Source organism: Malus sylvestris, chromosome 8 (assembly GCF_916048215.2).
Source record: "Malus sylvestris chromosome 8, drMalSylv7.2, whole genome shotgun sequence".
Classification (NCBI taxonomy): Eukaryota; Viridiplantae; Streptophyta; class Magnoliopsida; order Rosales; family Rosaceae; genus Malus; species Malus sylvestris.
Genome location: NC_062267.1, coordinates 9,739,379 through 9,883,557, shown reverse-complemented (window position 1 = coordinate 9,883,557; position 144,179 = coordinate 9,739,379). Strand labels below are relative to the sequence as shown.

The 144,179-nt window shown below is 37.1% G+C and overlaps 8 protein-coding genes and 3 pseudogenes across 16 annotated transcripts in view; 4 read left to right on the top strand and 7 right to left on the bottom strand.

Annotated features, from left to right (window-relative positions):
- Positions 1 to 25,474: 25,474 nt before the first annotated feature.
- LOC126631723 (3,5-dihydroxybiphenyl synthase-like) lies at positions 25,475 to 27,392 on the bottom strand (annotated as a pseudogene).
- Positions 27,393 to 33,000: 5,608 nt separating this feature from the next.
- LOC126631337 (uncharacterized) lies at positions 33,001 to 33,663 on the bottom strand. The gene is made up of 2 exons (XM_050301499.1): positions 33,399 to 33,663; positions 33,001 to 33,320 (listed from the first exon to the last, which is right to left on the bottom strand). The coding sequence occupies exons 1-2, from the start codon at positions 33,661 to 33,663 to the stop codon at positions 33,001 to 33,003; spliced, it is 585 nt and encodes a 194-aa protein (XP_050157456.1).
- A 16,302-nt stretch (positions 33,664 to 49,965) lies between these two features.
- On the bottom strand, positions 49,966 to 54,833 carry LOC126631721 (L-gulonolactone oxidase 3-like). The gene is made up of 3 exons (XM_050301858.1): positions 54,049 to 54,833; positions 53,396 to 53,651; positions 49,966 to 50,893 (listed from the first exon to the last, which is right to left on the bottom strand). Exons 1-3 carry the CDS (start codon positions 54,730 to 54,732, stop codon positions 50,046 to 50,048), a joined length of 1,788 nt encoding a protein of 595 aa, XP_050157815.1. The 5' UTR covers positions 54,733 to 54,833; the 3' UTR covers positions 49,966 to 50,045.
- Positions 54,834 to 63,088: 8,255 nt separating this feature from the next.
- Positions 63,089 to 69,020, bottom strand: LOC126631720 (uncharacterized). The gene is made up of 12 exons (XM_050301857.1): positions 68,758 to 69,020; positions 68,365 to 68,492; positions 68,196 to 68,258; positions 67,826 to 67,947; positions 67,628 to 67,743; positions 66,698 to 67,505; positions 65,696 to 66,427; positions 64,842 to 65,063; positions 64,662 to 64,757; positions 64,380 to 64,574; positions 64,150 to 64,263; positions 63,089 to 63,618 (listed from the first exon to the last, which is right to left on the bottom strand). The coding sequence occupies exons 1-12, from the start codon at positions 68,856 to 68,858 to the stop codon at positions 63,358 to 63,360; spliced, it is 2,958 nt and encodes a 985-aa protein (XP_050157814.1). The 5' UTR covers positions 68,859 to 69,020; the 3' UTR covers positions 63,089 to 63,357.
- A 977-nt stretch (positions 69,021 to 69,997) lies between these two features.
- On the top strand, positions 69,998 to 74,072 carry LOC126631722 (probable beta-1,4-xylosyltransferase IRX9H). Of its 2 annotated transcripts, none has more exons than XM_050301861.1 (4): positions 69,998 to 71,605; positions 72,205 to 72,454; positions 72,733 to 72,941; positions 73,575 to 74,072. In XM_050301861.1, the coding sequence occupies exons 1-3, from the start codon at positions 70,704 to 70,706 to the stop codon at positions 72,910 to 72,912; spliced, it is 1,332 nt and encodes a 443-aa protein (XP_050157818.1). In that variant the 5' UTR covers positions 69,998 to 70,703; the 3' UTR covers positions 72,913 to 72,941; positions 73,575 to 74,072. The 2 variants fall into 2 exon arrangements, with proteins under 2 accessions (XP_050157818.1, XP_050157816.1); XM_050301859.1 differs by having other exon boundaries at positions 69,999 to 71,605; positions 73,570 to 74,072.
- A 13,303-nt stretch (positions 74,073 to 87,375) lies between these two features.
- On the bottom strand, positions 87,376 to 88,749 carry LOC126631724 (conserved oligomeric Golgi complex subunit 3-like). Of its 5 annotated transcripts, none has more exons than XR_007626441.1 (5): positions 88,459 to 88,749; positions 88,239 to 88,276; positions 88,063 to 88,125; positions 87,853 to 87,952; positions 87,376 to 87,648 (listed from the first exon to the last, which is right to left on the bottom strand). XR_007626441.1 is itself a non-coding variant. In XM_050301864.1 (4 exons), the coding sequence occupies exons 2-4, from the start codon at positions 88,095 to 88,097 to the stop codon at positions 87,535 to 87,537; spliced, it is 249 nt and encodes an 82-aa protein (XP_050157821.1). In that variant the 5' UTR covers positions 88,098 to 88,125; positions 88,459 to 88,749; the 3' UTR covers positions 87,376 to 87,534. The 5 variants fall into 5 exon arrangements, 3 of the variants coding, with proteins under 3 accessions (XP_050157821.1, XP_050157819.1, XP_050157820.1); XR_007626440.1 differs by having other exon boundaries at positions 88,077 to 88,125; XM_050301864.1 differs by lacking the exon at positions 88,239 to 88,276.
- Positions 88,750 to 92,925: 4,176 nt separating this feature from the next.
- On the top strand, positions 92,926 to 97,660 carry LOC126633257 (tocopherol cyclase, chloroplastic-like). The gene is made up of 10 exons (XM_050303826.1): positions 92,926 to 93,355; positions 93,448 to 93,692; positions 93,918 to 93,997; positions 94,202 to 94,278; positions 94,390 to 94,559; positions 94,733 to 94,830; positions 94,947 to 95,054; positions 95,451 to 95,567; positions 95,803 to 95,952; positions 96,854 to 97,660. The coding sequence occupies exons 1-10, from the start codon at positions 93,120 to 93,122 to the stop codon at positions 97,028 to 97,030; spliced, it is 1,458 nt and encodes a 485-aa protein (XP_050159783.1). The 5' UTR covers positions 92,926 to 93,119; the 3' UTR covers positions 97,031 to 97,660.
- An 8,875-nt stretch (positions 97,661 to 106,535) lies between these two features.
- On the top strand, positions 106,536 to 111,252 carry LOC126633200 (casein kinase 1-like protein 3). 4 transcript variants are annotated; one of them, XM_050303772.1, is made up of 17 exons: positions 106,536 to 106,849; positions 106,963 to 107,003; positions 107,414 to 107,483; positions 107,596 to 107,744; positions 107,998 to 108,093; positions 108,194 to 108,264; positions 108,396 to 108,457; positions 108,540 to 108,603; positions 108,820 to 108,904; positions 109,126 to 109,252; positions 109,482 to 109,564; positions 109,742 to 109,814; positions 109,965 to 110,095; positions 110,243 to 110,413; positions 110,633 to 110,731; positions 110,875 to 110,975; positions 111,081 to 111,252. In XM_050303772.1, the coding sequence occupies exons 1-14, from the start codon at positions 106,774 to 106,776 to the stop codon at positions 110,408 to 110,410; spliced, it is 1,296 nt and encodes a 431-aa protein (XP_050159729.1). In that variant the 5' UTR covers positions 106,536 to 106,773; the 3' UTR covers positions 110,411 to 110,413; positions 110,633 to 110,731; positions 110,875 to 110,975; positions 111,081 to 111,252. The 4 variants fall into 4 exon arrangements, with proteins under 4 accessions (XP_050159729.1, XP_050159730.1, XP_050159728.1 ...); XM_050303771.1 differs by having other exon boundaries at positions 106,537 to 106,849; positions 110,545 to 110,731; XM_050303773.1 differs by having other exon boundaries at positions 110,633 to 110,975.
- A 16,250-nt stretch (positions 111,253 to 127,502) lies between these two features.
- On the top strand, positions 127,503 to 132,503 carry LOC126633210 (aquaporin TIP4-1-like; annotated as a pseudogene).
- Positions 132,504 to 133,578: 1,075 nt separating this feature from the next.
- Positions 133,579 to 136,075, bottom strand: LOC126631336 (protein JINGUBANG-like; annotated as a pseudogene).
- A 5,622-nt stretch (positions 136,076 to 141,697) lies between these two features.
- Positions 141,698 to 144,179, bottom strand: part of LOC126631335 (carotenoid 9,10(9',10')-cleavage dioxygenase-like) — a 14,001-nt gene continuing 11,519 nt past the window's right edge. Inside the window, exons 10-12 of the mRNA XM_050301498.1 lie at positions 142,256 to 142,317; positions 141,990 to 142,121; positions 141,698 to 141,856 (exon numbers count right to left, since the gene is read on the bottom strand). Coding sequence (XP_050157455.1) covers positions 141,740 to 141,856; positions 141,990 to 142,121; positions 142,256 to 142,317 — 311 coding nt within the window. The 3' untranslated portion in view covers positions 141,698 to 141,739. The remainder of the gene's footprint in view (positions 141,857 to 141,989; positions 142,122 to 142,255; positions 142,318 to 144,179) is intronic.

The following is a 144,179-nucleotide window of genomic DNA, read 5'->3' as shown; positions in this document are numbered from 1 at the left end:
TGTCATGGTGCAATTGATTAATGTTCATCTTTCGCAACATTCTTGATGTCAGTTGGGAAAAAAATCTGGACAACAACATGATTGGTTTGACTACATCTTCTAGCAATAGGTGTCGAATACCCACAGGAAGTAGGTGTTGCATAACCACATGGCAGTCATGGCTCTTTAATCCAGCAAATTTACCCCCGTCAACATTCACGCAAAGCGCGATATTAGAAACATACCTATTGAGAAACTTTACAGACGATAAAAACTTTAAAAACAATTTTTTGTCATTCGGTTTCATAGAAAAAAAAAACGCAAGATCCCTTTTGGCTTTATCCTTGTCCCTATTCATCCACAAACCTCTCTATATTCCTATTCATTCCAAATCAAGATGAGTTTTGATCGTGTCCTTTGTCTTGGCCTTGATATCTAGAATGATACCCAACAATGTATCGTCGAGGTTGTGTCTCCATTTTTCTTAACATGTATAACGTCGAGGTTGTGTCTCAATTTTAGTTTCGACCAATATGGGAGCTCAAAAAACATAGACTTGTGCGTCCAGTTCATATATGTAGAAGGTCTGGTCCTACTCACTGTTTTCCCGAACGGAGCAAAATCCAAACAGTTAAGCTATTTCAAAATCTGATCACCTAACCATTCTCTAGGTTTGAGGCGAGGCTCTATTTTCCCGTCGAACTCTTTATCCCTTTCCGCCACTCGTGGTTCCATGGCAACCATTTACGATGACCAAGGTAACAAACTTTTTTTACTTACTAACTAGATGTTACATCATTCTTCCATACAGGGCATGCTATATAACCCCTAGTGCTCCACCTAGGAACCATTGCATATGCATGAAAATCATTTATAGTCCACATAACTGTTGCCCGCAAAATGAACATCTTCCCAGTACATTTATCGTATGTGCACACACCAGTTGTCCATAAATCCTTCTCATCAACCAACAGCCTTAAGTAAACATCGATTGACCTACCAGGATCCTCAGTTATGAAAAGAGTCATCATAATGTATTGCTTTTTCATGCATTTCCAAGGTGAAAAATTATATGGAAATACAAAAATCAGCCAAGTGCTGTGGTGTTGGGTTAGAACCTTGAATAGATTGAATCCATCAGTGGCAAGTCCCAATCTAACATTTTGTTTATTGCAGTTTTATCTTAGTTGTAATAATATTTGCATGATCATATTTTTGATTATGCATAGCACTGCACTTTGTTGTATTTACTGTTGTGTGAAGCTTCTAGTTGATCTGACGTGATGTTATTAATAACAGGGTTTTACCCGAGATAATTTGTGTCCCCAAGTGAGGAGGATGATAAGTACTTGTAGCAGCTTTGGATTTTATTATTTAATGAATACCTTTTGGTTCAAATTTCTACACATCATAATTTCTTACTATGGCTTCGTCATTGAGTTGGCTTATTACGTTATCTCCGAATGGGGTCATATATTCAATTTAGTGGCGACTAGCACATCACTACCTTGTAACTTGTGTTAATGGGGTTGGGGTGTGTCAATCAATTCATTGAGAGGTCAAAAATCTTACATATAATTTTGTGCATGACATAATTGGTTAGTACATATAAATATAAGGTCTATTAAATCAAACCTGTGCTCGTTTTTGGTGACTCAAAACAAGAAGTCAGGATAGTCTTCTTGGTAGTAGACGTTGGGTGGATTTGCATTGCCAATGGCTAGGATTTTGGCATGTTGAGGCTCTACATATTCTTAACCAAAGGCGCCATTGAGCTTAGTTAAAGAGAAGATACTATAGTAGCTAGGGACTGGCTGAAACTCGAAAGAGAGGGGGAGTTGAAAGTTTGCAATAAAACGAATGGCACTACCCCTTATCATTTATAGCAATCAGAGATCCTATTAACATATAATATTGGCATTTTTGGAAATTAATTTATTTTTAAATATATGACCACACAGAATATTACAACCAATTGTGGATACAGACCATATTGAAAATGGTAGGTTCAAAGTGCTGTTACCAAAATCTCTTATCATATTGTTATGGTTTTTATCTTGAAATATCCCATTTTAATTTTCTTTGTGACCGGCCATTTAATACTACAATTTAGTGGTATTCATCTTCACTTGTAAGTGAGAGGTCTTAGGTTTGATTCTCGCCAGAGGTGAATTTGCACCACATTATTACTAATGTGGAGCAAAAAATAACCAAGAAAATTATGGAGGGAACACATGGATATTTGGGAGTAAAAAGACAAAATTACCCCTGAGGCACATCGGGACTCCCACGCGCATGCAACGGACAACAACGGCTCTATCAAGGTCAAAGGTGATCAAAATGGTATTCTTTTAAATCTCTCTCATCACTCCTCATCAAATCTTCACCCACAAGGTAACTCCCAATTATTCTTTTCAAATTGGGAATAATTGCCAAATTAATTGATTAATTACCTAATTGATTACAAGATATTATTTGGCATAATATCTTGCAATTAGAGCCAATTTCCACCATAAGTGGCTGGTCCCTATTTCTCCAACTAGGGCCGGCCACACCCCCATATTTAGTTTCTCATTTCTCTAAAAACCTAGGTCCAATTCTCTTCTAAAATTCTCTAAACACTTTTCCCTCAAATTCTAACTTTGACATCGGAGATTCTTGGGCCAAAGCCCCCCCCATTCGTCCAAGAAGACTCTTGGCCTTGATCTTAGGTGTAAATTATTTTTTAGGTGCATTTTCGTCCAAGAAGAAGAATGCGGAAATTAGCCCACTCCCCTATTCCCTTAATGAAAATAATAATATCGTTTGTTAAAAAAAAATCTTTGTTAATGGCCTTTCATGTAGGCTTATTTTTTTTTCTTTATTTTATTCCAAGTGATAATTTTCTAGCATTGATGCAACTTTTTGTTCTGATATTCGCAAGGACAGAGCCAATTGTGGCCGCTGCAACCCTAACTTTTAAAACATGAAAAAAATTGATGTTAGCATTACGAGTGTTACGGAAAAATTGTCCAATATTGCCCAAAATAGAGGGATGTACTGTGTAGACAAATAGGGCCAAATATGGTTTACTTTGTGCTTAGTCAAAAAACATCATATGCTTTTCTTCTATGATAATATGATTGATATTTGATCAAACAAAATTAAATAAACAATTTAGCGCCAAAGTCCCTTATCCATGACTAGTGTAACGACCAGTCACCAATTATTATGATTTTTATAATTTTAAAAAGTGAATTTTCGAAAATGCCCTTCGAGGCAAATGCATTGACTTTTGTTGACTGCCTTGTCGAGTTATGTAAGATTCATTTTCTTGGCGTATCCTCGTAGTACTCGTCACTACGAATGCGTGGGCTCAAACGGATCATGATTTGGAGTTATAACGAATGAAGTTGAGGGCAAAATTGTAAATTTATTTATTTCTAGAATGCTCCAGATTTTTGGAGCAAAATCTAGTGGAGCCACGTGTGTGGCTTAGATTAAAAGACAAGAGAGATAGGCGGTGGAGATGAAGGATAAAGGAGAGAAAAAAAGGAGATGTGAGGCCCATCGGAAGAGGAGAGAGAACTCAGGTGGCCAATTAGGAAAGAAAGAAAGGAAAGAAAGGAGAAAGGAGGAGGAGGAGGGGAACCAAACCGGATTCCCCTTAACTCGCGAACCTGGTTGCCACCCATAGGTTTCTCCGATGAAATTCATCGTTTTTCCGACGAATTGAGCCGACCTACCACTCCTAATCATCATCTCGACCTTTCATCTACCATTTCCATATCAAATTTGAGGAGATTAGGTTTGGAATTGGGAAGAAATGAACTCGTGGGTGCAGTGAGAACCGTGGCCGATATCCACCAAATCTGAAATGTGTTCTTCCAGTTATTACCACCATTAGACTCCGAATCATGCTTGACAAATTTCTATCGTTTGAACCTAGTTCCATTAAGGTCCGCCGCTTGATTATTATAGTAATCAACGATCCGATTGTTGGATCTTAACCAAACTTTGATACGTTATAATACATAATATTTGAGGATATTAGAAACTTACGGATTAGGAATCTGATGTACGGATCTTCCCGAATAGGAAATGTAAGATATATATTCTATTGATAATAATTCTAAGACATGATTTGATAATTGTTCTAGGCGTTGATTGTTCGTGACGCCTTGATGTTTGTGCTAGGGAGTTGTAGCGTGGACTCCAGGTGAGTGGGCTTTTGGTTTTCTATGTATATATTAGTATAGATATGCATATTATTGCATGACGCTGTAGACGCCCAGGTAATCCTTAGGTGAGTAAATATTGATAATAGTGATTGCAGAGTGTATGGTTATGTTTAAATGCATTTAGTGCTCATTATCCTGCACCTTAGTGTTAGTGCTCCGCCCAAGGCTAGGGCCAGCCTTCACGTGATCGTTCACTTCCCGCACCGCACGCTCACCTTGGATCCAAGGCAGGTGCCAGCTGTCGTACATACCACATTAGGTCGTTTCGACTCGTAGGTGACTTGTGATATTTCGCCCAACCTTCACATGATTGTAGCACTTGAGCGTACTTATTTACACCCAGCCTGTTGTACAAACCACAATAGGTGGTTCTGACTCATGTGCAGGAATTGGTTAATGAGCTATAGGTTCAGCCGTACAGGTCACGTTAGGTGACTTCGTTTGGCATATCATTTTACATTGATTTATTTGACCTGGCTTACTTATTTCATTGCTGAGATACTTGACATGGCATAAATTTGGTTTTCACTACTCTCGGGCATGAATTCTATATACGTATGTATTATTTATTTTCTGGGAAATTATATGGGTTTTACGGCGAGGGGTTATAAAGTTTTCAAAAGGTTTTTATTAAAAACTTTATTTTCAAGCCCACTCACCCTTGTTTTGCGCCATTCCAAGTTTTAGCTGCTAAAAGTTCGTATCGATGAGGATTCGTGGCGAATCTCAGTATAGGTGGCTACCTTTGAGGGTATGATCCTTACCCACAATATTGTACTTTAATATGCTCTGACGTCGCGTGTGAAATGAGTTCATCCCAGCTCACAGAGCACTTTTATCTTTAGGCACTTTTAGGTTTAAATTTATTTACATTTTCCATATCACTATACTTTATGGCTTCGTCACCATTCAGGTGTCGGCCAGCACAACTCGATTCAGAATCCTAGTGGACATTTCAGGTCGAGGTGTGTCAACTAGTGACCACTAACCGAAATCTCATGAAGGGGAGGTTTAAATCTGAAAATTTCTTACATGATCCGTTAACATGACACTAAGCGACTTGAAAATAATGAGGTCAACACAATAACTAATAGGGTTATTATCGGGTCACACGATAAGAACCCATTAATAACGGGTTCTTAACAGGTACACACGAACGTGACACACGGTTATCCCATTTCAACAAGTTAAGAAAAAAGTTATTTGATGATTTTAATTTTTAAACTATTAAATAAAAACTTACTATAAAATACAATAGCCAATAGTGTATATGTATATATTGTATATTAAATATGTATTTTTATTATTATTCTATATAAATTTAAAAAAATTTAAGTTTTATTTATTTGTTTTTATAGTAGACTCTAGGCAAAGAGTGCGATTAAAAAATTATAAAACATACTAAAATAAAAATATCAAGTAATTTAAAAATATCAAACACATTAAAAATTATAAAATTAATTTACAAATGCGAACAATGTGAAAAAAAAATGCAAAAGCTCGTGGTCACATCCTTTATGCTTTGAGGATGTGTACATCGTCGTTTGAATTTTTAAAACTATACAAACCCTCATGAATAGTATTCTTAAGGGAGTTCAAAATAAATAAAATTCATAATCATTAACGTACAAATATGAAAAATGTGAAAGCATATATAAACGCTCGTGATTGCATCATTTACGGTTAGACGATGGTTACATGGTTGTTTAGATGTTTAATGTGGAAAGCCTTAATGAAAACATCGTCAATATAACTCTTAAGATAATATATCAAGTCAAAGTTCCAATATCATTTCCCTTGGTGATTGATGAAAATTGAAGGGTTTTATTGTAAAGAACGTGCAAGGTTCCTCGACCTGGAAATGCAACTTCCTTCAATTTGTATATCCTTGAACATTTGGTATTTTGTAGTAATGTTCTAATGTTTTTTCATTAGCCTCCTCTCATTTTTGGGATATGTAATACTTGAAAGACAAATGTTTTATTTATTTATTTTATGTTTCGAAGTAATATTTATGTGACAATGTGATATGCATATACTAATTTAGTATTATGTTTTACATTTTTTTGGGGTTCAAATTATGTTTTTCAATTTTATTATTTATTGATTTAAAATATATTACATACCCCAAAATAAGAGTCTAATGAAAAAACATTAGTACATTACTACAAAATACCAAATGTTCAAGGATATGCAAAATGAAGGGAGTTGTGTTTCAAGGTTGAGGAACCTTGCAATCTTTTGACAATAAAACACTTCAATTTTCATCATCACCAAGGGAAATAGTATTGGCACTTTGGCTTCATACACTGTCTTCAAGAGTTATATTGACGATGTTTTAAATTAAGACTTTCCACATTAGCACTCTCTTTAACATCAAATAAGCATCAAAAACCAAATTTTGTAAACTATTCAAATGTGTTTGGTATTTTTATTTTTAACGTATTTGGTATTTTTTTAACAAACGTATTTGGTATTTTTAAATTACTTGATATTTTTTAAAATGTGTTTTATAATTTTTTAATCTCATTATCTGCCTATAGTATATTGTAAAAATAAATAAATAAATAAATAAAATGCAAAACTTTTAAAATTTATATAGAATAATAATACAATCTATACCTATTTAATATACAATATATACATATAAACTATGGCTATTGTATATTATAGTCAGTTTTTTTAGTAGTTAAAATATTAAAATCATTAAAATGATTTTTTTTTCTTAATGTGTCGAAACAAGTTACCCGGGTGTCATCCGTGTAAACTTGTTAAGGACCCGTTTCTTATCATGTGACCCGATAACTACCCGATTAGTTATTGTGTTGACCCCAAAATCCATTATTTTCATGTCATTTACGTGTCATGTTAACAGGTCGTGTAAAAATTTGACAAGTCTAGTGACAATGGGGTGCTAATGCGGTGCTAAAGTGCGATATGTGAGGACATATACCAGTTGGCAGTGTTGAATGGTGGTACTGATCCACTAGACATTTGACACATATACAATTAAAACAATCGGCTTCATGCTGTTAAAGTCCAGTTACATACCAAAGACGTGTTAAATTTTTCTGGCAATGGTCAAGACAAAAGAGGCATGACGATCACTAAGTCCTCCATTCTTTATATCTGCAATTTGTATCATCAATATATAATTTTAACAATGAAGACCATTGCGATAGCCATGGCTACCGCCACAATCGATTTCAATTTTGTGAGCACCCCTTGAAGATGGGAGAAATCTAAACCTAGCTAGCAAATTGAAGATGGTGGCGGAGGGAGTTTCTAGAATTCTCCACAACAGACGTATTGGACGTATATACAATTGAAATCGTTATTAGGAACAGAAATCTTGATGGATGGCTTTATTTTGATACTGAAGATTTACCAGTGCAGTCTTTTAAGCATCATAACCAAGCATCATAACTAGACATATAAGTTTATGTTAGAAGATCTAAGGAACCACAAAGCTTACAACTTTGATTCTGTTCTCGAAGTCTACTCAGCAAACCCTAACTACAGGATGATCGCCATGGAAGAACATTACTAGATTTTTGTAGCACCAGACATGTCTCTTCATCACTCTTTCATGCCAGTGCTTTGCTGTGATGGAGACGCAACGAAGAACTATTTGTTGGAAAAATTGGGTCTAATTGCTATATTAAATCACATAAAAATTTAAGAAATAATTCATGAAATTATATATCACAATCATGCATGCACATGAGTAACCAATGTTAAATGAACATGAAAAACCGAAGCATGCAATCATGCAAAACAAGCAGCAATTATGAAGTAACACCTATGTAATGCCAATTCGGAATTGATGTCAAAATTATAGCGACCAAACCTAAACTTGTCTTAAGATTCTTGGAAAAATCGGGTCTAATTGCTATAATAAATCACATAGAAAATCAAGAAATAATTCATGCAATTATATATCACAATAATGCATGCACATGAGTAACCAATGTTAAATGAACATGATATAATGGATTAGAAAAACCTAGAAAATACGGTCGAGGCAAGTGTTGGACACTTTGTCCTTTAGACAAGTTTACGCCCCACTATGGTGTTCATGGTTGATCAGTGCATGTCTCCCAAGATACAACGATCATGTCCTTGTAATAGTAGTACTTCGAATCACAAGGCTCTATGAACCACGATTGTGTTAAAAACTCTCTCATATGAACTCAATGAGACTCTCTAATATTTAATGCACTATATATATGTATGATGAAAAGTTATTATGTGATTATAGGGGGCTTCTCTATTTATAGAATGTGAGATACCTATTTGGAAAACATGTGACTATTCATGAAGAGGCAAAAGTTGCAACTCTTCATTTGAGTAGACACATCTTTCTACCAAAAGGCTCCACTTCTAATTTTCATTCAATTAATAAATTTAATATAATAATATTATTATTAAATTTTCCAACAGTATTTGTAAGCATAGACACGTTATTCTTCTCTTCCTGATTCATAACAATCCTTAAACTTGTGTGGACACAATGAGAATGAGTGATGTTCTTTTGCAACAAGCTCCAAAAATATTGATATGTTAACTTTAATATTTTGGAACCACAATGATCGCAAATTTTAAGCGTTAACAGTTTGGCGCTTTTGTAAATATGCATATGTGAAATAAAAAGTAATTTAAAATATCCAGAAGGCGACGCGTGGACTTCTGCTCAAGAAAGACAAGAATGCCCTCATTAAATGGACATGCTTCTCAAATACTCTCACGCCGAACTCAGCATCCTTGGAAGTTCAAGCAGAGGACTACGACTGCTCTATGCTCCCCTGCTCGTGGTGTGGAAAAGCCAAATGCATTAAAGGTATGATTAATTACTAAATCCTATCATTAATACATTCCCAATTGAAGACCAACTCTATCAAGCAAGGTTCTAAAAGTCGCTAGGCGCTATTCGGGTGGCGAACTGAGGCCTAACGCTTAGACGAGGCCTATACGGATTTAAGTAAATTTATTATATATCATATAAATAAGGGCCTAATTGGATAAATGGTCATTGTGGTGATAGAGTATTCAAAAGGGAGTCCGCATGATAAAAAAATTCGGATTTAAACCCCTGTGGTGAAGTTCGTTAGGATTTAAGCCCAAAAGCAAAATTTCTATTAATTCTCCGTTAACTTCATTAGCCATGGCTTTACACTCAACAACCAAATTTCCTCCACTGCCACTGCTAGTTACGAAGCACACAACCAAAGTTCATAAAGAAATCTGTATCAGAAACACCATGGCTGACTACAGGGTGTACTTGGAGAACATTGGTATCGGCCAGTTTTCAAGGCTCCTAGGAGCAGTAAGGAAAATCAGCATGTCTATCAAACCTTCCGCAGAGAGATCCTAGAAGAATGATAAGGAAAAGACTCATCAGGACATATCTGACTACGAGATCGTGTTGCCCGATAGGCACATTGTCTACTGCTTGTGATGGGTTGAAAGGCTTAACCACATTGTGTAGGAAAGCCTTGAGTATGGAGGTACGACTTGCCAAACAAATGAAACACCTGAGGAAACTTAAGGTTTACCTACACTCACTACCGAAGACGAATCCGCTACAGTGGCAGAGAAACCTTAAGAAAAGAAGTTAGTCAACCTACTGGAGGACCATCAAAGGTAGAAGAAGCTACACAAGTAGTTGTTGAGCCTAGGGTACTATTATCGTACTAGGAGGGAAGATACGCACAACATGGTTAAAAAATGCCAAGTATGCCAAGTTCATGGGAACTTGACTCCTCCGACATTGCTGCAAGACATACGCATTCCATAGCCATTCCAAACTTGGAGGGCTTAACATAATTGGAACAATCAACCCAACTTTTAAGGGTCATTTATGGATCTTAGTAGCCACTGAGTACTTCACGAAGTGGGTGGAAGCAATCATTCTCTAGAAAGCAACAAGAGCTGCAGTGCCCAACTTCATCAGGGAAAATAAGCAGATAAGTATCACAATCAATCATTGCGGGATCAAGCATGTCCACTTTATGCCATACTACCCTAAGGGAAACATTCAAGTTGAAACCACAAACAAGACACTACTAAGGATCCTAAGCAAAATTGTGCATAATTACTTTAGGGGCTGGAACATGCATCTTCCAAATGTTCTGTGGGTATATTGCACATCTCCAAGGAATACCACAGCCTGCACTGAATGGAGGTGGAGAGATCTCAAGTCATTCGAGGAAAGAAGAATGAAAGTAGTTAGGAAAAGAACTCTATACCACTAATAGGTTACCAAAGTCTACAATTATAGAGTCAAGCCACGCAGCTTCAAAGAAAGAGGTATTGTCCTTAGAGCGCCAGTAAACCTCTCGACCTTCAAAGTTTGCCCCACACTAGGAAAGACATTTTGCGGTTAAGGAAACCTACGAAAGCAGATGTTACTACTTGACTTTGGTTAACGATGACATGCTAGGAAAACATGTCAATGGTAAGTGGCTTAAGCCTTATTACTACTAAGACTCTTACTATTCCCTCACGCTCATTAAGAAGAACGAGCTCATTTTATGCGGTGGTCATTTTGTTTGCTCTATGAAGCTTTATAAAGCCTTGCACCGATTGATGTACCTCAAATTTTAGTGAAATGAATGGAGTATTTTGTCAAAATCCTTGGTACATTTATCCATTTACATTGACGAGAGTAAATGGAATGACTTCTTCTAGTAACATGTTATAGCAGTAATTAAGCCAAAGTTATAACAAAAGCCCAAGCCTTCCTAATACTCAAATCATGCTAAAGTTAAAGCAATAAATGCATATACATACCCATGCCAAACAAGCTGCTTAATGGTTCAAACAGTGCCCATGGAACATGCCAAGCCAAATTACAATACGCCATGAAAACCATTTGAGTCAAGCAACGAAGGCTTTTGTTTGTACCATACTTGACCAATCCCGAAACTATTAAGCACTGGTCACATTATACCGTCAAGGACCCAGAAGAGTTTCCCTCCAACCAGGAAGTCAATCACAGCACGACACGTGTCGACATCAGAAGCCAATCGTAGCGCGACACGTGTCAACATCAGAAGCCAATCACAACACGACACGTGTCAATGTCAAAATGAAACTAGAAACTCTCTTATATACATAGAGATCATTCTCTCACAATATTTCTTAATGTCATTTGTATCATTCTCTCACAATATTTCCTAATGTCATTTGTACTAAACCATTCACTAGTACTCACAAAATGAGAGCTTGAACCTATGTACTTGTGTAAACCCTTCACAATTAATGAGAACTCCTCTACTCCGTGGACGTAGCCAATCTGGGTGAACCACGTACATCTTGTGTTTGCTTCCCTATCTCTATCCATTTACATACTTATCCACACTAGTGACTTGAGCAATCTAGCGAAGGTCACAAACTTAACACTTTCTGTTGTACCAAAGTCTCACCAATTTTATGCATCAACATTTGGCGCCGTCTGTGGGAACGACACTTATTCCCATTCTCTTCAGCTTTGTTAAGCTGGTTTCCACCATTCGTACACTCTTTTTTGACCAGGTATCATTCTCCAACATGGGGAGTGAACGAAGCCACAACACATAAAACGACACCTCACTCGTACCTGGTGCGAAGCAACGAAAGAAAGAACAAAAGAAGTTTGCTCTTCAGGCTAAAGTCGATGAGCTGGAGGCTCATAATAACAAGATAGCGATGAAGAATGAGATCCTCCAAGAGCAGTATGAAAAGGTCTTCGAGATGCTCCACGAGGCTAGATATACTAAAACATACGAGCTCATCACCCCTGTGGAAGTCAATCATCAATTGGGTGCCCTCCAACATGGAGGGTCATTTGCTTTCGACATAGGTATCCCTGTTGAGGAGCGAGCTACTCATTGAAATGGCGACCAACATGAGACTTCTCTCAACCCATCTGCTTTGACCCAAAGCAGGAGGAGTGGAGGAAGGCACCTCCTTACAGGAGGAGTGGAGGAAAGCACCTCCTTACAGAAGAAGTGGAAGGATCAAAAGGCGTCTTTCGTGACTGTTGAGACTTTCTAAAGCAAAGTCGAGACAATCCTATCCATGTAAGCTTAAAGATCAATGACCTAAGGGTCTCTGAAAGACTAAGTCCCCTCCTATGTCCCAGGCCGACTACCAATATGGGGAAATGGCAATAAGTCTTAGAGAAACACAAAGGTATAGGGGACTCAGAGATGTTCCGACAGACGTACCTTGGAAGTCAGTACGGCAAGTCCAGGGAAAAATCACATGCTCTTGATCAAACCTTCCTACTTCTAAGAGAATATGGAGATTTACGAAAGAAAGCTCCAATGGTACATGACTCCACTCAGGACCCTCTTGTCCTACAGCTCCTTAAGGAAGTAAACAAGTTGAAGGCTAAACGACAAGCTAAGATACCTGATTGGAACCAACCTAGGCCTGGCCCTCTTATAAGGAGGATCCTCGACACCCTCTTCCAAGCAAAGACAAAACAGAAGCTTGGTCTGCAACTCTGTACTGGAAAGGAGGACCCGATTGAACACCTTAACCTCTTGAAGTCCACCATGGCATATCGGATGCACACTGACGAAAAACGATGTCTTCTTTTCCCTTCCACCCCCTCTGGCGGAGCTCTAAACTGGTATTGCCGTCTTCCACCTAAGACGGTAGACTCATTTGAGGAATTGAGGAAATTGTTTGTTTCTTAACACATTTTCCAGACCGATCGCTTGTACTCTGCGGATGACTTGTACACTATTCACCAAAAGCCAGACATGTCATTACGTATGTATGCTGGTCACTTCAGCCATGAGTATTCTCGTTGTACCGAGGCAGACGACAAGACTGCCCTCAAAGCCTTCACGACAGGCCTACGTGACTGTTTCTTTAAGTACATGATCAATCCCAACACTTGGAAGACTTACTATGAGGTGATGGCGTAGGCTTATAACCATGCCTTCGCCAAGGCAAGGACATACCAACAGAAACCTCCAACAACCATCCCCTATCAGCAAGTAGGGAGTGGAAGCCAGACCTACCCAAATGAGAAGACTTCAACCTTCCAAACGGCAGCGGTGCTTCCTTCTGCCTTACTTAATACTTCGCCAAGTCAACAAACATATCAATCTCAGTGCAAAAGGAAAGATTTCCATCCTCACCAGTTTTATTTTAGTAAAAGGAGTAAGGGACACTATCGCGATAACCAAGGGTATCACCACGATAATGCCCGCCCCCAGGCAATCAACACAGTGGGCTAAGCACGTGTCAGGATAGGCCATACCTCGAGGTATGAGACATACACACCTTTGAACGCCCTATGTGTGGCCATTTACCCCAACATAACACACCTGATACTGAAGCCAATGTCGAGGCAGTCGGGTTACAAGCCCATGAAGAACACAAGCATGTTTTGCTGTTACCACGAGCGTAACGGCCATGACAGCGATAAGTGTATCACCCTTCGTGATCATATTGAAGCTTTGGCGTGTGAAGGAAAAATTGATCAATTCCTCCTTCACCATTCAAGGGATAACCGTAACTAACGCCAAGTGAATGTGATATATTCCATAAGCGGCGGCACACCCATATCTGAATCTTCCAACAGAGCTATGAAAAACAGCGGCACACCTATAGGTTCAAAATCCTGATGGGAGTAGGAGTACTCGAGATGGTGTTTAATTAGAAGAAGAAGTCCTAATCCGAGTAGGGTTTTAACTCGACCTAGAAGGTATCCGGTGCTAAAAATATAGGAGGCTATGCATCGTTCAAGCCCTCCAATTCAACACACAACGTTGCCCTGCACAAACTATCTCAACAACTTTGAGATTTTTATTTTCTCTTTTCGCTGACACATCTTCCGTTGGTATCAATAGCACTGTGAAAGAAACCAGTGATATCTTCAGTCGGCATAGATAGCTCTGTCGCCGTAGAATTAGCCGATCTCGCAGCATCTTCTGTTGGCATCAACAGCACTACGGCGAGGGCGGTTGGTTACCTATCCAAGTCTCAGTTGAGAAGGATTTCTGAATCCTTATTGATCGAGGTCATCTTATTAGCCTTCTCGGTGAAGTGAGGTGTTACAGCTTACTGAGCTTGGCGCATTGCACGCCGAGTTATTTTATGATTGGATACTCTCAAGTAGGATTTAGAGTTCGACATTCAGACGGTCGAACCACGTTCACTATTAATACTTATATCCACTTTGAGTATTTGTGCCCTTACACTTTGGTGTCGATTCAACATGAGTTTGCTCTGACGAATACCATTACTGTGACCGAATCCAACGACGACGATTTGTGAACTTCGTAAGAATAGTAGCCTTGTCTTCAGGTTTGAGAACCCAAGAGGCCGAGACGTGTTCCTTCCTTGGTCGCAATCGCAAGACGCAGAAGTCAACCGCGCACCCAACGCAACATCAACAAATTTACTCCTCGGCCGAGCTCGGCCGACGAGTTGGCACGCCCTGCATTCACCGAATGACGTAGTTAGCTTATAGATTACTCGGCCTGCGCGCCACGTAGGCTTGGTAGTTTTTAGGGTTAACATTTTGGCACGCCCAGTGAGACCTGGTGCTAAACTATGAAGTTCATGCCAATTGAAACATGATTGATAAAAAAGAAAACAGCTATGGGAAAATTAACAGTCGATTTGCCAATTCAGAACATAGAACAAAGTGTGCCGCAGGCGCATAATCCCCTTAACGCCGTGACACCTGAGTCCACAAACGCGACTCGTCGAGAAAGGGAAGTTAATCTCGGCGATCAGTTTCGCAATCTAGAAATCCCTAACAGGAACACCTGCGTTCTCAATGAAGGATAATAGAAGATTGTGACGAGGATGGAGGTGAAGGATCTGATCCACTAACAAGATCGTTTCTTTGAAAACGACTTGACGAGCAGTCTCGGACGGTTGAACAGACGTTTAGTCGAGGAATCGATAAACTTCATGATGTGATACGCAATACCAGTGAGGCACAAACCAGATTACTCAAAATACTGGTTAGTAAGGTCAGCGACGGTAAGTCTTTCGATCTTGCCCAGCACTTGCCACCAAGAAATAATCTGTTACCAATTGTACCAGCTAAGTCAATCCTTGCTCGGCTCAAACCAATTAACTTGGAAAAAGAAGAAGGATCAAATAGTAGGTCAGATGGATCCGACCATAGAGTGGAAGCAACACTCATTGATATGACCGAGGTCCAACAGATGATCGATTCGGCCATGAAGAAAGGGTCGAAGTTCCCTAAATTTATACATCTGTATCCAGCTTATGTGGAATAGTTCGAATACCCTAGAGGTTTCAAAATCCCAGATTTTAACCTTTTTGCTGGAGAATCATCCTTATCCTCGTTAGAGCATATGGCTCGTTTCACCGCGCAATGCGGAGATGTCAATAGCGACTTTCACAAGCTGTGACTTTTCAAATTTGCGCTGACCGGTTCAGCATTTGCTTGGCATATCAACCTCCTACCGAATTTTGTCCAGAGCTGGGAGGAGTTGGTTGAGAAATTTCATGAGCAGGTTTATCGGCCAGGGATGGAAATGTCAGTGTCCTCATTAGCAAGGATGGCTCGAGCATCTGATGAGTCACCGATGGATTATCTTACCAGATTTAAATCAGCCAGGAATTGGTGTCGAGTACCCCTCCCCGAAGTTGCATTCGTCAGACTTGCTCTGAACGGTCTTGACGTAGAATACAAAAAGAAATTCTTGGGGGCAAACTTTCGGGATATGTATGAACTAGCCCAGCATGTCGAGCAATATGATTATTTACTCCGTGAAGAGAAGATTTCGAAAGCTCCATCCCGAGGGACGATCTACAAAAATCCCACTGTCAGTTACGCATCGACCAAAGGTGAATGTGTCAGCGTGGACGCAGCTGAGATAGTAATAGATAAGCCATATGTTTGCAAGGCACTAACTCAAATTGACTCTAAGGAAGTCAAAACCCGCTCGGCCACTGAAGAAACAATGAAAACGTCAAAAGTTTATACTTTTGATATTACAAAGGCCGATGCAATTTTTTATCAATTGTTATCAGCGAAGATCATCAAACTTCAGCCCGGGCATAACATTCCCAAGGCCGAAGAGCTTAAAGCAAAGATATATTGCAAATACTATAATTCAAGCAAACATACGACAAATAATTGTGTCGTGTTTCGAGACAACGTCCAAAGCTGGATTGATAATGGCAAACTCAGATTTCCGGAGAAGAAGATGAATGTTGATACTGACCCATTTCCCACAAAAAATAGTAAATATGGTAGATGCTCGCCTACCTAGGGACAAAGGAAAAGGGAAGGCAGAGGTCGTTACAACGCAACGCTTTCTGAATCAGAATTCTCGACCACGTTTCAATGCTGATTTTCATTCAAACAAACCACCTACAGCTCTAACGGGACCCGCTATTGTCAAGCCCATGACAGATTACAGCACTGATGAAGAATGTGGGTCGGCGGTTTTATGCAGAAAGTGTAAAGCAAATGTCAACGCCGAGTCGAAGGAAAAGTCATCTCTGGCTATAATGGAACAACCTGCAGCCGCAACACAGCAAAAAGTGCTCAACGCAGGCTAACATCAAGGGGTTTTTGATAGGCTCGACCATAAAGTGCGGGTGGAAGAGACACATTCGGTCAGATGGCGCCTCTATTTTGATGCTCCATTTTATGACGAAGATTATTACATACACAATTCTAGCAGCTCGGAATCAGTGTAGAGCCAAAAAACTTTCAAACATCCCGAACCTCGAGACCAGCGTTGGTATACATATCACTCTTCGAAAGGTGTCTACACTTCACTATCCAAATCCCAGAAACGTCGGCACCAAATAATAGACTGCATGGCCCGCCGACGGGTAGCCCAAGAAACTTCAGTCCCTAAATGGCGACCGAAGGAAACAGTTGCCAATGATGATGAATGACCATCTCCAACTATTATAACATAGCTGGTTCAAGGGAAACCGCTGGTCAATCGGCTGGTCAATCGACATGTTGAAACCATATTTGAGGAGGCTGATAAACGGATCAAACTTCTTCTTCGGCCCGGGGAAATGAAGGCATGCTTCAAGAATTTCAGGCAAAAAGCTGAAAGCAAACTGTCTCCCCCAGCCCTACAAGAATCTTTGATCAAAATTCGACGGAATTTACATCCACCATTCCTCGAGGAGGCCTTGGAATATATGCGAAAGTTTTATAAAAAGCATTCGGCTAACGATCCATATGGTTTGCCGAAAGCATGTCAAGATACAATCGATCTCGTCCTAACTTGCCTGAATGCCGAGCGAATTATTCAGAAGACCTCAGACCCAGGATTGAAAGCTAAGTTCCAGCACATACGAGAAGCTCGAGTCCTTGGCTTTGAAGTCGACCTATACACTGATATCGATGCGGTCGACCTTCCTTTCTCATTGGAGGACCTTCAGTATTTATGATACCACTTCAAAGTCTTTTCGGTCGTTTCTCTCTTCGGCCTTACGGTCGATGAAATAACATGAGTCGCACGGTTGGATGCCTATCTCGACACCAGGGATGCCCGTATAATGTACCAAGAACAAGCTCGTAACCTGGCACCAATCCCAGGCACAATTCTGATTTTAGACGCACCTGAGGCACCTGCACAAAACGAACAGGCTTCCGAAGAGACACCGTGGGAACAAACCATTGAAGAATGAGTAGATGAGTCTTTTAGTACAATTCCGACGGAAGCAGATGCCACAGTCGGTGACCAGGAAAGAGAAGAAGCCGAAGAGGATGATCATAACCCGATGGGCCCGTTGGTTCTGGATAACATGGAAATCAATATGGTCCATGTTTTGCCTGCTGATTTTTAGTCGAGCATATCTCAACCGAATTTCCTCGATGGCGACGTAGTTGCAGAGGAAGCCGGTCACATTGATTTTGTAACTGTTGCTGAAGTCGAGTCAATAACAAAAGATGACAACCTCAAGGCAGTTTTGGCCGAATTATTTCCTCGATCATCATCGGCCAAACTTCATCATTTGAAGCCATTGTATGTAATGACCCATATCGAAAGGTATCCAGTCTCCAAAGTTTTTGTCGACTGTGGAGCCACTGTCAATATCATGCTTGTAAACGTCATAAAGGCGTTACGTCGCTTCAATGACGAACTTATCCCTTCTGGAATCACAATGAGCAGTTTCATCGGAGACAAAGCCCAAACTAAATGGGTGCTTCATTTAGCGGTAAACATTACCGGTCGTAATCACATGACCACCTTTTTCATCGTCGACTCCAAGACCGAGTATAATGCACTGCTCGGTCGAGACTGGATTCATCAAACCAGCTGTATTCCTTCATCATTGTATCAAGTGCTTTTTTTGGGATGGTAAATCGGTCATTGTTCACCCGATCTATAGTCAGCCCTTCGAAGCTAACATGATCCAAGCACGGTATTATGATGACCACGTCGGCTACATCACCCTACAAAGTTTCAATGATGAAGGACGGCCAACTTGGATTTCTGTTAAAAAAGCTATCGAGGTTGGCGCCGAAACTGTCCACCAGGATTTGGCGAAACTTGGGTTAGCTAACTTCATCCCCGACCCCGATGTTTAACACCGATCGAGAAAAATGTTGGGCTGCGATTTCATCTACTATGGAACGACTGCTGGCTCATTGGTATACTATATCTACACAACCAAATTCAGGCGTTAACCTCGTCGAGTTCCTCGCCGAAGGAGATAATGGTCTTGTCTTATCTCTTGACAAAATTCAAGCTGCCCCGGCTTAGCTCGAAGACAATCGGCCCCAAGTCAATGACCCATTGGAAGAAATTAATGTTGGGATGACCGATGACCCATGACCTTTATTTATTAGTGCTTTGCTTCCCCAACGTATGAAAGTCGAACTTCGTGCCCTACTTGAGGAGTTCAAAGATTGTTTTGCTTGAAGCTACCACGAGATGCCTGGCTTAGATCGCACTCTCATCGAGCATAAGTTACGTATTAAACCTGGGTGTAAACCCTTCTGTCAACCACCTCAATAATTCTCGATCGAAGTGTAACTCAGCATCAAGGATGAACTGGTTTGTCCCTTGAAAGCAGGGTTCATTCTAACAGCTCAATACGTTGAATGGTTGGCCAATATCATTCCTGTTTTAAAGAAAAGTGGTGCATTGCGCATTTGCATCGACTTCAGAAATCTGAATCTGGCAACTCCCAAATATGAGTATACAATGCCGATTTTGGATTTGTTAATCGATGCTGCAGCGAATCATGCGATCTTATCTTTTATGGATGGACATGCCGGGTACAACCAAATTTTCAATGCCTAAGCCGATGTGCACAAGACTGCTTTTCACTGCCCGGGGGCACTCGGTACATACGAATGGGTTGTCATGCCATTCGGCCTCAAGAACGCCGATGCCACGTACCAACGAGCAATGAACACCATATTTCATGATTTAATTGAAACCATCGTCGAAGTCTACATTGACGATGTTGTAATCAAATCTAAATGATGGCAGACACATTTGGATGATCTTCGACATGCTTTCCTCCGTATGCGTCAACACAACCTCAAAATGAACCCTGCCAAATGTGCCTTCGGTGTGTCGGTCGGTAATTTTCTCGGCTTCCTTGGGCACCATCGTGGGATTGAAGTGGATGAAAATAAAGCACGTGCAATCATCAATGCTCCACCCCCGACGATGAAGAAACAACTGCAGTCCTTACTCGGTAAGATAAATTTTCTCCGCCGATTTATAGCTAACTCGGCAGGTAAAATGAAAGCGCTCTCTACACCTTTGAAACTTAAGGACTCAGATAAATTTGAGTGGAAAGACGAGCATCAGGCGGCATTTACGCAAATCAAAGTCTTCCTCACGACACCACTTGTCCTTGTCCTACCCTGGCGTGGTAAGCCTCTCAAGTTATATATCTCAACGATCGAAGAGTCTATCGGCTGCCTCTTCGCGCAAGACAACGACGCCAGACGAGAGCAGGCTATTTTTGTATCTAAGTCAAAATCTCAATCAACCGAAGATCAATTATTCCGCCATCGAGAAGCTCTGCCTAGCCGTATTTTTCGTCGCTTCCAAGCTTAGGCATTACATGCTCCCGTCGGTCACCCAAGTCATTACCCATACCGACATCATCCGCTATATGCTCACCTGACCAATCGTCAAAGGCCGAATTGGGAAGTGGACAATGGCGTTGTCCGAGTTTAGCTTGCAATACGTGCCCCAGAAAGCTATCAAAGGCCAGGCACTGGCTGATTTCTTTGCTCAACACCCTTCCCCATATGGTTTTGGGGGCAACGACGTCGAAATCGGCATGGTTGAAACGCACGATAACTATTGGACGATGTACTTTGACGGCTCACATACTTCATCTTTGGCTGGCGTTGGAATTGTTATTCAATCTCCAAACCACGATCGTTGGTATTTTTCGCTCAAGCTGGATTTCGAATGTACAAATAACCAGGTCGAATATGAGGCCCTTATCATCGGCCTTGGAATCCTTCATGACTTGTGGGCGACCTGTGCCTTCATCCTCGGCGACTCCGAACTTGTGATTAACCAACTTAATGGTTCTTTTTTATGCATGAGTTGTACCCTGACACCCTATAACATGGTCACCATCTATTTGGCCGAATCCTTCGATGGTATTACATTTGAACATATTTCCCGAATTCATAATACCGACGTAGACGAGTTGGCTCAAATCGCCTCCGGTGCACAACTCCTGAAGGGCAAGCCAGGCTGAGAAATACCTGTGTTATGACAGTTATACCCGGCCTTGGTTAACCAGCAAGTCCTCCGACATGACAACGTGATACGTACAAGAGTCATGTCCTTACCTTCGTTGGTGGACCGATAAAACCTTATAGATGTTTGCACCGTCAAGGCTATACCAGATGATTGAGGGGTTTGAAGATGAAAATCTGGAAGAAAGGGATTCACTGGAGAATGAGGGCAAGAAATTTCAGAGAGTTTGAAAACGTAAAGAACAAATGAGAGAATTTCGGTATTTATATAATTGTGGAAGGAAGGGCAATCGTTCAAAATTCAAAATGAAGGGTAAAATTGACCGAAGAATTCGCTAATCATTATGAACATTCAGACAATCCAGTTGAAAGGACCGAGGGTTTCATGTTTTGGGGGGCGCACAATTGCGTGTGGCGGCGAGATTTATGATGAAGGACATTTTGGCGTCTGCACGATGGTGAATGGTTCGCGGATCAAGGTGACATGTTTGTGTTTAGCAACAAGGTCATGATGGTATGACGGTTCAGGGAGCCACACGCTTTAAACGTCATCATTAGGGATTAGCCGTGTGAAAGGATGCCACGTGGTGTATTGGTCAGCAGGATCAAGATCGTGCAATCATGCTTAATAAATGCACCTCGGAAATAGAGTATTTGGACTCTGAGTATTAGTTTCGCTTCTGCAAGGTCGGAGCTCGACCAGAGAATTCAGGCCGAGGACCTCAGAAGCGAGGGGGCAATGTTTGGGCCCAAAATATTAGTTTGGGCCAAGTATAGAATCATTCTCAGCCGATCTCGCAGCATCTTTCGTCAGTATCAATAGCACTGCGGCGAGGGCAGTTGGTTACCTATCTAAGTCTCGGTCGAGAAGGATTTCCGAATCCTTATTGATCGAGGTCATCTTATTAGCCTTCTCGGCGAAGTGAGGTGTTACAGCTTACTAAGCTCGACGCATTACACGCCGAGTTATTTTATGATTAGATACTCTCAAGTGGGATTTAGAGTTCGGTATTCGGACGGCCGAACCATGTTCACTATTAAGACTTATATCCGCTTTGAGTATTTGTGCCCTTACACTTTGGTGTCGATTCGGCGTGAGTTTGCTCTAACGAATACCATCACTGTGACCGAATCCAATGATGACAATTCGTGAACTTCGTAAGAATAGTAGCCTTATCTTCAGGTTTGAGAACCCAAGAGGCCGAGACGTGTTCCTTCCTCGGTCGCAATTGCAAGACGCAGAAGTCGGTTGCGCACCCAACGTAACATCAACAAATTTACTCCTCGGTCGAGCTCGGCCGACGAGTTGGCACGCCCCGCATTCACCGAAGGATGTAGTTAGCTTATAGATTACTCGGCCTGCGCGCCACGTAGGCTTGGTAGTTTTTAGGGTCAACAGTTGGCTTTTCAAAGATTGATTTTGGTAAACGGTGGAATAATGCATGGTTAATATATATATATATGTCAATTAGGAGACAGCGGCAAATTCATGATTGGTGGGCGGGCCAAGCTGACAAGAATGGTTTTTCTCGGCCCAATGTTTCTCGAGCTCGTCCTAATTTTTCTTAACCGACCTTTTCTCGACCTTGGCCTAGTTTGCTAGTTTCTGAAATGTTTATTTGCTGCGTTGCTGACATTGGGTTTAATATATATATATATATATATATACACACACATATACATACATATATACATACACATATATATACATATACATACATATATATACATATACATACATACATACATACATACATATATATATATAATTAGCAACGCCATCATGCTTCTTTCATGATTATTAACACTCGGGTCATCTAAGATGGAGATGATAAGCTGCTCGGGCTAGACTTTAAAGGTTAAGTGCAGCTGTTGCTGCTGCTCGAATCAGCCTCTTCTCTGATGATAAGCTCGATGTTTGATTTGATGGGTGTTTGTTGAGCTCAACAGTAGTTTTTGGTGTGTACGTCTCAACCGAGAAAATACCATACCCTTGCCAATAAAATCTTAGTAGAAGTTGCCGAGCTGTTGTAACAAATAGGCCACTTTTTGGTGGCCATTCGGTGTATACACGCAGCATCCCTTCGAATAATGGAAGATAAGACCCTTCTAGTATGGTTTGGCCAATTTATCGGATATATATATATATATACACATATGTATGCCAACGTTTGTCGAGCTCGGCGAGCATGAGTTGGTGCTCGGCAGTGAAATCATGGGGTTTTTTCCATTGCATGGTATCTACAGTAAAAGAAAGATGCTAGTGGTCCAGTTGTGTTTTTTGCAATTCGAATGGGATCCCCACAATGAGGGCTTGGCCAAACTACAAAAATAAAAAAAATAAAAAAAAAAAAAATTGGCCGAATAAAAGATTGGCAGATTGAGGCCAACTTTGGAGCCTTGGTGCTAGAAAGGTAATTCGGCCATCAAACATATATAGGCTTTGGTGGAATATATAAACAAAATGTCTTGGTTTTAACCAAGCCATTTGGAAAAGGCCACCTTTATTAGATGGTAGGCCTTCACGTGGTTCCAATATTTCTATGCTTGCTTCAAAATGTGATGTGATTAAGACAAAGAGCTAGTAGGCTTCAGCCTATGGACATGTTTGGAATGAGGAATCATGATTTGCTTCCAAGTTATGTCAGAATACCATTGGGGAAGAGACAAAAGTTTTTTTTTAAGGCCGAGCTTGGCCAACTTTCAAGGTATACTTTCTTAGTAATATATATGCCGACCAAGCATATATAGCAACCTACATGTTCCTCAGCCACTTTTAAGACCCTCTGATGTCCTCGGCCAAGATGTAGTTCGTCGGCCACGATGTTGTTCCTAAGCCACTTTTATTAGTTGTGTCCGTACACATGCTAGCCAAGGTGGTTGGTCAATAATGGATACTCAGGAAATTGCCGAGCTAGGCATGAGGCCTATTTATTTTTAAGCCTCGCCGAAGAAGAATATTTGATGACTAATTTCCTTAACCTTTCGGCTTACGAGCCGAAGTTCAAGGAAACTGGGGGGTAAACATAGTTCTCAATCGTCGGATGGAAAATGGGGATAATTTTTTGTTATTGTTAAAGGATAATATTATGGTTTTTATCATAATAATTATCTTTTAATATGAATTATCTTGGCATATTCTTAAACGGGATGATGCAGATTATATCCCCAAGCAAACGGTAGAGTTCAAATTGATTTGGATGTCTGGCAATGGATGTGCAATTTGAAAAAGCTTAGAGTCGAGATCATCATATGGGATTTGATGATTTTAAAATCATGGTCTTGGATAATGATAGGATAAGGAACCTAGGTAAACTAGGTCTTTTTGCATGGTGATGGATGTTGTCGGATGGGTTTAAAAGCTATTGATAGAGTTTTAATGATAAAAAGCCTAGTGGGCTAGGCTTTTTATGAGATGTGATAAGCCTAACTTTTATTAGGTTTGAAAAGTCAAGGAAAAAATCCCACGGATCAATTTGAAGGATATGCCTTGGTTTCTGATGCGGATCAAGTTCAGTTCTGCGAATTAGAGTTGTAGTCGGACTCTACACAATTATCTAGCCGTGCCAAGCAAGTACACCAGTCCTATAAATACAGATGCAATGGCAACAGAAAAAATCCCTCCAATTCAACACATAAATTGCCCTGCGTAAACCCTTACTCTACGCGAAACCTCTCAATAACCTTGAGATTTTTAGTTTCTTTTTCACCAACACATCTTTAGTTTGGATAAACAGCACTGTGAAGGCAACCGGCGAACATCTTCAGTTTGGATAAACAGCACTGTTGCCGTAGAATCAGCCGACCGCGGAGCACCTTCAGTTTGGATAAACAACACTGCGTCGAGGCCAACTGCTTATCTATCCAAGTCTTGGTCGAGAAGGATTTTCGAATCCTTATTGGCAGAGGTCATCTAATTAGCCTTTTTGGTGAGGTGAGGTGTTACAGTTTACTAGGGCTCAGCACATTGAATGCTGAGCTGTTTTATGATTGGATACTCATAAGTAGGCTTTAGAGTTCGACATTCTGACGATCGAACCACATTTACCATCAAGACATATATCTTTTTTGAGTATCTGTGCCCCTATACTTTGGTGTCGATTTGGCGTGCTTATACTTTAACGAATATGATCACTGTGACCGAATCCGGCGCCGATGATTTGTAACTTCGCAAAACTAGTAGCCTGGTCTTCAGGCTCTAGAACCTGAAGGCCAAGGCGTGTTCCTTCCTCGGCCGCAGTTGTGAGATTCAGAAGTCAGCAGCGTACCCAATGCGACATTAACACATTTTACTCCCCGGCCGAGCTCCGCCACTAAGTTAGCGGGCTTGCATACAACCGTAGTACTCGGGCTATGCGCCATGTAGGCTTGGTAGTTTTTAGGGTCAACAGTACCTGATGAAAATTGGCCGCACGATATACGATGAACGGCTAGAATGTGAGGATCCCTAGATCCCCACAAAATGGATCCGAAGATGATCCTCTTTCGATGCATATGATCATCTGATAAGTAGGAATATGAGAAAACTTAGTCGCATCTGGTGTATACACCGGTTGTGTCATAGTCTCTCGCATCAGTGAAATACACAACCGGTGCATTCATACACCTTTTAACCCAAGTTTTTTCCTGTAATAGATTCAATGTGTAACACAATTGTCTCGATAGTGAATCCTGGTCCAACATTGATCACGATCCCCCATTCCAAACCTTTAGCAGTTGTGGCTTTACCTTCCTTGATAAACTTGTTTCTCATCTCATCCAAAATAAAGAGCACAAATGGAGCTCCCATGTTGCCATACTCACTTTACACATGCCTTATTGCCCTAAGCTTCATTTCCTTCAAACTCAACTGCTCTTCTACCTGGTCTACAATGGCTCGCCCACCTAGGTGCTCACTGAAAAACAAGAAGTTCCAGTCCCTATTCTTCCCATCAACTTCTTCAAAAGTTTTAGTCACATAATCGCAACATTTCCACCAACAAGTTTTGGGACTTCTTCTGATAAATAATACTCATACCCTATTTCACGAATGTGGACCACCACACCATGCTCTGAATTGGGAACGATCGTTTGCCTGCATGCCATGATTTCAAACAATGAACTCTCAGTTTCAGGATCTGGATTAGCCCCAACTATAATAGCTGATGCTCCATTAGCAAAAAGAGCTTGGCCAACCAAAATGTCTACGTGGGTATCCGTGAGTTCGTGGAAATACAAGGTGAAGATCTCGGCACACACCACAAAGACACGTGCACCCTCATTGTTCTTTGCAAAGTCTTTGGCCAGGCGTAGGACAGTCGCACCAGCATAGTAGCCAGCTACATAAATCATAGTTCTGGTGATAGATGGATGAAGATCCCATTTGGATCCAAATGGTGGGGATCCTAGGGATCCTCACATCTTAGTTGTTCATCGTATATCGTACAATCAGAAATAATTTGAATTTTATTATTTAAAATTAAACACAAATAGTACCTAACGAAAACTGACCGCATAATATATGATGAACGCAAGAAGCTGTGCGAAAGATGAGATAGGTGATCTTTGAGATGGGTTGGCCCCACTCTTTGATGGCTTTCAATGCTGCTTGTTGCCCTAGCTTTGGGACCTCAGCGTTCAACATGTCTTGGCTTACATCAAGTGATGGAGCTCCATATATGTATATATATTTGGGTTAGCCTTTAGCAACTCTTCCGTTAGGTACAAGTAACACTTTTTTATTCTTGACTTCTCACCAGTTTATCAGTAAATTAAGACTATTAAGGTGATTTCAATACTTTTTTTAATCTGAAGTGAACAATATTAAAGTAAGGATTTGATATGTATTCATTTCACAAAACATTGGCAAAGGTTGGCATAAAATTTTATATAACGCGAACCCTATACTCCAAACCACTTTATTTGAGATCTTAACTAACATAATTTTATGGACTAAAGTAAGATGCATGTACAAAGTGGAGTGACTTGAAAGCCTCATCAACGTTTCCAAGCTCTTTTATGCTTGAGATGACGCGTGTGGACAAGATTTACATGTATAAAAATTAATGACTATTTTTTAGTGTTAATAACAACATATATTTTGACATGGATATACATTTGTGTGGCCATTGCATCAAAACGTGTTTCACTTGACCTCATAAAACGTGATAAAATTAGAGTATACAACGCAAGATCAATTATAACCCATAGAGAGGTTAAAATCCTTAATACTACTGTAAGACAATTTTATGCATGATATGTTTCGTTACTATGTATAAGTATATGGTAATTTCACGCATATGCATTATATATCCCGAGTCGTACTTGCAAAAGTTACAATTACATATACGATCAAATTTCTCCTTCAAATCCGTTATGTGCTCCTTTTTGGTGACTCTGAACAAGATATCGGGATAGTCTTTTTGGTAGTAGACATTGGGTGGATTTGCAGTGCCAATGGCTAGGATTTTGGCATGTTGAGGCTCTACATGATTCTTAACCAAACGCGCCATTGGAGAGTGAGAGAGCAGATGGAATTGGGATTTTCTAAAACTAGAAAGAAGGGGAAGTTCAAAGGTTACAATGAAATGAATGTTACTACCCCCATTTTATTTTGGGGTGTGTGAACCTTTTTACTTCTCACACACCCTTTGTTAGTTTTTTCCCTTTGATCTTCTTTAATTCAGTCGATCCGACGGCCGCAAATTAAGAGGGTGTGTATGAAGTAAAAAGGGGTGTGTGGATAGCACACCTGTTTATTTTTTATAGCAATCAGAGATCGTATTAGACCCACTTCAACCGTTGGAGTAAAACTCAAATTTTAGATTCTAAACCTATCCCAACTTGCTCCAACATTGGGGCCAAATATGAGTTTTAACCCAAAACTCATTTTTGGAGCAAATTTAGGCCAGAATTCCCCTTCGGTTAGTGGGCTGGTCTATCATACATGTGCATTTTTTTTAGCTTTATATTTATAAATTCATTAAATCCAACGGTTAAAATCTAATATGATCATATCCTATGGTAAAAAAACATCTAACGGTCTAAATTTACATCAAACAGCTAAAATAATAAAAATAAATAAATTCTTTCATGTATTTCATTTTCTTTCATAGTGTTCCACCAATTTCATGGTGTCGGTTTAGTGATTTTTTTAATATTTATCAGAATCTAAATCTTTTGATTTAAAATATTCATAAAACTAAATTAGGATAGTCTACGTACTTGTGTATTTTTTTTTTAAAGTTACTTTAAGAACAAAATTTATGCTAATTTAATAATTTCGGGCTAAAAATTTAACCCAAAAGGGTTGGAGCAGAAAGCTGCTTCTAGTTAAAAAATTTAGGTTTTAAACCCAATGGTTGGAGATGATCTTAGCCTGTAGAATCTTTCAAAGTTGGGATATTTTTAATGTACATATACAATATTCAAACATTATTCAGGATTTCTTTAATCGAAAAAGTCTTTATCTTAGAGCTCCGATGGAAGTCCCCATTTAGGAACTCCCACCACTACTTTTGAGTACTCATTTAAGGACTTAAAGGGAATCTTTGTGTCTCTAAAATAATATTGCCTCTAATGGTAGAGTTTTTATAATAGAATCCCTAAATTTGAAGTTTTTATGATTTTATGTGATAATTTGATTAGATGCAAATTTTTTGTTTATGTCAAAATTTTTATTAATTAAAAGCATTAAAAACATTAAAATCTTCAATCAAGATTGTGGGTTTTGTTTTCCACTCAAGGTGTACATTTTTTTTGTTTATGCTAACTTTTTTTAAAGCATTAAAAGCTTCAATCAAGATTGTGGGTCTCGTTTTCCACTCAAGGTTGTATTTATATAGTCCCTATATGTGAGGACATACACTGTGAATCCGGTGAGTCCCTGTACTTTAGGGACTCACTTTCTAATCCATTAGAGATACATTTTGTCCATTTATTTGTTTTATACTTATTTTATACAATGGTTGTCTTTATTTAGAGATTCCACTGGAAGTGCTCTTACTACATTTGTGGGGAAAGGAACTATATATACCACGTGAAATTGGTGGAAGAAGTTATGAAGTAAACAATTTTTCTGATAGTGATATGTACAACCTAACTCACATGTCCCCTTCTCTAGAAATTAAGAAGTGTTCCAGATCCTTGCCGGATCCTTTTCTTAGGGATCCTAGGGATCCCATGATCTCACATGTTCATCGTATATCATGCGGTCAAAAATCGTTTTAAAATTGAAAATTGAAAATTAAATATGAATAGTACGTAACAAAAACTGACCGAACGATGTATGATGAACGAGTAAGATCACAAGATCCCTAGGAAAAGGATCCTCTTTTTCCGTCCGTTCTCCAGAAATTATTAGGTGGTCCTTTCTCCAGAAATTATTAGGTGGTATCGTAGGAATCCGGATCCTCGTCGGTTCCTCTTTGTGAGGATCTCAGGGATCCGTGAATTATATATGTTCATCATATATCGTGTGGTCAAAAATCATTTTAAATATTTTTATTTAAAATTAAATAGAAACAGTACCTAACAAAAATTAACCGCACGATGTACGATGAACGGACATGATTTACGGATCCCCAAAATCATCGCCAAAATGATCCGAAGAATATCATGTTGGGTACCGTAGCACCAACTTGCAGTGTTTATGTGACAACGTGGTGCTAATGTGGTGCTAAAGTGCTAATGTGGAAATTTCCAAAATGTCTACAAATGTCTTGAGTGATAATGTGTTGCAAATGTGGTGCTAAAGTGCGATATTGAGTGGTGGTACTGATCCACCAGAAATTTGACACATGTACAATTAAAACAAATCGGCTTCTGCCATTAAAGCCCAATTACATACCAAAGACAGTGTAAAATTTTTCTGTCAATGGTCAAGACTGAAGAGGCATGACGATCGCTAAGTCCTCCATTCTTTATATCTGCAATTTGTGTCATCAATATATAATTTTAACAATGAAAACCATTGCGACAAACATGGCCACCGCCACAATTGATTTCAATTTTGTGAGCACCCCTTGAAGATGGGAGAAATCTAAACATAGCTAGCTAGTTGAGGATGGTGGCGGAGGGAGTTTCTAGACGTATTGGACATATATATAATTGAAATCATTATTAGGAATAGAAATCTTGATGGACGGCTTTATTTTGATACTGAAGATTTACCAGTGCATCTTTTTTTCTTTTTTTTTTGAACCAAGGATACAATATCAAGGCAGAGAGGCCAACCAAGAACAAAGAAAGCCGCAAAGGAACTAATGACAGAGCAAAGGCCCGGGATTACAATAGATGCTGCCATAGCTAACGAACACGTCATCCCCAAAAAACAAGAGCCGAAGCTAGCTACTCGGAGGGCAAGGCAAACCATCCTTATTTAAAATTCTAACAAGAGAAGATGGGGGGCCTGTAAGCCCAAACAGAGTTGCACATCTCCGGAGTGAAGTTCTTCGCAATGAAGTTCGCCGCACAGTTTGCTGATCTTGGAATCCAAGACTAGGAGCAAGCTTGGAAAGCCTTCCCAACCAACCAAATACGATCTTGTATTGGGAAGAGTTCCCAAGTGCAACTCGAAGAACAATCTTGCAAACACAAAATAACCAGTTTTGAATCTGATTCAATCACCACCTAGGGGAAATTCAGACCTTTCGCTAGAAGACACCCCTCCAAAACTGCCAAGGACTCCGCCATTGAAGCAGAAGAGGCCAGGACCTCCATCCTTCTGACCTCCAAACACCTACGACTCGAGTCACGGATCACCAAGCCAACCCATGCCGAAGAAGCACCATGCCTCCAACTTACATCCACATTTAAGCATCATAACCAGACATATAAGTTTACGTTAGAAGATCTAAGGAACCACAAAGTTTACAACTTTGATTTTGTTCTCCAAGTTTACTCAGCAAACCCTAGCTATAAGATGATCGCCATGGCAGAACATTACCATATTTTTGTAGCACCAGACGGGTCTCTTCATCACTCTTTCATGCCAGTGCTTGGTTGTGATGGAGACACAACGAAGGAGATAGAGAACAACTGGTCTTGCCCAGGGCCGTCTTTGAGATTTCGGATGCCTTGTGCAAAATTCATAAAAGGGGCCCTTCTTATAAGACATCTTAAAAAATAAAAAAAATTGAACAACGTATTGATGTTAAAAAGCAATATCGAAATAAACTTTAAAACTAACTAACCATATGTTTCTAAATATTATTAAGTGTAAGGAAAGCCACACAATAACCATAGTACTAATAACTAACAATAAGTTCCATCTAAGGAAACCAAATAAACAAAACTTAAAAAAGTAAAGATGGCTCTTTGTGCATTCTTTGCTACAAAATCATCAATTAAACCTTTATAATCAATATTGTCTAAAAAATCACTTTCAATCGATATCAAAGCTAGTCCATTTAAACTTTCCTGCAACATGGTTGACCGCAAGTATGATTTTAATAACTTTAACTTTGAGAAAACTCCTTTTTGCAGATGCAACGGTAATAGGTATAGTCAACAAAATTTTGTATGCAATGCTTGCAGTCGGGAAACAACGCATGCTCTTCAAGTAGTTCAATATGTCAATGGATGTCTTTATTTCTTTTGGCAAACGCTCTCGTAAAAGCTTCAACTCTACTAATAATGCTTCCCCATCAACATCAAAGAGCTCATCTTTCTTAAGAAAGTTTTGAAGCCAATCACAACAATCTTTCAATTTATCATTGTCTATCGAATTCAGCCGTTCTGAAGTGAACAAAAACCCAAATATATCATCATACGCTTCATATTCTTCAAACCTTCTCTTCAATGAACCAATAGATTGATCTATTATATACAAGAAGTAATGAACCCTAAAAGATTCCTCCGCTGATTGTTCAGTTGGTTGGGACCTTCATTCTCATCAAAATGTCTTTTTCTACGAACTTTACGCTTTTATGGAAACACGGGATCAATTTCCATTTCAATAGCAAGTTTTTTAGCATTAATCATAGCCTTCACAAACCCAGTTTCTCCATACTTTTCAAAATAAGCAATCAATCCTTGTACTTGTTCTATAGCAACATCAATAAGCATGTCTTTATATTGCAAATCTTTGCTAACCTCATTAACAGCAACCAATATTTCATACCAAATAGTCATGCCCAATAAAAAATCAAAATTCCCAATGTCGTATGTTGCCAAAGATTTAGCTGCACTTCTTGTTACTAAGTCATTGTCACTTTCTGCTAATTGGAGTAAAGCTTTTTTTATTTGTAGAGGTTGGAATTGAATTTATTTAACACTTGCAACATGGCTTTCCCATCGTGTGGCCGACAATGATTTGAGAGTCAGTCCTTTTATATTTTCTTTCAAAGTTAGCCATCATTTTGTAGAATTTGCGAACAAGTTGTAAATATGTTGTACTGTTCCAAAGAAATCTTTTGCTTTGCCACAAGAGTTTGCCATATCAAAAAGCGTTAAGTTAAGACCATGGCAACCACATGGAGTGTACATTGCCCTAGGATTTATATCCAAAAGCCTCTTTTGTACACCTTGGTGTCTCCCTTTCATATTTGATCCATTATCATAACTTTGCCCTCTTACATCATCAATATCAAGAACTTTTAATGCATTTTGCAACTCTTCAAACAATCCTTCTTCTGATGTGTTATTCACAATTAGATATTGCAAAAAATATTCTTCTACTTTTACTGGAGTACTGTTCATATCCACACATCTTATGATCAACGTCATCTGTTCTTGGTGGCTAAAACCAGGAGTACAATCAAGTATCACGGTAAAATATTTAGCTTCTTTGACTTTTTGAATGATTGCATCTTTGATTTCACAAGATATCAACAATATCAACTCATTCTGGATGGTATGACTAAGATAATGATAACGAATCTCATTATTTTGGAAGCGTTGAAGATGATTATTTATCAATGGATCAGACTCAGCCATCATTTGAACTAGACCCATAAAATTTCCATTACTTTCTTCATAAAGCGTATCGTTATTTCCACGAAAAGCCAATGTTTGTTTAGCTAAATATTTCACAATGGAAATCGACCTTCGTAATAACTCCCTCCAATGCTTTTTTTTCTTGATCTGGTTTTGCACAACTTTGTCAATTGTTTCGTTTTTCTACAATCTAAGACGCAAATCAATCCAAGTGGTCATGTTCGAGATGTGATCAAAACTGTTTTCATGCTCTTTAAGCCTCACATTGAAATGTGTCCAATCTTTGTAGCCCTTATTTGCTAATTGACCTTTGAGAGGCCCTTTCTTGAACAATTTACAACAAAAGCAAAACACTTTATCAACATCCTTTGAATAGACTAGCCAATCTCTCTCATGTTTCTCTCCATTGGATAAGTATCGAGTGTAAAAGGCTGCATTAAAACGCCTATTAAACTGATATTTAGGACCTTTCTCAATTGATAGATCTCTTGCAGGACCTTTTTCTGCCAACAAATCAATCCATTTAGGATCAAGACTATCCCAAATTTAAGGATCATAAATGTTTGAGGGAATGGACTCACTCAGTTGATCAGTAACAATAGGAGCATCCTCATGATTATCATTCTCATCAAGGTCATTATTAATTTCATCATTGCCCAAATCATCAACTAATTTCTCATTGTCATCTTGTTGTTCCGTAATTAAATCATCCACTGAACTTTGTGGTTCTTTTTCTTTTAGAAAGAACCTATCAATATCTCCTTTTTGAGACTGAATCAATTGTTCAACTTTTCTTTTTCTTTGACGCTTTAAGTAGCCGGATGAATATTTTCTAGTAGGTGCCATCTTTTATATCTCAAACAAGATCACAATAAAATTATAGTAAGTATGAACAATGAAACCTGATAGTCCATAATACGTGTGCGTCTAGCAATTTTTTGTGACTGCTCTTCTCTTGATTTTGTCCTGAAAAGTACAAAAGAAAAAAAAATCATTATAGATGAGAAATACCCAAATCTTCAAATTTCGAGTCAATATACCTAAATTAGTAAATATCTTATTTTGATCGAAGTTTACATCACTTTGATCAGTTGAATTGTCATCATGATTTGGAAGTTTCTCTTTAATTTCATAAATTTATAAATTAGGGTTTAATAATTTGTGGGAAATATACGAATAGAGAAGGGAATTACACTGGGAGTCTAGGACACTCACATTGGCACACGTTCTGGTGCTCTGCGCTGAATTGTTTGCCTCGGTAGTGACGTTAGTCTGGTGTGAAAAGAAGAAAAATGGAACGCAACGATGGGATTTTGGCGTGAGAGAAGTAGTCTATCTTTGAATTGTTTGCCTCGGTGAATGGGTTTTCCACTTTAATTGATTAATTTGCCCCTTGTTAATTATTATTTTATATATTTTCGTACAAGTTGTAGGTAGTACTACCAGTAGTCTGATGGCTTTTAGCCTTTTAGGTAGTAGCCTGACTATGATGGCTTTTAGGTGGTAGTCTGATGGTTTTTTGCCCATCAGATTTTTATATGTATTTATTTTGATTTGATTAGTATTTCTATATAACATTATTTTATATATATATATATTATTATATTTAATAAAAAATATTTTTCGGGCCCCCAAAATTATGGGGCCCTATGCCATGGAACCGGTCACACTCCCCCAACGACAGCTCTGATTGCAGCATATGACATACTATATTATATATATATAATATTGGTGTTGCATTGTGCAACATGTGTGTACGAAAATGATGATACCAAAAGTTTGGATTTAATTCAACCTTGTATCTTTTGGTTGTACTACAACTTTTGGTCATACAATTTCTTTCTAGTTATTTCTAAGGGAATACAATTCGGTTTTGCTAATCGAATATTCCATACTTTGTTGTATCCTGGAAGTGACTTGCCAAGAGCCCGATGGTAGGACAAGATGCGTTTTATGCTTACTGTTCTAAATGTCATATATTTGTTGGACCCGAAATTGGAGCTTATTTGTGAACCAAGTGACAAAGACTCGGACAATATAGTTGCCGATCGAAAGAAGCGTGAAGAAGATGAATTGGTATGTCGAGGACACATCTTGGGCACATTATATGATTGCTTATATGACCTGTATGCACACATTCAATCTCCAAAAGAAATTTGGGAAACACTTGAACACAAGTACACAACGGAAAAAAAGAGGTACCAATAAATTTTGAATGTTCAAATATTATGAATTCACTATGTTTGATAACAAACCCATCCTAAACCAAGTTCATGAATTATTGGTCTTGGTCTCAAAGCTTCGTGAACTTAAAATAGTTATTCCGGATCCTATGATAGTTGGGGCTATTATGGCAAAATTACCCCAAACATGGAATAACTATAGAAAGAAACTTCTACACATGGTGGAAGATATTGGTTTGGAGAATTTGAAAAAGGGTATTCAAATTGAAAAGGAAACTCGAAATCGTGATAAGAATTTTGCAAATCAAGATTTCTCTAAAGTTCACATTGTCGAAGGACATAAATATAAAAAGAACTTCAAAGTCAAAATTGACAAGGGGAAGTTTAAGAAGACTAATTCCAACAACAATAAAAAGAATGTAAATGGTGTCTGTTACCATTGTGGAAAGAAAGGCCATTACATTCGTGATTGTAGACACAGAAAAGCAAGTGAGGAATATGCCAATAAGACCAATAGCGCAAATATGGTGGAAAACTCTGGAATTGATAACATTGTTGCAATGGTATCAATGATGCATATTTGTATGATTACCGAATTGAATTTGGCAGCAGCAATAAAATCCTCTGATTGGTGGCTCGACTCATGGCTACTATACATGTGTGCAATGACAAGGCACAATTCAAAACATATGAAGCATTAACGAACAATCAAGAAGTTTTAATAGGGAATCATAATTCCGCCAAAGTTTTAGTAAAAGGAACCGTTGAACTTCAATTTACTTCTGGGAAGAAATTGACGTTGCTTAATGTACTGCATGTTCCAAAAATTAGAAAGAATATTGTGTCTACAAATTTATTATGTAAGAATGGTATAAAGACTGTTCTAGAGTTCGACAAGTTAATAATGTCGAAAAACGAGGTGTTTGTTGGGAAGGGGTATTCTTGTGATGGGATGTTCAAACTAAGTATTAATAATAAAGTGAATTCTTCTGCTTATATTGTTGAATCTTCCTCTCATTTATGGCATTTACGTTTAGCATATATAAATTTTAGATATTTAAAATACATGCGCACACTTGGTTTAATTGCTTTCAATGATGATTATAATGATAAATATGAAACATGTATTCAAGCGAAAATGATTAAGAAACCTTTTTCCAACAACCGAAAGAAATACAAATTTATTAGACTTAATACATTCTGACATATGTGAATTTAATGATATTTTAACAAGAGCAGGAAAAAGATATTTTATCACATTTATAGATGATTGTTCTAAGTTTACCTATGTTTATTTATTGTCTAATAAAGATGAAGCTTTTGAGTGTTTTAAGCGCTATAAGGCTGAAGTTGAAAACCAAAAGGGAAGGAAAATTAAATGCCTTCGTAGTAATAGATGTGGTGAATATTTTTCACATGAATTTGATATTTTTTGTGAAGAGCATGGTGTTGTACATCAAACAACTGCACCCTATACACCATAACAAAATGGTTTGGCAAAAGAAAAAAAAAATAGGACACTCACTGAAATGATTAATTCTATGATGATTAATGCTAATACTCCAAAATAATTATGGGGTGAAGCATTGTTTACTGCATGCCATATACACAATAGAATTACATCTATGAAGACACATGTGTCACCATATGAAATTTGGAAGGGAAGAAAACCAATTCGTCATATTTGAAAGTATGGGGTTGTGTAGCTTTTTATAAGGCACTCGATCCTAAGAGATCCAAGTTGGGTCCAAGAGGAATTAAAAGCATATTTGTAGGATATGCAAAAAATTCAAAGGCATATAGGTTGCTTAATTTAGACTGAAACATAATAGTTGAGTCTAAAGATGTCGAATTTATAGAAAATAAATTCTATAATGACTACTCAGTGTCTGGAAAAGAGAATGATCAAACACCTTTCTCTAATCCGTCTACTAGTCATTCTCAAGGTGAGAAAAGAAAATAGTACGAAACTGTTAATGAACCAAGGAAAAGCCAAAGGGTAAGAAAAGAAAAGACTCTAGGCTCTGATTTTATTTCATCTCAATCTATTGTATTTTTAGTCGAAGGAAATAGAACAAAGGTTCTTAAGAAAATACCCATATTGTTGAATGTTGAGGATGATCCTAAAAGTCTAAGCGAAGCATTGACTTCAAGAGATGCAACCTTTTGGAAAGAGGCTATAGATGATGAATTTGAATCATTAATATCTAATCAGACATGGGTTTTAGTAGACTTGCCCCAAGGATCAAAAGCAATAGGTTGTAAATGGGCATTTAGAAGAAAATACAATACATACGGGTCTATTCAGATATTTCAAGCCAGGCTGGTTGCCAAAGGTTTTAAGAAGAAAAAAGGAATAGACTATTTCGATACATATGCACCAGTAGCTAGGCTTACATCAATTAGAATATTGTTTGCATTGGCATCTTTATATAATTTTCATGTGCATCAAATGGATGTGAAAACGGTTTTTTTAAATGGTGATTTAGATGAAGAAGTCTATATGGAACAACCAGAAGGGTTTGTTCTCCCTGGGAATGAAAAGAAAGTTTGTAAATTAGTCAAGTCATTATATGGATTGAAGCAAGCACCAAAACAATGGCATGAAAAGTTTGATATTGTCATTTTATCATATGGATTTAGACATAATAATGTTGATAAAGCACATACTCTAAATTCACAAATGATTATGGTGTTGTTATATGTTTATATGTCGACGACTTGCTAATTTTTGGTACAGACATGAAAAGTGTATCTGAAACTAAAAAGTATCTAAATTCAAAATTCAAAATGAAGGACTTGAATGAAATGGATACCATCTTGGGAATTAAAGTAAAGAAGCATAGTGGGGGTTACGCTTTGTGTCAGTCACATTATACAGAAAAATTGCTTCTTAAGTTTAAGCATCTACAAATAAAAGAAGCAAATACCCCTTATGTCCTTAGGAAATCTTTGCTTAATAATTCTGGTAGGTTCGTTGCACAGCTTGAGTATGCTAGTTTAATTGGAAGTTTAATGTATGCCATGCATTGTACCAGGCCAGATATTGCATTTGCAGTAAGCAAACTTTCTAGATACACTAATCATCCAGGTACTGCTCATTGGAAAGCAATAAATAGAATTTTTGGTTATCTTAAAAGAACTATTAACTTGAGTTTAACTTACTCTGAGTTTTCAATAGTACTTAAAGGATATTCAAATGCAAGTTGGATAACAAGTGCTAATGATAATAAAATCACTCGATTTCGTTGAGTATTGCAGAAGTTATGATTTTTCCAGTTTTTCCATGGACCAGTCACCTTTCAGGCTATTTTCCGACCATAACCAGTAATCATTGGGCTTTCAAATGGGTATAATCTTATTCTAAACTTTCCTATCTTCATTTTGATATATTATGGGTTGAATTTGGTTAAGAAACAATTGAGTTATGAAGGTTTGAAAATTGCTCAAACTTCCGGTCAAGAACTTCGGGACACTTAACGGAGTTTTTAACGGAATGACCAAAAAAATGGATGGTGGACAATCTCAAGGACCATTTCTATTGATTTTCAATCTCAAGGACCAAAACAGGGACCATTTTGGATAAAAAGCCTAATTTTAATATTGTGGAGCCACAATGATTGCAAATGTTAAGTGTTAATAGTTTGACCTTTTGTAAAAAAACATATGTGAAATAAAAAATAATTTCAAAAATTCAGAAGGCGACGCATGGATTTCTGCTCAAGAAAGATAAGAATGTCCTCATTAAATGGGCAGACTTCTCAAATACTCACACTCCAAACTCAGCATCTGTGGAAGTTCAAGCAACGGACTACGACTCTCAATGCTCCCTTGCTCATGGTGTAGAAAAGTCAAAGACATTAAAAATAGGATTAATTACTAAATCCTATCATTAATATATTTCCAATTGAAAACCAACTCTATCAAGCAAGGTCCTAAAAGTCACTGGTCGCTAGTCAGGCGAGGAATTGGGGCCTAGTGCATACGCTGCTAGACAGGGCCTAGGCGGATTTAAGTAAATTTATTATATATCATATAAATAAGGGCCTAATTAGATAAATGGTCGTTGTGGTAATAGAGTATTCGGAAATGAGCCCAGGGATAAAAAAATTTTGATTTAAACCCCTGTTGTGAAGTCCGTTACACTAGTAGGAAAAACCATGCTCGCAACATATGTTTGAGCGACAAAGTAACATTTGTCACACAAGTGTGTTTTGCGCAACGAAATCAATACCTTCGTCGCACAAGAATGATGCTACTTTGCACGACACACACATTTGTTGCTCAATACAGTATGCACGAGTTTTTTTTTTTTGTTGTGAAAATTGAACTTTTAAATTATTTGGTTTTTCGGGTAGGTTCATAAAAAGTCATTAGTTACAAAATACTGTCAAGGAGGATACTGAAATCTATTGGTGGATGACAAAAGAAGATCCCCAATCTTCTTTAGAAAACGTTGGTTGATAAATTCTTTGGTTACACTCTTAAAAAGCTATCTTTGGTTAATAAATTCTTTGGTTACACCATCCACTTGGTTGCTAAAGCCAACCCAGTCAAGAACGTTATGTCTAAACCCGTTTTGACAGGGCGACTAGCTAAATAGGTGTTGCTTCTCAACTAATACGAGATCATCTACGTCCCAACTAAAGCTGTCAAAAGACAAGCACTAGCAAACTTCCTTGCCGATCATCAAATCCCAGCCGATTGGAAAATCTCAGACAACTTGCCTGACAAGGAGGTGTTCTACATCGACATCTTCCCGACATGGATAATGTTCATCAACGGATCTGGACGAACTGACGAAATGGGGGCAGGAGTAGTATTCATGTTGCCATAAAGACAAGTACTACCCTATTCCTTCCGACTAAGCGAGCTATGCTCCAACAACATCACTGAGTACCAAGCGCTGATCATTGGACTCCAAATGGCGATCGACATGAAAATCACAACACTAGAAGTGTATGGCGACTCCAAACTCATAATCAATCAACTCTTGACTGAATATAAAGTAAGGAAAGATGATCTTGTCCCATACTTTCAACTAGCAATTCAACTACTACAAAAGTTCGAGGCTGTGACACTAGAACATGTGCCAAGAAAAGAAAATCAAATAGTGGACGCTCTTGCTAACCTAGCCTCAAGTATGGCATTAGAAAAAGCCGAAGCTGAGGACGCATTAGTTTGCCAAAGATAGGTGATCCCACTCATTATTGAAATGCTATTAGATGACACAAACATCGTCTCAGTACTTCCAGTCGACACCGAAGAATGGGGACAATTGTTGGTTGATTACTTGGAGCATAGAAAGCTTCCAGATGATCTTAGACACCGTTCTGAAATACGTCGACGAGCACCTCGCTTCCTCTACTACAAAAGAACACTCTACTGACACTCTTTTGAATGAGTACTTCTAAGATGCCTATGTGAGGAAAAAGCCAATCAAGCCATGGAAAAAGCTCACTCGGGCATATACAAAGCGCATCAATCTGGACCAAAACTACACTTCCAGCTCAAGAAAATGGGTTACTACTGGCCAAGCATGGTGAAAGACTGCCTGGAACACGCCAAAAGATGCCAAACCTGCCATTCCACACCAACTTTATACATCAACCACCTGAGCCATTACACCCTACAGTTGCTTCATGGTCGTTCGATGCATGAGGATTGGACATCGTAGGACCAATCACACCAAAGTCATTTGCAGGAAAAGCTTACATCCTAGCTACAACAGATTACTTCTCCAAGTGGGTTGAAGCCATACGCCTAAAGGAAGTCAAAAAGGAAATTGTCGTTCGTTTCATCAAGGAGCATATCATCCACCGATATGGTGTGCCTCGTTACATCATCATCGACAGCGAAAAACAATTCTCCAATCGACTCGTGGACGAGCTCTATGAGAAATACAAGTTCAAGCAGCACAAGTCTTTCATGTATTATGTTCTGGCCAATAGTCTCGCGAAAGAATTCAACAAAATGATGTGCAACCTCTCGAAGAAGGTAATCGACCGAACAAAGAGAGTCTAGCACGAAAGAATAATCAAAGCACTTTGGGCATATAGGACAACACATAGAACTCCTACCCAAGCTACGTCTTATGCTCTCATATATGGCGTGGAAGCTGTTCTGCCACTCGAAAGTCAAATCCCTTCACTAAGGATGGCTATACAAGAAGGCTTGACTGAAGAGGAAAATGCAAAGCTACGACTTCAAAAGTTGGAAGCACTCGATAAAATGAGGCTCGAAGCTCAACAACACTTGGAATGCTACCAAGCACTGCTATCCAAGGCATTCAATAAGAAGGTATGCCTAAGGTCTTTCCAAACTAGAGATCTTGCCGAGGCATTACGAATGCCTATCATCACAACTCACAAGACAAAAAACAAATTCACATCATAGTAGGATGGACCTTACGTAATACAAGATGTCTACACCAACGACGCCTACTTAATCATGGCAGAAGACAACTTAAAGATCGACCCCACCAATGGCAGATTCTTGAAGCATTACTACCCATAAACCAAACAAGCAAAACTCCTCACCTGCATGAGCTTAAAATGTACATGGCATAAAGCTCCTCGCCTGAACGAGCCTAAACTGCACATGGCAACAATGCTCTTTGTTCACACGAGCTTAAAAGGCGACACATAATGCTCCTTGTTAGTATGAGCTTAAAAGGCGACACCCAAAGCTTCTCGCCTACATGAGCCTAAACTACACACGGCACAAAGCTCTTCACTTGCATGAGCCTAAACTGCACACGGCTAAACTGCACACGACACAAAGCTCCTCGCCTACACGAGCCTAAACTGCACACGGCAACAATGCTCCTTGTTCACACAAGCTTAAAAGGCAACACACAATGCTCCTTGTTCGCACGAGCTTAAACGGCGACACCCAAAGCTCTTCGTCTGCATTAGCCTAAACTGCACACGACAACAACGCTCATTGTTCACACAAGCTTAAAAGGTGACACCTAATGCTCATTGTTCACACAAGCTTAAAAGGCGACACACAATGCTCCTTGTTTGCACGAGCTTAATAGGCGACACCCAATGCTTCTGGCACGCAAGAGCATAAACTGTGTATGGCACCACAAAAAAATAAATAAAATAAAATATTTGAACTATATGATGACTTGATCCCTTCCCAATCGAGGGTATGTAGACAACTCGAACATTCAACTTCGAGTTCAGTCACATCAAAATTTAAAAAAAAAAAAAAAGGTTTATTAAAGGTGACTAATGAAAGTCAATTTTATTACAAGGGCAAAAAAAAAAAAAATATACATTGAAGACGCTACTAAAATAAATAAATAATAAATAATAAATAATAATAAATAAAGACTGTGTCCTTGAAGCCATGTCGCTGAATCATCGGCAAGCCATTTTCATAAATGATAAAGTAAAAGAAGATCAGATAAATCAAAATCTCAAGAATGCAAAAAATGAAATTTCTACAAGCAGCAACTTTCTGAGCATGCTTTTGAACACAATTGATGTATCTATAAAAAAAAATAAATAAATAAATAAAAAAGAGGTAACAGGATCACTTGTTCAGAAATCGAAGAGGCACCACTCTCCAAATTTCAAAAGCTGGATTTTCTGAATAAAGTTTGCCGACACTTTTTAAATGCAATCTTAGCTTTTTGGATATCAAGGGCAACTTTGTCAAAAATCTCTGACAAAGTTGAAAACACATGTATTTTACTGTTCTAATTACCCCACTGTTGCTGACAAGAGTAGAGGAATAGAACCAATCTCTGACAAAGCTGAAAACGTGTGAATTTTACTTTCCAATTACACCAATGTTGCTGACAGGAGTAAAGGAACAGCACCACTACTAGTTATTGGGAAATCCCTATATATGTCGATCTTCGTCCTCCATGGCAAGGCAGACCTACAAAAAAAATGCCTAACTCTTCCTCCCCTCCAAGAATGCATCTTCAACAAAGCATCTATAAATACTCATTTTTCTTCCTCTTCGAGAATACCTCCTCAAACAAGTTATACCAGAGCAAAAGTATCTCATATCATCAGGGTTGAAAGCAAAAGTATCTCATATCATGCTTTTTTCATGTCATTTTCTTTGTCCTTGTTCTTACCTGCAGCACAAGGAGAAAGAAAGCAATCAGTAGGAACCTGAAATCAAACTTCCGATTTGAAACTGATTGTCTGGAACCTTTGCCTGGTTACTTACCTAACGTTGCTCTCAAGTACTCATCTTCAACTGTTGTTAGGTCTCGAATTTCCTCAGCAAATATATCAAAACAGTTGATATGATGCTGGCTCTTTACACTGAAGTTGCCAAGCATGGATAAGTTGCTAAGAAGTGATGTTTTGAAAGATCATCCAAGGGCAAAGGTTGCACACCACTTCTGCCTGGGGAACAGATAAGGCAAGTGAAAATGATACATCAAGCTTGTGAAGAATCAACAAGCACAACAACTGCGCGTGTTGATTCATCCTCGACAGAGCCGAAGATCACTTGCCATGTGAAGCTTCCCGTGGTCCCATTGCATTGAAGATTAAGCCTCGACAGCTCTTGAAGAAATCACAAGTCCGATTCAAGATCAAGTGTCCACCACCCTTGAATCAAATTTAGCTCCAGCTAAATGAAGTAAATTCAGACCTTTGGAGGAAACCAAAAAGCTCTCTAGCCAAAACCCTCAAGCCCAGTTCAAGATCAAGTTTGTGGAAAGTTAACAAGCGCAACAAAACACTTGCCGATTCATCCACTACCAAAGCCAAAGATCATCCACCACGAGAAATCACTCGTGGTTTGTTTCATTCAAGATCAAGCATCGACAGCCCTTGAAGAAACCTTCAGCCCAATTTAAGACCAAGCCTCGACGGCCCTTAAAGAAACTTCCAACCCAATTCAAGATCAAGCCTCAACGGCCCTTGAATCGACATCTACATTGAGGGACTTCAAAGCATTATCGCCAAATACATTCACTATGCAAGGGACTTCCAAACACATCTTCTACACATGACAAGCACATATATACAACATGCCTTGAAGTGGGGGCAATTGTAGAGATCAAAATTTTGGTGAAATAAATGTTCACCAACGCATTAAAGTTTCAACGTGCCAGGGCATACATGGCATCGCCACATGTCGTACAAATTGTACACATGGCATGTGACTCAACAAAATCAGACGAATTACCTCATATTGAAAATGGGTGCATGAAGGGTATCATAAGAAATACCCTTGCAGGATTAAACAAGTTTTTTCCTCATTTTGGGCAATGACAAAGCAAGCACACTTCAATCCATTATGAATCAAAACAAGTTTTTCTCATTTGGGCAATGAGAACAGAAGAGGTCGAATCGCCGATATCTGAAGTGGCAAACCTAAAGGAGCAGATTGTCGCCCAGTAGTCTCAACTTGCGTCCCAAAGCAATTTGATGAACCAAATTCGTCTTACCCTTCAAATCTCTGGCATTCAATTTCCCGACATTGAACCACCTCCAGCAACAACCTCCCAGCCCTTAACCGCAGCAACTACCATCTATCAGCCCTCGCCGTAGCAGCTACGACCTCCCAGCCCCTCAACACAGCAACAACACCACCAACAGGTCATTATGACGTGAACGACTACATATTCTTTTTTTTTTAATTATTTTCAAATTTTAAAATATTTCTTTACGTTGTATGTACACTTTCAATAATTTTTAATTCAATATTCTTCTTTACATTTTCTATTTTTAATTTCATTAAATTAATTTATATATATATATATATATATAATATTATCAACATTTTAAAAGGAAATAATAAATAATAAATAAATAAAAATTATTTAAAAAATTAATTTTAAAATCATATTGCGAATGCCTTATGTCCGTCGCCCAAGTGTTTAGGTCGAACCCTAGTTTCGTCGCAGTATCACGCGCAATGAATACTCATTTGTCATTCTTTGTTTCGCGCAACAACCACCAATTCTGTCGTGCAACATTCATTTCGCGCGACAAAGCACTTTCTTGACTGCACGAGCTTTGCGCAACGTCCTATTCGCTACCCAATGTTTCTGACGACCGTATTTGCCTTTGCGCGATGACCATCCCTTCGTCGCCCAAGCAATTATGCTTAGTAGTGTTAGGATTTAAGCCCAAAAACAAAATTTTCGTTAATTCTCTGTTAACTTCATTAGCCATGACTTTACACTCAACAAGCAAATTTCCTCCACTGCCACTACCAGTTACGAAGCACCCAACCAAATCTCCTCCAATCTGTTTAGTAATAGAGCAGCAAAACGCCTTGTAGACAACGAAATTTCGGTAAATAAATCTTCACCAACACACTAAAGTTTTGACGTGTCACGGCATACATGGGATACGCCACATGTCACACAATTGTACACATGGCATGTGACTCAACAAATTGGAAGAAATACCCTTGGAGGATTAAACAAGCTTTTCTTCTCATTTTGGGCAATGACAAGGTAAGCACATTTCAATCCATTACGGATCAAAACAAGTTTTTCTCATTTGGGCAATGACAAAGCAAGCACACTTCAAGTTTAAAATTGTATCAAGTGGGAAAATTAGGCCATAAGTTAGACCATTTTACGTTTAAAATGGTATAAAGTGGGAAATTAGGTCATATGTTAGACCACTTCAATTTCAATATTGCATTAAGTGGGAAAATTAGGTAATGGTGCTTAAGTGGGAAAATTTTATGGTGGTGATTCATTCTCAAAGCCTATAAATAGGCTTCTCCATCAAGGTATCAAGCATCCTAAAAAAAACACCAATTCACATCACACAAACACCTTGAAGTTTTGAAACTCTAAAGCTTTCAAGCAAATCTCGAAGGATCAAGAAAGCCCTCTTCGTTCTTCGTCAAATCCTCCTTCAAGATCAAGCCCCAACGACCCTTGAAGAACTTCCACCAATTCCAGATCAAGGCTCGACAACCCTTGAAAAAAGTGTTCATCGTTCATCATCCGTTCATCCTAAGATTAAGGCCCAACGACCTTTTTATCAACAACATCAACAAATCCACACATACGTTCTTCAAGATCAAGCCCAAAAGCCCTTGAAGATCTGTTCATCCTCAAACCTTCGAGATCAAGTCCAAAAGCCCTTGAAAGAACTTCCCTCAACCTTCAAGATCAAGCCCCAAGGGCTCTTGAAAAAACTTCCAACAGTTCATCCAAGATCAAGCCTCAACGGCCTTTGGATCAACAAAACATCCACAAATCAACACCTTACGGAGATCAAATAAGAAGATCCAATTATAACGAGATTGTAACCCTACAAATCCATTAACACTAAAATCTTTCTTTGTACACGTTCTTGTTTCAGGAATTTCCATGTTCACGCACCCTGCCCCATTTCACTTCAAAATTTCTTCTAAACACTTGAAAATGCTCAAGAGTGTGTGAGGTTTTTTGTAACAATTTCTCAGCTAAAACCAAAGAAACTGAAAATTGCACCATAAGCTAGAGAAATGGCTTTTACTTTTCCATCCTTGAAAATGCTTCGATAAATATAGACAGCTATTAATGTCACTTGTCCAATCAAGCTAAGTGAATCCTCAAAAGTTGGCTCCCGGTACTTTGATTTATGTATCTCCTTTTCATATGCCTTTTTGGATTCACTCTGTACCTGGAGGGCCATAAGACAAGTGGTAAACTACATCATTGAATGTGATGTAAGAGGCAGAGCATCAATGGCCTTATTAACAAAGCGCACAGAAAGGTGCATGTTTGTGACAGGAAAATATGACATAAAATGAAATAACATAGTTCTAAGAGATGGGGAAAGGAAGATTATATGGTCGTAACATAAATAGAAAACAATCTACTTGTAGCATTACCAGAGAAGCAAACTAAATTTGCCCCTGAAATCTAAAAATTATAATCAGGCCCTCTTGGCGAAGTCATCCCCGTCATCATCATCCCTATCCTTTCCTTCCAATGGATCATCCAGGCCAAAGCCAGATTTGGTCTATCCAAATGGAGCATCAAGGGTGTCGAAGCTGTTGTCACCATCAACACCGAAGCTATCACCAGTACCAACACCAGTACCTTTCTAGTTAGAAGTAGCCACAGAATACCCTCAAACAAAGGTTGTCCACCTGGCTTTGCAGCTAGTAATACTTTATGGCATTCTAGAATTGACAAACCCCTGAAGTGAATTCCCTCTTATTGAAAAAGAAAAAGGAACTTAATGGAGAAACTAACGGAAATTTTAATTTTAGGTTGGCCTAAGCGAATTTAAGTAAATTTATTATATATCATATAAATAAGTGTCCATTTACACTTTAAAAAAATTATACTTATATTAGAAATTTGAGTTTATTATTTTAATTAAGTTTAGCATCTTAAAAAATTAGATGATGTGAGATAAAAATTTAAATGATCACGAGTTTGTAATACTTTATGATTTTTTTAGAGATATTATAAATTTATAGTGAATTTTTATTTAAAAATAATGGTTTAAACACATAAAAAAAATTTAAAAAAAAAAGCTCCTAATTTTAAATTTTTTTTTTCGACATATATACCACCTTCTAAAAGGTAATGTTAAGAAGATAAAATTTGTAAACTAAATGATGTGTCACCAATTGGAATGAGTACATTTATCAATGCTTAAGTAACAAATCAATCATCAACTTTCACATCCTTTAATTTTCAAAATTTTGTCATGAAGTTACTCATTATTTATTAATAGTGCACCAGGTGGCACAGCCTCATTAGCCACCGATTACAAAGAAGTCGAAACGTCTTACATCTAAAGGCGCCACACCTACTAATATCCCTTTTACTTTTGTCAACATCTATCCCAGGTCCTATTTCATGAGTTCCTTATTAATTAGTGGGCTAGATGAAGCAGCTTCATTGGACACCAATTACAAATGGAGACAAAAGGTTGCTCTGTCACATGGAAATGGAAGTGAGCTCTGCAACGTAAAGTGAGTTCTGCAGAATTTTGATTAGGGCTGGGCACGGGTCGGGTCGGGCCCAATTTTAGAGGAACCGAACTTTACTCGTTTAAAACAGTAAAGGGACGGGCTAGACCAAGTAGAGATTTTGAGTTTTGAAACCAGACCTAATCCGACCAGTTTCAAATGGGCCGATTCTGGGCAGGTTCAACTCTTTTTATTTTTTTTAGCACTGCAACGAGTGTTTCACCATGTCCCCGGTGGGTGGCACCTCAGCCCCTCTAAGATCACAACTTTCAGATATGGCAGCTTATGCAGGACCTCCTTTTGCACCTTCTCTTCCGTTTCTCTTATAACCCATTTAATCTATGCAAACAGCTTCTCCTAAACTTGTGGGCACTTGACTACGTTGGCCATGATCCACTGCAGTTCGGTGGAAGTCGTGTCGGTGCCAGCGTTCAGAAACTCTAAGCAGAGGCTGACCATTTTTCCCTTCGAAAGCTTCTGTTTTTTGTTGCCGTAGGGAAGCTCGAGGTCCAGCAGTGTATCAGTATACGACAACACATATTAATCATCTTTGTTGTCGTTCTTGTTGCCCTGTTTTGTCGTGCTCGAATCAGAGGGAATTTTAATTCAACAAAAATTTCAAACTCAGTCGATTCAAATTCAATTCAATAAAAGATTTGAAATTGGAACATAACAGAGGTCAAGGTTCAAGAATCCAACAAAATCCCTAAATCTAGAAAACCTAATTTAATTTTCAATCCTAAATCCCTAAAACATAATACCTTATGATGATGGCAGCAGACGGTGGGAGCGACTTAGAAGGAGAGATCGAGGTCTATTATTCCATGCTAGAAACGGGCCGGGCCGGGGGCATGTTCCCTCCTATTTTAGATCTGCTCTACCCCGCTAATTTCGTATACCCGAACTGCCCCGCCCCGTTTTATGTTTAGAAATTTTGGACCCGCCCCGAACCTGAATTACCTGCCCCTACCCGCGGTTCCTATACCCGTTTGCCCACCCCTAATTTTGATTTTGTTTTTGAACTTGAAGAAGATTAAAATTTCATAAAAATATGGTGTTAGATTGGATATTGATTTTAGTTGTATTTAATTTAAATTTATATTATATTTTTGTTTTAATATTTAGTAGATATCTTATTTAATGTCATTACATTAAATTTTAAATTTATTATTATACACATTTTAATTCCTTAATTTTATTTAACTTCTTCTAATTAGTGTACCTAAACATTCATATCATAATTTATTATACTAAATTAGTGCACCAAAATGTCCGTAATTAAGTATATTGTAGTACCTAAATTAGTGGCACATAAGAAAATATGCAAAAACATAAGTGTACCAAAAATTCCGTACCTAAATATATGATACTAAATTAGTATACCGAAATATCCGTGCCTAAATATATTATACTAAGCTAGTATACCGAAATGTTCGTACCTAAATATATTATACTAAACTAGTGTACTGAACTGTTGATACCTAAACATATTATATTAAACTAGTGTACCAAAATCTTCGTACCTAAATAATATTACAATGAATTAGTGGTGCATAAGACAATATGCAAAAGTATAAGTTACCGAAAAATATCTACGAAAATATTTTCTTATATAAGATACTTACCATAATGAGAATTAAAATTTATAATATAATCTTAAAATTTTATTTATGAACATCATAAAATTATAAATAAAAAAAGATATTAAATACATATAATGGCATTAAATAGAGTCTAGGGACTAACATCAATTTTTAATCTTGTATAAGACATTTTTCTAAACTTCATTTTATTTAAGGATTAAAATCTAGTTTCCACATAAACTTCACCAGTAAATTAGAAGAAAAAAAATCCCGACAACTAAAAGTTTTATAAAATCACTTCAAGAGTTCAAATGGAGAAAAAAATCTTTCAAATATTTCTCTTGTAGTGCTCATTATTAGTTATAAAATTTCTTTGGTGTTACAAAGTAAATTCAGTTTTTTTCTCTATAATTTAAATTTAAATTATTTTTCTCTGAAATGTAAATGAAAAAGTATGAAAATTTACTATGCACAATCATTCATATTATCAACAATATTTGTAGAATTTATTTACTAAATTGTTATTAACACTCAGAAATAATTAATCAAATAATGCATCAGTTTGGTAACTCTCTGATCCCACAGTGGATGGTGATGATGAGTGCCTACAAACTCTAGCCTCCTTATAAACAAGTCCAGGTTTACAGAAATACCCTTTCGCCGGGCTGCAATGCCGATCTTCAGAACATACACAAAGACCCTCCAAAGCACACCCGTCACGCTTTGCACCTTCTTTCCCAGATAAGATCTCATCCGACCATTCGCTCGACAATATATTTTGAGGATCCAACCGTCTTTTCACACCCAAAAACTTGTTAAAATTAGGGTACTTTTTCTGCACGTCCAAAAACGCTGCGTTTCTGTTTTTAGCCCAGTGTGGCTTTGCCCCATGCTTGAAAAACGCCAGTTGCTCCACCTCTTCCCACACGTCTTGATTGAACCTTGGAGTCGAAGCATCATCGGCTCTGTAGTAATTAAAGTCAACCACCACGGAGTTTTCTTGTTGACCAAGATACGCATCGGAAACCCTAATGAATCTGATTAGAAAACCATTGTAAATATCCACCCCACAGAAGTTTTCTGGTTTAAGGTCTCGTAGTTTTTTGACGTCTCGGATGAAGTCTGCAAATTTTGATGCTGGAAATATTGCCGTTGTCTCGTAGAAGAAGAGGCCGTTGATTCTTGGGTCCCACGCACAGGATTTGTCTGTGCCTGCCGAGTACAGACATGAACCTGAGGTTTGCATTTTACCCTGATGACCTACAACTGGGTACCCAGTGAAGATTAGGTTATTTTTCAAACCATTGGCTACTAATTTCTTGGCCTCCAAAACTGTAGATGCTAGTGTGCATTTCCCAATCGAGCTTCGTCCGCTGTCCATTGTTTTCTCTGCACATTTCAAATTTACACCCTCTTTTAGTTTTATGTCTAGAATACTATAATAACGTAATGAATTAAACTATTTGTACCATTTTAACTGACTATCAACTATATATACCTCTTTTCTGAAAGCATGGGCTCAATAGAGGTGTGTTATGAACAGTTAGGTGTGATGTATACAGTGTCAGTCACGTATGGTCTAATGACATTTTGAGTAATGAATGATCATGTACTATGCATGAAAACGCATTATGCATTAGCACTTCGTACTAGAGAGGTACTATATTATATCAATCATTTAAAATAGGGCCATTTAGATATGGGTCCAAAAATCAACAGAATTCTTAGATTAAGTCCAAGTATCTTTTCTTCATTTTTATTTTTTCATATTCATTTTATATTTTTAAAAATATTAAGGATAAAATTAAAATCTTCCTAGTTTTAATAACTTACTTAATATTTTCTAATAAAAATCTAATATACTAACACAAAATCATCTAGAAAACATACAACCCTGACTCAAGTAACAAATATATGAATTTATATTATACCTATAAGCAAGGCCGGTCCATAGAATTTTGAGGCCCAGCGCGATGCCAAAAAATATGCCCTAACTTCATATAAGAAGATTATTTATTTTCACACGTAAGACATCAATAAAATTATACTTAGAAGAGCAGTTCAAACTCAATAATTTAGAAATACAAAAGGACCAATTTATTTTGTATCTAGAGAAGGAAACCCAAAAACTCCAAGCTTACATGTAGATAGACGATGAGTTTTGTTTTCCATCTAAACTTTTAAAGTGTTTGTATAAATCGTGAGGTGTTTTTTCTTATTTACTAACCTTGTCAATATGAGACTAAAAAAATAATGATGTTTTCGAGTCTTTAATTAATATGTATAAGTAATGAATGGGCACTAAATTAAACATTTTGACGACACATCATATGATTTGTAAATTTGCTCTAAAAATTTGGTCTACGTATTACTCCTTGTAGAAGATTAGACTTGAATTCAAACGAATATTTAGAAACAGCAACCCACATAGCTACTAGCTAGTAACTAAAAATAAATTAACAACCAAACAAATATTCGTAAAAATTGAAAAAGAATAAATACGCATATAGCATTTCGAACTTAGGAAATCTCGTTAATTTTAAACAACAAAACCATTGCTCTAATTAAACTTCTTGATCATTTAACCAAATTTTATAAATTTATACTCACAGGTGGTGTTTTGAAACCAAGACCTCTTCATTATTTTCAAATGACAAAACCACCACTTCTAGTTAAATTTCTTTGTCATCAAACCAAATTTTATAAATTTATAATCTTATGAAAACTTATATAAATATACCACCCTAATAATTTTGGTGCCCCGAATTTTTTTGGGCCTCAGATGGTCGCCATGCTCTCGCACTGGGTATAGGCTAGCCCTGCCTATAAGCGAGATATGAATCCTAACTAAAGTGTACAAAACATAATATACCTACAAGCATGACACATTAATCTATCATATATGTAGATGAATACAATTAACCTGTAATATAGGTTGATTATAAAAATTAAAAATAAAATCTATAAGTAGGGTTTAGAGCAAGGACAAGAACAAGAAATAACAAAAAAATAATTGAGAAGAAATAATTAAAAAAGAAATTTAATTATCATTAAATAGATAATTATTGATTATAAAATAATTGTATACTTAATCGATTGGACTTTTTTTTTTAACAAACTAGATTATTTTTAATATTGGCTAAAAAATTTGGACTTATATATCAAGTTTTAAAAAATTAAATGATATATGAAACCCATGACTTGAAATTAAAGAAATGATATATGAATGTATGTACCTACATCTCTAAATAGGTTTAAAAAAACTTAAATGCAATTGGGTATATATTATTTCGCACTATCCCTCTCATCAGAATAATATTTCACATTAAGACAGATAAACTTATTTGGTTTGCTTATGATTTACCTTCGAGTTGGAAGTGAGATCTATTGTTAGCAATGGTCCCACATATGCGAAATGATTAATCTTTTTCTTCTAAATTCCACCAAGATGACCGGATCAAGTGATCCGGGCTTTTAAATTTTATCAAATGGCCCACCTATTTTGACTCCTTAAAAACTATAATAATTTTTTTTCGTTGGATGAAGTTTGAAAGGCCCATGATCACTTGATCCGATGACCTTGGTGAAAGAGATTCGAAGATGATATATTCTCTTTCTTCTATATACAACTAACAGAAAAAGTAATGGAATGAGGATCCTCTTTGGATCCTCTTTGTGAGGATCCCAGAAATTCTTCAACCGCATTTGCTCATCGTATATCGTGCGATCATAAATTATTATAAATTTTTTTATTTAAAATTGAATATAAACAATAATTGACGAAAACTGGCCACCCGATGCTAAAAAATTATGAAAGTAATACGTACTAAGTTACTAACATCAAAAGAAGAGAAATTAATTTAGATTGAAAGAACCTGCAGGCATCATCACCTGTTGCTCTTATAGTCTTGGAGACCACAACAGAATTGGACTGGAAGCCTAAAAAATCATATGTTCCATCGCCTGATGCGTTTAAAGGAAGTCTGTTATCATATCTGTATGCAGCTGTATGCTTCGATGGATACCATGTTATGTCTCCAAACTCATATTTTTTTGCATGGTCCATGTATATGTCCTCAATTTGAGCATCGTCTGTAAAGTTATAGGCTATGCTCCTTTTGAATGCTGGCTCCAATCTCAACTTCACCTATTGGGCAATTTCTAATTAAATCTTTGTTCAATAATTCAATTACTTAATTATAAGAAAGTTATCCAACTGTACAAAGCTATCAATGGAGAAAAACTTTAGTACACGCCATCTGATTACGTGGCTTGTCATTCTATTCTCACAAAAGAATATGTTTTCCTGAAGTTTTTTCTACTATTAATGATTAGTAGTCAAGACGCCAACTTATCACATTAATTTTTAAGCTCTAAACTTTATGACAACGTTTCATTTGTTTTCTGTATTACACACTTTGGGCCTTACTTTTCCACCAAAAATAAGCAAGTGTTAAGTCAATTGGTAACCTAAAGTTGGTGTAACAAGTTAAAGACTCTAAAATATTGGCAATGAGTTCAAAAAATGGAGACAGATTACCAACCTTGGAGATGGTACCCAGCAACCCCAATGAAACTTTGGCAGCTTTGAAGATTTCATCCTTAGAATCTAACCTGAGAACTTTCGCATACCCGTCTGATTGATTTGCTGGAACAACAAGATTAAGACCAATAACATGATCATGCACAGCTCCTCCTCTTCCCCACCACGAGCTTCCATGCACCCCCGTGCTTATAAACCCTCCTATGCTCACACCCTCCCAATACGGCGCAGCCACCAAGCTCAGCCCAGCTTCCTCCACTTTGTCTATCAACTGACGTAGCCCTACACCAGCATCCACCGTGACAGCTAAATTCGCTGCGTCGATTTCGATTGTGGAATTGACATTAGCCGTGCTTATTAGCATTGCGTCTCCAAAACTCATGTCAGGACATGCCAACTTTGGTATGGTATGTGAAAATTTGCTCACCACTTTGACCTTGATCTTGTTTTTGCTTGCAAAAGCCACAGCAAGGCGGAGGTCTTCCTCCGTTTGTGGGTGTGCGGCGGATGGAGCATGGCAATCTGTTCTGTCACCCCATACCCCGTAGGAGTTGGAGAGGTTGCAGCCGGTTGATGCGTCGCATTGAATCGGGGGCGGTGGCGGCATGGCTTGGCTGGTAATGAGCATGGTTGCAACCCAAATGACATGGTGAAGAACTCCAAGGAGCCACCAAAAGCTATGCATAATTATTCTAATTAAATTTAGGACTGGTTTTTGTACAAAGTTTGAAGTAGGTTTTTAGGTTTCAAAGGGAGTGGGTGGATAAGGGATAAGAAAGAAGGCAATGCTTTAAAGGCAATGAGCCAATTAATGGAATTAATTAATTACTTGAAGTGTACACTAAGATTTGTAAATCTTAAATAAATAAATGTATTATGAATACCAACTTGGGTATGGCCCTTTTTGGTTGGATATTGTAAATCTTTGCCCATATCTAATTTAATACAAAAGAACATATCTATCTGGAGTTTGGACAGAAAATATCTTTCTGGAGCTAGACCATGTAGCATCAGATGTCGGTAATTGAATCCTTTGTCGTATAACACCGTCTGATTTTCTATTAACGTATCAGAGGTCGGCAATGTAGACAAATAAAATATAAAATTAAAAAAATTAAAACACAAAGATAATATAAATGGAAACTAACCAAAACCTCCCAAAAACTTTCCTTTTAATCATCAGGACAAATTTTTTAATAATACTCAAAATGGGCATGGAAAAGAAGACAATGAAAAAGGCATCTCAAAGATATCACATGCAAAAGCAAAAATTGGGCTCCAGGAAACAGCTATGCAGTAAGCTCACATATTTATCAAGACAAGCAAGTTCACATGCAAAACAGAAAAAAGACAAATAAGTCAGACCATGTTTCAGAAACAATGCTGACAATTTCAACAACAGTAGAAGATGACAAGTACCAAGGAGATGTCCATACCATACATTTGTAAAGATTTTAATTTTTCAAAGTACTCTCACTCAGTCTATATAAGAGGAGTTCCATTCATTGTAAAAACACACCTCAACATCTCAATACCTGAATACCCTACTCTCACCATATACTCACACCATCTTCATACTCTCAAGCATCCGTAGTCTTCTTAGCATCCTTGTAAACACTTCCTTGTAAACACTTTCTTGTAAACAATTATCTTTGTAAACACTTCTCTTTGTAAACATTCTATATATCAATAAAAGTTTAGGTGTACATATTCAAGCAATCTCCAAGTCTTAAGTAAGTTTTATTTCCTTTTAGTTTGTTTGTTTAATTAGACTTCTAGTCCAAAATAGGGAAACATTATTTTAGTTATATTATTAAACTGTTAAACTAATGATTATACTTTGTTCGAGCACTCTATTATAGTTGAATGATTGCCATACAAATAACTGGACATTAACCAGGGTAACTCTAAGTTCTTCGTACCTCTGAGTTCAGCCATTAAGGCCTTATACCTGCATTGTGAGTGGCCGTCATGCTGAAACATGTCGAATTCCATGTGCAAGGTTTTATGTCTAGTTGTTATAATGGACATCCGACTATTTAACCCGGGCTGCTTTGTAAAATCTGGTATCAGAGCTAAGTTTAGCATTTTAATAGTATAATTATAATAGTAAAGTACCTTGAGGACGGAAGTCATTAACACAACTAATATCACACTCGTTTATTTTGTATGAACAACATATATTATTGTCCTTGTAGACCTTGTCAACCACAACCACCAGGCATTTATTGTCCCAGACACCCAACTATAATTAGCATAAAGAGAAGATTAGCATATATATCCAAAAGAATTAGCATGACCTTGAAGAAGCAGAAGTTTTATCTTGGTTATCTTGAACATCATTCATTTATTCGTAAATATAACAACACAGAAGTGCAGCATAAAGTTTTAAAACCAAAAAGAGTAACAGATCAAATTTTAGAGACCTTGAGAGAAGAAAGAGAGTTTCTAAGAAACTAGTTAGCAGTAACTTTAGATAAAGGTAGACTGTAGTTTGATAGATTATCTTAATTTAGAAATTAGTGAACCACAAAAAAGAAAAATAACCTTAGACCAAAATAGTTTAGTTTGTTATTTTCCATTGAGAAAGCATAATCATATTTTGCATAGTGAAGAAAATCCACAAGCCAATAATATTGTAGATCTTATTATTAGTGGAGCAGAAAATATAAAATTAGAAAATAATAAGTATAATAATTTGTTAAACCAGTTGTTAGAGCATTTTCAGAAAAAAAATCCATAAAAACAATTAGACAAAATCTAGATTATATTACATCTTAGTTAGAAGATAATAATAAAAATATTCAAAGGTTTCCTAGCAAAAGAGAGATAAAAAAGCTTGTTGACCTCATAGATAATAAGCCTAAGCAAGTAGAACTCAAATCATTAGAAATAGTTGAGCAGTTAAAATTAGAAGTTCAAAAAATTCAATTAGTACAAAAGGAGTTGAGTGAACAAGTAGATAAGCAGCATAATAAAATAGATAAATTATTAGTTTAATGACCGATTCTAGAACTAGCAGAAAATATATCCAAGCTTTGAAAGAAATTAGTAAGCTAGATAAAGAACCAGTAGGTTTAACAGATTTTTCAACACAAGTAAACAGTAGTAATATTCCCATTAGGCAAAATAATTTAATTATTCAATTAGTTTTAAGTTTGGCTGAGAAATTAGATCAAGCTGAAGAACAAATAGCAGAAATAAATCAAGTTTTACATAAAGCATCATCATCGCTTCCACCATCTTTGTTAGAAAAATTAGAAAATTTAACCTTAAGTACAAATAATCATATTAGAAGACCTAAGATAAATCGATAACACATGGAACTTTTTAGGAGAAAAGGAAAAGAAGTAGTTAGAGCTTAAGATATTTATCCAAATGAAGAAGAATTGCAAGAATTTATTAGAAGCGGTTTTGAGAGAATACAAAAAAATAAACATAATTTGTATCAATTAAGTTTATTTGAAAATAGAAGCAGAATTGTAAGTAGCATCAGTCAACATGAAGTTAGCTGTATTGATAAAGTAGTCACACTTAATTTAATTAGTAAAGAAGCAGATACTCATTTGAGAAAATCACATTTTAGTCAAATTCATATAGGAACAATATTAATTGGAATAGCATGATTAATCAGAGCACAAGTAGGCACAAAAACTTTAGTATACATATATGATGATAAATGGGATAATCACCAACAAGCAGCAATAGCAACAGCTGAAGTAGACTTAAGTTCATAGGATGTATTCCAAATTATGTTATGACAATTAATGAATTTAGTAAATATATTAAAATAAGCATAAGAACAAAAAATTATAATATGAAAGGAGAGTATAAAAATTTGTGTATTAGCTTAATGTATATTGATAAAGTGTTTAATAGATATAATCATAAGTTTAATTTAGAATTTCAAATTTTAGTTCAAACATTTGGTAGTAAACATGTAAATATGATAGAAGCAAAACCCGTAGATAATAGCTTTTTAGAAGGAACTCAGTGGACATTACCTAATTTACAAGTAGCAAGAAATAGACAACCAGATAAAGTACAAATATATGAAACTAGTACAGGTCAAGCAACAATTAGGTTTAGTAATTACAAGCAACTGGAATAAATAGAAGAGGATGAGAGTGAAATCGAAAATGAGAGTATTCATATGGCTTTTGATAATTTAGATATTAATTTAGTTGAGCAAAATTTTAATCATATTTTAGATAAGCTTATAGAAGATATTGATCATTTAGATGAATAACAATACTTAGAAAAATATAAAATAAGACTACACAAAATTTCAAATGAAGAGATGAAAAATTTAATTTTAGAAATAGGAGTATAACATATTTTAGGATCAAAAGAATATAATAATTAATTAGAATTAAAAGCAAAATGTAATCCAGCAGAAGAAAGTAGCACATTAGGAGTAGAAAATCCAAATCCATGATACATAGGTAGAACTGACCAACAATTTTTTAGACCAACAAATGAACAATATAATGAAAAAGCAAAAGTAGATTGCATAGAAGAAAGTATGATAAAACCACCTAGAAAAAATAGGATTCCATTTTTAAGAGGGTTAGAACAAATTAATATAGCAGGAAATATATTAAACTTAGATAATGTAGATCCACAAGATTGGAAAAGAACAATTGAAAGATGGGAAAAATATTGTGTACATGCAGCATTAATGTTAGATTTTAGTAATTCACAAAATATGTTAGATTATTTTGAACATACCTTAGATGGTTTAGGTTTTTATTATTTCCAGTCATGGAAAGTTCAAAATCCAGAACAGCATCAGGCAGCCAAAACACATTTTAATATTGATGGTTTTGTTACTTTGATTAGACAAGAAGTTTTATATCATACTATGTTAGATGGCAGAAGTGAACAAGAACAAATAAGAGCAATTAGAAATTTAGAGTATACAGCTGAGTATACCATAGATTTCTTTAAATATTTAGGAAGAATAGGTAGAATTAGTGATATTAATTTATTAGATACTTATATGAGAAAACTAAAATGACCAATAGGAGAAAAGATTTGGAATGAATGGCAAAAGTATCGAAAGAAAAATGATATTGCAATAGGACTGAGAATTCAACATGTATATGATATACTTAGACAAGAATGTAGTCAAATAAAAGCTAAGAAACAAATTAGGAAACCATTTTACATGAGTTGTAAAAATATAGATTTGCCACAACAGTATGGTTGTCATAAGAAAAATAAGTATAAGAAAATATACAAAAAGAAATATAAATCATATGAACCCTACAAACAGCATAAGACATTTAAGAACATATATGAAGAGAAGATATATTCCAAAACAATTTAGGACAAGAAGTGGCAGACCTTGAATTAGAAAATATAAAGCACCACAAGATAAGAGTAGCTGTAAATGTTATTCATGTGGAGAAGTTGGACACATTAGACCTAAATGTCCAAAATTAGGTAAACAGCCGAGAGAAATAGTACATTTAATGGAGTTGTTTAAATTAGAAGCAGATGAGGATATACAGTCAATATATAGCTTAGATGATTTAAGTGATAATGAGAGTATTTATAGTATAGAAAGTATAAATATGATAGATTCAGACTCGGAAGATTCAAGTAGCACAAATAACAATTTAGAAGAGTATATGTGTACATTCATAGAAGAACAACATGAATAAGAGTATAAATACATTAATTTAGGTTGGCCAGAAAAATTTCATAAGTGTAGTAAATTAGTTGCAAATAAATACTATAATACATATTCAATATTGTGCGAAAAATGTTATAATAATAAGTTATTAGAAATTAGTTCAACAGAATCACAAGAAAGTATTGAAATATTAGGAAATACTTTTCATAGTATAGAAAAGCCAAAAAATAGTTCTTTAATTACCATAAATTGCGAAATAAAATTAGCAAAAGAACATAAGATACAAACAACAGCTATGATAGATACAGGAAGCACAAAGAGTGTCATAAGAGAACAGTTTGTACTAGAAAAATATAGACAAAAATTAGCAAAACCAGTGAGAATAACACAATTTGATGAGAGACTAGTTTATTTAACACATTGTATTAATAATGAGTCTATTAAAGTAGAAAAACAACAATTTAATTTACCATTAACATTTGTTTCACCAGTAGGATCATACCCATTCATTTTAGGTTTAAACTTTTTGAAAAGTTGACAAGATTTTTTATTTATGAATCCTAACATAACATTTTTCAAAAGATGCATTACGTACAATAACTGACTAAAGTAATACTATAGAAGCATACAAAAGCATAAGTATAGAAGAATCTAATGGACAAGATAATTATCATTTGGAACTCTCAAAAGAAACTGATGAGCACAATAACTTAGAAGGATTTGATGAAGAAATATTTGAACATGAATATCCAATTTTAGAAGAAGGAATCCATATAGAAATATTACAGTTAAATAAACCAAAGAGTTTGGAAGAATTATTACAATTAGCAGAACAAACTAGAATTATAGGGGAAGACCCATAATTACATTGGAGTAAAAATAAAATAATAGCAAAATTAGATATAATTAATCCAGATTTAACCATAAAAACAACTGATATGCCTTGTAGCTTAACAGATAAACAAGAGTTTGAGCAGCAAATTAAAGAGCTGTTAAATTTAAAAGTCATTAGACCCTCTAAGTCTAGATATAGATTAGTAGCATTTATAGTGAGAAAACATTCAGAACTAAAGAGATGTAAGGCTAGAATAGTTTATAATTACAAGAAATTAAATGATAATACATATGAAGATAGTTATAAGTTACCAAATAAGGATGAACTTATAACTAAAACTTAAGAGAGTAAATATTTTAGTAAATTTGATTGTAAATCAGGATTTTGGCAAATACGATTAGCAGAAAATTCAATTGAGTGGACAGCTTTTCTTGTCCAGAGGACATTTTGAGGGGCTTGTTATGCCATTTGAACTTAAAAATGCTCCATCGATCTTTCAAAGAAAGATGGATCAAATTTTCAAGAAACATGAATAGTGCTAGGTCATTTTCGTTAAAACTCCCTAATATAAATGCTAGATTATACTATTAACCAAATATAAATATTTTCTAATTCATACAAAATAAAAGAAAAACGTAAAAAATATATACACTCACTACCATCACTCCTTACCCACAATTATCATCTTCAACAAGCTGCCCCATCAGGGCCTCCTAGAGAGAGAGAGAGAGAGAGAGAGAGAAGAGATAGTAGACGGAGATGGTGAAAGTTGTAAGGATATGGGCATGTGATAGTGTGGGGGGAGTGTGCTAGCCTATATACAGAGGTTCCAGTACTTTGAGGGAAAATAATAAACAAAATTTAAAAATAACATGACGTGCATTTCACCTTCCGATTACATCTTATTGTGATTCTCAGCATTCCAATTTTCTTTGCATTTTAATTGAAGAAAAGAGACGGACAAGAAAATTAGTGGAAAAAAAAAGGAAACGAATGTGAGATTCACCACCCAGAATAAATTTCTTCTTATTTTTCTTGAAAAGTCACTTTGAAGTGTGTGATGAATTAGTATCTAACCGCACTTTCAACTTTTTCTTTATGCTATTCTTTCATCATTAAGAAATTTTAAGGGAATTTTAACGAAAAGCTTCCGGTACTATTTACTTTAATGAAAAATCACATTTTACACTAAAAAATCAATCCTGGTACTATTCACTTTACCCTTTATTTTGTCCTTATCGTTAAAACTCAAAGTTTTCAAACCATTTTCATCAGTTTTCCTAAATTTTAACTCTTCAAACCAAATTAATAATCTCATTATTTCATGAACATTGATTACTTTAGGTAGCGTTTGGTACACGAACATGACATAACGGGATGGAACAGAACGGGACAGAACGGAGGTTTCGTGTTGTGTTTGAGACGCGCAGGATGGAACGGGACGATTGTTCTGTTCTGCGTTTCGTAAACACATGGCGAATGAAACTAAAAAATTAAATGACTAACTTACCCACGTGCATAAAAAATAAAAATAAAAAATAAAATTTAAAAACAACTCAAAGACTTTTATTCCAAACCCACTTCACCACTGTTTTCAACATTTCAGATCAAAACCCAATTTCCCAATTCGGATCAACCCACGCCGTCATCTTCTTCTTTGCACAGATCAACCATTTCTGCTGCAAAATCTTCTTAGTCGTCGAAAACTCAACCACCATCTTCATTCCATCTTCCTCTCCTCCAAACCCAACTCCCTCAAAGTACCCATTGTGCAATTCCTCCCTCATTGTCCCCCAAACCACCAAAAACCCCAACTCCCTCAAATTCATTTCAATCAATTTCTGCAGCGTCGTTTTTGTCCTCCCTAGGCTTACGGTGACGGCCTGACTATGGTGACAGCACCGGAGAAGAAGGTAGAGTGCGGAGGGACTGAATAGGTGGCGGTGAAGGAACTTCGACATCGTCAACGATTGCCTTGGTCTCCTTTCCGCGCTTTTTGCTGCCGTGATGGTGACGGTGGCAGCGAAGGTGGTGGCGGTGCTTGTGGCGCTTGGACGACTTCTCGACGGCATTGTCGTCGTCAGAAAAGGCTCGACAATGCTTGCTATGCGAGTCTTGGGCGTTGCTGGCGGCGATCTTGTCGTGGGACTAGTAAGGAGGAGGGAGGCGATGGGAGGAAGGTGGGGTTGGGTTCGAATGGGTTTGTGGTAGGGGATGAGGAGGCTACAGGAGAGAGGGAAGGTAGAAGAGAAGGAGGCCACGGGAGATAGTAGTGTAGACAATGGAATTAATGAAGAAGAGAAAGGGCATTGTTCAAAAAATTTATAATTCTGTGTTCCATGAGCTGGAATAAGTCGTTCCAAGGGAAAGGTGGAACAAAAAATGACTAAAATTCGTTCCATGGGACAGCACGTCCATGACAATTTGACACACCAAACGTAGAACAAGTGTGTTTTGTCTCACTGTGTTTCATCTCATCCCACATACCAAACGGTACCTTAAGGTCAAGACTACGCAAACTTACATTGCACAGGTGCACCGCCATGTGAAGTCCAGTGCCAATAGTGAGAAAAATGTCACGAGACAATTCTACTATAGAAAATCTAAAGAGCGTGAAAGAGTTCACTATTTTCTCGCACTTCAAATGTACAACAAGACACAATCTAGAATGTCGAACGTCGATGCAAAAATATAGGGAATATTTTTACAACAAAAAATACCTCTAAAGGTAGGCATGCTAAAATTACAACTAGGGAGTAAACCTCCTAATTTAAGTTAAAATAAAGGAGAGGGGAGGCAACAAAAATGTCAGGACGAAATACCTAGAAGACAGGTTACCTCCACTTCTCTTTTAGTTCTTTCTTCTCCGACCAGACCCATGTTACAAAGATTGCTGCTATGAGTGCAACTATGGTGATGAGAAGCAACGCGTAGCTGAAATCATCAGTTAGCGAATCATAGGTCCTCGAGGGAGCCAGTTGAGTGAAAAACAGATCCACTCCGTACGTAAAGGCAAGGGTTGTTGATTCCAGCTTGGCAGGTACTGTCACGATGCCTCGAAGTCCTTCCACTTTGAGGTTATGAGTCACATATGACTGCAGGATTCGGACAAATATTAGCATATAAAAAGCATGGTGCTTGAAATTTTAGAGCTATAACAAAATTCCAATGCAGGTTTCTAGAAATTGAGCTATCTCCCTGCTAAGTGAAGGATCAATAAGCACATCTCCCATTCCTCAAGAATCTGTATTAGCACTTTAAACACCACAACCATTCCGATTCCATGAAAATTCACCGAGATTGTGATTTCCAAATACAGCTTAAAAGTTATACAGAACACATACAAGAAAGTTGCTTCTTTGAAGACTGGACTCTAAATAAGAAGATATTAAGATAGCCAAGGAAATATGAACCCAAACAAGCATATCTTGTATTCAGTCTACTTAAACCTCCCACATTTAAAGTCCAACAACTAAATTGATAGCGATCAGATTTTTGTAAAATTAATCATGCAGTTGAAGATTTAAGGTAAATCTTGCCAAGAAATAAGAGGATCAAGGAAATATTACGAATTGCTTTGCAAGATATGCTCCCATAATGATTGACAGTACATACTACTAGCATACCTGAGGAATTATTGGCAATGTATCAGTTAGGGGAATAATGCCTTCCTCTTTCTCCGCTTGTGTGGGATTGAGCGACCGACGGGGATCCAGATAACGCTTGTCAAGTGCCAAAACCTACAAAGTGTTAACCCTCGTCAAAGGGAGATGTAAGAGCAAGTATAAAACCAGGAATGGAGTCCCAAAGAACGAAACAAAATAGTATCTCAGGATCCTGAAAGGTAGTACCCTACCTGATCATTGATTGTACCAATGAGAAGCTGCTTTGATGTTATACCCTTTGCTGTTAATGTCACAGCTATTGCTTTAACAGAATACGTGAAATAGTAAGACTGTGATTTCGTCACAACCTCTGGTCGAGAATATGATGAAATAGGTGAAGTAAGATTATGCTTCCCAAGAACAAGCTTCAAAACATCCTTATTATCCTGTGAATTGCATTTTGATTCAGATTGCATATTTAATGGGAACCATTGGACAAAATTATACATAATATATTGAGTTTTTCAGCATACCGCTCGGGACTGATCATATATCTCAATGACTGACATTTCGTATCTGTGTGCTCTAAGATTGAAGTAGTGGTAAACAACCCAATTCTCACTGAAAACCTGCATGATGAAGAAAGTTGTTAAGATAATTGTCTCTCAAATTCTCCATTACACAACCATAAACCAAGCAGAAGGAAAGCTTACAGCATGGACAGGCCCCTGTGAACCGTGATGGGTCATCCGGTGCAATATACGACCAGTTACAGTATCAATAAGATATACAGTCAACCAGGACTCCTCTGGGGTAGCTGTTCCAATTTCACCACTGCCTTTTGGTGCAACAGTTGCCACAAAGAGTAGATTTTTAGATATGTATTTATACATCACCTCTGAGTCTGCAATAACCTTTGCTTGAGTATGAACCACCTGGACAGCGAAACACTAGCCTTTGTTACAAAAACATAAAACAGCAAAGCATACCCAAAGACTGAACAACCAAATTTCTTCTTTTTCGAGAAGTAAAATCCATTTTATTATAGAGTGGCCAGGGGGAACAGCCCAAGTACAAGGCTGAAAATGTGAAAAGACAAATAGAAGTCTGTAGTGCAAGCAATGATCGAATGAAATAACAATAAAGAAATCATAACAATCTAAAAAAAGTTTATGTTAAGCTCATGATTACAGTACTGCACTCCTCTGGAAACCTACTATTCCTTTCTGACCAAACACTACAGAACAAACAGAGTAGTAAATCACACCACCGAATCCTCTTACCAACAAAACTGGCCATGCCAAGAGTACTAGTAAGACCAAAGTTTGTTAAAAGATTGACTTTGGAATGATAGAATCTACATGACAAAGTAAAGAAGGAATGATCTACAAGATGGAATAACAAAAAATACAGAGAACCAATAATATAAAAAAGTAAACAAAGCGAAGAAATTAAAAAATATATATAACAGATGCAAGAAAAGGAAAAAATGCAAAATTTTCAAGGACATTACGTTCCCTTACACAGTTACACCTATATAATATGTGATAGCCAGACACAATCATACCTCGCTCAATTTTCTTGTCACAGTTGCAATGATTTTTTCTGAGTCAGATGGGAATACAATCGACCATATATCCTTGGACTCAAAGCAGTAGTCATCTACAGCTTCCTGGTTGCAAGTGCCCTTCAAAGCATGTCCTTTGATAATGTCATTATCAGTTTCAACTGAGTACCAGTAAATGTTTGTGAACTCCCTTTGAAAAATATCAATAGCATCAGATGTTCTTGGGTATAAATGCCCACGCTGGTTAGCATCAATTAGTAGATGAAGACGCTGTTCTGTCGAATCAGTAAATGGCAGTGGTATAACTTGCACAATAGAATGTGCTGGAGCCATTGAATTAATTTCCTTGCCCGTGTATGCGTCAACAATAGAAAGAACACCTGGTGCCTCAGAGCTTTGCCCGCATCGACCTACTATGAGGACAGATGGATTTTCATCCAGTGCATGATGATGGGGTACCTGCCACTGATAAATTTTCAACCCAGTCGGGTACTCGCACGTTTCAGATTTACGCAGAGTAGGCAGTAAGAGAGACCAGACAACTTGCCCAAATCCGGTGTGCAAGGCAAAAAGTTTTCCTGCTCTCGTAAGTACTATGAGGAGCTTCCGAAAACCATTATGGTCACGTGTCAGTTTGCTCTTTTCAAAACTTTTTAGCCTCATCTCTTGTATAGCGGCAACATCCGCAGCAGTTGCAAGCATTAAGGTTCCCTTAAGCTTCAGTATGTGTCCCTTGAAAATAACACAAAATCAATGAAAAAAAGAATAAGAAAAAGAAAAGTCAATGAGACACATTAACTAAAAACTCCTGGTCCAAAATGAGAACCAAAGTATACAAACTATCAAAAGAGCAAATGTATGCACACTGCATATGAAACTACACTGCTATGCAATTCTACAAAGTGGGATGACACATGCAATTATGCTCAAACATGCCAAAATTTAAACTTTTAACCTAGCTTCTTAGTCTCCAACTCAATTAAACCATATCACAGTTCATACCTTGAGCCAATCGAAGAGGTTCTGCTCCACTTTCGCAACTGATACGCCTACCTTTTCCACAGGTAGTTCTGACGTCACTACATCAATAATTGAGGCAAGCCCATCCTCCCTACCCCATACAACTGCACCTTGTTGTAACAACAAAAGTGAATCATCCTCCATGACGATTAAGGCCCTAAACCCATTAGACCTGTCTGTCCGGATATAATTGTTTATGAAAACCTTATGAACAACCCCCCTCTGACTGTCCACAACAATACTTTCTTTGAGCAGATCAGTGCTTGAGTCATGAGTAGGCTTTACTGTAAGATGGATCTTACCATCTCCATGTTGGACTAGTCCAAAAGCCTGTTGCCCGTCTGAAAGTGAAATTGCATCACTGATAGCCGCCACATCATTTACTTTATCCAGCACCTCCAACTTTCCTTCACCAGTCACTCTTATGAATATGACAGCCCCATTAAGTTTTACAGAAAACAATCCTGGAAGTTTTGAAGGTAACAGCACTGGTGTTCCAAAAGAATCCCCAAAAATATCGGATATGGGTGACTGTTGATAGTTAATTTCTCCATCCTGAAAACTTACAATTACCAGCTTTGACCTCGTGGAATCCAATGTCACAAGAATTTCACTAGAAACAAGCAGTGCTTCCCCTGAAAAGCCACCTGAAAAGGGTGCACTGCTGTGCTTCAGCAACTCTCCGTTCCTAACATTGATTTGATATGCATCAAACTGGGAAGAACCAACAAATCCGAGTACATAAGCCACATCACCGCCCAGAGGCTGAATAATCTGTTGAACCTCTACACTGAAAACATGGAAACAACAAAAACTATTAACGAAATAGCAATATTTATTAAATACAAAAATGAATCATATTATTAATATTACAAATGATTACATTAATCACAAAACTCTAAGTAGGCGTACCTTTCAGCTGCAAAATCCTTTTCCCAAAGAACCTCACCATCAATGCTAGAAATGGCATGTAGAGACCCTTTTCCAAAAACAAGGATCAAATTTCCCTTGTCAACTTTCAAACTTGTCTGCACAAACACTAAATGTAAGATTGAATCGTGTAGCATAATTGAAGCTTTGGAAGAGTGAGTGTAATTGTTGTTTACTAACCGGGACACTTAGTAAAGATTTAGAGGACATTGAGCCCTCTAGAAAAGATTCCCAAACCATCTGACCATCAGGAAGGTTCCATGCTCTTAAAATACTTCCGTCTGACGAAAGGGTAACGACATCTGAAAAAATGACATAGAACGCTCAACCTTTGGATCAACAATATAAGTTCATTGCGGAAGCATTTAATAATGGATTCCTATAAGAGAAAACATAATGTGGCACAATTCAACCCCTTTTTTATAAAACCAATTCCATAACGTGATAATATGAAATTTATTTGTTCCTGACAAATGAGTCTTTCAATCACAAAGTTCACGTAATCATATAGTTTATGACAAAAAATGATGAATGCAGGCATAACAATTACATTTTCCCAATGCTATGTCGATTCCATCTATAGCATCATTGCTCCCAAGAACACGTCTCCAAACTGCACAAAACAAAAGCACCGGTTAACATTCGGTTCGATGTTTGAGCCGAGACGACAAAACAGATTTCACATATGATTATTCCATCTCAAATAGTGAGGAACTTACTTATCCCCCCATGCCGAAGATCAAGCGATGCTATAACATTCTCCTCAGTGGACACCACAACCCGCCTCCTCCCGCTTTTCGGAGTATGGAACACTGCTTCCTTCACCTTCCCTATGTACTGCTGGTGCCTGCAACAAAACAGAAACTTACAAAATCAATTCGAAGTCCCGCAGAACAATCAATTCACAAACTAAAACAAAAAATTCAAACTTTCGATTAACAGCTCGGATACGATTCAATTCGATAGAAATAAGATCGAATTCTTCAGATATTAACTTCCGTTTGGATTCAGAGAAATCGAGTGAAGTGATTCCAATCGAATTTCAAAATTTAATCCTTTTTTCCGATAATTTCTAAGTTATGAAGCAGAGAGAGTATGCGATTGAAACCTACCAATCCATGAGACCGACTTGATCTTCGTAGAGCGAAAGACTGAGATTTGCAGCTGATAAGAACAGAAGAAGAAGCACGAAACCTCGAACCGCCATGCCCATGGCGACAGGTTCTCTGTCTCTCTCTTTTCTCTATCCCTCCTCAATCGATGGTGGTGAGAGAATGAGCGATGGATCTGAGACTACGATGAAGAGTTTGTAGGGGAAGTAACAACTTCGAAGGAGGGAGAGAGAGTTCCACACAAGTGCGACTTGAGCCGGCTTTCGGAGAGTATGATATGAAATGGCGGAAATAACCTTCTGTTTAGACCTGTCCTAGCCGGCTGAAAATTTTGACGGTTAGGTCGAGTTTGGGCTTATGCTTGAGAGAGGCTCGGCCCAAATTGGTTTGGACTCGCCGTTTATGCAAATTAAATGGTTTAATTGATTTCTTACAAATGAGATTTTTTTTCTTCTTAATTTAACATTTCGGTTATATTTTATATATATGGTATTGCAGAAAAAAAAAAAAAAAAGGAAAGGCAATTCATTGTTTGGATGGTATCCTCATGAATTTTTAGATTGTTTATGAATCAATTGAATGTTTTTCTTTTATTTTTGAACCAGTTGACGTTGATGATGTGTTGTCAGAATGCTAAAGTAATAAAATAAAAGCAATAAATTATCTTTATATATTTAATACTATCTCACTTTCTATCCCTTCCAATGTCCATTATATAAAAAATCATATCATTTTCTTCTTCTTTTTCCTTGGATGAAATCATGAAACAAGGTAAAAAATTTCGAAGAGAAACCTCGAGGAACTCTTAGAGCCAAACAATCAAACTATTCTAAATCTCTGGTAAGAGAAAATTTTCAATGGTTGGAACACGATCCGATATACCAATACTTGATGTACTGGATCGTGTTTTCAGCACATTGAAAAATCACTTAGTTGGTAGAATGTTTACCAACCAAGTCTAGAGATACTCATAGGAAGAAAAAAAATGAAAATATAACGCTTAAGATGTACAATATCAAGGTTAATATAAAATCAATATTTTCTATTTGCAAGAGATACCTTAGACCCAAAAGAATCTTAAAGATATAGCTGTTAAAATTTTATAGAAAAAATCAATGCAAAAAAATTAGTTAGAGACTTCTGCAATTAGTACAGTTGCTAAATTGTAATTTTCTTTCCTTACACACATTGGGTATCACTACAGTTCCCACCAAATATTACAAATAATTAGAACCAATTAGGCCGTCGGTCACCCAAGCCAAGAAAAAACTGTATCGTATGTTTTTTGGTGTCTGAATCTACATGAGAGAGAGAGAGAGAGAGAGAGATTCCTGGCAAGCATCACTGCTGCCATTGACATCTTTACTTTGTGCTCCAAACGTTGACGTTTTGTCCAGCTTCAACAGAGTGGAGCTTGCAGCTGCCTGGCTGGTTTGGTTGCTTTGGGGCTAGTTGGGTTGAAAGATCGAAGACCCAGTTGCTTTTTAACGGTAATGCGGCGACCTTTTTGGTTTTTCTGAGAATTTTTCAGCATTTCATTTGGAATTTGATAGTTTTTGGGTCCAAAGTTTGTATCTTTTTAGTCATATTGTTGTTGTAGATCAAGAACTTGAACTTGGGGAAAAAAGCTGTTTTTCTTTTGTAAGCTGGGGTTGGGAGTTTGTGGCGAGAAGTAGATTAGATGGAGGGCTTGGATTGTTTGGAGGTTGGATTTTAGTTTCATATGAAATGCACGCACTAATTTCCTGCAATTGATGGTAAAAATGAAGCTTTTGATGGGGGTCATACAGAGAAGAAATTTAGTGGTTTTGAAATTTTTGGTATAACGTTCGTTCGAAAGACCGCAATGTTTTAATCTGTTTGGATAGATTTTGGTCTATGTTATAAGAGTTTGTAAGCAGAGGTGGAGTTTGAAATAAGCTAGATCAGATACTGTGTTTGTGTTGATGGCATCTATTCGAAGGACATTGTCTCCGGTGCCTCGAGTAGGAACTGCACTCAATGGGGAAACCTGTTCAGTTGCTTCTCCATTGTCCAAGTCCTCATTGTGTACTCAGAAATACCCCTCATCCAATGGATTCTTGTCGTCTGTGTCCACTTTGCTCAACCCTTTTGTTCTCAAAGTTTATTCACCAAGGTCTAATAGGCCTCTTGAGAAGTCAAAAGACTCAAAACCAAGATGGCAAACTTGGAGGAGGGCGTTTTGCCATTTCTTCATTTGTTTCATTGTTGGTCTATTCATTGGACTTACGCCCTTTGGTTCAATGAATTTACCTGCGAATCTCATGTCAAAGCATCAAGACTTATCCGTTGACATGTTATCTTTAGTTGGGTTTCAGTTGCATGATACTACATACAGAAATAAGACACCATCAGAAAGGGTGAGATTGCAGGAGAATGTTACAGCAGAGTTGCAAGTCAAAGAGCAGGAAGCAAAAGATGGGACTCCAGAAAAATCTATAGATAATCGATTACTCATTCAAGAATCAGATTTGGAATCCCGGAAGCTTTTGATAATAGTGACTCCAACATATGCTCAGTCATTTCAAGCCTATAATCTGAATCGTATGATACACACATTAAAATTAACCTCACCTCCATTGTTATGGATCGTTGTGGAGATGACCTCCCAATCTGCAGAAACAACTGACATCTTGAGGAGATCTGGGATTATGTACATACATCTTGTTTGCAATAAAAATCTTACTGATGTAAGAGACAAAAGTGTTCATCAAAGAAATGTTGCACTTTCTCACATTGAAACTCACCATCTTGATGGAATCATCTACTTTGCAAATGAGGAAAACGTCTACTCCATCGATCTTTTTGAGCAAATGAGGCAGATCAGGTATATCCACTTCTCTAAACCAAACTCCTTAGTATTAGTTTACATTTGTATGGGACTGTTGTAGGAATAGCATTTTTTATCCATCATCACCCACGGATATCCTGAGAAAATAAGAGAACATGGTTTAGTTACATTTGCAAAATTTAACAAATTTTTGAGCTTCTTGATAAGTAAGCATGAGAACTGCTCTTACAGCTATATGTCTTTTATGTCAATCTCATAGTTAATTATCATTTTTCTGCTGGAGATCCTCTGATCCTCCGCATATAGTTTGTTCATTGCTCATAGAACCTGTTGTAGAGAGATTAACATTACACACAACACAATAAAGTTCTAAAATTTGAATACCAACTGATGCGACATTGTTTTATATGTTTCTATTTGGTTTTCCTTTGAATCTCATTTAGTTCTAGCAACTAAAGTATTGTTCCATTATCATGCACATCCATCAGTATCTAAATTTTGGAAAATTGGTGCCGGTAGTATTGTATGAGAGATCTTCATCTTTGCCTCTCTAGTAAATGCTCTTTGTTTGACATTGCATTTTCTGAGCATGTTATGGTGACACTTATTTTTTCCTTTTTCATATTTTTCTGCAGGCGGTTTGGGACGTGGACCGTGGAAAAAATGATAGGTGGAAAGATGAAACCTGTTATTGAAGGCCCCGTTTGTAATGGAACTCAGGTCATAGGATGGCATGTAACTGAGTCAAATAGAAGGTTCCAGAGGTTTTATGCTGACATATCAGGATTTGCCTTCAATAGTACGATACTCTGGGACCCTAAAAGGTGGCATCGACCGACTCTTGAACCCATTAGGCAGCTCGATGAAGGCAATGATGATTTCAAGGTTGGTAACCTTTAAACATAAGCCAACTTCTACGACCTTTAAAGCAAAAGAACATGTGGTAGACTTAGAACGAGAAGTTGTATCTTTTAAGTAAACTGATGTAGTAACTAGAACATCCTAAGTTACTTACTTGTACCATATATAAGCACACCCTTCAATAATACAGCCTCTATTGGAGAAATAAAGTCCGCACTTAAGCACTGAAAACTGTAATATTGCCTGACTACTGGCTACTACATCCCCGCTTCAATTGCTAACTTTACTGTTTGCATCTGCAGACGAGCACATTTATTGAACAAGTTGTCGAAGATGAAAGTCAGATGGAAGGTTTATTGCACGATTGCTCAAGAATCATGGTTTGGCAACATCACCGTGGATCATCTAATACTTTCTATCCCTCCAAATGGATCACCAAAGATGGCCTAGATGTCATTGCCTCACTTAAGCGAAATTCTTGATGTAAATAGGGTCCATGTGGATGGCAAAGGTAATTGATCTTAATTTATTTTTATTATTCTACCATTTCTTCGAGAGGTCGCACTTGGTGCGATGGCAAGTGCCTTCGCCCATGAGCGGTAGGTCTCGGGTTCGAGACTTGGGAGCAGCCTCTCCATAAATGGGGGTAAGGCTAGCCGACATTCACCTCTCCCAGACCCTGCGTAAAGCGGGAGCCTTGTGCACTGGGTACGACCTTTTATTCTACCATTTCTTCGTGAATGTGCATTCACTCTTTCGAAAATATGTATTCGAAGACGTTATCAGCAAAAAATCTATGAGATGTGAAATGAGAACTAAAGTTTGAACTGAAAAGAAAATCGCCTGACACTTAAAATTTGTTCTCATCAGAGTTTAAAACAAGTTATATGGGGAATGCATCCTGAATTTCTCAATGTTTCAAGAGTCATTAGTATTCAGTTTCTTGGTCCAGACTTTGCACAAATATTGACGTAAATAGATGTCGGAATGCTGCTTAGAGCTGAACTTTCCCTTGTAACTACCGACATGGTTCCCAAAGACAGCTCTTACTGAAGCAAGGGGTGGAAAATTCAAAATGTTTCGTTTAAGTGCTTCATAACAAAATAACTTATTGGTTATGTCATGCAAATTTTTTGCAGTGCAGGATAGATTGATGAAGATCCACAGATCGTCTTGCCAGTGATTATTAATCTGGACTACAGTTGATGTTGGGTCAGAATGTTCAAAGACTTGAGCAGATCCATGTGACCATTCAACAAATTGGTTGAGAGTTTTCTCACAACGTTTTCCAGTTGCTAAATCAAATGCTATTCCCTAGACTCGGGTGAAAAATGATTATGTGCTGTCGTACGAGATGCTCAGTTTCCTTCGTAGGCTGCTCTGTTTAGCAAGAGAAAATTTTACTTGTTGAACTAGGGAACCAACCGCAAAGTCTTGGAAGGATGCTGGGATTCATCCATGTCAATATCAGCTTATGTTTTTTTTCCCTTTGTCATGGTTTTAGGTCTTACTTGGGTGTCGTTCTTTGTAGCAAATTTGAATGATCAAGTTGGTGCGTTAAGTAACTTCTTCCGCTTCTTTATTTTGTATTTGTTTCCTTCAACAATCTTACTCATTTTATGCATGAATCTTATTCATTTTATACACTTGGACCTCTAATTTTGCACAAAACAGAATGCCTTGCTGTGAACTCCAAATAACTGAGAAAATGACTTCATTGCCTTTCAATAGAATGAGTGCAAGTCACTTCATTCTTTTCCCTTCTTCAAGCTCAACCTTTTTTTCTTTTTAACATCCTCAGCTTTCTCTCTCACTTTCTTCAACTGTATCCTCCGATGGAGCCGAATCTCAACCTCATCCTACTTGCATTTCTCCACGGCGCATTCATCGTCTGCATTCTTCTTCTCGTTATCTCTGCCGCCTTGACTTGTCTCTTGTTTATATTCGCCCTCGGCCTCTTTTCGATCCTCTTAGATGATTTGTACCACATCTATTTGCTTTCCTGCTTCTACTTTGAAACAGTTGTGATGCCTAATCTTGAACATGGTTTTGTTGTAATTGTCTACAAGCTGTTGTGTCATGCTGTTGCCATTTTCTTGGCTTCAAATTCTTTCTCTGAATGTAAGGTTTCTCGAATCAAAGTAAAGGCAAGACGTGTGATGCATTTTATTGATGGCTTGCGGCCTTCTTAATTTCAGCTGCCTTTCATATTTACTTCTTCAACACAAGCAAACTGGTTTGATTTGTATTAGGATTTGTGCATGCAATGACAAGCGAAAGTGATTTTCGTACTCTTCTTTTCTTCAATGCACTCAACGCTCTTTTTCTAGTCATGTGATTGGATGAATCAAACGAGAATCAATCAATAGACAAAAACAAGAGATAATTGCAAAAGTAGAAAATGTGACTGTGAAAATCACTACCCTTTAAATTTTTTATTACATTATAGGTATTGAATACGATAAATGTTACTTTACCATATAATATAACATTTATATTGTCAAACTGTTGATCTTGATCATTTTGAATATATGTTCCTTGACAATATGATAACATAACGCGTCAAAGTGCTTAACAAGAGAATGCATGATGAACCACAAAGTCCATATCAAACAACCATTTCGATCCCACATGACTAGTTATGGTTTACTCCAAACTTATAAGGGTCTCAGTCTAACATGAGAACATTACTTGTCAAATCACAATTCCACAACAAATAATCCACCCTAGTCCGGGTTTGGGTTCGGGTTCATGTATGTGGGCTTAGGTTTCGATTCATGTAATTTGGGCCGGGCTATGAACATTCTTTTGTCTTTGCTTCCAAATTACCCGCTACCTCTCACCCACCTGTCGCTGTTACACCAAAAGTTCACTCTAATACACCTTCATTTCTCTCTCTCCTGATAAGAACCTAAATGTAATCAGTGATTAGCTTAATCACTAATGTTAGTTTTACAAGATTAAGGTGTAATTCGGTTTACTAGTTATTAGGCTGAGTTGGTTAAGTTGTTAGAAATGCCATTTGGCAGTATCTAGATGTTTAGGTTGTATAAAGGCACCAATGTGGTGAGTGGATGGCCAACGGTTATTTGAGTATAAAAATATTATTACAAAAAAATAGGAGGTTCTCTCCATTGCCTTCTTCCTTCCTTCCATTGCCATTTCTGATCTAGCTTGCAGGTTAAGGTCGAATTAGGGATTGGACCACTGAGGTTTTAGCATTGGTATCACCCACTTCGATCATTGGTTTCCTTTCTTGTATGCCTCGTCACACCACCACTACACGCTTCACTACCATGGATGAACAACTTGCTGCGCTCAAAGCATTGATGGAAACTGTTCCACACTTGATCCAATCTTCGATCGATGATGCGTCCTCCTCATTCGTCGCCTCTCTTGATTCCAAGCTTGCAATCTGTTTTGAACAATTCTGTCGCGAATTGTCTTTTCAACCGAGCCCCAAATCTTCCTCTGCCGTCGGTCCGAGGCCGCCGTCTTTAGAACTTTTGGATCCAAACTCCGGGGAGACCTTGAAAGCTCCTCCACGCGATTTCACTCCTCTTCACGACCCCGTTAAGGAACTCTATGACCAAGGATTGGCTCCACCACCAGCTCCTTGGTAACATCGAGTGGACTTTCTTCATTTCGCCGATGGCGATGATCCGATCGCTTGGATTTACAAGGCTAAACAATATTTCCTCTATTACAACCTTCCAGACAATTAAAAGGTGGTCACTACTTCTTTCCATCTTGAACTAGAAGCTTTGCAATGGTTCAAATGGCAAGACTGTTTACACACCACTCCAAGCTGGGAGGAATTTACAAAGGCTTTCTGTGCAGAATTTGAGTGGTTGTCCACTGAAGAGGTTCATAGGAAATGAGAGAGAAGAGAGTGCTAGTTTTGTTAATGAATGTGGTTGATAGTGAAGATGGTATAGTAGCTGAGGAAGAGTGTCTGAGCTTAACAATATGGAGCTGAGTGAATGTGCATTATATGACACTACATCTAAACAGACCATTCAAACTATGAAAGTGGATGGGATGCTCACTAACCAATCCATTCGAATCCTATTAGACTCTGGCAATAGTCACATTTTTATAAATTCCAGATTAGTGAAGAAACTTGGGTGGCAAGTAACTGATCAGAAGACTTTTAAGGTGATGATTGCAGATGAGGGCAAGCTTAAGGGGCAAGGATGTTGCAAAAACACCACCCTATCCATAAGAAACTACCATTGTACCACATATTTGTTTCCTCTCCCTTTATGAGGATGTAATGTGGTGTTGGAGGTGCAGTGATTATCAACTGTCAGCCCAATTTTGCAGGATTTCCAATTGATGACTATGGAGTTTTCTAAGCATGGTCAACAATTCAAGTTGTATCATCATGCCAGTGAGAAACCATTGGTGCAGGAAATGAGTTCCAATCATTGGGATAAGGAATGCTATGAGTCTAATTTGGGCATGCTGCTATATTATATCTGTTATGAGAAACTTAAGGCTTCTGAGTTGTCTCCTACACAGTTGGGTGAGTTGCAAGATCTCTTGGGAGCATTTAGGGAGATATTTGTAGTTCCAACTGTCATACCCCCAGCAAGAGAACATGCTCACAAAATACCATTGGTACAGGGAGCAAAACCATCTAACATTTAACCATATCATTATGGTCCCTTGTAGAAAATTGAAATTGAGACAAGTTGGGTTCATTAGACCTAGCCATATTCCTTTCTCTTTTCTTGTATTATTGGTAAGGAAAAAGGAAGGCACATGGAAGATGTGCATGGATTATAGAGAGTTGAATGCCTTGACCATAAAAGACAAATATCCAATTCCATTGATAGATGAACTTCTAGATTAATTGCATGGTTCCGGCTATTTTTCTAATTTGGATTTAAGGTTAGGGTACCACCAAATCAGAATGAGCTCTAAAGACATTGAAAAAAAATAGCCTTTAAAACTCATGAAGGCCACTATGGGTTCCTAGTGATGCCATTTGGTCTCACCAATGCCCAAGCCATTTTTCAGAGTTTGATGAATGACTTGTTTAGGCCCTATCTTAGGAAGTTTGTGCTTGTCTTCTTTGATGATATTCTAGTCTATAGTGAGAATTAGGCAGATCATTTACAACATTTGAAACTGGTATTTGAAATCTTGCAATTGAATCACTTGTTCCTCAAGAAACAAAAATGTGCATTTGGTCAAAATTATGTGGAGTACTTGGGGCATATTGTGTCCAAAGAAGGAGTTGCTGCAGATCCCAGTAAGTTGATGGCTATAGCAAAATGGCCTATTCCCAAGAATGTGAAGCAACTTAGGGGTTTCTTGGGTTTGACAGGCTACTGCAGAAAGTTTATCCCTGGGTTATGGGAGAATCTGTCAACCTTTATATAACCTTACTAAGAAAGTTGGGTTTAAGTGGGATATGATAGCTGAGGAAACTTTTAAACAGCTCAAAAGCATCATGACATCATCTCAGGTACTAGCTTTTCCTGATTTTTCAATTCCATTTAAAATCGAATGTGATGCCTCAAGAGTTAGAATTGGAGATATCCTGCAGCAAATGGGAAGACCCATAGCCTTTACTATCTAGGCATTGGGATTAAGAAATCAAGCCATATCTACCTATGAAAGGGAACTAATTGCCATTGTGTATGCAATTAAGAAATGGTACAACTACTTGCAAGGGATGCACTTCATTATTATGACATATCACAGTAGTTTGAAATACTTTTTGAGTCACAGAGCTAACACAGCTTTTCAATAGAAATGGGTTTCCAAGTTATTAGGCTATGACTATGAAATCCAATATAAACATGGGAGAGATAATATAGTGGTAGATGCACTATCAAGGGTGCAGAATCCTGAGAATGACATGGCGACTACTGAAAATGAGCCAGATAAGCTAGTGGAGCTCATTGCCATCACTTGCCCTTATTTTGGGTGGTTGGATGAGTTAAGAATAGATAATGAGACTGATGAGTGGAACAAGCAGAAATTACAAGAGGTCACAATGCTTAAACCTCAAGAAACACAAGGCCATAACTCCAAAGTGTCTAAGTTCCATATAGACAATGGCTTTCTGAAATACAATTCAATGATAGTACTTAGTCTAATGTCTCATTGGATGAGGAGAGTGATTGAGGAACACCATTCAACCCCAATTGCAGGCCATCAAGGAGTATTAAAGACTTATCAAAGGATTAAAAGAGGCTTCTATTGACAATGAATGAAGGCATACATTAAACAATTTGTTGCTGCGCGTCAGGTATGCCAAATGAACAAATATGAAACCATTGCTCCCCTGGGGTTGTTACAACCTATTCGCATACCAAAAAAAAATATGGACTGATATAAGTATGGATTTTATTGTGGGGTTACCTCAATGCCAAGGCAAGATAGTGATAATGGTAATAGTGGACAAACTGTCAAAGTATGGCCATTTTGTTGCCTTAGCTCATCCCTATTCTGCAACTACGGTGGCACAGTTGTTTGTGGATCACATATTTAAGTTGTATGGCATGCCTACAAGCATTGTGAGCAACAATTTTTGGAAAGAAATTTTCAAACTGTAAAGATCAAAGTTGAATATGAGTTCTGGATATCATCCTCAGAGTGATGGGCAAACTGAAGTGTTAAACAGGTGTTTGGAAACTTACTTAAGGTGTTTTGTGGGACTACAACCAAAGAAGTGGGTGCAATGGCTATCTTGGGCTGAATGGAGCTATAATAGCTCATATCATAATGCATCTAAGTCTACTCCATTTGAGTTGGTGTATGGCTTCCTTCCCCTTCACATTGTTGCCTATGAGCTAGGTTCTGCAAAGTTAGACAAAGTGGAGAAAGGATTATTGGAGAGGGACAAGATTCTGGAACTTCTGAAAAACAATCTGGAAATGGCACATAACTGAATGAATATCCAAGCTGATAAGCACAAGACTGAAAGGGAGTTCTTTATGGGTGATTTTGTGTACTTGAAGTTAGTACCTTACCATCTGTAAGCCCTAAATCTACATTCTTACCATAAATTGCATCCAAAGTATATTGGTCCCTTTAAAGTCTTAGAGAGATTTGGGAAATTGGCTTACAAGTTAAAGTTACAAGCCAATACCAAAATTCATCTAGTGTTCCATGTCAGTGTCCTAAAGAAACACTTGGGAGAGCACATTGTGCCTACTGTGACCATTCTAGAAGAAGGGCTTGAACTAGACACAGTGAAAGAAGCAATGACTGTGTTGAATAGAAGGATTTACAAAAAGGGAAATGTAGCTAGTGTGCAAGTATTGGTGCAATGGAAGAATTAGGATATTGCTACAACTACTTGGGAAGATTATGATAAGTTCAAGTTGAAGTTTCCAGAGTCAAATTCTAACCTTGAGGACAAGGTTTTTGGTAAGGGGAGGGTAAATGATAAGAATCTAAACGTAATCAATGATTAGCTTAATCACTATTATTAGTTTTACAAGATTAAGGTGTAATTCGGTTTACTAGTTATTAAACTGAGTTGGTTAAGTTCTTAGAAATGCCTTCTTTTTTTTTTCTTTTTTTTTTAAGGTAACTGGAAGTTCATTAACTAGGGCAAAAGCCAAAGACTACAGGAAAGCCACTAAGGACTAACAACCACTAACATTGAGAAAGCAATGAGGACAAAGAAATACAAGACGCAGCCGAGCCTCGGGAAAATATGTCAAATCCAATGCTTTCCAGGCCACCTACAACCTTTGAGGGGGCCAAGGAATACCATCTTTGTTGAGGATTCCCACTAGTGAAGATAAAGGTCTAGTGACCCACAAAGAGTTGCACATCCCAACTACCGAATGCGATGCCACAAAATCCGCCACAACATTTGCTAATCTTGGAACCCAAGACCAGGTGCACGCTTGAAAAGATCTCCCCAACTCCAGTACACGACTTAAAGTAGGAAGAATTTCCCAAGGAATGCACTCCAAGCCAGCCACCAATGATGAGATGACCAATTTTGGAATATGATTCCACGAAAATCTGATTGAAATTCCTCTGGCGAGCAAGAGCACAACCCTCATATATCGTCAAAGCCTCAGCTATAAGAGCACTTGTGGCCACGACTTCCAACCGGACACCTCAACACACCGGGGCATCACGAATTACTACTCCCATAAAGCCCCGATCCACACCCATCTTCCAGTTAGCATCCACATTCACCTTAACCTCACCACTAGAATGAGGGGACCAAGGAGGACATCGGTTCATCACATGTGCACGCGGAGGAGGGGGCATGAAGGTACAATTCGTCGCCGATGAGAAACTATCAAATGCATTCCTAAAAGCAATAATGGTGATGGTGGGCGACGGCGAGCGCTGGTGATTTCCAAATATGCCAGCAAGATAACCCGACAAGGGAAAGAGCTCGCGATCTTTCCAACTTACTCCCAAAGTCAACACTTCCAATCCAGAGAAGCCAAGCAGCAAAAGTAGAGATAGAGTCACGGTTCACCCGAATACCTAAGGGAGCATCAAACCACACAAACTCAACCCAAGGGCAAAGGAGAAGAAGGTGCTCAACTAACTCATCATGCTTACTACAGATTGGGCAAGAGGGAGAGAAATCGCAACGATGCCGAAAATGATTTTGGTAGGTTGTAATAGCCCATCGAGCCCCTAGCCACAAAAAGTTCCTCACCTTGAGAGGCGCCACAATGCCCCAAATCATCTTCTAAACACGCTGATCTGATCCAACATTGGCAACATGCTGTGGATTTTGTCCCCATACCCAACGATATTCCAATTTAATGGTATAAATTCCATTGATTTTCACCCGCTAGATGAGGCAGTCCAATCTTGCAGGATCACCAAAATGAAAACCAACGATCGTCGTACTATCCAACTCTGAGATAACATTAGCGATAGAAATCAAGTTCTAAGGCCCGACGTCCTGATTAATGATTAAGTCAACAATTTGATCCAAGTCCACTGAGCCATCGTTGATGGGAATAGGGTAACCAGCCAATAAACTCGGAACCCAAACATCTCTCCAAAGGCTGACCTTCATGCCACTTAGGACTTACCAATGAGTACCCTTGAGAATAATGTCTCTTCCATCCAAAAGGCTCGACCAAATCCAGGAGGAACGACCCTCGCTCTTTGCCTTAAGGAACGAGGAGTGAGGAAAGTATCGGTCCTTGAAGACCCAAGCCCATAATGAGTCATGCTCTTGGATAAGCCGTTAGCACTACTTGGCCAAGAGGGCAAGATTGAAGTCTCCCAAATTCCTAAAACCCATACTACCTTCACAATTTGGCAAGCCCATATCCATCCACTTTACCCAATGAATTCCCTGAGCTTTATTTGAGTTAGCCCACCAGAACTTTGCAATGGCTACATCAATTTCATTACAAAGCCGAGCTGGGAGATAGAATACATTCATTGGATAAGTGGGCATGGCTTAAACCACAACCTTTTATCAACACTTCCCGCCCTGCCTGCAATAAAAAATTGTTCTTTCAGCCCTAGATCTTGGATAATACCCCATCATTGATGTAGAACATAGCAACCGACTTGGTCTTGCCCCACCCCGCTGGTATACCAAGGTAAGTTCTAGGGTCTTCCACCCTTGACATATTCAAGATTGTACACAATTCCTACTGGACATCTCTAGGTGTATTGGCACTAAATTACACCACCGACTTTTGCAAACTAACCTCTTGCCCCGAAGTAAGATAGTAAGCCTTTAGAAGACGATCCATGTTTTCACAATTTTCCTCTGTGGCTGAAAAGAAGATCAAAATATCATCCATAAATAAAAATAAATAAAAAATAAAAAAAAAGGTGAGCACTAATTCGAATTCCTTTGAGAAATCCCGTCTCAGCCGCATGCTAGAATAGCCAAGATAAAACTTCACTTATTAAAAGGAACATATAGGGAAATAGTGAATCTCCCTGGTGGAGACCACGAGTCGGCCTGAAGCAATTCCTCGAACAACTATTAATAAGCACAGAGAGCTCCACCGACAAAACACACCGCATAACAAGGTCCACCCACGAGCAGTTAAAACCCATTTTCAATATAGTAGCTTCCAAAAAATCCCACTCAATTATGTCATATGCCCAACCGACGCTTCCTTTTCATCTTTCTAAGCTTAAGGACGTGAAAAACTTCATGAGCAATGACAATGTTATCCTGGATTTGATAGCCCCCAACGAACGCATTCTGACTTTATGAGATCATTGTGGGAAGGAAAGGTTGTAAATGATTAGCCAAGATTTTTTAGAGGACCTTGTACAAATAATTGCATATGCTAATTGGCCGAAACTAATTAACAAACTCGAGGTTGGGAGATTTCGGGATCAGAACGATATGAATGGCGTTGAGCGAGCAGGGGCTCCAGCCACCCTCCAAGCATTCAGCAGCAAAGCCTTTGACTTCAGCATAGATAACATCCCAAAATGATTGGAAAAAAATACCTTGGAATCCGTCTAGCCTCAAAGCTTTAGACCTACCAATCTATAAAATAGCCTCTCGGATCTCTGCTTTATTAATCGAACTTGTAAGCACATCATTCATCTCAGTGGTGATTGACAAACTGATACAATCAAGGAGGTTCCCCTAGTCACGATTACCCGAAAACCGGAATAGATTACGGAAATTGACCTCGAATGACCTCCTAATACCCAAAAGGTCTTCCACCCAATTACCACAATCATCCTTGATCTTCGTAATAATGTTTTCCCTTTTCCTCTGGATAGTAAAGTGACGAAAAAAATGTTGTATTGGAGTCCCTAGCTTGTAGCCAACGGACCTGGGATCGTTACGCCCAAAACGCTTCCTCCTGATCTTCAAGTTCAAGTATCTTGGCGGTAGTAGCCTTGATCCGCTCAACATTGTCCTCCCAATTCAATTGAAGAGATCCTAGATACTCAGTAAGGTTGTTGATTAAGGTTTTTCGGTCCTGGAAGGTTTCACGACTCCAAGTCTTCAAATTCTTCTTTGTACTTCTTTTCTTCTGTTGCCACCAATATAGCCAATCCCTGTCATTTTGATTACGCCATCTGTTTTCTACCACTTCCCTGCATCCCAGTTCCTTGACCCAAAAACCCTCAAACCAAAAGGGTCTCTTTCCCTTTGCATCCAATTGGTCCAAATTGATAATTAGTGGGCATAGTCCGAAGCTTTCACAACTGCGTGGGTAACCATCGTATTTAGCCACCGGGCCTGCCAAGGTCCATTTACCAGACCATGGTCCAATCTCTCTTGAACTAGGCTATTGTTCTGAGTCCCCCTCCATGTGAAGCGAGGCCCATTAAAGCCCAAATCAATAAGCTCCATTTTTGCCATAAAATCATGCAGAAAACGTGGACGCCTCAGAGATCCTGTGCTACCACCTTCATTCTCATAATCCCACAAGAACTCATTGAAGTTCCCCCCCCCCCGTAAAACCACGAGCACGAAGAGGGATTTAGAGTCTTCATCGCCCAATTCCAGAACTTTTCCTTCTAGGCACAGTACAAATTTCCATACATCCACCAAGCAAGAAACCATTCGTCGTGCCTGGTGATGCGCCTCTCTGAGTGAATAATATTTCTACTAGAAAAAAATAATATTTACCTCCCAACAGTCATCCCACCACCCTAATTGGAGAAACGTTGAAGCCGCCACCGTAACCCATCTTTCTTCTTACTCCGTCAATTTTGTGGTCTTTCATTTTCGTTTCCGAAAGAAAGATCATATAGGGTCTGTATTTTCGAATGAGCCCGTTGAGAGCTCGAACTACCTTGTCTAACCCAAGACCACAGCAGTTCCAAATTAGGTAAATCATGGTGACCTTGCGGCTATTCCAGGCCAGTAGCCACCACCACCAATAGATACCTCTGTCGCCTGAGTCCTGATGGATTCCTTATCCTCCGTATGTAACTCTCTTTCATCTCGTATTACAATGACCTCCAGCAAGTGGTCACCAGATTCCAGGCCCAGATCACTGGTGTTACTTTCGACTGGCGTACCCATCTGTGCGTCCTCACTTTCATAAGCCCCACTGGTCTCCCCTTTCTTATAACTCTTTCTTATCAACTACATGTCTCCCTGCTTATTACTTCCCATTGTCCTTTTTAATCCAAGTTCTTCAAAAAGATCCCCCATTTTCTGTCTTGGGTGTAACTAGGTATTAACTATGTTTTGTTGGGGTTGGGCCCGGATACCCATGGCACCATCATCTGGTTTCCGCATGGGGCCTGGTCCAGATATGGAATCATTTGGGCTAGCCTTAGGCCTGGCAATTCCTGACACGACCCGATAACCCGACACGACACGACACGAAATTAACACGTGTTCGGGTCGACACGATAACGAAACGGGTCGTTATCGAGTAACCCGATAAGCACCTGTTAAGATAACGGGTTGGTTCGGGTATACACGTGGGTAACACGATATACGATAAGCAGAATATTAATTTAATAATTTATAATCCTAAAAAAATACTATCATAATTATATATATTAATTTAACAATTTTATACCCCTAAAAACTATAATAATTATATATATATATATATAATTAACTATAATAATTATAATAATTATATATACTATAATAATTATACCCCCAAATTATTAACTATAATAGTTATATATATATATATATATATATATATTAAATTTTATACCACTAAAAACTATAATAATTATACATACAAAATAAATAGATTTAAATCTACTTAATAAATAAATAAATATATATATACACACACACACCATTGAACTTCATGGGATACGAATTATACGAAACTAATTTCAACGATCCAACCGTCAAACTTGTTTGTATATGCTTCGAGATCGTATCAGCAAAAAATTACAAAAAACAAACATTCACAGATCAAGTAACGGGACAAAACGTTTCGACGGTTATAAACGAAAAATCACGATTTAACGGTTATTTTAACTCCGATTTTGATGATTTTTTACAGCTACACTCCTTGACCCTATATGAATACAATGAATGAATTTGATCTTCGATTTAAAATATTTACAATAGGGGATACCACAAAATCTTATGTTATATTTGTTGAAAGTAGGAATAAACTCTTAAGTGTTAGTGAATCTATTATTTTGATGGGATACGCATTCTACGAAACTAGTTTCAACGATCCAACCATCAAACATGTTTGTATATACTTTGAGATCGCATACGCCAAAAATTGAAAAAAAACAAACATTCACAGATCAAGTAACGAGACAAAACATTTCAACGGTTATAAACGAAAAATCACGATTTAACGGTTATTTTAACTCCGATTTTGATGATTTTTTACAGCTACACTCCTTGATCCTATATGAATACAATGAATGAATTCGATCTTCAATTTGAAATATTTACACTAGGGGATACCACAAAATCTTATGTTATACTTGATGAAAGTATGAATAAAGTGTTAGTGAATCTATTATTTTGATGGGATACGCATTCTACGAAACTAGTTTCAACGATCCAACCGTCAAACATGTTTGTATATACTTCGAGAACGCATACGCCCAAAATTGCAAAAAACAAACATTCAGAGATCAAGTAATGAGACAAAACTTTTCGACGGTTATAAACGAAAAATCACGATTTAACGGTTATTTTAACTACAATTTTGATAATTTTTTACAGCTACACTCCTTGACCCTATATGAATACAATGAATGAATTCGATCTTCGATTTAAAATATTTACACTAGTGGATACCACAAAATCTTATGTTATACTTAATGAAAATATGAATAAACTCTTAAGTGTTATTGAATTTATTGTTTTGATGAGATATGTATTTTGCGAAACTAGTTTCAACGATCCAACCGTCAAACTTGTTTGTCTATGCTTCGAGATCGCATACGCCAAATATTGCAAAAAACAAACATTCAGAGATCAAGTAACGAGACAAAACTTTTCGACGGTAATAAACGAAAAATCACGATTTAACGGTTATTTTAACTCCGATTTTGATGATTTTTTACATCTACACTCCTTGACCCTATATGAATACAATGAATAAATTCGATCTTCAATTTAAAATATTTACACTAGTGGATTCCACAAAAATCTTATGTTATACTTGATGAAAGTATGAATAAACTCTTAAGTGTTAGTGAATCTATTGTTTTGATGGGATACGCATTCTATGAAACTAGTTTCAACGATCCAACTGTCAAACATGTTTGTATATATTTCGAGATCGCATACGCCAAAAATTGAAAAAAACAAACATTCAGAGATCAAGTAACAGGACAAAACGTTTCGACGGTTATAAACGAAAAATCACGATTTTACGGTTATTTTAACTCCGATTTTGATAATTTTTTACAGCTAGACTCCTTGACCCTATATGAATACAATGAATGAATTCGATCTTCAATTTAAAATATTTACACTAGTGAATACCACAAAATCTTATGTTATACTTAATGAAAATATTAATAAACTCTTAAATGTTAGTGAATATATTGTTTTGATGAGATACACATTTTGCGAAACTAGTTTCAACTAGGGCTGGGCACGGGTCGGGCCTGGCCTATTTTTGAAGGGACCGGACTGGACCTGGAATTAAAGGAGACGGGGCGGGCCGGGCCGGGCATTACAATTCTGAAAATAGGAACTAGACCTTACTCGGCCCAGTTGAAACGGGCCAGTTCGGTCCTGGTACATGGGTCCTTTTTTTTTTTTTGCTGTTTAAAAATATTTGCTGCACAGATTGCAGTTTCAAAATATTTGTTGCACAGATTGCAGTTTGAAAAAACTGCACAGATAGCAGTTTGAAAAAAATTGCACAGATTGCACAAATTGGAGTTTGAAAAAACTGGACAGATTCCAGTTTGGAAAAAATCACAAATTGCAATTTGAAAAAAAATTGCACATATTGCTGCACAGAACAGATTGCAGTTTGCACAGAACATATTTCACAGAATGCAGTTTGCAGTTTGTATTTGGAGTGCACAGATTGAAAAAAAAATAGCACAGATTACAGTTGCACAAATTCAATACATCTAAAATAACATTGTATCGTTATGCAGAGGCATCAGAATTCGGAAAAACAACTAATGATCCTTATCAAATATGGTAAACAACTACTGATCCTTTTCAAATATAAATAAAAAATTCATCAGCTCACCAAGGAAAGTCTCTGTTCACAATATAGTTTGTGGCATTCTGTAAGGATCTGAGTATATTCTTTCCTTGATGCTTTGCTTTCAATTTCCTCCAGCACTGGCTTAAGCTGCAGAGATTCTATTTGTTAGACATCAACACTTAAACGAGTGTGAAGTTAAAAACTTAATGTAGAAAATTGCATGCCCGCTTCAAATAATTGGATAGAACTAAAAATGCTTTTTAGACACATCTTGCTTTCAGCTTTTCACACCCTGGCTGGTTAAATGCTTTAATCAAATTTTAACTAATTCAATATAATCATCAATGTTACCTCACTTGCTGCTGCCTTGAAACGGACATATATAACAGATGCTTCTACACCCTCAGAAACAGATGCGTTATTGCCACATGCCCCGGATAGCTGCCTGTACCTGATGACAGTGGCCATAATTCAAAGCTAGGTAATATACAGTAACGCATATTAAGACTGAAGTCTACTACAATGTGTTAATGGTAACTCAATTCAATAAGGTAACATTACTTGAGAAGAAGCACCTTTGAGAACTGAAAGTACATGAGAACGAATCATTCCCAAGGCTCGAGACTGTCCAAAACAAGTAAACTATATATTACTGAAGGAGAGGTCAAAACTAATCTTACTAGAAGACAATCTCCATTCTATACTATTCATCTAATCAACGTTCTTGCAAATCATACCTGCAATTGTCGAAATTTGAGCAGGTAAACACTGGATTCTGCATAAACACACAAACACACACATGTATATATATACACATATACAACAACATGTTATGCATAGGCATCAGAATTCGGAAAAAAAAAAAAAAAAACCCTAAAATCTCAAATTCCAATTTAAAAACCCTACACCCAAAATTCAAAATTTCAAATTAATAACAAAACCCTAATTCAAAATTACCTAAATTTTAGAAGGATGATGGCTGGTACCAGTGTTCTCGACGACGATGATGGGGTGATGGGGTGATGGCGGTCACAACGGCGAGGGTTGCTGTCGAAGATGAGAGAATCGACTGCAGGGGTGATGGCGAGAAGGATGATGGGTGGTGGTGTCGTTGTCTTCGCCGAGGAGAATCGACGGTTGGTGAGGGGGAGGACGATCGGAGTAGTCAAGGGAAGGGAACTATCGAGGGACTAACTGAGAGTTTGAGAGTGAAAGAGTGAGAGTCGAGATGAGAGAGACGGATAGAGAACTTAGGGTAAAACTAAAACTAACGGTTCAGATTAGATATGGTAGCTTATTCATCAATCTGGTCCGTCCATTTTAATTGCAAACGGGTCGGTCCGGGTACCCTCGGTTCCTATACTCCAAGAATCGGCCCGAACCGAAAATCACAAAGGCCCGCCCCGGCCTGCCTTGTTTCTCTTTTTTAAAAATAGGACCCGGCCCTTACCCGCCCCGAATCGCCATTACCCGCCCCGACCCGCGGTTCCTTTACTCGTTTGCCCACCCCTAGTTTCAACGATCCAACCGTCAAACTTATTTGTATATGCTTTGAGATCACATATGCCAAAAATTGCAAAAAACAAACATTCAGAGATCAAGTAAAAGGAAAAAACTTTTCGACGGTTATAAACGAAAAATCACGATTTAACGGTTATTTTAACTCCAATTTTGATGATTTTTTACAACTACACTCCTTGACCTATATAAATACAATGAATGAATTCGATCTTCAATTTAAAATATTTACACTAGTGGATACCACAAAATCTTATGTTATACTTGATGAAAGTATGAATAAAATCTTTACGTGTTAGTGAATCTATTGTTTTGATGGGATACGCATTCTACGAAACTAGTTTCAACGATCTAACCGTTAAACATGTTTGTATATACTTCAAGATTGTATATGCCAAAAATTGCAAAAAACAAACATTCAGAGATCAAGTAACGAGACAAAACTTTTCGACAGTTATAAACGAAAAATCACGATTTAACGGTTATTTAAACTCCGATTTTGATGATTTTTTACAGCTACACTCCTTGACCCTATATGAATACAATGAATGAATTCGATCTTCAATTTAAAATATTTACACTAATGGGTACCACAAAATCTTATGTTATACTTAATGAAAGTAAGAATAAACTCTTAAGTGTTAGTGAATCTATTGTTTTGATGAGATACGCATTCTACGAAACTAGTTTCAACGATCTAACCGTCATACTTGTTTGTATATGCTTCGAGATCGCATACGCCAAAAATTGCAAAAAAAAAACATTTAAAGATTAAGTAACGGGATAGAACTTTTCGACGGTTATAAACGAAAAATTACGATTTAACGGTTATTTTAACTCCGATTTTGATGATTTTTTACAACTACACTCCTTGACCCTATATGAATACAATGAATGAATTCGATCTTCAATGTAAAATATTTACACTAGTGGATACCACAAAATCTTATGTTATACTTAATGAAAGTACGAATAAACACTCTAGTGGATCACTTTCATTAAGCTTTGAGTTCCATTGGCAAAGTTTAAACTTTTGAGAAAGACTTCACAACCTTGAAAACAAAAACGCTTTCATTTTGCATATCCTTGCACATTTAATATTTGTAATAGATTAGTAGTGTATGGATGTATTTTTTATGAGGCTCTTATTTTCGAGTGTAGATGTAGTACTTAAATGACAAATGTGTTTTAATGTTTTGAAATAATATTTATGTGACAATGTGTGGTATGTGAAAATTTAAGAAGAAAAAAAATATTTTTCTTAACGGGTCATAACAAGTGACCCGACCTGTTAAGAACCCGTTAAGATAACAGGTGTGACACGACACGACCCGTTAAGATAACAGGTGTTACACGAAAACGACACGAACACGACTGACACGACCCGTTTTCCAGGCCTAGCTAGCCTGTATGAATTATGGCCCTTCTCATGAAGGCCCGCTTTCGCTTAATTCGTCTATTCTGATGCCCCCTTTTTTTGCCCCTAGAGTAGGCCCATCCAGTTTCCACCTTTGTTTCCTATTTAAATCGCGGCCCACAACTAGTTGGTTAGGACCACCCATATTCGAGGTCTCAGTAGTCCCTAGAGGGGAATTAATGTTCTCATACCTGGCAATTGTACCTCCAGAACCCTACCCTGACACATCCCTTAGGTGATGGCCTTCTTTGGATCAGGATTCTCTCCTGAGCAGATGGAGAGGATCCTCCTGACCAAGGACATCGGGCCGTTCATTTTTATCCAACGGTTATGATTATTATAATTTTTAGAGGATCTCCTGTTTGTAACCGTTGGATAAAAAATGAACGGTCCGATGGACCTGATCAGGAGGATCCTCTCCATCTGCTCAGGAGAGGATCCTGATCCGCCTTCTTTTTGCCTTCCTGCAATAGATGTGACCCCTCTCCATCATGCCCACTTTCCTCACTCGTATCCCCGCTCATGTGTAATCTTCTCATAATAGGTGGGGTTTTACGACTTGCACGACTCATCCCAGCTTGCTGGCTATCTCCCATCAAAATAGGTTGCACCAAATGGCTTCTTAAAAATCACGGACCATTTTTGCTCTGGTCCAGTCTTCACAGGCAGCTACATCACTCCTGTTTATTTTAAAAGAACATTCATTCATAGCATGTCTGATTCTTCCGCATTTGTAACAGAAATCCTGCAGCTTTTCATAACTGAACTCCACCCACGAATCCTTGTCCCCGCCCTTGGCTAACCAGCAGCCTGCTGCCATAGGGTTTCTGGTATCAATCAAGATTTTGACCCTAAGGAAACCTCTTGCCAACGCAACATCTTCCAACTCGAGGAATTCCCCAGCTTCTCCAGCCAGCTTTTCCACGTTATCTATCGTTCCGAGATTCAGCGGTACTCCTCTCATATGTGTCCAGAATGGAACCAGGTGAAGAAGGATTTCCTCTAGAGAGAGATTAGATGGCCACGCTCTTACCGAGAAATTTTGTTTCATCACAGCTCATAGTACCAAGTTTATGATTCAGGATGCCACCTCCTCATCCCTCACCATAATAATGTAGATATTCTCCTTCACCCAATTGATTTGGACCACACTCATGTCCTTCCTGGCACTCTTTAGGATGTTCCCTACCCTCCTCCCACAACCCCACTCCCCCCCCCTCCCCACTAGGGGTGGGCACTTAGAACCGAAAACCGAAACCGAAACACGAACCAAATCGAACCGTACCGAACGGTTTGGTTTTGCGGTTTTGAAACGGTTTCGGTTTCGAAACCAAACCGCAACATAGAAAACGGTTTGGTTTCGGTTTTGGCTTTTGAAAACCGCACCGAAACCGAACCACACCGCAAATATTAATAAACATTTAATTAAATGTCCATATTAGATTTCATGTTTTAATTGGTCGTTTGTTAAAATCCATACACTTAGTATGGACTCAACCACATTAGAATATCATCATTCATCACCTTCTTTTGTTCATTAACTTGAAGGACCTTTGTTATTTTATACCATCACACACACATATATGTACAAGGGTGGACTAATCTTGTTATCAAAAGTCGAACAATAATCTACTAAAAGCCACTCATTTGAAGCATGATATCACATATTCTAGTATGAAAATTTCGCTCACGTTTAATGAATTCAAATTTATTCAACTTGTTTTATGAAAAATATTGTAAGGGACACCTTTTTGTTGCACAAACATGTTTTAATATCACAACTACATGCAACATGCTAATTGTTTACATAACAAATGTCATTTTCCTATTACTATTGGGAAATGCTTTTTAATATGTTAAATTGCAAATTGTACATTTTTTCTTAAAAACCAAACCGAAACCGTTTGAAACCGCACCGAACCGAACCAAACGGTTTGGTTTCATTTTAGTTTTGGCTTCAAAACCGCACCGAACCAAACCGCAAAAACTTGCAGTTTTGGTTTTGGTTTCACTCAAAACCGCACCAAACCGAACCGCGCCCACCCCTACTCCCCACCCAAAAACACCACTTGTTAAGTGGTTGATCTATTAGTACAGCCCCAACCAGCTTAATGGCGTGCTCCATACTTGTCAACTCCATGGCCCCCCCCCCCCCCCCTCTCCAACTGCACCGCCAGGTCTTCCACGCTTTGTTGAGCCATCACAGATCTATTATTTTCCAGCTAATAGTGGTATTTTTCTTTTGTTTCCCCCTTTTACCAGAAAGAATCCAGTCCACAGGAGAACACGAAGCAGAATACCCGAGTGGTATTCTTCAGCTATTGGGCTGCTATCATATCTAGTCCCAGATCCGGAATTAACTTCCCGGGCTTGGGTGGTTGACTGTCCCATCTCGGACAATAAATATTGGGTCCGTTGGGTAGTTGAAGTCACACCATCCATTTGGCAGTATCTGGATGTTTGGGTCGTATAAAGGCGCCAATGTGGTGAGTGTATGGCCAACGGTTATTTGAATATAAAAATATTATTACAAAAAATAGGAGGTTCTCTCCACTGCCTTCTTCCTTCCTTCCATCGCCATTTCTGATCTAGCTTGCAGGTTAAGGTCGAATTAGGGATTGGACCACTGAGGTCTTATCATCTCCTCTCTTTCTCTCTCTTCAACTTCCATCCCTGTATAGCAATGGAGTCAAGCCTCTCTTCACTGCACGATCACCACCATTTCTCTCCAAGCTTGAGCTTCCGAACCAGAAACCCTCTCCTCTCTCACTCTTCAAAACGCAGCTCCTTGAGGACTCTGAAGCTAGGGTTTCGAACCACTTCCACTGTTCCCTCCTCCACAGCTCAGGACAAAGCGGCCGCGAGCTCCGTCTACGTCCCCACCCCTCGGAATCGAGACCTTCGAACTCCTCACAGCGGGTATGTATGTGCATTGAGCTTAATTTCTTGACATTTTTCGCGATTTAATTTCTCAATTGGGTGATTTTTTTGGTGATTAATTGTGTAATTAGGTACCATTTCGATGGAACGAGCCGGAAATTCTTTGAAGGATGGTACTTCAAGGTTGCGATTCCGGAGCGGAGGCAGAGCTTCTGCTTCATGTACTCCGTTGAGAATCCTGCGTTCCGCAAGCCACTGACGGCGTTAGAATTGGTTCAGAACGGGCCAAGGTCGACCGGGGTCGGTGCTCAAATTCTGGGTGCCTACGACAAGTACATTTGCCAGTACTCTGAAGAATCTCAGAACTTTTGGGGAAGTAAGAGCTTTTTTTTCTGTTTTAAATGTTGCTCAAGTTGTTGTTGCTGAAGAATTTCAAATTTCAAAACTTTTCGGGACGATGTGTTGTTATCTGATGAAAGAAATGCTGTTTATCTTTTGGGTGTCCGAGTCCTAAGTTTCGTGTTTTCGACTTCTGTATTATATTAGGATTCTTCATGTATCCACCTTAAGTATGCTGGTTGTTAATGTTTTTAGTGCATAGGCAGGGATGAGCTTATGTTGGGGAACACTTTTATAGCAGAAAAACAATCAAAGCCTCCGAACAATGAGGTTCTTCCGAAGGTTAATATACTATATTTGAACCTTATTTTGTTTTCGGTTTATATTCATTATTCTTCTAGATGACCACTTAGTTTCTAATTAAGTACGTCGTTTTTGCAATTGTCATTTTGAGAGAATTATGTTAGGCTGCAACAGAAAATACTTGTTTTCATTAATGTGTACTTCTTTTAATATTTCCCCACATTTGTGGGATATATTGTATAGGAATTCGATAGTAGAGTGACAGAAGGTTTTCAAGTCACCCCACTTTGGCATCAAGGTTCCATTCGTGATGATGGCAGGTACGCCTCTCCTTGTTCTTATTTTTTTTCATTTGACCTGTGCAAATATGGATTGCCCCCCGTACCCATAGAGTTTATAAGAACTTTGATGTACAATCTTGTTCATGTCAGGTCTGATTATGTAGAAACTGTGCCAACTGCTCGCTGGGAATACAGTACCCGCCCAATTTATGGATGGGGTGATGTTGGGTCTAAGCAGAAGTCTACTGCAGGCTGGTTAGCAGCTTTTCCTGTATTTGAACCCCATTGGCAAATATGCATGTCTGGTGGATTGTCAACAGGCATTTGCTTATCTCCTTTAACTCCTCGCAAATATTTCCTGTACCATTTAGCTATTTTATTTTGGACAATCATGTGTTTCTTTCTTTTGAATATCTGATACTCCAAAATTTTCTCTTTTCAGAAACCTTTATGCACTTTTCAGTGCATTGTCTCATGTTTCGTTAAATCTCAGGTTGGATAGAGTGGGACGGTGAAAGATTTGAGTTTGAAAATGCCCCTTCTTATTCTGAAAAGAATTGGGGTGGAGCATTCCCAAGAAAATGGTTCTGGGTAGGCTTTTATCCATTCGTCACTATCGTATTATAGTAAAGGTTAAGCTCATTCTTCATTGTACTATTGGTTTGGCATCCACTGATTTATTTGGATGGATTGATGCCACACTGCAGGTTCAGTGTAATGTTTTTGAAGGCGCTACTGGAGAAGTTGCTCTGACATCAGGCGGTGGTTTGAGGCAACTACCTGGATTAACAGAATCTTTTGAAAACGCTGCTTTGGTACTTTTCCAGTGGAGATTGCTCTGAAAATGTTGCTTTGCTTTCCCCAGTTTGCTTCTGCTCACTTTATATTTTGCTAAGTTATCTTTGAGAGGAAATTTTAAATGAGATTCATAGAGGAGGGGTAAGTAAGGGTTGTGCAGTTTCTTTGCCATTCAGGATCGTGTTATGTTTTTGCTGGTCTCTCTAAAATTTCTTCATTAAACATGCTATAAGGAAAATGGATGAAGATGAAATAAAGTCTCGTCTTTCTTTGCATTCGACAATTGTTCATGATAAATTAAGAATTGGATATATCCATGAAATTTCCAAATTGGAGCTAACCTTGTCCTTTATTGCTAACAAATAGTACCTGCATTTTTACCCCTTTAATATGTTCATGCATTTATGATGCAGATCGGAGTTCACTTTGGTGGAAAGTTTTATGAATTTGTACCATGGAATGGTGTTGTTAGTTGGGAAATTGCTCCTTGGGGTTACTGGTCAATTACTGCAGAGAATGAAACACACATGGTAATTGAACGTCTCTTTCATCTTGCCCCTGCCTCAGATGTGATAGTATACACCTGGAAATGAAATCTCTATAGCTGTATTAAGTGGTGGGTGGTCTTTAATATTTTGGTAATATTAGTGGAAATGAAATCTCTACCATAACACTAACAGAAGGTTCAATCTGGTTCTAGCCTTTTTGATAATATTAGTGAAAATCGTTGTAGTCACCCAACACACTTTTCTTGTTAATGAGCAGGTTGAATTAGAGGCAACAACAGAGGATCCTGGTACAACTTTGCGTGCTCCAACATCAGAAGCTGGACTTGCTCCAGCTTGTAAAGATTCTTGCTTCGGTGATCTAAAATTAAAAATGTGGGAACGAAGATATGATGGTAACAAGGGGAAGGTACACAGTTTTCACTCATATACATACATATTATATACACGTGTATTTATTGGTCTCACTCTCCTTTTCTTCAATTACTCTTTTCTTTTCTGTGTCCTAGGCTTGCAATATGTTTTTGACAGGCCATACAACTCTAAAATGACTAGTTATTTGACATTTGCATTTTTTTTTTTTGTCAGTAAAAGCTCGGAATTTTATTTTAGTTTGCCGTGGGAAACGAAAACTATGCTAATAGACCATTTATAACACACTTATTTCCCTGGTTTGCCACTCTGGACAAGACATGGATAATAAGCAACAGTTTTCTTGATGACCTGAGTTAGAACATATAAATTTTTAGCTGAAAGGGCTTCTATGCCCAACACGAGCCCAAAATCTTTTAAGCAGGCACGGCACGAGTATTCTTCATAGACCGAGTCATAACACCCATCATTAGGTAACCATTTGCTCTTCCAACTTTTCATATAGATTAAACAAGAAAATTAAAGAACATTAAACAAGCCATAACCAGTGACCATGGATTAGTTAATCATTTCATTGTAGTTAGGATTGAATATCCTTTGGCCAAACAGTCACACTTTCTTCTATCACTCTTTCCCATTGGAAGGACTTGTGCCGATTTTTAGTAAAAAATGCATGCTAAAGTTAGCCTGGATTATTGGACGATGTGATGGGAAATTGTCTCAATTGATCTATTGGTTCTGTTATGGGAATTTATTTGTCAATGTGACTATGGGGTTGGGGATGGTTCATGAGTCCAACGACTGCTATGTTTATGTGATAAAATTTTTGCCGCACCCTTTTTTTTCTCACAATAATTATGTTTCTGGCTTACATGATACTGTAGTTTGATATAAATGTTAATGATTGGATGAGCCTTTTGATTTTGTCTATTTTGTAGGTGATATTGGATGTTACAAGTAACATGGCTGCAGTAGAAGTTGGAGGAGGACCATGGTTCAGTACTTGGAAGGTCAAAGCTACTACACCCGAGCACCTTAGCCGGGCTCTCAGAGTTCCCGTTGATGTGGAAGGGATGTACGATCTGGTTCCATTATTCAAACCCGCTGGTCTGTAGCCCATTGAACGGTGCTTTGTTGACGTTCAGACTTGTTCACCGTTGTCTTTTTCCATCAGAAGAGTGAAAACAACCCTGCAGATGAGCTTAACATTTTTGAAACCCAGTTCGGAGTCATAACAATGAGATCGTGTCGGTTTCTACACATTTTCAGTTCCTAAGGAACGAAACCAATGTTGGTTAATGGTTATCCTAAGTTTATAAATCTTTGGTTCAAACCTCCAAGGAACTAACTCTTGGTTTTGAAATAATGTGCTCTTGATGCTGCTCTCACTCGCTCATCATAAGCTAGTGGTAGCCTTTGTAGCTGTATTGGTACGTGTCGCGAGCGGCCTTGTGTCACTTGTTGTAGCGGCCGGCCTATTCGTCGCGTGTTGTTACCAAATCTGTATAAATTGTATCAGGTGGTTAGGGACGAGTACATGCATTAGAGTTTGCATTTGAAATTTCTTTGGGAGGATGGGGCAGGTGGTATGGTACTACAAGGAAACATTATCTGATTAACAAGTATATGTTCATGCATGCCCTCAAATCAGGCCCATTTCTCAAACAATGCGTTATTCGTTTGAGATACAATTACTATAATTTACCTAGTATAAGTAACTTCTCACTTGAGATTTGAAAAGAGTACTACTACGACCTACACTTATACATATATTTCTTTTTGCTCCAAACTAATTACAAATTTTTGTTCATGAAAGTTCTATGATACACATAATCTAGACGGGGTGAATAGATTCCAACTTAAAAACTCAAATCAAATTCAATTAAATTTTTACATACACATCACATACCAAACTATCATACATATAAGCAGTTAAAAAGATGAACAAAATATGCACGTAGGATATAACGAGGCAAAACCCATCATTGGAAAAATCTTCAGGTTCCAAAGCCAAGAAAAACATAAAAAATGATTACAAAAAGACTTATAAAGCTCATTAACCAAACACATATACTAGTAGGCAGTTTTATTTCCATGCTTTGCTACTCAGTCTCTCTTCAACCTTTGATTGGAAGTGGCACAACTAACACGATCAGTCTTCGAATAAAAGTGGCACGACACTAACGCGATCCATCAATTATTTTATCTCAAACTTTATACGATGCTAACGCGATCATGCAAAATGAATATATGATGAAATGATTTATGAATCAATTACGAAAATCACTAGACACATTTCCATAATTGATTTCCAATTAAAGCTTTAAATGAAAACATCATGAAAAATATTATTTTCTCTTAAAACCACTGTTCTAAAAATCTCTGCCTAGGCGCTAGACGGTTGGTCGCTACCCTGATTAATGTCTAGGTGTTTGAAAATTAAGAAAATGCGCCTAGACCACCTAGACCGGCCTAGGCACCTGCATAAGTTGCGACTCACTTAAACAGAAAATAGATAACTTTCATTTTGTATTTTATTTTATTTTTCAATAAATTGTAAGACTTGTTGAATACTTAAATGAATACACATTTTATGCATGTTCCCCATGTTTTCATTATGTTTCAATACTTCCTAATATAGCTATCATTCTATTTTGTAGTTTATATTGAAATTATATATATTTTAAGTATAAGCAGACACTTATATACACGAAATATAATAGATTTACTTAAATCCGTCTTGTCCGCCTAGCTGCCTAAGCACTAGGCTCCAGCTAGTTGCCCGACTAGTGCCTAGTATCTTTTAGAACTTTGCTTATAACCACATGCTATAAAATAATAATAATAATAATAATAATAATAATAATAATAATAATAATAATAATAAATAAAGAAAAAAAAAGGCCTACAGGTTTCTGACAGACAATCCAATACACACCAATTTGTTTTTCTTTCAAAACCCAGAAGCTTCTGCATATTTTCCTTTTTTTGTTGTTGTTTTCTCTCTAAAACATGAGCTGCAGCCTTTTTTTCAAAACCAATTAAGCAGCAGTCGCATCAGCCATTTTAAAGAGGTCTAATCTTATGACTAAAAATAGGCAACCAACAACTCATTAAAAACGTGGTCTAATCTTGTGTAAACTGATAAGGGGGAAAACTATTAGGCATTGTCCGCGGCACAAAACAAATGCTAGAATATGCAACACAATTAGGGTTTGTTTGGTATTCTGTTAAAAAAATTTAATCATTTCTCAAAACATTTATTAAGAACATCTCTTGAAAACAATTTTCTTTAAGACTTAAAAATTTGTTTTGTATGAGATTTAAAATTGTTTCTAAATCTTACAACTTAAACTAGATAAAGAGATCCAAAAAGGTAGGGTTGTAGGAGGGTAAGAAATAGGAGAGTGGAGAAAGAAAAAAAGAATCAGAGGAGAGAGAAGAAAAAAAAAAGAGGATTGGAGGAGATAAAAAGAAGGATTCAAGATTGATCTTAGCATCTACAACCAACGTAAGGTATTTCTTTCTAGTAATGTCAAGGACGACAAAATCAAACTTTGCCAAGTTTTTTATTTTCTTTTTTGAAAGGAAAATGAGACATGTAAGAACTTGCAATAATATGGATTTCAAGGGAATGTAATGTTAAAACTTATGATTCTTACAAAATTCAATTTTAAACTTAAGGCTAAAATGATAAGCACTCCAAACTTCAAGTTTGAGGTCAACTTAAATTAAGACATAATTAAAAATTGTTATTAGTTAATAGGGAGAAGGGCGATTGTATTGCACTAACAGAAATACTAAGTTAGTAGTTCAGGTGGGCGATTATACCGCGTCATTCAAGTTAGCAATAAAATTAACATAAACAAATACTAGGTTAGTAGTTAGGAGCTGCATTAAATAAGAAAAAAAAAATATAAGCGGTTATTAACATGAGGACTAAGAGAAGGTATGGAACTAACAGTTCATCATTGTGGTGGCTAGGGATCACAAAATAGGTGATGAAGAGAAGGAAGTGAAACAATAAAATCCTTATGAGAAATATTTTGCAGTGAAGGAAATAAAAAATTGTTAGGTTTAGAGCTTCTTATTTATAACGTGTTATAGATAGGTAAAATAGAGGATGAAAATTTGCTAGATAATGAAATGGAACCGGATCAATATATTACTCTGTTTTCTTTCTGTTTTGATATTTTTGTTGTGTATAGTACAATGATGCGAATTCACCTCCTCATGTAGAGGTTTATCATCCGACAACTTACAAAGCAAACTAGCCTTATTTACTTTGACAAAAAAAAAAAAAAAAAACTTAAACCTTATTTATAAAGTCTGTGTGTGAACAGTAAAGACTTCAATTATCAGGCTTCAAAGTCTTCATGTGAACAGTATAAAAAATACTAGTGCTCTTACCACATTTTCTTTATCATATTTGTATTACATCTCTAATAGAAATGAGACTCACGCGTGCTGGTTGACCATACTTCTATTAAAGAGATATTACAAATATAATATGAATAAAAATGTGTTAATTGTAACATTACTCGAACATTAATATTTCAATTATAAGTTTCAAATTCTTCATGTGGGCCAACCACCACACTTACAACACTTCTTAACGTATGTGTACGTTAAGACATTTTCATCTATAAATTCTCTAATTCTCTCTTTCTTAATCCACATCTCTCTCTCCCCCTCTGTGTCTCTAAGATGGGAGCTTCATCAGTAGTAGTAGCTTTTGTTTGGCCTTTGAAGGTTGTTTATGCTCTGACGCTGATCAGCTTCTTCATGTTTAACAGACAACTACACGCAGATGCTGCATTGTCCGCAGAGACACAAAAGTTGATCGACGAGGCGAACTAGAGTGGTCCTTAGCTTGGTCATTCCAAAACCTTCCGAAATGAACCCTCTTCTTCAATCTCCAAACTTCACCTCAAATAACTCTGTCATAGATATTTCTGGTAACTCAAACCTTTCCAAAAACAAAATGAAGCAAATAAGTAGTGTGTGTGTGTCTATATATATATATATATATATATATAGAGAGAGAGAGAGAGAGAGAGAGAGAGAGAGAGAGAGAGAGAGAGAGAGAGAGAGAGAGAGAGAGAGAGAGAGAGAGAGAGAGAGAGAGAAATGAGGATTAGTTGTGGGATCCACACAACATCGAATTTTAAAGATCCAAACCTTTTATTTTTCAAGTTGCATCTCATAAATCATCCTTGCAAAAGCCAAATCGGAAATATTTAAGACATCTAATTAAGTTCAAAAAAATTAACGAATACTTTGTTATATAAGAAATAATGAAATTTTATCTTGATAATTAAATGGGCAAATGATTTTGGATTGAATTGAATTTTTGCAAAGATGATTTATGAATTCAGACTTATAAACTAGATAATTTGGATCGTTGAGTTTCAATATGAAATGGGTCCCACACCTAGTCCCCATTTTTTGAAAAAAATGGAGATCCCTTTGCATAAAGAGCTTTTATATATGTGTGTGTGTGTATGTGTATATATATATCTAATATATGTATATAACTATCTTATATACTTTGTCTTTGTGGTTTTCAAAGGAAGGAGATTTGGGTTCGGAAGCATTGCTAACAAGTAAGGTTTAAAATATCGATGAAATATCGGTAGTCCAAAAACACGGAAATTTCGATGGAAATATCGAGATATTATCGATATCGATAAAAATTGAATAAAAACCACGGAAATTGTAAGAAAAACTTGGAAATTTTTATTGAAACTTTACAGGATGTTTATTTAGTCAATTATCTATTAGTTTATCACAAAAAAATTGGAAGCAAAAGCATTGCATGATGGATTTAACTGATTTAAGTTGATTATATAGCGAGCTGGCAAACATTGTGAGTGTAGAAAATATGTAGTAATTAATGAAAGATGTTTGTACCATACTTGACCAATCTCGAAACTATTGAGCACCGATCAACGTTATACCGTCAAGGACTCAGAAGAGTTTCCCTCCAACCAGGAGGCCAATCACAGCGCGACACATGTCGACATCAGAAGCCAATCATAGCGCGACACGTGTCAACATCAGAAGCCAATCACAACACGACACGTGTCAATGTCAGAATGAAACTAGAAACTCTCTTCTATAAATAGAGATCATTCTCTCAAAATATTTCCTAATGTCATTTGTACTAAATCATTTACTAGTACTCACTAAAGGAGAGCTTGAATCTATGTACTTATGTAAACCCTTCACAATTAATGAGAACTCTTCTACTCCGTAAACGTAGCCAATATGGGTGAACCACGTACATCTTGTGTTTGCTTCCCTGTCTCTATCTATTTACATACTTATCCACATTAGTGACTGGAGCAATCTAGCGAAGGTCACAAATTTAACATTTTCTGTTGTACCAAAGTCCTCACCGATATTGTGCATCAACAAAAGAAGTTTAAACACACCATAATCATTTATATATAATGAATTAGTACAATATTTTACACTTTATACATTGCATGGTAAGATATATGAGTGACTTAGTACCACATAGAGTTCCTATCAAGGTCTAAAATATCGATGATATCGGAAATATCGGTAGTCCGAAAACACGGAAATTTCGATGAAAATATCGGGATAATATCGATATTTTAGACCTTGCTAACAAGAACATCATATTAGTTATGATAGGACTCTCACTGGTACATACACGTACATATTATCATATTTCTTTGATTTTCTAATTCAGTTTGGTTTTTTGCAACTAGTATTTCAATAGACTGCATATCACATCACATCACAATACGGTGGTATTATATTATAACATGTAAATTACTAACTCCAAGTGATGGTATGATCTTCACACTCATTAAATTTCTTGATGTATTGTCTTTTCTCGTTTGTGTTATCATTTGTTGTGTTTATGTGTTATTTATTTATTTATTTATTGTTTTTTTTTTCTTCAGATTAATGCTAGAATTACTGCTCAGCTGTCAGTGGCGGAGCCACTAAAGGACAAGGGTAGTCATGGGCCTATCCTTTTTTTTTTCTTTCCCTTTTCTATGTATAAGATATAGCATAACCTCCTTTTATTTCTGGTAAGTTTAGTTGCAATCTTGAAATTCATGGATTTGGGATTCTCTTATTCTAGTTATAATGATATAGCTTCTTCAACTTGTTAATTACTTCACGGTCATATTTGGGCGGAAGAGATTAATTTAGGTCGAAGTTTTTGACCGTGGTAATTGAATCTAATTGTCAGGATTTATCACTTACTCTAAGAATGTTGGCTGATATTTTTCTTTGTTGCCTTGAACTTCTAGTCCATCTGCTCTTAAATATTAGTTGGATTATGAGACTATATGGTTGATGCGGTATGATATTTTTCTGAGTTGAGATAAATAAATCAAAATACAACCAATCTATCTCGTATTTTAGGCATTAAAAAATAAAGTTTCATATTTGTGAAAGGTCCCCTATGATGTAAGATCTTGGCTCCGCCACTGTCAGCTGTTGTTAAGCCTCTTCGACATAGAAGGAGTGATGCATTATGGTATAACTGGTAATGCAAATCCATCCCTAAACATTGCTGAGGTGGAGGGGCGAAAAACAGAAGGTGTGAGTGGGCAAAAACAAAGGTTTATGAAACAGTGGGCAAAAACAAAGGTTTATGAAACACATTTATTTTCTGAACATACTAACCCCTCGCCGTAAAACAAGTATAGTTTCCAGAAAATTATACTACGTATAAGTATGGAATCAAAGGTAAATAATTCAAGAAACACACAAATCATAATATCTCAACCGTGACATAAGGAAATCAAGTGCTCATCAATCTATGCTAACACACGAGTTCATACAGAGAAATTTTGACATGAACAAGATTGAGTATAATCATAATATACGTTATAGTACTACAATCACGTGTAGATTGGCGCTAGGCGCATCACATATGAGTCCTAGTTGCCTATTGCAATCATCTGGTTCGCTGAAATCTAGAAAAGTTGGCTGGATTTTTTTTTGTAAAAACTTTAAAACTTCATATCTTCCTCATTTCTCGACCATTTTCGATGTACTTTATATGGAAAAGAAGCTTGGGAAGAGAAGAACAAGTTTGTACCCTTTGAAAGTCCAAAAGGTGGACGAAAGTGGACCAAAAATGCCTCGAAGATCTCAGCCCTAATTCCAATGTCCAAAAGCCGCGTGTCCACACGTTGGCTTGACTTTAAACTTAGGCTAGAGGCCTTTGGGAGTTGTGTAGTTGATTTTAAACCTTCCAAAACCTTGTAACTCGAAATGAAAGTCATCAGATAACCTACACCCGAGTTGGAAGTCCGAGTTTGAAGCTCAAAACTCGTTTATTTTTTAATCAGCTCATACGAATGGACTCGTGGAGATGAGAGGAGTACGATGGTGGTGATTTGAAGTTCGATCTATGATGTTTGATGATGGTGTTTGTGTTGCAGAGAGAAGAAAGAGAGACACGATGTGAGAGAGAGAAGGAGAAGAAAAGGAGAAGAAGAGAGAAGGAGAGAGTTTCTGATTGGACAAGAGAGATAAAGTTTCTGATTGGGTGAGAAAAGTAAGGAAAGAAAATTGATTGGTTGGTGAGATAAGGTCACCAATAAGGGATCGATTTTTAAAGTGGGAAAGGGTCCAATTTACACAAATTAAAACTACAAAATATCTAGCTCACCCTATCTAAAACATTGTTCACTAACACTGATTAATTCACACACACGTGTACAATTTTACCTGTTATTAACGTACTTTAACTAAGTGTAACTTCTTCGTTACAAATTCGATTCGGGTCTAACTTGCGCTCACGCATTCGTAACAACGAGTACTATTTAATTATGATAATAGGAAAAATGAATTAAAAGCCAAATAACAACGTCCACGCCAGGTTCCACTTGGCAAACAGGGGCATAAACGTCATTTTACACATTCGGGAAGGAAATTACATGGAAAATTAGGGACGGGTCATCACATATCAACTTATCAGCTTCAAAGTGATCACACTTGGAACTGTTTTTTATGCCACTTTGGGAATTTGAATAAAATTGGGGGGCTTTCGTAAAAATGGAATCCCTTAATCTGGTGTTATTGCATCTCTTGTTTAGGAATTTGAGTAAAATTGAGGGGCTTTCATGAAAATGGAATCCCTCCATCTAAATAAAATTGAGGGGCTTTCGTGAAAAAGGAATCCCTGAATTTGGTGATATTGCATCTTCTTCGTGTTTCATGTTATGTTTGTTTAGAGTAAATTGTAGCAATGGTTCCTTAACTTTAACTTAATTGGAGCAATGGTCCCTCAACAAAAAATCCATTAACATTGGTCCCTTATCTCATCAAAACGTATAGCTATGGTCCCTCAACTAAAAATTCATTACCATTGATCCCTTAACTTTAATCTAACTAGAGAAATGGTCCCTAAACTTTAACTCAATTAGAGTAATGGTCCCTCAACTTTAACTCAATTGTAGCAATGGTCCTTTCAACATAACACATTTTGAGAAAATTCTGACGAAGTTGACAAAAATGACCATAACTACTCGTTTTGATGAATTGAGGGACCCCAATTGTAGCAATGGTCCTTCCAACATAACTTGTTTTGACAAAATGACGAAAATGACCATAGTTACACATTTTGATGAGTTGAGGGACCAACAATAATATATTTTTAGTTGAGAGACCATTGCTCTAATTTGATTAAAGTTGATGGACTATTACTACAATTTACTTGTCTTTTTATTTTTTAATATCAGTTGAATGATTCAAATCATGTGGTATTACTGTTTTCTTTGGAGTAAACTTGATATAATAAGTTCAATTTTGTGAGTCATTATTAGAAAAATTCCACTTTATCAGTTGGAATGGAAATAGGTCACCTCATTTTTAGTTATATCAAATTTACCCCATTTTCACCTTTTTTTTCTTTTTTCTTTCCAAACATTAAAGAATAAAAATCTCCTAAATCATAGGATGAATCGTCTGCATCCTCTGTTATTAATTAATTAGTTTGATATTTAGTTCCAACAAAAACAAAAATAAAATTTGGTAACTTAATTACTTTTCGTTTCTTTGACCAAAAGAAGGGACTTTTACTATTTACCATTTTTTATGGATAATTTTAAAAAGATTAAATTCGAAGATAAAATTTGTAAACTAAATGATATGAATAAGATTTATCAAAAACTTAATAATAAATAAATCATCATTTTTTATGTTCTTTATATTTTTTAATTTTATCTACAAATATAAACTTTTTAACATTACTTTTTTTTATTCAGAGTTAAATCTCCATAACGATTTTTAATTAGGAACTTTAACGAAAAGCTCATGTTACTGTTTACTTTAACGAAAAACCACATTTTTATATTAAAAAGTAAATCATAATACAATTTACTTTACTCTTTATTTTATCCTTATTATTAAAATTCAAAATTTTCAAAATATTCTCATTAATTTTGATCTTTTAATTTGGAAGACTTTGAAAATGATTTTACCGCCATCGTAGCCTGCGCTTTTTTATAAATTCAGAGAGTTGTTCGGGCCGGCGAAAGCTTCCCAAATACTTTCTAGAATTCAATGACCACCCCAAACTTCCATAAATTCCAAATTCCACCCCTCATTTTAAGATCCAGAATTTCCTTATTCGCCCAACTCTTTTTCACTTTTAATTTTTAGATCCCCGTCTCCCTGATCTGTGGCCGCCATCCGAGTCCTGCTCGTTTCTTCCTTCGACCTCTCTCCATAAAAATCCTCAAATCGCATTCGACCGGATCGTCGTCTCTGCTATTCGATCTTAACCTCGCCCTAAAAACCCTAGCTTTCTCTCTCTTCGTCGACGAAGTCAATCGGGTCCAGAGAGATTAGGGTTTTTATGGAGAGGGTCGTCGCAGAGAAGTACAAATTAGGTCGCAAAATTGGGAGCGGCTCGTTCGGTGAATTGTATCTTGGTTTGTGAATCATTCATTTAGCTATCTTTACCCCCCTTTTCTCTCTAATTTTTATTATTTTCAATAGTCCTGATTAATTTTTGTAATTTTTTTTTTGTTTTTTGGTTTGTCAGCAACGCATATAGAGACTGGCGAGAATTTGGCGGCCAAGATTGTAAGTTTGGATTGGATCCTTTTCATTTTTTGTAATTTGATCGAATGGTTTGAGTGTTTGTTTCGGGGGGAATAATTTCCGGGAAAAAAATTGAGCCTGCATTTTTTGTGAATTAATATCCTGCGTTTGAGCTGATCAAGTTATGGTTCTTTGGATTGAAAGTGGAATCTTGTGTCAGAATTAGGTTGTGTGTGTTTAGGATCGTGTTATAGATCTCGAAAGTTTGAAGAATTTCATTTTCTGGTTTGAGTGCATTTTCGAGTCAGAAGTTCTATTGTGGCAATGAACGTTGGGATTAGAATGGATGTGGGTTTCAATTGGGGAACCGTATTGTTCTGGTATTCCCTGTTCTCATTTCAGGTAGACGAATAGTATGATGTTCGAGTAATTGGTTGTAATTGTTGTGGCAGGAAAATAACAAGACAAAACATCCGCAACTTTTGTACGAGGCAAAGCTTTATAAAATTCTGCAGGGAGGAAGTAAGGATTCAATAATAGTGTTTCCCTTGAACAACGTGTTCTCAAAAACTATCACCTTGAATCTTTTTTTTTTTTTCACTACATATAATGACTTGAGTTTATGAACCTTCAGGTGGTATTGCAAGCATAAGATGGGCGGGATTTGATAAGGACGATAATGTTCTCGTCATCGACTTGCTGGGACCGAGTCTTGAAGACCTCTTTGTGTACTGTGGGAGGAGGTTTTCACTGAAGACAGTCTTAATGTTGGCAGATCAGATGGTAATCTTGAATATTTTCTTTGATTGCTTGTACTTTGTTAAGCTTATAGTTAGTTATTGCTATAAAGGGATTTTGTTTGCCTTATGGATCGCTTACAGAAATTTTTGTCATATTATTTCGTAAGTTGCAATCAAAAGGGACTCACTTTTTAAGACCACACTTACTTTATGGTTTTTTACTGGATTATCAGATTACTAAGTGCTAAATTGTTTGCGTAGTGGTAAATATGATTCCTTTGTTCATTCAATTGCAGATTACCAGAATAGAATATGTACATTCTAAAGGGTTTCTTCATAGAGACATCAAACCAGACAACTTCCTAATGGGCCTTGGCAGGAAAGCAAATCAAGTAATGTTAATGCATTCCTCTTCAACAACTAAGTTGCAGGAACAATAAAGCCTTTATGATCTCTGTGTTGTTTAACCATTGTTAAATACACATGAATTAGGTTTACGTTATTGATTTTGGACTTGCAAAAAGATTTCGGGACCAAAATACACACCGGCATATTCCGTACAGGTAAATTTGCATAATTTTGTCCATGCTTAAATCTAGTAGGGCTTTTGTGTCTTGAATGAGCTCTTCCTGTTCAACAGTATTTTCGCATTTCAGTATGTGTTGTTTATCTTTTCTTGGTCAAACTCATACAGAGAGAACAGAAGCTTAACAGGAACTGCACGCTATGCTAGTTGCAATACCCATTTGGGAATAGGTAAGGACAGTTACTGTTTATTTAATTCTGTTCTAAATGCTTTGGCTATCTTTTTCCTCATTTGTTGGGTACATTGTTCTAGATCAGAGTCGCCGGGATGATTTGGAGTCACTTGGATATGTTCTTCTGTACTTCTTAAGAGGAAGGTGCGCCATAAAGTTGAACCACTTTTCTAAATGAGAATTTTATATCTTGAATTATTTACCACTCCAGTTAGGATTCTTATGCTGATTTACTTTCATTGGTGAAACACATTGCAACTGTCACTTTGATGACAAGCACTCTTTGCACAATGTTTTGACCAGTTAACTGGGTACTCAACTATTTTTTGGCCTGGCAGACTAATTGATTTCTGCATTTAGCCTTCCTTGGCAGGGTCTAAAAGCTGCAACAAAGAAGCAAAAATATGATAAGATTTGTGAGAAGAAGTTATCAACTCCCATTGAGGTATGTGCCACTGTCCATTAGATGATACGTTTGCATCTTGTGAATAGGAGGATCATACTTAAAACTCAATCCAAAATGGCTGACTTGTTGAATGCTGTTTCTGTTTGATCACGTCTCCTAAAATTTTGTATCAGGCATTTGTATTTGTTCTTCCCATTTTTGTCTCTCTTGAAATTTGTATTCTCAGTGTAAAATGAACTGATGTCACATTTGTTTTCCAGGCCCTATGTAAGTCCCATCCTGTGGAGTTTGCCTCGTACTTCCATTATTGCCACTCTTTAACATTTGATCAACGCCCGGATTATGCATTCTTGAAGCGCTTGTTTCGTGACTTGTTTAGCCGTGAAGGTATGATATTACACCATATTCTATATCCTACAACATGTAAATAGTTGTAAAAAATGCAACCCGCATTATCTAGAATGCCGATGCTTTGTACAGATGAGCATTTGCTTCATGGAAAACTGATTTTTCAGTCCCTCCCTGTTTAGAATTATTAAATGTGTTGCTCTAGGTTTATTTTTGAACTGGCGGTCTTTGTTTATTGATGTTTATAAATTGTTCCCATATCTCACAGGATACGAGTTTGACTATATATTTGACTGGACAATTCTAAAATATCAGCAGGCACAGCAGACAAGGACTCAGGGTCAATCATCTGTTAGTATTTTCAAGACTTTCTTTTCTTTTTTTTTTTTTAAACTTTCTTCTATTAACTGCTGCTAGAATTGCATGCACAGGACCATGTTCTGTTCCGTGTGCGTATCTAATTTTCCTTCAAGTATTGATGTATTCATGCTTACATGTTTAACCTTGTTTCTTCTAAATTCATCTCAGAAACCGCAGCCACCTGTAGTAGTCCACGGTCGAGAAGTTCCTAGTGGTCAAGCAGTACCAATGAGGCTTAAAGGTAAAGGTCCAGTACCCCAGTTTTCACTTGAGGGAAAGCTTTGGGTATACTAGAGCCTTGTTACTTACATTACTCGAGGAGTCTGTTTATACACAAAATGTTGGTTTATCAAGTATTTCTCATGTCTAAGGTTTTATTTATGGGTTTCAGGCGATGTTTCTAGATCAGCTGAGCTCACAGAACGAGAGCGGCCAAGCAATCATGCGCATCCAGATGTTCATATGCAATATAGATCCTCAACAACCCAGAATTCGGGTGCTAATAATCCTGTTGAGAAACACGTATGTAACTTGTAATTAAACCATTAATGTTTGTTTTTGCATGTATCTGCTCTGCTTCTTCAGTCACATCGCATATCTATTCCTGTTTGCATGGAAGATGTTCTCATGTATTTCATGTTATGCTGTACTGGGTTGTAATTGTTGCAGAATGTGAGCAATGCACCTATGCCACCTACTGTATTTACTCTCAGAAGACATTTTCAAAAACCAGAGGGGCCGGCTGAAAATGCAAACTTAGGCCGTAGAGTTGGGAATCAAAATGGTGCTTCAAGCAGTTGGATGCCGTCAGTAAACCAAATTTCTTCAGCAAAGTAATAGGTATGGAGTTTTCATCGTGCAAAATTATCTTTTGTATGATTTGCATTTGTTCTGTGTATCAAATGGAGGATAATCTCTCCAAAACAGCATAAATAATATTCAAGCTCTTCACCCTTGTTTTCTTTCTTCAGCTACAGATCTGAATGAGATTGCCCAGAGCATGCATCTTTATGTAGCAAATGCTGTGAAGTTTGAGTTGCTTGTTTTTTCCCAAGTCAGATTTCATAACGCATGTGAAAACTTTGCCTGGCAAAATCTGGACACACAGGATGTGCTTGGACTTCAGACCTCTGAAGCTTGGAGTTTCCGCGTGCATAGGTGGAAAAAATGACTAAGCCCATATCGTGTTTTGTGGATGATGTGTAAAGTGTATTTTCCATTATTCTGATAATAGATGATAGATCATACAATCCTTTCCGGCATTATAAGGTTGTTTTGACCATGTATTTCATTCGATTCAGGATTGAGTTGCTTTCTGTTCTTAAATCTTTTTCGGATCAAAGCCCTGGATATGTTCGCCAGGTCCTACAGAATCTGGAAAAAGAGTACACTAGTAGTTCAGGTATCGACTACACTGACCTTTTCTCGACGGAAATGTCCCTTTTCGAGTTGCTATGTTTCATTTGCTACATAAAATGCTCATTAATGATATTTTTCTTTGCTTCAGATCTTGAATGGGAGAACTTCATTGGGCGTCTTGATAGAGATCCCTCTTTCTATCGCTCGTTAAATTCTTCGAGCTTTATATGTAGAAGCTTTAAGCAGTGCATAATTTGAAGCAGGCCGAACTTGATCAATGATTTTTTTGTTTCTATATTATTGAAAAATTTATTTTTCCAGCCGTTGTAGAATACTCCTTTCGGCGTCTTGAGTTCTTTTAGTATAAAACTTGTGATTTTGAGCTCCTTTGGTATCTTTGTAGGTTGGAAAGCTGAAAGTTTTTTTTTTTTTTTTTTTTTTGAAGAAATTCTTCAATGTGACAGGAACACGAGTGGTACATCATGTGTTTTTATGTAAGTGGTGAGAAATTTTATTTTTTAAGTTATTAACATTTTAACACACATATCACACCATTTATATAGTGACACGTGATGTACCACTTTGTGTGCCGGTCACATTGAGAAATCTTTTTTTTTTGGGGTCTCCAAGGGAAATGTCAAATTACAAGAGCCAAATCACAATTGATGGCTGATGTGGTAATCTGAAGTCTTATGTCAAATTTTGTACTTCTCCAACAGAATTGTCAAATGTTATTTTATTATTTAAATAGAGCTTTAAATAGTTGTAATTATTAAAAAAATGTCAAAACAAAATTTTTATTGGTTGAAATGTTAATGGAATAAGGGACCAATCATTAAAATGAAATAAAAATAAATTTGACATTGATGTCAAATTTGACTTCAAAACATAGCTTCAAATCCAGTTAGCAAATAACACTTCGGTTGGAGAGAGTTTTGATGTCAAATATGCACAGTGACATGCCATCTAGAATTTTGACATCTTCTTTGGAGTAGATGCTCTTAAGATTTTTGGATTATGATAATTAATCACGAATTTTAAGATATGATTAGACTCCAAGCAACTCTGAAAAGTTGTATCATAAATTGGAGAAATTTTTCCTTATGCTCTTAACACAAGTAGTACGTCACATGTTATTATATAAGTTTTGTGATATTTTATTTTTTATGTTATTAAATTTTTAACATAAGAATCTCACTACTTGTATAGAGACAAGTCGTGTACCACCATGTTTCAGATACATTGAAAAATCTCCGTAAATTGTTGATACCATTCCTCTTGGTGCGTAGGTCTTGAAACTATTAAGTTTTGCCAACACTACTACCATGCTGAAGTTATAGGGTTGTTGGAGTGGGAGAAAAAGAAAACACGGTGTGATTGTAACATTGTGACTTTACTAATTCATGCCTTATGATGCGAATAAACATGTTGGTGTTTTGAAGTATCAAGCTAGTAAATAGAATACATTATAGCATGAGTAAATTGTAGCATTACCGAATAATTTATAGTAGAAAGAACCCATTACGCTACTTAGGCACAGTAAAACACTTTTTAGTTAATTAGCGATTGTTAGATTTCATGCTTTATATAATTTTGGTCAAATATTCCATAGATTTCATGCTTAATAAAACTAGGGAAATCAGTTGACTTAGGTGACAAAAGGAGCCCTAGCAATCATGAACAAGGCCGATGAAAATATGGATCTTTACCTATTTATGCATAATAAGGCACTGAGTGAGAAAAAAGGAAAAGGAACAATCAAAATGGAGACAAAAGATGAATATCGTTCAACTTTATTTGTATTCTTTCGCTTTGTACATTGAATTTGTAGGGTAACGATTCTACACTTTTATTTATTTTTGTCCCTCCTATTACGAGTGTTATTTGGAGTGCTTGAGAATGTTAAAATCGCTACTAAATTAGTAACATTTTTCGTAACAAATAAGAACATAGTTTGGCTTCTTTCAAATGAAGAATCATCCACCCCTAACGACAAATAAGAAGTTGATACATATACTAAAGCATTTAAGTAACACAAAAGGAAAAAAGTGTCAAACTGTTATTTGTTTGTAAAGAATAAATGTCTATTTTCTTTACATGTAAGAAGTCATTTATCGTAACTGTACATCAGAAACTGATACGTATATTGAAGTCACTCACTAATACAGAAATAAAATTTTATATACCTATCAAACTGTAATTTGTCTGTCTATACAAAAGAAATGCTTCTTCCTGATACGTGAGGAGTAAGAAAACAATAATATTCTTCCTCATCATCTCATTCAGTCACTCTTGCAACTTACTTTTGTAACCCATGTTAAATAGGTACTGCACAGTACACCCTCCTCATCATCTCATTCAGTCACTCTTGCTTTCTTAGCTTAACTGAGATGCTCTCAATACCAGAGCTTTGCCAATGAGCCTCCACCGAATGAAAGTATTTGGCTTCAAAAGTAAGAATTATTTATTTATTTATTTATTATTAATTTTAGGAAAAATTAGTATCTGGTCTCTAGTTATTAATGTTCATTAACTGAAACCTTATTAATTTTCAGATTTTGATCAAAGTTCCTAACATTAATGCAATAATAAATTTACATATCAGTTACATAATTTTTAAAATAAAAATTAATAATTGATTTAGGATTTTAATCTCACACCTTTATTGAACTCCTAACTAATTTTCAATTCAAAACATTTCCAAAAGACTTTTTAGCCAAAATGATCATTGAGATTTGTATAACTCCTCACTTTGGTCTTTGAAATCGATAGAGTTGGTCCCTGAGTTTGTCCATAATCAATCATTTTGGTCATTCCGTGGAAAATCTCCATAAAATAAGGATAAATGACAAAAATACCCTTAATTTTTGGCAAATCATTTTGGCTTATTGTTTATTAAATTGAGGGTAATTTTGTCATGTTGATCCTTATTTAACAAAATTTTTCACCGAATGACCAAAATGATTGATAGTGGACAATCTTAGGGACCATTTCTATTGATTTCAAATCTCAGGGACCAAAATGAGGAGTTATGCATATCTCAGGAACTATTTTGGCTAAAAAGCCTTTCCAAAAAAAAAAAAAAATAGAATAAGTTTGTATCCCTTAATTTTTATAAAAAGGTTTCCAATTTTTTAATCTTATACGTACCTATTCATGTAATTTTTCAATTTTTTAATTTTAAAATGTACGTAAATATACCAATTTGTTGTATGTAAAATGTACCCTTTTTTTTTATATAAAATCTATTCAATTTTTTTCTAATCCATTTTTAAACTTATAGGGTATGTTTGTTTGCCTTCACTAGCATTCCTTGGACTGGACTAGACTAAATGATAGTCCAGTCTGGTGTTTGTTATTTACATGGACAAGAGTTAATGAGACTAAAAGGACTCGCCCCGACTGAACGCCTTGCTAGCCGTTCTTAGTGAGAGCCCTCGATTTCGAGCGGACTTCTAGTCCCGTCTTCTTTCGCAGCTGATCCATCCGTCTTCTTCTCCTTCGCACCTTTGCCATCTCCCTTCTCCTTCACGACTTCGCACCCTCTCCCTTGGGCCTCACCTTCACCATCCCACCCAAAAGCTAAACCCAAAGCCCGAACAAAAACTGATAAAGAGTCTACCGATTCCCTCCGGCGGACACAGCCATGGTTATTGCTTCAACAGTAGCTCCCGCTCCTTCCTAGTTCATGCCCAAGAGGTGATTCGTTTTCTTAAACTTTTGTGTTTTTTTTTGGCTATGTTTTGGGGTTTGTTTGGTTGGTGAGAAAATATGGAATTCAAGAGAGAGTTTTGGCCTTTTTATATTTTTTTAGGGTTTTTGATGGTTTTTGTTACTTGGGTCTTGGAAATACACAGTATTTCTATGTGGGTTTAAGAGATTTTGGTGATTTCTTAGTTTTTCTCTACTTTTCCGGCAACCAACCCGGAAATTCGGTTTTTCTCCATTGTGGGCACTAATGTTCTTTCTGTGAAAATTTATGGATGGAAAGGGAAAATAGTGAGAATTGTTGGATGATTAATTAGTTAAACTATTTTGAAATTGAAAGGAGGAGATGATGTATCATGTAAATGAATGCTTTGGAGTTAAGAATATATTTATAAGTTTGAGCTTTCAGCTGAGTCAAGTATCATTTGAAGGTTTTGCAAGACTTTTGAGTCACTTTAGTATCTCGTTGTGCAATATAAATGTCTTTATGCTGTGATTGCAGGTTACTTGTTATCTTTTGCTTGATTAACTTGATAAATTATGTGGACCGAGGAACAATAGCAAGCAATGGTGTCAATGGGAGCCTCGAAACTTGTACAGATAGTGATATATGCATTGCTGGTAGTGGGATTCAGTAAGATACTAAGAACTATTTGATGGTTTCCTTGTTTCTCTGGCTTTTCATATTTGGTTGTGTTCATGCATTGCTTGATTCCATTTATTTGAGTGTGCTAAGTTTTCAGGTTTTTGCATATAATCATGTTCTAGATGTTATGGTACGGAAACATTATTGAGATTTCTGAAATAAACAAATGTTCATCCATATCAATTTGTTATGGATATAAAAGTTTCACTTGATTTCTAAGAGCACCGTATTTGAGATGTTGCCAAATTTGTTCTCCGATTAATATACTTAGCTATGGTGTGTGAAACATATCCACCAACTACAGTTTGTAGCAGTGTTGAGACTTTAAGGTTGAGGCAGTTAGGGGATATCTGCATTTTATCCATTTTAACCAGTTTATGTTCTGTTTACTACACGATGCTTACAACATGCAGTCTTTTGATCTGAGTATCTAACATCATGGTTAATCTTTCTCAGTCTGAGCTTCCACCTGGGGTGGAGTCTGCTCTACTACAACAAGTTTTGAGCCTAACACCGGAAAAACTGAGTTCATTGTCTCCGGAACAGCAACAAGAAGTAATAAAGCTCCAACAGATGCTTCGGTGAGATCAGATTCAGCCATCGTAGTAGAGTCATAAATGGCAGTTTTGATGCAACAAGTTGTTACATGTGCAGGCACCAACTTGCTTGCTAAAGCAACAAAAGGCGTGGTATTGATTCAATCGATTTTGATTGTTTGTAACAGTATGTTCACGTAAGGAGTCGATTAAGAGGATCTGCAGTGCAGGAGTACTATCGTATTCGTGTAGCCTACACAAGCTTGTGTTTTAGTCTAGTCAGTAAATTAGTTAAAATAGCAAAATTTTGTTTGTATCACAACATTTAAATTTACGTTCCCTCAGCTAAAATTTGTTGCTTCACTTTTGACAATCCTTTACTCCAAACATTATGTACTTTGCTCGAGGTATATTCATGATCTCTTCCTTTTGCATATTGTTATTGGTTTTCTTAAAACTAGTTGGAGCAAGTAATTTACGTGCTCAAATCCAAATGCAGCAATGATCAAGGCTCGGCTATCCATTTGTCATTGCGCCTCACGCATCATTGTGGTCTTGGGATTGAATGCAATCAAACCAAAGGTGAATAATTAAGAAAAGCATTCTAAACCCCGTCAATTGTTAGGAAAACACCTTTGTTATATTGATGTTTGGAGCAATATTACTCTTGAATCATGTATGTTTCTTTCGTTGGCAAGAAATTTGGTTTTTGTATTTTTTATTGAGTCATACTCTCATCTAATATTATTAATTTTTATAATATCTTTAAATAAAAAGAAATTAAAATAGAACAATAATTTAGTCTCAGTCCAAGCAAACACCAAATTGGTGAAGTACTATTTTTATTATCCTGCTTCTTAGTCCGACACTACACCAAACGCTTCACTAAATTTGTCCAGTTTAGTCTAGTCTAAACCAGTCCAGTTGAGTCCCTGAAGCTAGTCCAGTCCGAGATAGTCCGGTGCAACAAACGCACCCATATGGATACATTCTTTTTCTTGATTTGAGAATGTATCCATGTCAAGTTTAATAAAAAAAATTTACTAATGTTATTAAGTCTAATATCTATTATTTTTATGTGGTTTTGAAGAATGTACCCATATTTTGGTACACTAAGTTTTTTGGTAATTTTGATGAATGTACTCATGTTTATATAAATACACACACAATATATATATTGGAGAGTATAATTTATATTTTAATAATTTTAATCCACAAATTATGGGTTTTTTATTTAAAATCTCATTAATAAAAACAACTATAAATTTCAATTTTTAATTTAAAAATATAGTAACCTACGTAGAAATACATTATCACATTAATTTCAGAGACTTCGATAAAAATTTAAAAACTAATAAGGTTTCAATCAAAGAATATTGATAGTTAGGGACCACATTCAAGTGTTCCTTAATTTTATGTAAATAATGACTGGTGTAAGCCAACTCTTTGTGTGTTATGGTGTTCGTGAGCTCTTGCGGTTTGAAATGCTTGACAAACGGACTACTGTATGGCGGGCTGGAGAACATAGACGAAAATGGCGGTATAGTGAGCGGGACAGGGGGGCCATCTAGATCTGCCCCGCCGGCGAAACCCCGACCCAGTCAATGGAGTTTCTGGCCAGATCGTGGAGTCTGTCAGCCATGGAGGTCTCCCAGTAGTGGACAAGGAATTCAAAATTTCAACCTAGGAAACAAGCACAAATAAGCGTATTTTGACACGAGATCAAATGTACGTAATCTGCCAGGTTCGCATTCATATGAAATCAAATGTAAGGTATGTAACAAAACCTTCTCTTAAGCAACAAAATACAACACCGGAATCATAAGAATTACTTATAAAAGACTTACAGTATGTAAGTTCAACCACAAAGTTGGATTCTTCTGGCCCATATCCTAGAAAAACATTTAAAAATCGCTCCTCAGGTACGTCACGTTTTCTTAACAGCTTCATCCCCAAACATTCAGTGTAGAATCAGCATACCGAAAGAATACTTAGCTACCTCTGCGAACTACGCATTATGGAAGCAATATTTCTTTTACTCAATAGACACGTACTTTATAGTCTTGTCCAAGTCCCCAACACGATATACAGCATGAAGCATTCTTCTTAAGTTATTTTTTACCCACTCCAATGCATTTCCTTGGCAATAGCGGTGCCTGCTTGTGCCAAATTCGCAACTAGGGCAGCCTCTAAAGGGTTTCCCTCTCCTCTTAGCAGCTCAGATGCTTTTGCACCTAACAGTTTTGGCTGAGGTAGAGCTGGAGAACCACCCCAATTCACAAGGGAAAGGCATGTTATAACCAATCGATATATTTTGTTATCAAAATCTAAAATTAGCTACACTGAGTGCTCAGAAACTTTGTTAAAATTTTCGTAAGGGTGTAGCATTATATATAGCTGTTTTTGCTGAATTATGTAAAGTTTTTTTTTTTTGTTTTCCCCATATAGGAACTTAAGTAACTAAAGCTTTCTAATAATTTAAATTTCTTAATCTTCACAAAAACCGCATTACGGAGTTTCATATAACTACATTGAGTTTGCTTAACAGACTTAGAGTAGTCGATAAAGATGACATTTTTTTGGGTAAATTACACTTTCATACCTCAGGTTTTGAGTCTATTTCAATTCCTTACAACATCTTCAAAACATTTCATTTTCATACCTTAAGTACTATTTTATTTCAAAATAATATCTCCGTTACATTTTCCATCAATTGATCAATTAAATGCTGACGTGGCTGCTAAATGTCTGCTACGTTGAAACCAGTGCCTTTGCCTGTGCCCCCCCCCCCCCCCCCAGCGACCCTAACCCAGAACCCAAAAACTTGCAAGAAGAGGAGGGAGAAAAAAAAAGCCCCAGTTCGTCCCACCCGAGCCACCCCCTTTCTCCCATCCCCCATCACCCCTCCCAAAAATCCCCCATCACCCACCCCCAAAAATTCCACCCGAGATTAGGTGGATCTACCACAAAACCAGTCCAAAAATCATCTCAAACTCAAAGTATTTTCAAAACCCACCCATACTGAAAATCACGAGATCCTGACCCGCGGGGGGCGGGGAAGGGGAGAAGGTTGCGTGGCGCCGGGGGGGGGGGGGGAGGGAGAACTGGGTTTGGGGTTTTTTTTTCCTTCTTCTTCTTCCTGCTGCTGCTGCTGCATGTTTTTTTTTTCTTCTTCTTCCTCCCTCGTCTTCTTCTTCTTCTTGCTGCTGCTACTGCAGGTTTTTTTTTTTTCTTTCTTTTTTTTCTTCTTCTTCCTCCCTCATCATCTTCTTCTTCTTGCTGCTGCTGCAGGTTTTTTGGGTTCTAGGTTAGGGATAAGGATGTGGGTCGCTGGGGGGGATAGTGGGTTTCATTTTAATTTTTTTTTCTTTTTTTGAGAAAATTCAGGTTTTTAAAAAAAAAAATTAAAAAATTATTTTATTTGCCATGTGGCAGACATTTGGCAGCCACGTGGCATATATGTGGCAGTCACGTCATCATTTAACAGATCAATGGATGAAAAATGTAACGAATGTATTATTTTGAAATAAAATAGTACTTAAAGTATGAAAGTGAAATGTTTTGAAGATATTTGAATTGAAATAGATCCCAAACCTGAGGTATGAAAGTGTAATTTACCCTTTTTTTTTTTTTTTTTTTTTTTTTTTTTTTGTGAAGATAAAGAGGATATTTTTGGTTATCTTTCTTCTGCACCACCTGCCCCGTGTCTAGCTCACTCCGAGTAGTTGTTATGCACGTTGGAAAAGATTGTAATTGGGCCTTGCGGTGTTTTTCTATGACATGAATACTCATGGTCTTTTCCTTTTGCTGTATAAATTGTCTACTGATGTTCTAACTTCTAATAGATATGTTTCCTTCCAAGTTTTATGAACAAACTTACCATGCAATTATTTGAGTTACGTCGACATTTCCGAACTTTTAGAATTTGCTTATAGTATTATGCTTAACTATTCATTTCCTGCTAAATCTTCCTTGTATTTGGATACTCCAATCATGCTGACAACTGAACATCGAACATATTTTAAGTGGCCACCTTTGAATAAACTTAATTCACCTCCCCTGAGATTAAGAGTTGGGACCGCATACCTTTGCACTTCAACTCCAGGGAATTCATTATTTACCATTAATTCGTGTATCATTCAATAATGAATTTGACCAGTTCCCGTGAAGGAATTGGTTTCCCTTGTGATGTCGAGTGAGGCCACTTGTGAGGGGACGTATTGGAGAATAGGATTTCACATCGAGTAAATAACAAAATAATATACAATTAATATATGAGATTTTCCACTCCTAATAAGACCGATGTCTTTTGTGATAAAACCCAACACGTAACAATATATGGTTAAGTTGGAACAATATCGATAATGTTAATGATGGACCATGTCAGACTTAAAAAGTTTATCATTTGACACATTGAAGAATATTGTGTGAATAAATAGTTTGTTCTTTTTTTTTCATAATACAAGATCATTATTGAGTTAATTTGTGGAAAATTAAGAAACATATTAGTTTATGACTCGGATTTGCTGCAGCTAATTAGAGACAATTATGAATTATGAAGATGTAAATACCTTTATAACATGGACGTCGTACTCTCACCAAAATCTAAATCTGACTCTAAAACTCTTAAATAAAGGATTGTATTATCACACACCTATTTTTATTTCTCACACACCTTTTTTAATTTTCGGTTGCCGACTCAAATAAATTGAAGAAGATCAATGACAAAAGATTAATAAGGGGTGTGTGAGAGGTAAAAATGAGTGTGTGAATAACATTATCCATATAATATAGCACAGTTTAGTTCGTTCTCTATGAAGTTCCTTTCACCATATAATATAGGTAATGTTAGAGAACTAAATGCGTACACAAAATTTTGTAAGCTAAATAACATAGAAATTAATGATTAGATTATTACTTAAATGTTGATTAATGTACTTATTTATATCTGTTATTTCATGGTTCTAAAAATAATTAAAAACAAAAGTCAACGTATATAACACTTGTATTTTGGTAGGCAAAACAAAAGGAACAATAAATCAAATCCAATTCTCAACCGCATTGGAAGCCGGCCGCATGCATTGCATGGCATGGGCACATTGTTTCACATAATTGACATATTCTTGTCGACTCTCGTTTTTTCATCCAGTTTTATGTATAAAGTATGTATAGTTGATCATCCCACCATTGCAAATACATTATACAAAAGTTGGCATCGATGTGACCTGAATAATTTAATGCATTATACAAAGGTTGGACATGCACCTAAAGTTTGGTAAACGCTTTGCGTGTTTTTGGAACCTCAAAACTGCTAAAAATTGAAAATTTAGAAATGATTGACAATTTAAAATAATAATAATGCGATTAAAGAATTGCAACATGAACGCTTGAAAAAATGAAAAATAAATACTTATTTAGGTCCTGTTTGTATTGCTTTTTTCTCTCAAAGTTGTTTCACTTTAAAGTTAAACTATACAAATTGTTTGATAAAATTAAAATATCATGTTTATTTAAAAAGCATTGGCCTCCAGACAACAGTTTTTAAAAGCAGCATTTGTGTTGCTTTTAAAAGTAATTTTAATAAAAAAAAAATGGTTGAGTTTTTTTATGAATATTTTAAATTCCTATATAAAACCCTATTGGGGCTCAAAAATGTCACATACCAATCCAACCAAGTCTCAAGGTCCAATTGTCATGCAAAGCCTTCATTCAAGCCCAAACACATGCCAAGGTGCAGGGATGAAAATGAATATATTTACAAACATGCCACGTCGCGGTTATTAAGCCGGATATTTACACAAATCACTCCATGTTCATGCCTATTCATCACACCAAGCTTCCTCATGATCATCACTATTCATACTAAGCCCAAGTCACATATTCAGGGCTTGTCAAGTAGATTGTGGCGTGGATGGTTACGTAAGGTTATTAGGCTTACGCGGATCGGGGTTATGGAAAACTTTGGGCTGCTTGGGGGCCCAATGATCCAAGCCCATACCCTTTGCATTTCACGCAGGCAACATTGAGAGAGAACTAGCATAGTTTACATCTTTCCCTAGCAAGCAAACCCTCTTAGTTAGGACTAAACTAGATTCCTGCATTAAATGTATGCTAAACCCAGCAAGTCAGGCATTTAATGCTAACTTTCCTTTCCTAGCTTACACAGACAACGAACGTGCGCTACCAGAAGTAGCGCCTGCAGAAGGCTGACCTGGGAAAGTCACACCTTGGGAAGAAGCAGAATGCAGGTCTCAACAATGTAACTACATTACACCAAAAGGGAAATAGTAGAGGAGATAGGGAGAAAGGAAAGGGAAGACCAAGCCACAAAGGGAGATTCCTTTGAAGCCTAGAGGAGAGCCCTTCACTTGCAAAAGGAGGGGGAGAAGCCTTTAGAGAGGGTAGAACATAGGGGAGAGAACCACCCAGGAAATAAGCCTAGAGAGTTCCATCTAGCCCGGAAACATACTCCAAGCCTCAAGAATCATCATCCATGCAATCTTAGTAATTTCCATAGCCTTGCACTAAAGATCTCAGCCATTAGAAGCCTTGTTACCACCTTAGGAAAGCCCAAATCAACCGGCCAAGAATCTCATGCAACCATGCAAATCCCTTTTCTCATGTTAAACTGATAATCTTCTACGCTTCACTTGAGCTAGTCATTATCTTGATCAATCATGTTATCTTCGAGTCGTTGATGTTATCATGGTATTTCCTAAGACAAACTAACTCTTTTGAGATATTCCGTGGCTTGGTACAAATCCGAACCAAGGAAGACAAGAGGACATTCTCATAGCCCAAGTCCACCTCAACCCAAACGTCCCTAACATATCCTAATTAGTTTTTAAACACGACATTATTTATCATTCTACACACATTTTATCCCTTGAACTGCCACCACTGCCACCACAACCACAACCACCACCACCACCACCACCGCCACTATCTCCGCCCTTACCACGATTGTTATTTATGCACCCCAATCACTACACTCCACTATTGACACCACCATGATTGTAGCTGCCATAACTACCGCTATCTCCACCGGCACCAACACTACCACATTCACCACCACCACCTACAATTGCAACCACTAGCCTTACACCACCACTATCGTTTCTATCGCCACTGCAAACGATGCCTCCATAATAGACACTACTTTTTCTGCCATCATTGCTTCCTCTATACATCAGCTACCACACCCTACTATTGACATCACCACCATAACCCCGTCATTACCTTTTGCCATCACCACTACCACCACCACTGCTGCCGTCATCGTTGTCGTTGCCACAACCACTACCATGTCTAGTTTTGTCATTATATTAAATTATACCACTTACATTAAAATTGACCAAACGCTTTTACATTGTAATTACAAAAATACAGTTTATCAAACACCTTATTGCTTTATTTAATAACTGATTATTCTTAAAGCAAAACTAAAAACAGTTTCTTTTAATGAGAACAACAACCCTAAATCCGCCTTAGAGTGCTAATACCAATTGTTTTTTTTTTAAGTCAACCATCGCTTGTGTATGAGTAATTTGCATAATTATTGGGGGAGAATGGTGGAGTCACGATGAACTACAGACAAGATGGTGAGTTTCAGTTCCAATGCTCAATCAACCTTTTGGCTTTTGCAACACATCATGCAATTATATATTGACCAAAGAATAAAGCACGCGCAATAATATAATGCAAGAGGGCAAGGGCCAAATATTAAAGCAGGCGAATATTAATTCCCCAGAAAAAAAAGGATTAAATGATGGTGCTCCACTCAGCTAATAGCTATCACTCCCCAAAAATAAATTATAATCCTACTTGGAAAAAAAAATATATATATTGTCACAGCTGCACAGACAGCAGTGGTATTATAGTATAAAGTTTTGGAGAGGAATAAGTCTAAGTTTTCACTGGTAACAAACATACATATAATATATGTACAATATCAATTCATATTTAACCACAATATTATGGCGTGCTACGTGCGACTTATACGTTTCAAATGTATTTATATGCGTGAATTGACAAAAGGAAAGGTAAATGAATAATCTTAGATCATGCTAGAGAAAACCTCCACAAACCAATTAATTAAAACAGCTGAATTCACATAATAAAATCGGTTTTTAATTTCGATCTACATTCTATTGAATTTACATTAAGAATAGAGAAAATAATATTTAATAAACAAGTGATTGAATCACATTATTGCTAACCTATTGTGAGGCTAAGTCCACCCCCTCCCACTTAGTGTAGATAATATCGTTTGTTAAAAAAAAAATCATTTGACAACTAATTCAATCATATTATTATGCGCATGCGAAATACTTTTTTATAATCAGCATTACACACCTTTTAAGATATTTTGAACGTGTTTAAAAATAAAAAAATAATATTTAATGAACAACTAATTGAATCACATTATTGTTAGCCTATTGTGAGATATTAATTAAAAAAATTATACAAAAAGAATTAATTATTAAAACCACCCACAGCCAGATCTTCTCGTCGACCCGTCCCTTCCCTCCTTGTCCTTCACTTCTCTTCCTTGCACCCATCCTCCCTGCAGACCCACCCATTCCACTCCTTCTCCCTCTATTCTCTCCTCTGCACTCACCTTCCCCGCACACCCACCCATCTGCCCGCTCCTCTTCCACCCATCTGCCCACTTCCAATCACATTCCAATCAAACAAATAAGAAAGAAAGTATCTATTTTTCGTTTGTTTTAAGCTGACTTCCTGTTCAAATCAAACAATTAGACCAAATCAATATTTGTATTAGACCAACAACTAGATCTAACCATAATTCCTTCTAATTTCTGACAGTGGACATTTTTCAGTGAAATTTTGCACAATAATCCCCAAACACAATAATCCCCAAAAGAAGCTTGCACGCAATTAAACCTAATTCACGATGGGGTTCGCGGGGAGCTCTAGGTTTCTGACGGTGAGATTAGCAACTGTCCGAAACAACGCCGGATAAAGATTCGAAAAGGAGGTTAAGAAGAGGAAGAAGAAGACGAGGCGAGAGAAGTAGAAACCGAGGAAGAGGCTGATGAGGCAGCAGAGGCCGTGGAGTAGTAGCCTTAACACCGTCGCCGGCGAGTTGTCGTCTGATGTGGAGTCCAACGGTGCCGATCCCCTAAAGGTGTTGCTCCGTCAGGTGAGGTAGCTCTGGTGCAAAGCCGAGAGCTTCATAATCTCTCTCTCTGTCTCTCTCAAATCCTAGAGAGGGAAAGCCGAGCTAAGAATTGGAGAGGTGGGCTTGTTTGTTGTGTGGTCTCTGGAGCTAAGAATGGGAGGGAATGGGTGGGTTTGCAGGGAGGATGGGGGCAGGGAAGAGAAGGTAGGGGTTGGGAGCCCATTTTTTTTTAATTTGTTAATTTTTTTAAGGGAATTTTAACGAAAAGTACCTGGTACGGTTCACTTTAACGAAAAATCATATTTTTACACTAAAAAGTCAATCCTGGTACTATTCATTTTACATTTTATTTTGTCCTTATCATTAAAACTCAAAGTTTTCAAGCCCTTTTCATTAGTTTTCCTTTTTTTTAATATTCATGTGGGCCCTATATTGACACGCAGTCATTGTCCACGTGGACGCCACATCATCAGTTAACGGCAGAGTTAACAGTTTGACTAAAGGATGTATGAGACTGTCCCAAAATTAACACTTTAAGTATGACTCTGAGATAAAAAAAACTTCATATACCAAATGTTAAAAACCATGAAACTTGTTAGTAGTAAACTGAGATTTACCCAAAGTAAAAATAATCACTAAAGTTACCATGTAAATTTCCAATGGTACTGAATATGGCCATTGTTTTAGGAGGCAGATTCTCTGCCCTCCCACTTCCCGTGTCCTCACGTGCCCTCCTGTTTTGTGTAGTCACGGTTAAGTCACGTCAACATTTTATATTATTTTTTTATAGAAATAATAAGACAAAAAAGAATAGTAATATATAATGTTGACGTAGTTTAACCGTGACCACATAAACAAAAGGGCACGGGAAGTGGGAAAGTAGAGAATCTGCCTCCATTGTTTTATCCATTAATGTCAGCTTTCTGATGATGAGATCACGGAGGCTTGGTACATGGCACGATCAAAAGTCAAGCCCTAATTGTAAGATGTTCCAAATTCAAAATGTGAAAATCACATAGCAAGGAAAAAGACGGTATCAAACCGACCATAGAAACAGAATTTTTATTTCATTGACAAAGAATAAAAAAACATTATAAAATAATCAAGACGGCTATACGTTATCAAAGTACATATATATATAATCTTGCTATATTTTTTTTTACTGAGTTACAAAAAGTGCATTTATAAATAATTAATCCTAAAACAAATTAGAAAAACCTAAGACTTCAAATAACAACATACCCTAAACAACCATCCCCTTCCAAGATTTTTATTTTTTTAATATAAGAGGACGATGATCCTTGTTTACAAAATCATTTAAATACAAAGGTATTGTAACATCCCACATCGTCCAAGGGAATGAATCCTGTAAGCCTTATATGTATATTCCCATCTCTACCTAGCACGAGGCATTTTAGGAGCTCATTGGCTTCGGGTTCCATCGAAATTCTGAAGTTAAGCGAGTTCACGCGAGAGCAATCCTATGATGGGTGACCCACTGGGAAGTTCTCGTGCGAGTTCCCAGAAACAAAGCCGTAAGGGCGTAGTCAGGGCCCAAAGCGGACAATATCGTGCTACGGCCGAGTCGAGCCCGGGATGTGGTGGAGGCCCGAACCGGGATGTGACAGGTATCATTGTATTTGTATCTCCTTTCTGATCTTGATGCCAAACAAGGTAAAGTTACCATGTAAATTTCCAATAGTACTGAATATTAGACCAGCTATATTGTCATTTCTGGCTTGCTTGGTAATTCGACAATGTCTTAAAGCATTTCTACCCATGCTAAAGTGACATGGCTAGATTCCAAATCCAACCCAAAATACACGGAAAAGATCCTAGAGATCTCATGATTGTGACCGTTAATCGTACATCGTGCGGTCAGAAATAGTTAAGTACTATTTATATTTAATTTTAAATTTTGAAATGATTTCTCACCGCACGATATACGATGAACGGTTATGATCACGGAATCCCTAGAATCTTCAGAAAAAGGATCCAGCGAGGATCCTTTTCCAAAATACACGTCCAAGCATTTTGGCAAGCCATGATGGAGTCTTGGCAGCAATGATTTCGATTCTAGGTCTAAGTCCAAATCTATGGAGTTAATATTCATAATGGATGGCGCAGCATAACTATTGCGACATATGCTAAATTAGTCTCATCCGTTGAGTAATTGGTAAATAATAATTGTTATGACATTAACTATTCACAATGGTGGATAGTGGTAAAAAGAATAAAGACAATTTACTATTTAAGTGAATAGTAACTGCCGAGTCCACTCCTAAAGCCAAATCTATCAAATGGATGGAAATGCTCTAAAGCACTCAATAATTATATTATTGGACCCAGCTACACACACACACACACACACACACACACACACATACACATACATACATACATACATACATACATACATATCTATATAACCTGGTTCATCATTTTGATATCCTTATAAATAGTATATACATTTTCATAGTGCTTGCAGTTAGCAACTGCAAAGTGCAGAAGAGACCATAAAAGCCAAAGGATAAAATGGCGAAAATAGCCTTGGGAACCACCGGTGAGGCTGCTCTTCCAGAAGTCTGGAGAGCCCTTGTGGTTGAGTTTATCACTACCTTCCTCTTCGTCTTTGCTGGTGTTGGATCAGCCATGGCTACTGGTAATTTACAAATTAACACCCAATTAATTATATGCCATTGCTTTATCCTTTTTAGTCTTTCAATAACTATTTGGTCTCGCCACACGCAAATGTTCCACCTTACGAGAACATACTCTGATTTCAAATCTCATGTAAACCACATGAGTGGTTGATTAAGAGAAATTTTCAAATATCTGGTATTTAAGTTGGTGCTTTACGTGTCATAATACAATACAAGTAGAGGAAAATGAAAAAATATATTTTCTGTCAGTGGCGGAGCCAGGATTTCGGGTTAGGAGGGGCCTCTCACAAATATTAAAAGAAATTAAATCGATAGTAGTTACAAAACTATTAACCAAAACATCATAGTATGTATATGAAAAGTAACCAAAATTCAAAATAACATAGCATTGATAATATTACATATTCCCAATAATTAAAATAATTGTCCTCGACGAGTTTTCATATTTTGAAACCGTTGCATGATAGCCTCGTCCTCTATACTATTAAAAATATCATTTTCAATATAAGCAACCAAACAATCGTTCATCCACAAATCACCCATTCGATTGCGTAGGGTGTTCTTAACAATATTCATAGCAGAAAAGACTCGCTCTACACTTGCTGTTGTAACCGGTAAGATGAGTGCCAGTGTCAAAAGCAAGTACACTAACGGATAAGTATGATCTTTCTTGGTTCCAACCATCTTTTGTGCAAGATCACTAATTCCTTTCAAATCTGCAAACTCACTATTAGAGGTCATGTCCCAAATATAATTCTCAAGTTGTTCTTTGAGTAACTCAAGATCGTGCTCTGAAAAATCACTTGGATAAAATTGGGCAAGACGCATCAATTTTTCTTTGTCAAAGGCAGAGAAAGAATTACTTGGACTTAAACATGCCACACAAAGAAGTAGTTCAGTATTCTTCTCAGTAAATCGATCATTTAACTCAGTGAGTTGTTTATCTATGACATCGGTGAATAAATCAACCCGATAATGGTGCACGTTTGTGATGGGATGAGCTTTTCGGTTTGGTCGCTCTCCACTCGTAAAAATATCATCCATGCTAGGAATTTTAATACGATTCTTGTCACAAAAGGATGAAACTTCATCAAATAAGGATTCCCAACCACTTTCTCGCATCCTTTGCAATCTTCCTTTGCATATATTGACCAAGTTCATTGCATTCACAATATCTTGATCCTTCTTTTGCAATGCCTGCGATAAATCATTTGTGATCCCCAAAACCTTTTTCATCAAGTGTAGACCAAAAATAAAGTTGAAAGATCGAATAAAAGTCAATAGAACCTTTGCTTCAAATTTTTGTTCAGAACTTGTTCCATCTTTTCTTACAATCTCAAGCACTTCTATCGTTGATGAGAACATGTGAGCCAAGCTGATTAAACAATTATAGTGAGAGCTCCATCGCGTGTCACTACCCTGCTTAAGAGTAGTTTCTTGATTCAAACATTGTCCACTTGAAAGCTCGTTATTTTCTAGTGCTTCCAAAACTACATGAGCATGTTTCTCTCTAAGAATATCACGATGCTTAGAAGATGCCACCACAATATTCACCACAGAAGAAACCATAGTAAAGAGATCTCCAATTTCATAATTTTTTTTTGCCACTGCTACTAGAGCTAATTGAAGTTGATGAGCAAAACAATGAACATAAAAGGCAGACTCATTCTCATTTAAAATTAGTGCTTTAAGGCCATTGAACACACCTTGCATATTACTTGCCCCATCATAGCCTTGCCCACGCAATTTTGATATGCTCAATCCATGTCTAGAAAAGAAATCATCAATGGCTAACTTGAGTGAGGAAGCTTTAGTATCTGCAACATGCTCAATACCTACAAAGCGCAATACAATGGCCATTTGCTCATTTGAAGACTTGTCTCGTGATTCATCAACAAGAATGGAAAATAAAGAATCATTAATATCACTAGTGATTGCACTGATGATTTCATATGAAATAGCAATTGAGATGTCCTTCTGAATATCAGGTGATGTCAATTTCAAATTTTCAGGAGCATTTTCTAGCGTGACAGCCTTTATACCCTCATTATAATGACGTAGCCACCGTAGAATTTCAAGAAAGTTTCCTTGGTTGAGTGAATTTTCAGATTCATCATGCCCACGAAATGGAAGACCTTGTTGTAAGAGAATTCTACTAACACCAAATGATGTACCTAATCGAGTTCGATAATCAATTCGATCTTGGTCAGTTTGTTTTGAGATAACTGTTTCAATATGTTGTTTTTGGTTTAATAAGGCTTCACAGTTTCTCCAAGCATTATTATGAGAACTATTAGGTCCTCCAACATGAATTTCTAGTTTCTTCTTGCACTTCCAATTCTTGAATCCGACTCCAACAAAAGTATCCCCACCAGATTGATCTCCAATATCAGGTTTGAAGAGATAACAACATAAACAATAGGCAGCATCCTGTGATGTGCTATACTCCAACCAATTAGGAAATTGAGTAAACCAAGCAGGATTGAACCTTCTAGGCTTTGTCCCAAAATTTGTGTAGGAAAATGCATGGGTTTTTGGTTGACAAGGTTTATTTTGGAGATAGGCTCTTCGAACTTAGTCTCGAACATTAGGATGATAACTCAAAATCGGTCTACGCAATCCAGGATCATACTGGAGAGTTTCCGAGTTAATTTCCATAGAATCCACACAAGTTTGTTTTGAACTACTTTCATTGTTCTTTGGACTCTTTGGAGACGGTTCTAATATCTCAGGTTGTGTTTTTCTTTTGAAATATCTTTCCATAACTGAAAAGTAAAAAAACATAGATTGACTAACTTTAAATTAAAAGAAATATGAACATATATGCTAATTTTACAAACTAAAACAAATTAGGCAATAGTTAAGAGAAATTGCAAGACATCAATTTAATCATAATTTATAAACAAAAAATTGTAACAGGAATTGAGAGTAAAATACATACTTTGGGTTGTTGACCAATTAACTAAACTTCAATGTCTTTTTTATGGAATGATGGAATAATTGAATTCTTTAATCTGCAAAAAAAAATATTATTTGTTAAATTAATTTACAATTGTAGATGACAACATATATGAATTAGCAAATTGTAAAAAAAAAAATTGAAAATGACAACTATGAAGATTCGAAGTTCATACTCTTGAGGATCATGGAAATTGAAGACTGATAGATTGATAGACTGGTTGAAGATTGTGACATGCTATAGATGAGAGAAGCAGTGTACGGCTTGTGTACCACGGGAGGGATCAGACTGAGAGAAGCAATGTTCTGACTATTTTTTCAAACTAGCAGCAGAGCAACAGTCGGCTAGAATTAGAGAATAATAAAATACTAATTTTTAGTATTGGGAAAATGAATGGAAGATGAAGTGTTGGAAGTTGGAATAGGTTATAGGTAGGCTTTAGGGTTATTTAAAGAGGGCCGGATATTCTTAAAATATTTAAAGAGGGCTGGATAGTTTGTCTAGGAAATATGAATGATTTAACTGAAAATAATAAAATAATAAGTAGTACTAATTTTTAGTTATAAACAAAAGCCGGATGGGCCTAGGACTACTGTGGTCCTATGGTCCCTCCGCCCCTGAATTTTCTGTTCACTTACTATGGCACATGAAATACCAACTCGAATACTGGCTACTTGGAAAAATCTACTGTTGATTAATGAATCAAATTACAACGAAAAGTTCATCATCATATCATGGACAAAGATCCAAGATCACAATTTCTTTGTCGCCTACTACATGATTGCTAGTCATGTAATGTTTTTTAACAAGCACAGATAGATATATTTCATTAACATAAATCGAACAAATATAAGAGTTGATATATATATATATATATATATATATATATATATATATAGGCTCTTTATGGAAATGGCTTCTCATTTAAAAAAAGAAAAGAAAAGAGAATTAGGTTTGTTACCCCTTACTTTAAAGGTTTCCTATATATATATATATATATATTCTCCAGTAACAAATTTCTTGATCTGTAAAGAAATTCGCATAGTTATAGAAATAAAAACCCTTACATGACTACCATAATTTTGTTTATATTAAATATGCATAGTAACTGTCTGAGGAGAAATTTTTCCTGTCTGAGCTGTGTAATTTGGTGGGGCAGATAAGCTAGAAGGAGATGCACTAGTGGCGTTGTTTGCCGTAGCTGTGACACATGCACTAGTCGTGGCCGTGATGATATCTGGCGGTCACATATCTGGCGGCCACCTTAACCCTGCCGTCACGCTTGACCTCCTGTGTGGCGGTCACATTACCCTGTTTCGATCTGTACTCTATTGGATAGATCAATTGTTAGCAGCTGCCGCAGCTTGTTACCTTTTAGAGTACCTCAGTGGCGGATTGGTGAGTTTAGAATTTTTCATCCACTCTAAGTAGAAGTTAATTTTTAGTTATTCAAATCTAATCCAAGTTCAAATATCATTTATATTGTCATGTTACATATCACAAAATTTAATTGTTATTTTTCTTTGCAGACTACTCCAATTCATTCACTTGCAAGTGGGGTGGGCTACTTACAAGGTGTGATATGGGAGATTGTCCTCACATTCTCCTTGCTATTCACAGTCTAGGCTACAATAGTCGACAAGAGTGGATCTCTTTATGGATTGGGCCCTACGCTAACTGGGTTTGTTGTCGGGGGCCAATATCCTAGCTGGCGGAGCCTTCTCAGGAGCTTCAATGAATCCAGCTAGGTCCTTTGGTCCTGCTTTGGTAAGCTGGAACTGGACTGACCACTGGGTTTACTGGGTTGGTCCTCTCATTGGTGGTGGACTTGCTGGGTTCATTTACGAAAATTTCTTCATTATCGAACAAACTCATCTCCCAATTCCCACAGTGGAAGATGCTTTGTTAGGTTAATTTGCAACTCTGCTTCTTATGAACTCTTTTGGAGGTGCTTTTAAAATCACTAAAAGCGCTTTTGGTGAAAATATTTTTGGAACCAATCCTTAGTAAAAATGAAAGTAAATTCTAGAAAAAGCACTTAAAGTGCTTCCTAGAAGAAGCACATAACTGGTGCTTCTTGCAGAAAACACTTTAACTGCTTTTGGAACCAAAAAACATTTTCTCTAAAAGCGCTTTTAGTCATTTTAAAAGCCACATCCAAACAAACCTTATGTAACTGAAAAGTTCAACCCCAAAGCTATTATATATATTTTGATTTTTCCTATTCATGCCTGCATACGACTAATCGTAAGTTAACATTATTCTCAAGCTAATGTAGAAAAATTCAAATCTCTCTCTCCTTTCTTTTTGGACCAAGCTTAAGCTTCACAAACCCCCTTGTCCATTCTGGCCCTACCCATGGCACTGTGGAGTAGCGGGAAAAAAATAGAGTTGGGAATGTAACGATGAATGTTCATATCATAACATATTGTTGGAATCATTACGAATGGAATATAATTTAGGAAACTTTAACGAAAAACTCTCAATACTGTTTACTTTAACGAAAAATTACATTTTTATACTAAAAAGTCAATCATGGTACTATTCACTTTACCCTTAATTTTGTCCTTATCGTTAAAACTCAAAGTTTTCAAGCCCTGTTCATTAGTTTTCCTTTTAATTTAGGTACACAGAATTGTGACAATATTAATTGCATAAAGCATCATTCCTACTAAATGATCACACTAATAAATAATCAACATAATGGTCATAGAAACCGATACAAATAGGAATTACAATATCTTCGCTCAGAGTGGAAATCCAGAGTATACTATAATATTACATGGTCGTGTGATTGTTAATGAAGATTTCTCGGACCAGAGTGGGCACTATTCTGTATATGCTTTTACCAGTCTCTCTAAGAATTGGTTAAAATAACAAAGATCAAATACACAAAATGCATGGAAAATATGTTTACTCTAATCATTCTTAGTATAAAATAAATTGCATGCAGCTACAGATATTATAGATTATTATGATACTTCATGACCTACTGAAAATGTCTACCTTTGAAGCAGCTTTCTCTCAACCCATGAATTGGGGACAACACAGGGTTAGAAAAACTCCTGTCCCTATAGTTCAATCCCATTTTCTCTTCAGGTGACCCCTTTGCCCTCCACACCTTAAAACTCTGGTCCAAACTTGCACTATAAACCAAAAACCCCATTACAATTCTGTCCGTCTCTAAACAAGCAGCCAAACACCCGACAGGTCCTCTATGCCCATCCAATACAGCCAAACACTCAAGGAAGCAACTCCCCTCCCCTCTCCTCCAAATCCTAATTGTTGTATCCTCTGACCCACTAAATACCAACTTCTCGACAGCCACTAGGCATAGGACTGCAAAGTTGTGAGCTTGTAAAAACCCACAATGGTTAAATCTGTAGGTCAACTTCTCCTTCTCCCAAAAATTAATGGTTCCATCTGAAGACCCAGAGTACAGGAAGCAACTAGAGTTAAGTGATGAAGTACTTAGGGCTATGGCATTTACGGGGTAGTTTTGGAATTTCAGTGTCATGGTGAGAGTGTGAGAGTTTTCTCCCAAAACCCTCCAAATTTTTACAGACACATCAGAGGAGCAAGTGAAGACACACCCATCCTCTTGGTTCACCAAAATTGCATTGACATTGTGTTCATGGGCCACAAACGAATCGACACAGTTTTTGGTTAAAACTCTCCAGGCTTTAACTGTTGTGTCATATGAGCCAGTGTACAACAAACCTTCTGCATGGTAATATGCTAAGCATGAAACACAGTCTTTGTGTTTTAGGGTTTTTTTTGGATTTTGAAAATAAAGGAAATGATTTTTTTTTGGGGATGGAAGAAACCTTTTTGGATTTGAAATTATCTGTGGCTGTGAAGTTCCATATTCTGATTTTGTGGTCTTTATGTATGGTGAAAAGCATGTTATACTGTAAGCCAAAATGCTTCTTACTTCACCTTGCCTCCATGCACGGATTCTGGTACTCTTGGAGCCAGTAAAGACTACTCTATGCTGCCTTGAAATTGCAATGGAGTATATGGTGCCTTCGCGGTGGTGGAGGGAGGCAATGCAGTTGTAGAGAAGTGAAGGGGATGGAGTTTGGAGAGGGGAGAGGGTCCATGGGGACTCTGGGCTTGGGGGCATTAGGGCAAGCATTGTGGTGAGGGGGATGGAAGACATTGAAGGGCTGCTAATTAACAGGAGAAGTTTTTGAGAGTGACGGGAACCCGCACCTCAGCAGTGCAGGTGATGTTCCCTTCCAATCCAATAACGCCATCTGTCCCATTAAAGCCAAATAATTTTATCATTTATAGAATAGTCAATAAATGAATTTTTTATTTTAAAAAAAAAAAACTCATTCCCGAGGCCCTTCCCCAACCTTCTAATCATCCCCCAATTCCTCTCAGCCCCTGGCATCCACCATCGCCGCCCGGTTTTTTCTTGTAGCTGCCGGAGAACCGACGGCTTCCGCATGGTAAAGATGAGAATCTGGAATTTGGTTATGGGTGGCTGTCTGCTGCGACTGCAAGAGCCAAGAAATAAAAATTCAAACAAAAACAAGTTTCTCCGAATAGATGGAGAAGATGAAGATCTAGAAAATGCAGGGAAACAAAAACAAAGCATTATAATTTCATCCCCTGCCTTGTTCTTTTTTTCTTGCTCTCAGTTTACCGGGAAACAAACAGAAAGTTTTCTACTTTTCCTGGTGTTTGAATTTCTGAAAGACTGATAGAGGAGAAGAAAATAAGCATCGGGGTTCGAACTGGTAACAAAAAAACTCGAAAGATTGGTGGATTTTGACAGAGAGGGCCGTTTCTTTCAATGCTGAAAAAATTTAACGACAGTCAAGGGAAATTACCCAGAAAAAAAATAAATAAACAAACAAAAATGAGAAGAAAATTAAATCCCTCTCTCTTTGGTTTTCTCCCTGCTTTAATCCATCTCTCTTCTTCTTTTTTCTTTTGGGTCTTTTGATTTGATTCCTGGGCACCATTTTCTTTCCCTCTTTAGCCTTTCAATTTCCCTTCAAAGACAGAATCTTGATATGGTTGGGCCCAAAGAATCAAAGAATTGAACAACAAATGTGTTGTGGGAATTCTGAGTTTTGAATCTTTTTCAAATTTCAGAGACCCCTTTTGCTTTCAAACTTGTTATCTGATTCTGGGCAGCAGTGATCAGATTGGTTTTAGAGAGAGAGAGGAGAGAGATTGATATGCATCTTTTAGTATGGAAGCCAATATCTAATTGTGCACCTCTACCAATGGAGAAGAAGACCAGGAGGAGGAGAGACAACGGTTCTGGTTTGGCCGTCGACGCCAAGCGGAAGCTGTCGGTTCTCCGGCAGCTGCAAGAAAATACCGGGCGGCGATGGTGGCTGAGAGGAATTGGGGGGATGATTAGAAGGTTGGGGAAGGGCCTCGGGAATGAGTTTTTTATTTTTTTAAATAAAAAATTCATTTATTGATTATTCTATAAATGATAAAATTATTTGACTTTAATGGGACATATGGCATTATTGGATTGGAAGGGAACACCACCTGTATTGCTGAGGTGTGTGTTTCCGTCACTCTCAAAAATTTCTCAATTATCAGTTGGAGATCTTGGTCATACATGAATTGCTGATCATTAATGGAGAGGTCATTGGGGGTGTCTTCTATTGCATCAGTTTCTTCTACATCTTTGAAGCCAAAGAGAGACTTCTTGTTAAAGAATTCCATGGAATTAGGGTTTTTAGCAATTAGCAGGAGGGGTGGGGCTAGCTAGATATAAAAGTTAGAAGGGGCGATGTATTATATATACTTTCAGTTTTTCTTCTTTAATGCAATATATATAAATGACTATATATATGCTATACTTTGATTTGGAAAATCTGTTAGGTAGCATCCATTACATTTAGTTTTTTACTTTTCTTTAATGAATTTCCTCTTCCGAGTTCCAACCCCACCGTCCTTATCCTATTAACATTAATTTGGGTAATAGAAAAGGCTTGTATAAAATCAATTCAGACACATATTTAGAGCACCCCATCAATAAGCCGACATATTGCTGGTGGTTCGTTTTGATTTCTACATCAATAGTAGGTGAAGGTGGAATGGTGAAACAATATTGTAGCAAGATACAGTTGGGAGCATTTGATGAGAGGTAGCTCGGATTATTTGATTAACTTATACCTCCATCAACAACTAATTGTTTGTTGTCATTGACTCGTAAAAGAAAATCTTCATCATATTAACTTATGTCTTGTTGAGAGGAAAATCTTCATCAGATTAACTTATGTCTCGTTGAGAGAGAGAGAGAGAGAGAGAGAGAGAGAGAGAGAGAGAGAGAGAGAGGCTGATATCATTATAGGAAGAAGATGATTACAGTACTACAATTCAGAGAGAATTTCGACGCTGATACTATGTTAAAATAGAGAGAGACAACAAGGAGAGATTGAGGTATAGAGATAAACTGATGATTTCAGTATACATAGGAACATGATTACAGATGCAATTAAGTACAGAGGAATGTTTGCTTTTTAACCAGACTCCTTAATAAAAAGACTTAACCACTCTTATCTTTCACTAACACGATATATTAACAAACTAGACTTCCAGATTCTCTAATCAAATGAAACCTGTTAACTGTCACATATGCATGGGACTAGTACAAAGTTTATGTCCCCAACTGTGTAATTTTCTTTTTCTGATTCAATCCTTGCGAAGTTTCCTTAGACTAGAGAGTATATATATATGCATGAGACTTTGTGAAGCTAGACGCCATGCCTAATACTAATATTGACTAAGCATTGACACAAAAGTCCCATGGAAACCATATGGCGCCCCTTGTGGCAATCCTATATCGAACATTTTGCGGATTGTATCTTACTAAGTTGATTTCAATCCATTTGGGTGTGGGATTTAGAAATCCCTTGCCCAAATAGAGCCTTAAGTTATTAATTTGACTAAAAAAGACTGTAAACTAAAATGAGATATGAATTCGTTAGTACCCCAGATGGCGTAGAATGTGATTGATCCTCCATATATAATTTTACACATACAAATTTACCCATGCCTAGGGCAGATCCATACTTACTGAATTCACTCGCCCACTATGGATTGCGATTTGAGTCGCGCAACCCGTAACGCTATGCACACACCTCCCAGTTCGCCGGCGTTCGTGTCCTAGGTCGGCGATGACCAGATGCGAAGCAATAGATTGGAACACAATTTCATGGACAGGGGCAGGGGGAAAGGACTATTCTGCAACCGAGGCCTTCTCCAGATCAATAATTTTTATTTCCCCCATTTTTATTAAGGAAAACTAATGAAAAGGGCTTGAAAACTTTGAGTTTTAATGATAAGGACAAAATAAAGGGTAAAGTGAATAGTACCAGAATTGACTTTTTAGTGTAAAAATGTAGTTTTTCGTTAAAGTGAACAGTACCGGGTGCTTTTCGTTAAAGTTCCCTTTTTATTATCCAAATCTATTTAATTATTTGATGGCCTTTTTTTTAGGTGAGTGATTATGGAGAATATACAGTAAAAAAAAATTAAAAGATAGAGAATGAGCATTTTTATTCACCATCATAACTAGGTGTATGCTCACTATACACCTCATTATGTGTAACGTGTCTTTTCACCTTAGTTTATGGTGCTGAATAAAAATGCTCTCAGATAGAGAAGATAAAGACTAAAAACAATTTCAAGGATAAGCATAATAACATAATATTCATTATCATATGTATTTCTGTAACATCCCGTCGCTAAAAATGATGATTTTATAATTTTAATATGTGATTTTACGAAAATACCCTTTGAGGCGAAGATGTTTGACTTCTGTCGACCGTTCGAAGTCACAATTAATGTTTCCGATTAGATTTTGAAGCTACAGACATATAGGCGAAATCCGTTTGCGAGTCCGGATTATAACGGTATAATTACGGACGTTAGAAATTGTTTCACTAAACTTTAGATTTAAAGGAAAATTTAAATTCCACCATGTGGGAAGTGTAGCCAATTAGAAAATTAGGCAAGAATGAGTGGACCAATCAGACAAAAGGGGAAATGACCAATTAGAAGAAAGGGTGGACAACCAATCAAGAGAGGGGATCTCCCTCTTCCCCTCAGCCACACCCATGCCCATGACCAAAATCGGTTTCGACTCGGTTCTAATTGCGGGTAATTTCCACCAAGTAATCCAACGAAATTCACCCATGCTCTACCTGGAAATCATCCCTTAACCTCCATTCTTCCATTTTCACCCAAGATTAGGAGGAATTTGGTGGTAACTTGTTCTAAAAACCGGCGGTGGGTGTCGTGAGACATTGCTCGGGATTCACTAATTGTGAATCAATCTCCTTCAATTACCACTACCAAAAAACTTCCCTAGAACCCATGAAAAAAGCCCAGACAGTGGTGGAGGCATCGGAGCAAGTTTGGAGGTTGAATCGAACACACCCAAGTATAGGGTTTCCGACGGGTTTTAACAAAAGTGAAGTTCTTCCCGGCCTAATTGGCCTTGGTCACAGGTATGAAAGTTACTCTACGCATTGAGATTTTCATTCCTGTAAATTTTGGTAATTTTTGGAAATAGTTGGATTTTCCAGCGAGTCGGGGCGGCGCGTGCGGTGGTGCTTGGCCAAGGGGCCATCGATGTTATTCTTAGACTAAATTAGATGCATTGTGTTTAGTTTTGGTGATTGTATAACGTAGGTTGATCGTTTGGACCTAAATTCATTACGATACGTTAATAGATATTTATACGAATCGACGATCCAACCGTTGGATCATCACCTAACTTTGTTACATTATAGTACATAATATTTGAGGACCACAGAAACTTACGGATAGGGACTCCGATTCACGGATTTTCCTGAATTGGATTTGTAAGTTTATAAAATAAATGTTAACCACCACTTGGTTTTGGACAATTGGAGGAGATTTGACCGTTGGATCGTAATGAAATTTTAGTATGTTATTCTAGAAGCATAATTTGAATCTTTGGAAGTTGCGGATTGGAAATCTGATATGTGAATCTTCCGGATCGAGTTATATAAGGTTGTAGACCCTACCGTCGATCTTTGATAAACGGTTGACTTGTGGTCAATGGGTCCTGAACTATTTTAGAATGCCCTTAAGGATGCGTTTTATAAGAATTACGTATTCTATTGATAAGAGTTCTGAGATGTGATTCGATAATTGGTCACAGGCGCCAATCATTCGAGACACCTCGATGTGCGTGCTAGAGAATCATAGCGTGGACTCCAGGTGAGTGGATCTTTTCCTTTTTATCGTATGTATATAATTGATAGTTCCACAAACGCTTCTAAATTGATTTATGCATGTCACTTGCAAATAATTATTGTGAACTACGAATAGATTGATCCCTGTTTAGGATACGTAGACAGTCTAACGAGACGTTAGATGCAACCATATAATAAATGAGACTAAATAATTGAGACAATAGCCTTGTTTGGGGAACTGAGCATTGTGAGGGACATTGGTGGAAAATGTGAGATTTAACTTTATGATTTGGTGGTTAAATGTTGTTCATAAATCAATGGGTGAAGAATCAAGAAATTGAAGTAAGGAAACATAAGTAATGGTAGTTAATTAAACTAGTGTCTAATTGAGCTTATCACCGATGATTACTTTCGAAAGTAAATAGTTCGGGAGTGGGGCGTTACAGTTTATGCATTTTATGCCATTTGTATATATGTTTATATATCTGGAAATATTATGACATAGTTGAATTTCAGATTTACATCATGGCATATTCATATGAATATTACCTGAACCTACTTATTATGAATGCTTTGAAGTGCCAAACGACGCTGCGGACGCCCAAGTAAGCTTTATGTGAGTACATGTTGATGATAGTGATGGTAGTGAGCATGATTGTGTTGAGATATATTAGAGCTCATAAACCTGCACCCTGGTGTTAGTGCTCCTGCCCGTGGCCAGGGCATAGTCCTTCACGTGATGTTCACCTCCCGCACCTTACTCTCACCTTGGATCCAAGGTAGGTGCACAGTCCTGTCATACAGACCACTATAGGTGGTTCCGACTCGTAGGTGACCTGCAATTATTCGCACAGTCTTCACGTGATCGTAACACTTGAGCGTACTTACTTACACCCAGTCCTGTCGTACAGACCACTATATGTGGTTCCAACTCGTGTGCAGGGTTAGTGCCGTACAGGTCACTTTAGGTGACTCCGGCTAGATTGATTTATGAGCTATAAATAAAGTCGTACAGGTCACTATAGGTGACTCCGACTTATATGCTAGCAATGATTGATGAGATATATGATGAGCTATGGATAAGTCGTACAGGTTACTATAGGTGACTCCGACTTATATGCCAGCAATGATTGATGAAAAATGTGATGAGATATAGATAAGTCGTACAGGTCACCATAAGTGATTCCGACTTGCATGCTAGTATGGTTTATTAAGCACATGATTATTTATATTGCTAATGAGATGCTGGGTAGTGGTATACTTCTGGGTTTACTGTTAGTATACTTTTGATTTCATACTTCTATGTAGTATGATTTGCTGGAAACTATACAGGTTTTACGGCGAGGGGTTACTACCTTTGATAATGGAAATGATTTTGAAAATCCTTGTCTTGACCACTCACACTTTTTATTTTTGCACCCCTCCAGGTTCTAGTAGCAAGGTTCTGCATCGACGAGGACTTGTGGTACTCCCAGTTCAGGTGGCTCCTTATGATGGTATAATTATTATCTTTGCTCACTGTACTTGCCTTATGCTCTGTATCACGTGTGAAAGTGTGAAATGGGTCCACACCCGCGCACCGCGTATTTGTGTACATAGGGACTTTTAAGTTTAAATTTATTCATATTTTTACACATTATCACATTCTATGGCTTCGTCACTTTCCACGTGTCGACCATCACAGCTCGATTCGGAATCCTAGTGGACTTTCCGGGTCGGGGTGAGTCAATTTCGATCATTTTACACAACCACAACACTTTTATTTAAACATTTATCAAATACTTGTACATTGTTTTTTGTGTTATAAGCACTCTTACAACTAGAGTTTACCAAACAGGCAACTGTTTTATTTTACAAAGGTTTATTCTCCCAGCACAATACAAAGGTTTATTGTCACAGCACACCAAAGACAATTTTTTTAAGCATAACAGTACCAAACTAGTCCTAAGTGGGGGTTGAGATTGGCATGAAGGCTCCATGAAATCCATATGGAACTCTACAAGGCAATGTAATTTTGGCAATAGGCTCACTGAAAAACTTCTTTGTATCGATCACATAAGCCTAAAACAAATCGTTAAGTTATACTAATTGATTAGCACTTCAACGCATATAAATGTGAATCAATCTAAATAAAGTAACGAAATTTCTCAAAAGACTTCAAATATTATTATAGAATATAGACTGATCGACTTACTTGAGATATGTTGGTATCTTCATTGTGAACAAAAGTGATAACCCATCCATCATCTTCTTCAAGACCCCTTTGTTTTGGGACAAAAGAAGCTCCAGTGCAAAAGCTATTCTCCTCAAACATGTGAGTTTCCACCTTTATTCTAATTGGCCTTCACTTGTCTAGTAATCCAAGAAATAAAGGAATAAAGAATGTAAGTCACATATTCATACATAAAATTGTAGGAGAAGAATTATAATGAAAACCTGTATAGGCCTATTTTATTATACCAAAGAAACATCAGCTGGTTCTTCAAAGTGTAGCTTGGCTAGACCATTATATTTGAGCACGCCTGAAAGACATATAGCCATAGAATAGACATTAATGGTCTGAGAAAAGCAATTTAGAGAGTACAATGAATTTAGGGATGTTTTGGATGCGGTTCCTAATCCTTAACATTCTTTGATTAAAACCTTAATAGTATTCAAAGTTTGATCAAGATCCCTTGACTTTGTACACCTCATTATATTATTATTAATATTTTTATTTTTATAGTTTTGACATTACTTGTTTGATATTTTATGAGATTTATAATCCTATAAATTTAAAATCTCCCATTATAATACTATTAGAAACGGTTACAATAAAAAAATTCAAACATTTTGAATGAATAAATGGATAAAAACTATGTAAAAATAAGAAATAATAAATGGCAAAAGAATGCATCCATAGTGTTAAAAAAATTGGTACATTTTACAAAAAAACATTTCACATATAACAAAGTGGTACATTTCACATATAACAAAGTGGTACATTAATAAAGAAGAATGGGTACATTAGAAATAAATTATGGTACAGATAAAAGATTAAAAATTGTGAATACAAATGAATTTTTAAAAATATAGGTGCTAAAAGAAATTAATACATGGGTACAAAATAAAACTAAAAAGAAAATACTCCAAATTTAAAAAAAAAAAATGTTGCAAATTAAAAGTGGGTACAAACTAAAAATATAAATATATGATACAAAGTTTAGGCATAAAAACATAAATATACCATCTATAATTTTTCTATATTGATTAAATATATAATGTCACATGACGGTATACACATGGGTACAAAGACAAATAAAATTTTAAAAAATATGGGCACAAAAGGAAACTAATATATGGGTACAAATTAAAAATGAAAAGAAAATTGGTACAAATTAAAAAATATTTGCAAATTAAAAATATGTACAAACTAAAAATAAAAATATATGATAAAAAATTTAGCCATAAATATAAATATGTTGTAAACATTCCTAGTTTAAGTATGATTGTGTAAATCCTAGATAAGATTTGATTCTAGTTATCCTTTCCTATTACAACTTGTATTACTTGGAGGAGAAGGAATATCTTCTCTCCCTTTACTACTATAAATAAAGGCACAATGTAGGAGGGATAACAACACACACATTCCCCTACAATTCTACAAACACACATCTCTCTCCTCTCTCTCTCTGCCGCCGACCCTAGTCCATCTGTCAGATAAAATAGACCACAACACGTTATCAGCACGCTCCTACCGCTGCGCTTAGGAATCTGACGTTGGAGATTTTTTCTGCATCAAACCAGTTCATCCATATCATCACGCAATCAGGTTCTTTCCAAACAACGGCTTTTAACTCGATATTTTGCAAGCCCTGATAGCATGAACATTCACCATGATGCATGACCCAACTTTACGTTTAACGTATTTTAGATTCTACATAAATTGTGCATGCTTCATAATCAAAATTGCTACAATTATGTGAATTTGATATTTGTCATGAATTGAATCCTACATATGTACATGCATTGAAACTATTATTTGCATATGCATCAACGTAAATATGTGATTCATTAAAATTATACATGCATATAATATAATTGAATACAAAAAAAAAAACAAAAAAAAAAAAAAAAAAAAAAAAATTTAGGGCTGCACACAGCAGCCCATTCCCCTCTTCTCACCCCGTGGGCCTGTAATCCCACCCGAGGGTTCTTGGCCTATATTTTTAGGCCCCGAGATTTTATTATTTAATTTTTTTTAAAATAATATGGGTTTTTATATTTTCACCCACATTTTAATTTGGCCCCGAAGACCAAAAATAAATTAATTCACTTATCATTATACAATATTTCTGCATATATTCTTTGCATATTTGTTTGCATATATATTTGTGTTTGCCTG

What these genes read in the sequence shown, in the direction of transcription:
- LOC126631337 (XM_050301499.1), bottom strand. Translation starts at nt 33,663, where the DNA reads ATGGCACCTACTAGAAAATATTCATCCGGCTACTTAAAGCGTCAAAGA. An exon ending in TATTGTTACTGATCAACTGA is followed by an intron (nt 33,321 to 33,398) that starts GTGAGTCCATTC and finishes ATTTGTTGGCAG; the next exon opens with AAAAAGGTCCTGCAAGAGAT.
- LOC126631721 (XM_050301858.1), bottom strand. Translation starts at nt 54,732, where the DNA reads ATGCATAGCTTTTGGTGGCTCCTTGGAGTTCTTCACCATGTCATTTGG. An exon ending in TGCTGGGTACCATCTCCAAG is followed by an intron (nt 53,652 to 54,048) that starts GTTGGTAATCTG and finishes ATTGCCCAATAG; the next exon opens with GTGAAGTTGAGATTGGAGCC. An exon ending in CAAGACTATAAGAGCAACAG is followed by an intron (nt 50,894 to 53,395) that starts GTGATGATGCCT and finishes TGAAATGTGCAG; the next exon opens with AGAAAACAATGGACAGCGGA.
- LOC126631720 (XM_050301857.1), bottom strand. Translation starts at nt 68,858, where the DNA reads ATGGGCATGGCGGTTCGAGGTTTCGTGCTTCTTCTTCTGTTCTTATCA. An exon ending in TCTTCGGCATGGGGGGATAA is followed by an intron (nt 68,259 to 68,364) that starts GTAAGTTCCTCA and finishes TGTTTTGTGCAG; the next exon opens with TTTGGAGACGTGTTCTTGGG. An exon ending in CGACATAGCATTGGGAAAAT is followed by an intron (nt 67,948 to 68,195) that starts GTAATTGTTATG and finishes TCATTTTTTCAG; the next exon opens with ATGTCGTTACCCTTTCGTCA.
- LOC126631722 (XM_050301861.1), top strand. Translation starts at nt 70,704, where the DNA reads ATGGCATCTATTCGAAGGACATTGTCTCCGGTGCCTCGAGTAGGAACT. An exon ending in GAGCAAATGAGGCAGATCAG is followed by an intron (nt 71,606 to 72,204) that starts GTATATCCACTT and finishes ATTTTTCTGCAG; the next exon opens with GCGGTTTGGGACGTGGACCG. An exon ending in AAGGCAATGATGATTTCAAG is followed by an intron (nt 72,455 to 72,732) that starts GTTGGTAACCTT and finishes TTGCATCTGCAG; the next exon opens with ACGAGCACATTTATTGAACA.
- LOC126631724 (XM_050301862.1), bottom strand. Translation starts at nt 88,302, where the DNA reads ATGTGTGTGTTTGTGTGTTTATGCAGAATCCAGTGTTTACCTGCTCAA. An exon ending in TCAAATTTCGACAATTGCAG is followed by an intron (nt 88,126 to 88,238) that starts GTATGATTTGCA and finishes TGTTTTGGACAG; the next exon opens with TCTCGAGCCTTGGGAATGAT. An exon ending in TCAAGGCAGCAGCAAGTGAG is followed by an intron (nt 87,649 to 87,852) that starts GTAACATTGATG and finishes GAATCTCTGCAG; the next exon opens with CTTAAGCCAGTGCTGGAGGA.
- LOC126633257 (XM_050303826.1), top strand. Translation starts at nt 93,120, where the DNA reads ATGGAGTCAAGCCTCTCTTCACTGCACGATCACCACCATTTCTCTCCA. An exon ending in ATCTCAGAACTTTTGGGGAA is followed by an intron (nt 93,693 to 93,917) that starts GTAAGAGCTTTT and finishes TTTAGTGCATAG; the next exon opens with GCAGGGATGAGCTTATGTTG. An exon ending in ACAATGAGGTTCTTCCGAAG is followed by an intron (nt 93,998 to 94,201) that starts GTTAATATACTA and finishes TATATTGTATAG; the next exon opens with GAATTCGATAGTAGAGTGAC.
- LOC126633200 (XM_050303772.1), top strand. Translation starts at nt 106,774, where the DNA reads ATGGAGAGGGTCGTCGCAGAGAAGTACAAATTAGGTCGCAAAATTGGG. An exon ending in AGAATTTGGCGGCCAAGATT is followed by an intron (nt 107,004 to 107,413) that starts GTAAGTTTGGAT and finishes TTGTTGTGGCAG; the next exon opens with GAAAATAACAAGACAAAACA. An exon ending in CACCGGCATATTCCGTACAG is followed by an intron (nt 108,265 to 108,395) that starts GTAAATTTGCAT and finishes AAACTCATACAG; the next exon opens with AGAGAACAGAAGCTTAACAG.